Genomic DNA, 140655 nt, shown 5'->3' on the forward strand with positions numbered 1-140655 from the left:
AAAGAAAGAAAAAAAAAAGCAGGTGAAACACACAGGGGATTCCTATTCTGTAGGTACCTGAAAGGGAACTACATTTGAGGTACAAAAACCATGGTACCCAGCTGCCTTTATAAATTAAAACCTGTAATGCTCACAAGAGCTAAAGATGTTTTCTAAGACTAACAATTTCCAGATATTCAAGTTACAACACATGTACTGTCACATAGCCGCTATTTCCAGGAAGAAAAACTGACTTCTTTGTGACACTTCTGCTTCAAAGCAGTATGAAAGGCATAAGCTCTGTCCCAAGCCAGATGGTAGAACAAGACTAAACTACCACACTAGAGGTTAAATCTGGACCTGTCTTCTCAGCATGTTTTCTGAAAGAAGTTTTTTGCTAAGATTTTTCTGTGAATAGCTGTCTAAAAAGAAGGGGGTGGTGTCTTTAAACCAACATCTGGTCTAAGAAAAGAGGCAATGAACAATTTTGTAATTATATTGGAAATGCTTCATCTACAATAATTAGAACATTCATACAGAATTTTCCAGAGTCAGCTTAAAATAACGCACACAATACATTAACTTCAGAGCATCCTAGATCCATCAGTTGGTTGTATTCACTGACAGCGACTTTCTCATCTGCAGGTTCACGTTTGCCCAGCAACAGGGCTGATGCCGCTTTCCATGACACACCACTGAGGGGTATGTGATTTCAGTAATCAAGGTGGAAGTCAAGTTTCACAAGCCAGCAGGCTGACAGATTCCAAACTACATCTGTGCTGATAAAGCCTGGAGGTTTTTACTCATGCGCGGTAGCAAAGGAAGCTCCTGCAGCAGCCAAGCAACCACTGGCTCTGTAGGCAGTATGGTGCAAGACAGCAGCCAAACAGTAGTCAGCAATGAACCAAAGCAAGCTTCACATCTAGCTCCAGGGTCAGGACCAAAGCTGGCAGAGGGACTATTTGACTGTAACTGCAGTAGCTTTGGAGAGCTTGTGGATTGTCTCACTTTAATGGGCCTGTGAAGACTGACCACAGCCATGTCAGCTTCACACTGTGTGGTTGTATTAGAGCCAGTCCCTATTTAACAAACACCAGTACAAGCCCAAAACATTAACATGTTATCCTAACTGGTACAAAACTTAACTATATCTTACCATGAATTATAAGTACTTGTGCATACTTATATTAACAGAGTATAAGATCTAGAATTCCTAAAAAGAACACCACAGAATCTTAGTTTAAGCCTGGGCAATTGCACACATACAGGAATTACAAGGCTTGGAATAAAAGACAAGCAAGTAAGGGAGTTTTCTTGACCAAGAGGCAGGGTGAAGTGCAATCAACTTCATTTGAGCTTGCATCCTGAAGCTTTATATAAATTGCAAAGTCAGTTTAATTATTTAGTTTATTTCTTTATGTTTTTAGAAACAACTATGGCTGGATAGAACAACAAATAGCAGGAAGGGAGCGTGAACTGCTTGTAGTCCTTCACTCATCCACTAATGCATACAAAACAAGCATCACAAAGTTATTCACTGGCCCATTTACGATGTCTGACATTGCACACCGCCTCTAGGGTGATGCTCATCATCCTCATAGACTTCTCCGTTATAGTGGTGTCTTCTTTTTTGAGATGGATCAAAGTCCACTAAATCCACTTGTTCCATTTCCTCAGTTTCTTCTATTTCCTGCCTTGTAGGTAGCAGTTTTTCAAGTAAAGACAGCTTATCTGAGGAGAGGAAGCCACTCTCTGGGAAGTTCACCTGAAAGCAAGAACTCTGGTTACTCAAGTCTGCCTGAATTGGTCTTTTTCTATCCCACTACAGGTCAAGTATCTGCCAAAGTCAGCTTTATCATCACAGTTGACTTAAACCCAGTGCTTAAAAATAAAAAAAAAAAATCTAAGTCATTAGGCTATTTTTTAATGCCTGTGAGAAACTAGCTTCTAATTCTGGCACCTTAACCAAGTCTTAGCCAACATTTCTTCTGTCTCAAGCTGCCCTCCGGAATCACCCTAGAAGCAAAGCACAGGATACATTAACATTAGCCATATGGTCGCATCTCCTCTAAAACCATAGCAGACAGTGCCTGCTGCCACAGTTCTCAACATTAGCTTCTCTCCAGAGAAGAAATCAGCATCTTCCAGCCTAATCCTTTGCTCCAGCACAGGGGAAATTACTAGTCCATCACGACGATAAAACATGATGAGAGAAACTAAAGAACATGTCAAGCTGCCGTGGTTTAAACCCAGCTGGCAGGCAAACACCACGCAGAGCCACTCGCTCACCCTCCCCTGGCCCAGGGGATGGGGGTAAATTGGAGGGGTGAAGGGAGACTTTAGGTTGAGATAAAAACAGATTCATAATTGAAATAAAGTAAGAGAAAGTACAAGCGGGTAATGCACAATGCGACTGCTCACCACCTGCTGACTGATACCCAGCCCATTCCCGGCTAGCGATCCCGAAATACCAAGATCCAGCAATTGCAATCCCAGAAGCGAGAGACAACCCCCTCCTTCCTAGCCGACCCCTCTCTATATACTGAGCATGATGTTACATCATATGGAATATTCCATTGGCCAATTTGGGACCAGTGCTCTGGCCGTGTTCCCCCCCAGCTTCTTGTACACCTGCACACGGGCAGGACATGGGGAGTTGGAGATTCCCTGATGTCTCAGCAACAACTGAAAACATCAGTGTGTTATCAGCATTCTTCTCGTACCAAACCCCATACTGAATCCAAAACACAGCACCACTCTAGCTACTAAGAAAAATGAACTCTATCCCAACCAAAACCAGGACACAAGCAAATGGAAATTCCAAGCTATCTGAAGAAACTATTCTGGTACTTAACATACTTTCAGCACTGAGTGCTTCTCTTTGAACTGTAATTCCGTTTGATGGATTACATGTTGTCACCACTGTCAAAAACAAATACCAAACCACAACATCTGATAATTGTTATCTCTTCTTGATTGAGGTAATGCTTAGAGGTTAGATTTTGGATGGATATTCAAGTGCTGAACTGTGACATGGAAGTAAGTTGATGCACTTACCCTGAATTCTATGATCAGACGTCCTTTTTCATATGGTCTGCGATAAATTGGCATACCTTCATTCAACACACACTTAATAGCCCCATGCTTGACAACCTGGCCTAAAAAAAAAAAAAACAAACAAAAAAAACCAACAAACCACACCAAAAAAAGGAATGGATCCATGCAGGCAACAGAAATAGCTGTAGTTTTTAACTCCCTTGAATATTTATGTAACCTTCTACATTGTGTTAGACAGCTACACCAACATGTAGTAGTCTAATAGGGACTTACTGCCAGGTTGACATCTACATTACATTCTTGTAACCTTGTTATGCTTCCCAGAGGAAGCATACTTACAAATTTATTAAGTGCTCCATCAGTTCCAAGGCTGAAAAAGTGGTTTTCAGAGACCCACGGCCTTCAAGTCTCATGAGGTATCCTCAGGATACAAGTATGTCCATGAGGTAAGGTCTGTTACTATATCATGCAAAGAGAAAGTTACTGCTGACTGCTATCCAAAAATCCCTTTTTATTTAAAGATTTGTGCTGCAAAGACTAGGAAAAAAGCTTGATACCAGCATACATCCCTTGTGCATCAAGATGGGATGTTTCTGTTCCTTTAAATTTCCAGCTTACGTTCACTGTTTGCTTGGACTTCTAGCAGAAAGCAAACCAACACTTACCAGGATGGGAGGTAATAATAATAGTTCTATTATCCAGCGTTGTGATAGGCTTTTGAAAGCCACACAGTGCTTCAACCAGTTGAATATCCATAGACATCAGAAGGTCTTCATCTCGTCTAAGGCAGAACCAATCAAAAACAGTTACAGAGAGGGAGAAGCAGTAAAAGGACCATACCAAACTTCAGTATTTACCTTGGCAAGGACAATAAAGCTGCAATTTTAATAGAAGCACAGGCAATTAACTGAATATTGATGCAGCATCTCAAGTGAGCAATTACAGGAATGATATCCACACTGAGAGCCATTACTGATCAAGTCTAGCTATACAAGGTGTAGAAGTGTTTATTGAAAAATACTGCAAGGCTGTGAGACAAATTGTAACTCCCCAAAACAGGGCCTAAGAGAAACAGGACTGCAAGAAAAAACAGCCTGAGAGAGGTAAGGGATGGGGGAAAGCAGAGGCCCTCCGAGCAGAGGAACGTCTCAAACGCTTGCAAGTAGCAAAACTATAGTGACGGGGTGGATAGCGTGGAGTTTGGAGCTGATAAGGTGGCCTGGATAGCACAGGATGCGGCTGGAGGAGGGAGCCCTGTGCAGACAGGATGGTTCTGCTCTGGTGCATCTTGTAAAGTTTCAAGGGCCATCTGTCTGGTGAACGACCTTTGCTTCATTATCCACAAAATGCATATTAAAGTCGACACCCCTGCATATGTTAATAACGATCAACAAGATCATGCTAATTACATCACCCCATGAAGCACCTTACCCCTCCCCATCCATGGGATATGTAGGTATGTGGGTTGACCTAGGGGACGGACCCAAGGAAAGTGGGTATAAATCGAGGCAGGGTGAGGAGTAGGAGCAGGAAAGAAAAAAAGAAGACATGAAGAAGTGAAGAAGACAGATGCATTCCTGATGAACTTGGACTGGACCAACGCAGGAACCCAGGCTGGTGATCTCTATTTCTCTATTCTATTGCCCTCCTTTCCTTTTTCTCTTTTCCCTCACTACCATTAAGTTATTGCTTGCTCTAACTCTTTATATACTTAGCCAATTATTGTGTATCCTATTAGTACATTGTGGGAAGTTAATAAATGTCTGGACTTTGAGACCTGTCTTAGCATTGTCCACTCCGCTGGGGATTTATGAACCTGAGTCACTTGTCTCCCTTGTCTGAGCAGGACCTGACAAAGGCTCACTTGCATCCACTTTCAGTTGACTGCTCCTTCCCAATTCTAGAAAAAATTTATCTCTCAGCCTCCTAAACATTGCAACTGGGACAATTAATACCTTCCTTTATGCAGATTAACACTTCCTTAAGTGCATCAGATAGCTTTATATTACTCTGTTACACTTGCTTTCTGAAGATCTGGTACTAGGTAAGTCTGAACAGATGATGGCTACTCTGGGTTATGACGAAAGTACCATCTAGAAAGCACTAAGAGGTATCAGGAGGAGATAATGTAATTGTTTTAACTGCCTATTCTGACTTCAGTATGGCAGTGCTAGCAGTATCTGCATGCACTGCATAGTCAAGGGCTACAAAATCCTCCAGCCTATTCAAAGAATCTAGTTATTTCACTCACCCTGTTTTAAAGGTCTCTGGGAGAAGACTTGCCTGAAAAGTTAATTTTAGACTCTGACAGGAGAGGGGGAACATACCACGTGTCCCAGAGCAACATGACCCCACAAGACCAGTTAACATTAAGGGTTATCTAAGGACACTAGCACTGAAGGCAGTAGGCAGAATGATGGACTGGACAAAAATAAGCCAGTGGAGTTGTGACTTCCAAGTCCCAGGTAACCATGCAAACAGTTTGTCCCGAACTGTCCCTTTGGCATAGGTGATTCAGTATCTGGTTTCACTGTAAGTTAAGAAAAATCAGCTGAGTAAGCTTATCCAAAGCAAAAAGAACTCATTCTTAGCCTGCGAGCTTAGCGTTCTTTGGCACAGATTTCTGGCACCAACTTCCAGAGCTCAGTACCATACAGGACAGTCAGGCAGACCAGCTGCAGGTTTCCCAAGAACCTTTGACTCACTGTTCCTATTTACAAGTACTTATCAGTGGTTGTTTTTGAGACAAATCCTTTCTCTAAATCCACTGATTCCTTGTTACTGCTACGAACAGAAGCAGTGAGACACCAAGCACAACACATTTCTGCATGATGCCCAGTGTTGCTTTTAACTGGACCTAAATGTACTGGACAGACTCATTCCACAAACCGTAACTTGAAACAAGGAGGCTTGCAACACCAAGCAGTACCATCCAGTAACATGAAATATTTGAGACATGGTCAATGCTGCTTGAGTCACTTTTGCTTTCGCAAGAAAGAACAGACAGGACTGATTACCCTGCCCAGTGCACTCCGGCAGGAAATGGAAGTGTGGGAAACCACCTTTGGTCAGAAGGGTGCATGCTGTATTTCAGTAAGTTTGTCATAAATAAATCCCTGAGCAAAAGTGAACACACTAAGTTTTCTGTGCCTTGAAGCCAAGTGGGCAATGAACAGCTGCCTACATGAAATGGTAATTTTCTGAGGTAATGGAATGCTATCCTAAAATATCACAAATATTCACATCTATTAAGCAAAATCTCAGGATTTTAACAGTTTTTAAAATTTGGGATTTGTAAACTCAGTAACTGTAACTGGTTTTGTTTGCCTGCCATCCCCTTCCACTGTCAAAGCTCACATAAGAATATCGTGTGCTACTAAAACACGAGTGACTGGTACTAGTTGTACCAGCATTCCTGCAAACCTCAGTGCTCTCTTGGTCACCCAAAGTTCTAGCCACATGTCCTATCTACTGGTATTTTCAGTAGAGAAAAGGTGAGTGGTAACCAAGGAATCACACAGACAAGCATCTTGAGAATTAATACAAAGAACTTCCAGAGTTTTTACCTTGTAAATAGAGAGTGGTCTTTTTGATCCAAGACAATAATGATGTCCCCTGGCTCTAGTCCTGGCTCTTGGTCCCCTTCACCATGGAATGTTATTTTCTGACCATCCTTCATTCCTATTGCAGAAAACAAACACATATTTTTTCATATTTTTAAGTGAAAAACAGCAATAAGAAATACTTTTATAGGCACAAGCTGGTACCAGGAAATCTCTGGATCTTTAAATTAGAACATCTGGACCTTTCCTTGAAGCACTCAAATTTTTTTTTTTAATCCACTGACAAATCCAACAGTGGTGCTAACCTCAACTATGTCAAGACTATTAAGCTTAACTGTAGTGAAAAACAGCCACCTGCCAAGATAAAGTCCTCAAGGGAAACATTATCAAAACTGCTTTCATTAGATGCACAAGTACTAAAAAAAAGAAACAGTGCATGCAAAATACATTCTGAGAACAAGTGACCAAGCAGCTTTTATAAATCTGCAGTTTTAAAAAAATATGTAGCAGAGCTACTTATGAAACACCATCTCAGTGCCTGCTGAGTGCAAGAAACACTCTCCCCAGGATTGTAACCATCACAGAAGAAACCCATTTCACCCACACAAAACTCTCCACCATAAATTCCAGCTGTCTCATGCTAGCCTACAGCAAGTTTTTCTATAAGGAAGGGAAAATAAATTCTTCTCAGTAATTTCCCTGTTTAAAATGTCAGTAATATACCCTACTAGTCCTCATATTTAATGCTACTGTAGGATTTTCCCTGTTAAAAATAAATCCAGGCATTGTATAAGGTGTGCTTACACATACCACAGTTGCAAGTGATAATCAGGCACAAGTCTGTAGAAGCCATGTGCTTGTCAGCTTGCTCTATCTTACAAGCTGCACTACAGAGACTTCTCCCACCAGCTTTTGAGCGGCCTCCTCAACAGAGATGCATTTAACACTCAATACTGTTGTGTTCACCAATCACTGCGAGGGTTTGTGTACTGAGTTGCATTTTGCCAGGCAAAGACTCCCTGCACTGAGCAGTGCTGTCAGGGTTGCGTAGCAAACAGTTCTAAGCATGAGAGGCTTAGCACTGTCTCTGCACCGTATTACTATAGCAGACCTGGTTCCCCTTCACACTGAAACACAGTAGAAGTGATCGGAGTCTGCAGGGAAAACTTATTAGTCAAGTTAAGCCAACAAGTGATGAGTTTTATTTTAATCTGTCCAGCTACCTGATCAAGACTCAGGCTTACAACGTTGCTCAAAAATAATTCACCGCTTATAATACTGCAGGTTTTAGAATTAATTCTTAGTTATGTGCACAGGTATTAGATGCAAACAGAGAAGTAATCAGCTTTCTCTAAAAAGAAGTCTACTTTTTAAAGGCAGCAACAGGCAATTTTGCTTTATATGTATTCAGCAGTGTTACTCACCAAATCAACACCATGCATTTACTGAAGCTTCTGTTTTAGTGCTGCAAAGTCAGTAAATACATCCAAGTTCAATACTTCATCTTAGTAAGACATCTCACCTTTGTCAATGTGAACTTCTAGTATCTTCTTCTCTCTCACAATTTTTCTGCCAGTGCAGCTCTTACACCGGTCCTTGGGGCTGATACGCTCCCCATGCCCCTGACACTCCATACACACAGACTGGATTTGTTGCACCATTCCTGGCCCAATCTGATGAATTCTGATCTGCATACCTGTTCCTCTGCAATTAGGACAGCATTCTACTGCACCTTTCTTACCACCACGACCTGAGAATGAAAATTGGAGACAGATGGTTATGTGCTGCCAGAAAAGAAACCCAAAAACTTTAGAAGCAACTTGTGTTTATTTCAGCTTCAGTTACCTTCACATTTGTCACAGATAACATTCTTCTGCAGAGCAAGTTTCCTTGTTGCACCATTGTACATATCTTCTAAACTTACTGACAACTGATGGACCACATTTTTGCCTGCAAAAGAAAACAGATATTTACTCAAGTTTGAAAGCTTGGTCTCCCAAGTAATAGTAAACTTCCCATGTCACTATGCTCAAGTCATGATAAACCAAGTATATGAGCTTTAACACCCTGTTTTAAAATAGCTTTATCTTGTTTTGCTGGTATTAGTCAGTAACCCCTTCCTATCCGATGTCAAATTAGGTAACAATTCTAATGGCTTTGTCAATAACACTATTCTGTTAGAGGTAGTCAGTAGAATAAGCTTTCTATGAAACAATAACAGAGACACTTAAGTTTTATAACACAGGACTTCAATTTTAACACAGTGACTGAACACATCTCCTACAAGGAAGCGGGAGACGCTGTCTAGAGTAAGCAAAGTACTTTCTTCTTCTCACCACGGGACTTTCTGGAAACTGAATTGAGTAATTAAATTCTTACACTCAGGAATTAATTAGAATTCCAGCTACTGTAGGCTTAATTTTGTGAAGAATACCAAAGTTCTGGCTTACTAGGCATACTTTGATAAAACACTGTAACATTTTAACACAAACCCTTTTTAATTCCCTTTGTCACCAAGTTTACAATAAGTGACAGGGTCAGCACCACTCTTAACCAGTTTGTTTAACACTGGAGTCCTTCTCAGTGTAATTAACTGGACTTTAATTTCTGAGCAGTATTTTACTGCAACTTCAACTCAATTCCACTGAACAGTACGAGAAAACAAAAAAGTTTCACACACCGAACTTGATTTGGCTATTTTATTTAGACATAGTTACTTATGGCAACTTAGTTTAAAAACTTTTAAGCTTTGTTACCGTTCTGTTTCCTGTTCAGCCTAACAGCAGCTGGGCTTACACTCAGCTAAAGGCTTTCCAAACATGAAATCTGGTTAGCTATTAACAAGAGACAATACACAAGAGACCAAACTACCACACTATGAACCAAATGCCCTCCCCTCCTTGTTTCAGGTGTTAAAGGCTGGAAACATTGTCTCCCATTTTGAGATCAAGCCTGTAACTTCATTTTAACGCTGTTTAAAGCCTTACATCCACAGCATTCCCCTCAGAGACTTTAATCGCGTCTACCACAGCGATTATGCTATAAAGCCTAGGAGTGCTGGAAAATAGCACGTTACCTCGTCTCTCTCTCTGCATCCTCCCACCGCCGCCAAAGAACATGTCAAATATGTCCATCGGTGACCCGAAACCACCACCAGAGCCACCCTCTTTGATGGCCTGCTCGCCTCCTTTGTCATACAGGTCCCTCTTCTTTGGGTCTGACAGTACCTCGTAAGCTTGGGAAATCTGCTTAAACTGCGAGAAACATACATCCTGTCTCAGACACCAGTGCCTTGAAAGCCCAAACAGCACCTCGGCGAGCCCCCAAGAACCCCCGGCCACCTTCCCGCTCTCCCCAAACCCTCCCCAGCCGGACCCCTCATCCTCCGTGTCAGCACCCCCCGGGGCAGGCGGCCCCGCAGCCCCGTCCCGTCCCGCCGCCGACCTTCTCGCCCTCATTGGGGTTCTTGTCAGGGTGGTACTTGAGCGCTAGTTTTCGGTAGGCCTTCTTCAGCTCCTCAGCGGAGGCGTTGGGCTTCACGCCCAGCACATCGTAGTAGGTAGTCTCCTTCACCATGGTGGAGGGCGGCCACTGAGCAGCGGGCAGTCCCGCACACCGCGGCGGCTGCTCGCCCAGCGCCGATCGCGACTTTTCTGGAAAGTTCCGAGCCGGTCCCGCATCCGGGCGCTTTTGAGCCGGCACCGCTCCGCCCCGGAAGTCCCGCCCTGCCGGCCGCCGCGCTTTGGAGCGCGGGCAGCCAATAGGGGTGGGAGGCGGAAGGCGGCTGGCCAATCACCGCCGCTCCCCGCCGGCCGAGGCAGCCCGCTGACGCCACGCCCGGCGTGCGCGGGCCGCGCCCCGCACTGCGCCTGCGCCGGGCGGGCGGCGGCTGAGGGCGCGGGGGCGGGCGTTGCGTGTCGGCGCTCTGCCGCCGCCTCGCGTTGTCCGTGTGCACCGGGCAGGCGCTACCCCCGGTACCTCCTGCGCACGGCGCGGGGCCGTTCCTTGCGGGGAGGCACCGAGCCGCGGGCGGGTACGCAGCGGCACCTCGTCCGCCGCCTTTCCGGCCCCGCTCCGCACATTCTACCCCTCCCCCCGGGGGGGGCCTGGTACCGCCGGGCGGGGTTCCCGCGCAGGCAGCCCGGCATGCCACTGCGCCTGCGCCGAGCCCCGGCGCGCGCGGGCCGGGGGCGCCTGCCTGCTTGGTTACGCTGGGCCTGCGCTGCAGCAGCCCATTGGCTGGGACAGGGGCGGCGCGGGCGGCCCGCGCGCGCGGCGGGGGCGGGGCGGGGCCCGGGTCCCCTCCAGGCCGGCGGCCTGCGGCGGCGCGGGCCGGTGGCTGACGCCGTGCGGCGGTGGGACAGGGGCGCTCCCGGCCATCCGCATCGGCTGTGGGGTGCTGGCGGCCGTGGCTGTGTGCGGGGCCCCCGCCCGGGTGGTGGGGCATCGCGGGTATAGGCGGCGCCCTGAGGCGGGGCGTGTAGTGAGCGGTGGAGGGGGCCCGTCCTGAGGTGCAGGCCGACGGGGCGGTGCAGCTGGGTGGGACGGACTAGCCCCTCGTTTTTCTCAGTGTGTGACAGTGGTGGGTTGCTTTCCACCGGGATAAACTCACCACAGAGTTGAGATTAGGAGCGTTTAGCCCCAAGCACCAGACGGGGGGGAGGATGCGGGATCTTTACTGTCCAGAGTCAGGTTGGTGTAAACTTGAGGGCCCGGTTTCGCGGCATGGTCCATCTGCAGACTTGCTGCATGAACCTCTCCCCCTCCCTCACCTTCTCGGTCTTCAGCCACTTTCTTTATTTTGGTGGGTAAATAAATCGCTCAGATCAACTCTGATTCAGTGGGAAACAAACCACTTTTTTTTTTTTTTGTGGGTGGGCTTTTCTGTCAGATGGAACTGTTGATCCAATTGATTTTTCCTGTATATGATCCGTGGATGTGAGAATATATGGTGATGTAGAAGGAAGGAAAATAGGATTGCCCTTTTAAGAGCAGCTTGCTCTTAGGTCATGCTAGTGTTAACAGCTGTGCTTTGCCTTGAATTTCAGAAACATGAACCCAGTTAGCAGAAGTGACTGAGCTAATGAATGGGCTGGCAACAGAACTCCTGGACCCCCTTCCACAGGAGGGTGACCCATCGGGAAGCTGCATGTTAGTAACATACTCTTTCTTTTCCTCTACAGCACAGTGATGCGTGTGTGCTGGCTCGTGGGGAAAGAGAAATGCAGTCAGCGAATGAAACTGCCACACTTGGAAGCAGTTGTAATTGGGCGTGGCCCAGAGACTGGGATAACAGATAAGAAGTGTTCACGGCAGCAAGGTAAGGTTTAGCTCAAATCCCACTTTCTACATGCAACAGCAACCAAACTTGTGAAGATACAGCATTCTTGTATTTGGCTAAATTACAGTGAAGCTAATGGACCAATGTTTTGGCCTAATTTCTAAGCCTACTTTCAGCAGGGTCTAAAAGGAAAATAATTTTTTTCTTGAAATTGAAGCAGGCTTTCCTTAGGCTTGTTTCTGCCGTCACTGACTTATGGTCCCCTTTCTCTCGATGGTCCATAGCATTGCCTGGTTCTTGGAAGTCATTGTTCTTGGAAGTTTTTTTTTACAAGCACTTATGGAGATCTCTGGGTCCTAAAAAATCAGAGGAGACACCTAATAACAGGCTTACCTTCGTAAACTAAGACATTGAACCTTAACATGAGTCCCCAGGCCCGCAGTCATGTTCCACTGCCTAATGTCTTGCTTTGTGAGTGGCTCTTCATCTTCCTAGTCTTCCACCAACTGATTTTTAATATGACTTTTATTAATATGAGTTATTTTATAGATGCCCTGGCAGAATATGTAAAAACATCTGTGGTCTATAAAATACTCCCCTTCACATCTTTCCTGCCTTATCTTCCCTCTGGACACAGTGAGAATAGCAAGAATGTGTAGAAGACTTCCACAGATTTCACCTTTATTCTGCTGGTCCATGATGTGAAATACATGCAGTAATTTTGCTGATCCATGATGTGCAGTACTCAGGTGTGGCTCAGTGTATGGGTTGGTTCCATTTTACCTGTGGTCTGGGAAACAGAGGATGAGGCAGAAGTATTCTTTGTGTACATTCACAGAGATCAGCTTCAGAAGGTAGCAGATCTTAAAATACAGGAGTGTTTTCTGCAAGAGCTGGTTGAGCAGAGTTCTGGCCTTTTTATTTACACTGTTTTGTGATGCTTTGTTCTTTCTTTCCAGTTCAGTTAAAAGCAGACTGTAACAAGGGGTATGTCACAGTCAAGCAGGTATGTTTTTAAATGGGTGTACAATATTTCTGATACTAACTGGGATGGTTGCTGTACTTAAACTCCACAAATGCTGCAAGTGATGATTCTGATCACCGGGTCTGTAGGGCCTGAAGCTGTTCTATGGCTGAGGAGAGCATAGCAAGTGGCCCTTAGAAGGGATCTGCCTTTTTATTTTGTTTACCTCAATGGAAAGACTGCACTAGTCTCAGGCAACCAGGGTTGTAGCATCAGGGAATGCTGTTGTGAATCCTCAAGTTGTTCTTCCAGGTACTATGGGAGATTTTGCAGTTCTTCCCCTAAACTTGCTGATCTGCCTCCTGATCCTTAAACTTCTAAAGCTGAGTCAGCCCTTCATTTTAGGTCATAATTGGTTCTTGTGTTAATGGGACTGAGCAGTTGTGGAAGGTTTTTGTTTTGATGGCTGATAAAGCCGAAGGTGTGGTCACCTCTGGGATGGGATGGGATGGAATGTGAGACAGCACTGAAGGCATTCTCATGTTAGTAACTGGATGGATGTAGGCCTACTCTCTCATACTTAGGAGGACCAGTATCCCTGAGATAGCATGAAGGGAAAATTCTCTGGCTTCAGTGCTGGAGTGTGTATGTGTGCCTGCAGCATCAAGCATATGTGGACAACACATCAGCGTCTTTTGCCTACTGAGAAGTAGAGGAGTAACAATCTTCTGTCAAAATGCCTCCAGAGCTCAGTAAGCACAGGGACCCTACCAGAATCTGGTGGATCTGGCAAAGATCTCTCAGGCAGTTTTTCATAGAAGTCAGCCTTAGCCACAGTTTGAATACTGTGCTACTTGAAATCTCAGCACTGGGAATACTTTCTGGCAGTGGGTGCTAGCATGTTTTTGCTGCCTGCTCTAGAGTTGCTTCCCAGGTGATTTGTGTGTGGCACAGGGTTCCAGTGATCAGTTGTGTGGTAGCGTATTGGCCCAGGGGATGTGAGGTGTACTTGACTTGAGTGAAACTGCAGAACTGTAGACTGAAGAGATCCTGACTGGGATCAGGTGGGTGCTTCGTCACAGTGAATACCAAGTGATGAGAGGCACAGTGCTGTCTTGCGAAGCAGGCACGTATCTCAGTGATAAAGCTCCAAAAACATTCTGTGACAGAGTTTATCAGTCACAGGGAAGAGCTGTTTTCCTAAAGCTTGTTTCATGCATAAACATTAACCAAAAGCATTTTGCTGAAGATGGAAACTCCTAATTTCACTAGGGTCACCCTCATTCATGATCAGGCAAAATTCATCAATCAAGCAGTCACTGTAGGTTGCCCATGTCACTTTGTGTTACCAGTTATGCCTGAGACAGAAAATGTATTGCTTTTCAATTATCAGCTAAACTTCAGGTAGCTTCTCAGTCTTTAAAACACTGTTTTGAGGGGAACATTATTTTAGAGTTGAAAAGAGCTATAAACTGATGCGGTGAGAGAGATAAAAATTTGACCTTGCTGTCCTAATTTTCCACTAGAACAGAATAAATAACAGAGCTGCTTTTGTGAAAGTATAAGATGCAAAATGAAAATAAAAGTATTAAAATACAGATAGGCTGGTATATACTTTGCACAAGCTGAGGTGGACGGAGAGGTTTAGCTTTTCAAAGGAACAGGCAGGTTGTCACCATATTTGAACAGAGTCTTCTGTGGGCTGAAGTAAGGTTATCACATTTGGCTTGGGAAATTAAAAAGAGACAGGAGGAGCAAGGAGTATATTCCTGTGTAAAGGACTCTTCTGGGGGCTCAGAGATACCTTTTTCCTGATTTCCCCCGCCCCCCCCCCCCCCCCCCCCCCCCCCCCCGCATGAGAGGGAGTGTATTGCAAGTGTTAGCAGTGGGCTATGCTTGGTGAGCCAGCGGTTATGAGCCTGAACTCCTGTTTCTATTGAAATGAGCCAGGGGACTGTGCTTGTGTATTTGAAAGCAAATGTGTTGATGTGACAGCATGTGGTAGAAACAGAAAATGTAGTAAAAAGGAGAAGAAAGAGAAAGTAAAATAATTTGAAAACAGGAAAACTTCTGGGGATGATTGGACTGAATATAATAGTTGTTATTATAAATTATTGTTATTAGAAATAATTGTTACTAAGACTGTTATTTTAACGGTTGTTTAATAGGTTGTGAATTTTTTTTGAACAAAGCGCGGCACAGGTCTTGCTGTTACTCTGTAGTCAGCTGCCACAGCACTGTCAGGTCCCTGTGACACCATGCTCCTGAGGGTTGTGTGCTGACAGCTGTGATTGCAAGACTGGGACACAGAGAGGTGTCTCCAGCACTGGACTTCCCTGGTCCTCTAGAGCGGGTTGGTGTGAGGAGGGGGTGCAGTGAATATAAAATGCATTTGTGTTCCAGGATAGTGATATTCCAGGACAATGAAGTGGTAGTTACAACATCATCTGCTATTTTTTTTTCCTTTTTCTCCCTACCAAAGATAGGAGTCAACCCAACTAGTGTTGATCTCGTGACTATTGGCAAGGATGAAGAGGTGAAAATGAAGCCAGGCCAAGTTCTGCATATTGTGAATAAACTTTACCCCTACACAGTGCAATTTGCTGAAGAGTCAGGGAAAACTATTACAGAAACAGAAGAGAAAATACAAACCGATGAGGTGCCATGTGAGGACTCCTGCGAGAATGATGATGTAGAGCTTGTGCCCAGAAAAACAATGAAGATGGAGGTGGTGGGCACACAAGGCAGTTCTGCAAATCCCAAGCCAAGCAATACTGGTGTATCTCCAACTTCGAGCAAAAAGGCAAGTGTATTGGTATTAGTACTTGTGCTGTTTCTCCTGGGGTAGTCTCCTCCATCAGGGCTTTGGTCTTTTACTTTTGTAGGTACTACTGCTGGGGAGATGTCTCAGGTGAACACAGATCCTCAGAGCATTCACAGCATGTGAGCTGACATGCACTGAGGCAAAGACTCTGCTCCTGACATCACTCAGGTCCTGAGAAAGTTACCTGGGACCCATTCTAACGTGTGCTGGGGGGTGTGTGTGCAGGGGCTTGCTTCTGGTGCCTGAGGATTTAATCTCTGGTTCCTGCTGCAGTTTCTGCTAGAAGAACAGTTCACATGATCTCAGTTTAGCTGGAGTCACACAAGGATACTGTGATGGCTCTTGAGATGAAATCTGCTGTGTTACAAATAGAGCAGTGGTTATCTAAAAGCTTACGCACAAGAGAATGGAACAACTTGACCCTACTTTTTTTTTTTCTTTAATTACTCTCCCTCCCACCGCCACCTCCGCCTGCTTTGGTCATTACTTTTGGTAAAACCATGTTTAAATTAATGAATGTTACCAGCAAAAAAATCTTTTGAAAGGGAGTTATTAGCCCTGCTCACATGGACAAAGTAAAAGACTGCTTAGTGCATCTGAAACAATGCAGTTGCTGGTGGAGAAGGCACAGAAATAAAACCCCTTAGGACAAAATTTCAGTCCCAGGTTGTGGTGGATTGACCACTTCATTTCTGAACTCAAACTGGTTATATTAGGGCCAGATTTGTGGTGGTATGAGTAGGGAGACAAGACAATTCACATTGTTTCTCTGCCAGCACTATTAATAATTAAACATCTTCCTCTATAACAATACGATGAAGCTCATCGTTAATAATGCCTGTAAAGGGATCTGAACAGATAAAACATCTGTTTTGAAAAAAGTGCACTTGAGACACCTTCTGTTAGGTGTTCAGTAACCAAGTTAAGAGATCTCTGCTAGTGTTGGCTTGATCTCCTATGCCTTTCTTGTTTCCTGTACAAGCCACTCCTTGCACAATATCAAAAAATAAATGCATCTAAGAGTAGGGCTGCACACCACAACCACTTTGTTCTGTGTAGAGCAGCGTGTGGTAGGACAGTTAATGGACATCCTTGTACTTCCTTTGGCCCTTGTATCCACGAAGCAGAGTGTATTGTAGTAAAATAATCTGTCATCAATAATAATCAAGGACTGTGCCATAACATATGTGTGCAAATTATTAAATTCAAACAGATCTAGAACTCCCATTTGGAATTTGTTAAATTTCCAAACCTGGAAAGAGTTAACTTTGAATCTTAACCAGTATCTTGTTAAAAGTTTTCAAAAGTAGCTTTGTGGGGGCAGTTGGAGCAGATGTGTTGGCATTTACAGAAAGGAGGTAATTCAGATGTCATTCAGCTGTTATTTTACTGCTGTATGCTAATGAAAGTACTTAACTGAATGCTTTAAAACATTTAATCGGATTCTTAATTATCTTGTAAATTATTTTTTTCTTTCTGTGCTTTAGGAACCTTTAGGACACTGGAGTCAGGGTCTAAAGAGCTCCATGCAAGATCCAAAAATTCAGGTGAGAGCTGTACTTTACAGTAGTTCCTGTTTAACAAAGTTGAATGAGCTTGCTTTCTTCCTCTTACAGTTTAATGATCTGATTAACCAGTGGAGTACTGCATAAGGACTGAATTGTTCTCGCATCTCTCCCTGTAGCAGCATTAATTTGGGAGTTTCTACTATACTGATTTTGCAGAATGTCATTATCTTAATTATCTTTGACCTCCCTACACTGTGCAATTTGCCCAACAGATTTCAAAGAGGTTGTTGCGAGAGCAGGCAAGTGGTACAGTTGCTTTGTTTCCTCAGGGAAACCAACTAAAATGGGGGTGTAGTTTGAAGCTGAGCAAGTAGCAGAGGTTCCTGTTTTCTGGCAGTCAGCGCTGCCTTGTTTCCAAGCATGGTGCAGTTCCCTGGTTCCCAGGAAACTCTTCACTGCAACACCTCTGTGCCAGCTGACAGGATGTGACCCCTGTCTCCTCCTCCACCCGGTTTCTTTGTACCAACAGGAATTTCCTGGGTGGTTTCTTTTAACCTGCAGATGCTCCAGATGCACCTCCCTCCCCCTGCTTCTGTGTGGCTGCATAATGGTTTTCCTTGAGCTCTTTTTTTGTTGTCTACTGCGTGCTTTTCTGGAGGTCAGACTCAAGATGCAGAAATCTGACAAAGGTCTTCGTGGCTGCACTGTATACACACTTTCTCATTACTGTATTCTGAGAGAGCCCTGAGAAAATCTTCACTATCCGTGTATAGAAACTACTTTCATTTTATTTTTAAGTTAAAGCAAATATATAGGCAGCTCCTTCTCAAAACCAAGCTTTTTAGCTCAAATCCAAAATGGGGAGAATGATCTCCATCAGTATTCCACTGTCTGGCAGGGTAAGGCCTGAAACTTGGGTCCATTTAGCTTGGGTTTTGGCTGGCTGGCTGCTGCATGTCCACCTTAACAAGAGTATGTGTTCAGGAGGACGAATTTCACAGACACCTGTGATACTTGGTTCTTGAAATCACTGAATAATTTCAGTTGGAAAAGGCCTTTGGAGGTTACCCTGTCTGACTGCTTGCACTCAGCGATTGCCCCAGTCTTTGTCTATTTGAGCTATTTCCAAGGGCAAAGATCCCACAGCTTCACTGGGCCCCTTCAGTTGATGAACACCCTCAGATCACCCTCAAGCTGAAAATAATTTCCTTGATAACTAATCAGAAGGTCCCTCTTTCTTGATTTTTTTTTTTTTTTTTAAATTCAAGTCTAAAGTGTTGAGTAAGAGTAAGAGAACTGGATGCCCATTCTCCTGGTGGTGCCAGCAGCTTCAAATGGGTATATGGGAAATGATAAAGCTATTGAAATACTTGCTTACTTTTTAATCATGAAGCTTAATCTTCATCCCTTAAGCAGAGTTTCATATAGCACTTTTCAAGACAGTGCTTTCCAGACCCAGAAGCTAACCTGGTTTTAAAACTGTTCTTTGAATGTTAGAACACAAATAACTGTTTGTGACTTAGTGTTAGCTTTATTAGTTGTGCTTCTGAACCAAATATGCAAACAATAGAACTCCTATCTTTGCTTTTTAATCAAATATTAAATAAATGGCAATATTTCTTTCTTCTGAAAACACTTGATCATGATCCTGTTCGCACTGGCTCCATATGCAGACACTGATGTGTGTATATAAAAATATGACAGCATCAACCAGTCTTGCTGCTGAAAGAATCAGTCCTGTGATTTATGTGCTGATAAAATTTTAATCTTCCTTCATGTAGAGCAAGACTGATCAGCTCTGTATATAAACACATGACAATAATTAGCAAAGATGACAAAGACATCATCCATCTCTCACCAATAGATGCAGTGCTAAGAGATCAGAGATGCAGAACACAGTTCCTGCTTCTGAACCTGACAGATTTTTATTGCCAGGGGCAGGTTACCTGCCCCCCTGTTCTCCACCTGCTTTGCTACTGTTTCTCTTCATCAGCTGCCTCCAATTGTTGCAAAAGGCAAAACAAAATGAAAACAGGGAAAGAAGGGCATGATAGATAGGAATCTGTTCTTCTGGTGAGTGATCTTTACAAAGTAACACATTGGGTAGCACGAACTGAAATAGCTCAGACTTGAATGTTTTTGTAACACTGACGGAGGTCTGCAGGGCTGAGCACACTATTTGTAGCACCTCTGAGACTTGGGTTTCACTCCAGAAATCTGCAAAGGACGAGGCAGTCCAGTGCACTTCTGTGTGCTCTATATTGAGCACAGTGCTGTGATTTTTCTTTCAGTGACTGCAAAGCTTGAATGTAGCCTGATGGAAGTAGTGTTTCCTAGACCTCACTGGTATCTGAATCCAGGTGATTTTCAAGAGAGTTCATATTCACATGTAGCGATGGTCAATTTACTGCTATGTCAGAATAGAAAGCTTTTTCCTTAAAGTATATAAAGAGGGATGCTGGAACATCTCCCCGTAGCTGTCTGGTGCGTGGTATGGAAGTGGGCATGTATCCTGGACCAGCTTAGTTCCAGCAAAAGTCCTCCTTGAAGTGGAATGCTGTGCTGCTTGATATTTCTTTCCATATAGTAATCTTTCCTGGATTTTTTCCTGGCAGTCCCAGTTGCACTAGCAACACGTATGTGTGCTTAGGGACTTCTGCAACCACAATAGGACATGCAGATGTCTTACAGCAAAATCCACTAAATATAGTGCTTATAGAAATAAGATATTTAACTTTCAATCAGTAAATAATCTAGCTATTTGTTTTGCAAGGTTTACAAAGATGAAAAGACTGTCGTCATCAAGGATAAATATCCCAAAGCACGTTACCACTGGCTTATCTTACCATGGGACCCCGTTTCAAGCCTGAAGTCAGTCACCAGGGACCATCTTGAGCTCCTGGAACATATGCATGCAGTTGGGCAAAAAATGATCGAACAGTGCCCTGCCAGAGAGAGTCTCGAGTTCAGACTGGGTTACCATGCTATCCCCAGTATGAGGTAAGACCTACATGAGTCATCAGGTGGGGACCCTGTTCTCCCAGTTATACAGATTTGGGGCTAAATCTGTAACATGATCTGGCATTGCTAAAGTACAGCTAATCCTCCTTGTCCTGGTTTAGCCAGGATAGGGTTAAGTTTCCCCAGCAGTGGGGGGAAGCTCTAGCTGGGTTATTCATATACCATGCTGACGTCACCTCCGGGCGCCAGAGCGCCAGAGCGGGAAGAATCGGTGATCACGTGGGTTTGTGCAGTTGGTCCTCTCACTGCTGTATCGGTACGTACCTTGCTCTGTTCATTGTTATTACTGTTACTGTTATTGTTGTTGTTGTGTGTTGTGTTGCTGTTGCACTGATGTATTAAACCTCTCCTTATCTCAGCCCTGGGGCTTTGTATTTCACTCCCTTTGTGGGGGAGGGGCAGTGGCCGTGTGGTCTCAGACCCCGGCAGGGGCTAAACCACCACACTCCTAAACACTACAAACAGGTCAGTGTCGTCCCGTGGATGCAGCTGTGCACACGCTGCTGTGTACATGCCAATGGGCTACAGGGGCATCTGGGTCTGGTGGGAAATGCCTCTTGGGTTGCCCTAGCAGAGCTCTGGAGCTGGGGCTACAGCATGCGGTATGCCTGTGGCCCAGTCCTAGCGACACAGGCAGCGTTGCCAGTGGGCAGGTGCTAGGGCAACCCCCTCCCAGGGCGCCGGGCTTGGATCAGGGAGGCTCTTAAGCCTATCAAGTCCTGCCTGATCCTGATCAAAGATTTGAGTCTTTTGTGTAAGTAGGTGCTGATCTTAGAGCATCCAAATGCCTGTGGGTATTGCAGTCAGTGTTCCTAAGTTGTTCTCCAGTTCTTGGATCAACTGATCAAGTTGCATTCAGGTACTTTACAAAGTTTAAACCTTTGGTTTATTAAAACCCCTGTCTCTGCCTTTCTGGAAGCACAGTATAGACTAGTTAGGGGCCAATGGAATATTCACACTTGTGATTCGACTGTTCAGGTGAAATGCTTGGCATGAGGCAGGGCTTGCAGAACAGACTGGGTTTCTTCTGTCGCAGGACTATGGGTCAAACATGGTAAGACTGATCCCTAAGGCTGGCAGTCCGACTGCTGAATCATGTTTGCAACTGATACTACTGCAAAAGAACTTTGAACATTAACATTATTCTTCTTTCTTATCTATGTAATATATTTGTTTCAGTCAGCTACATTTGCATGTAATCAGTCAGGATTTTGATTCTCCAGCACTGAAAACCAAAAAGCACTGGAACTCTTTTACTACAGACTACTTCTTAAACTCTGAAGGTAATCATTAGAAAAGATATTTCATAACATACAATCCTGGTTGTGGGTTCTGACTTCGGGCTTTTTTTCCAAACAAATGTGTAAGCCGTAAATTCTATTGTAGTAAGTGAAAGGTTGTATGTAATTTGAAGTATTGGGGAATAGCACTAAGTAAAAGTCAACTGAATTTTGTGACTGGTTTAAATTAGAATGCAGTGATGACGTGCTGTGCATGCGAAGCAGCGCACAGAGATTCTGCAGTGTCATGTGTTCCATGATGCTACATGGTCCAAATAACTCTGGTCTCTTATTTTTTTTCAGATGTGATAGAGATGGTACGAAGCAAGGGAAAAGTGATGGTGAAAGATCATGTCTCTGAACTTCTCAAATTGCCCCTCAGATGCCATTGTTGCAAACAACAGCTGTCCACTATCCCACAGTTAAAGGAACATCTCAGGAAACATTGGCCAAAATGACTTTGCAAAAAATCATCTTACAATCTGTCTTCAGATTTCAGGCTAAAACAAAGACCTCAAAATGTTAGTGGACATGTATGCTTTTTGTTAACTGGAATGTGGGGGAAAAGTAGCCTGGAAACAACAGCATACTAACTTTGTAATAGCTTAGACAAAAAAAGCCCCATAAAATAAAGTGACTTCTGAAATGAAAGGTGTGTTTGCAGCTTTGTTGTGGTACTGCCACACTAATCTGTATGTCAGCTGAAGTCTGGAAGAAGTGTTTGGTTTAGATGAAAGGATTTATTTTCTCTCAGAAGCTGAGGCACATGAGCCCAGATCTAGGTTTCCACGGAGAAAGTAAAGAAACTATTACTTAGACATCTTTCTCTTGATGTGTTCTGCCCATCGCTGAAGTTTCTTTCAAGTGGTAAAGTTGCAGAGGCTGGTGTGGCTGACAGCAAAACTGTCAAAGAAATGTACTGAGAGTGCATGGGAAGGAGCATCAGCAACCGTGTCCCCACTTCACTGTGCCACACCATGGTGTGAAGATTTCAGTGTTGCTGAGCTTCCCCTTAGCTGTGGAGCAGGCATCGCCCCTCAGCAGGGTGCCAGGGTAGGCGCTGCTCAGGATCTAAGAGAGGCAGCCTATCTTTTTTGTGTACATAGATATATTTAATAATTTATAAAAATACATGTAGAATAGGCAATGACTAGCTTTACTGCTCCCCAGAGTAATAAGCTATCAAGGTTTGCAGTTGCTTGGCTGTGTATGTTGAGATTGGTACAGTAATTGTGTGGTTTAATGCTGCCCTGTTTCTCCACATGGGGATTGTCGTTAGCCTCTATCATCTGATTGTTATCAAGGTGTGAACTCCCAGATAGGCAGCAGCAGAGTAGTAGTAATAAAAATCTGTTTCTGCATCCAGAACTGATTTGCAGGGTTCAATTTCATTCTAAGCCCAGCTTTGACTTGTTAAGATGCCCTCTGGGTGAAATGGCTTTCAGTAAAAGAGCACACAGAGCTTTTGTTATAGAAGGAAAAGTGCTGTTCATAACTTGATAATGTATTCTGTGGGGAGGCGGTGTCCTCTTCTGTGCCCCCATGCAGCAGCGTGTTATCACACACACTCTGATGGGGCAAACAGTGACCTGTTGCTGCTGGAAAAGAACAAAGATGTTCCTATAGTGGAATGGGGGACAGTAAGGGTGGGGGGCTTGCTGTGGCCTAATTTCAAACACCAGTCACACTTTAGTTTTTGCTCACATTAATATGCCTTAATTTAGAAAGTAAAACTTAAAAAAACAAAACCAAAACAATGACAAAAGCAAAGCCAGCCTAGGGCTTCACTCGACGCGGTCAAACTAGGGCTTGATGTGGCTGGCCCCAGAGGTGAAGCAGTGCTAATGTTTAGCAACAGAACTATTCTGGACCAAGAGCAGTTGCACATGCTGGAGAACCACGCTCTTCATCACATGGCAGATGCAAGCCAGAAAGAAAAGTCATGTTGCTTCACAGTGAAATGCACTGTTTATGCCCCACAGCCTGTCACATTTGGGTGTGTGTCATGTTTTCTAGCACCTCTCAGAGCAGGTCGAAGTGAAGCACAAACATGTGCAATCCATCTCTATAGAAAGAGCGCGCAGCTGAGTCACGACTGTCACACGCTTGCACGCAGAGTGCTGGTTTCTGAGGGGCAAGCCTACGTATGGTGTGATAAGTCAGTAGCATCAGTAGAACCACTGCCACCAGGGCTCCAGCACACATCTGCTGCTGCTTGCGCTGATCCGCGGTGCAGTGCCGGCAGGGGAATGCGAGGGGCACGTCCAGCACTCACTGGATCAGGTCACAGCTGTTTGGGAAAGGTCTGCAAGAACAGCAGCAACAGACACAAGCTGTTTGAAGTCTGTAAGGGACAGCCACATATCCATGACCACAGGCAGCCTCAAGGCCATGAAGGAAATGAAAGCAGTAGTTGTAGACATGGGCACAGATTACCTCAGATGTGGCTTTGCAGGGGACCCATGGCCTTTCTATACTGTTTCATCTACAGCTGGTAAGTCCACACAGGAGACTGGGAGCAATAAAAAAGAAACTTTTGTTAGAAGAGAGCTTCAGAGTAGCAGCATACCTTTAACACTCACCAACCCAATAAGACACGGCATAGTGGTGGACTGGAACTGTGTCCAAGATACTTTGGAGTGTGTTTTCTAGACAGAGATGAAGATTCAGCCAGAGGATCATGCTTTTCCGGGGTCAGTGCCTCCCCTGTGTTCCATCACTGACAAGGAGAGATATGCTGAGATGATGTTTAAAGGATTTCACATGCCTGCCATCAACATTGCTTACCAGTCCCAATTATCCATGTACTCTTACAGAAAAACCTCAGCTCTTGTGGTGGAAAGTGGCCATAGCGTTTCACATGTGGTTCCCATCTGTGAAGGTTATGTTATATGTAGCATCACTGGGAGAGTAGATTATGCTGGTTTGGACATCACACATTATCTCATGAAGTTACTAAATGAGTCTGGAAACGTGTTCACAGAACACCAGCTAAACATTGTACAAGACATCAAAGAGAAGTGTTGTTACACTTCGCTGGACCTTACACAGGACTTGAGTTTGCCTGTTTAGAAACAGCAAATGGATTATGAGCTGCCAGATGGACACCTTGTCACTGTAGGCAAGAAGAGATTCCTTTGTGCTGAAGCGCTCTTCAAACCAGCCTTACTTGGCTCACAGCAGCCAGGGCTTTTGCGGCTGACACTCTCCTGTCTCAAGAAGTGTTATGGCAATGTCAACAAAAAAATGGTGGAGAATATCCTCCTGTGTGGGGGCAGCACTATGATGGAGGGGTTTGCCAACCACTTCCAGATGGAACTGGCCAAGATGTGCCCCAGTGACAACCTCATCACAGCCGCACTCCGTCAAAGAATGTCTTCTGTTTGGATTGGTGGGTCTATTCTGGCCTCACTCCACTCTTTCCAGGAGCTCTGGGTTTACAGGACTGAATATGAAGAACATGGTCCTTCCTGCCTTTTTAAGAAGTGCCTCTGAGGAAGACGCTGGCTGCCTTAGAAAGACCAGTGTTGACAAAGGGTATCTGAATTAATCCAAGAGAACCCCCCTTCCACCCCTTGTTGTAACAAAGAGATTTCTGCTGGAGCTGTATTATTTTGGTGTTATTCTGTGCCTGAAAAAGGTTTTTTTTCTTTTGTATTTTGTATTTAATGAAGCTAGACAGCAAACAGGTGACAAACTTCTACTCTAATGAGAGAATCAGGCTTCCATACAGCCATGTTTGATCAGAAATTGGGACATTTCTTAAGCTAACTCCGTATTTCTGCATTAATAGCTTACTCTAATTCCTGATAACTGCATCTGTTCCTAAGACCCTCCACATAACTCAGAAGAGCAAATTCAACATGCCTGTAAAGTCAGCAGCTAAGGTAAAATATATTTCAAGATGCCATGCCTCACCAAGAAAGCAAAAGAGCATCCTAGTAGAAATCAAGGGAGAGCAGACTTCTGGCTGCTGCTGAAAAGAAGAGGCGGTTCAGCAACTGTCAAAGTTAGGATTTCCTGCTCTGGAGGCTCACAGACACTAGGTGCTGCTTCCAGCTCTACTGCTCCTTAGTCAGAGTTCACTGAGGGGAAGACAATGGAGTTTAGTGATGAGTTACAGTATGAATGATTTAGAAGACTGGTCTTCCATCCGGATAGCAGATTTAAAGTGATTTTTCCTTGACAGGAGAACAGGAAGACCAGAGGGTCTGCAGCTTTGACCATCACCATGATGGAAAAGCAAAAGAACCCATTACATACATTAAAGGAACTGCTTTGTTTAGGCACAAGCATGAATCCACAGTAAGCCAGTTTTACCTTTTCTTGGGTTCTTTAAAGAGGTAATCTCTTTCTAGACAATAGATTAGGCTGCACAAGACCTCAGCATTTCCTGGCATCAGATTTAGGAACGTCAGGGATTAGCGGTGTCAGTGTCACATTTCAGTTGCAGGGCCAGAGCCCTCCACATCATTGAGAGGACCACAGACTTCCGCATCACCCCCTTTTCTCCAGATCTGAAAGATGGGCTTCTACATTTCATCTTGGACTGTGTTCTGCTATCTGAAGACCTAGATCCAGTAGAACACTCCTACCCTGTGCAGCCTTTCACGTGTTTTGCCATCTCAAGGCTTTTACTCTTAGAGAATCTCCTTCCAGTGCAGTCACAGTACTTGACAAGAGGTTTAAGCCATCCCCACACCACTCAGAATAGGCCATGTAACTCAGAACAGCTGGAAATAAGACCACTCCGAGGCTTCACACAACACTGACAAAGGATTGTTTTACCACTCCACTCCAGAACCCCAAGCCAGCGCAGCACATACAGTGCAAGCCCACATGGCCATCCCAATATTATGCAGTTCTTACATAGCAAAAAACAATGATCTGCAGCACTAGACACATGCTAATGCAGTGCAGTAAGAACACAGCCCATCACTGTATCATTAGATACCTCCAACAGACAGGAAGTGAGTGCCCTGTTTGTGTAGGCATTTTTCCACAGCACCAAACGAACTGAAATGGCTTGCACTGAACACAGCAGCTACCATGCCAAAATTAAGCAAGGGAAATGGGGGCTACTACTGCTGAAAGGGTTTCCAGCCTCACCTGCAGAGCTTGTCCCCCTCCTCTGCTCCCAGGACTACTGCCATTACTTCTTGAGTCAGATCGCAGAAGTATTCTGGGGTAAAACCTAATTCTCAGGTATGAGGTTAGATCGGTTTCCAGCTGAAACAGTTCTGCAACAGCACATAACATTATCAGAGTACACCTGCTGATCTGTCAGTGCCATACAGCAGCATTAGCTGATCTTCTTTAAACTCAGATAATTAGGGTAGTATTACCCAGCAGTGTCTGACACTGACACTCCCCACCCCCACCCCCGCTTTTCTTCATGTTTTCTTCTATCCGCACTCTCCCTGGTGCGAATGGGCACTTTCAGAACAGTAATGACTGTTGGTATCGCAGGGTTCACTCTGATGTAACAAAGTGGTTCTGATGAAAATCTGGCATTACCAACACCCAGCTTCAACAAAAAAACCACCACTCATTTGTTTAACAAATACAACAATTTGCTATTGCTACAGACATACTGGGGGGATCTCTAAACCAGGCTAAAATGTGACCTGTCATCACAGCAGGTACCATCCACAGGAGGGAGTGAAGGCAGAGAAAACAGCCTGTCCAACACTGCTTTGGTTGCTTCATCCAGAAGGGAGGGAACAGTCGTGGGAGATGTTGGATTCGACCAGCAGTGTTCAGAGCTGCAGACCCTGTTACTCCCCAACCTCACAAACCACCTCTGCCATGGGACGTGAGTGGCTGTTCCCATTAGTGTGATGCCATACAGGTCACAGTCACAACTGCATCAGGTGGGGGGACCCTTCACTTGCGCAGCCCTAAGAATAGCGTATCAGAAACACCAGGACAATGATTTCTGTAAAGATGTAATGAAATTATATGAAAAGTTACAATTCAGAGTCCACTGGGTTTCCTTGGCTTCGTTATTGGAGAAGGTGCAGTTTCCACTGTAGATTTTTATTGAGTTTTGGTGGAATAAGTAATTCTGGATCTGAAAGGCAAACAGGACAACTGTCAGAACAGAGGGTAGCAGCAATATGGTTTCTTCAGGAGCTGTCAACTACTTAGTCTACTTTTCTTTAAATCAAAGGACATTGAGAAGTCTCTGACACATAACATTTCCCTTTAGTGACTGATCACCAGTATGTATGGAAGAGTCCCTCCAGCAGAACCTGCTTACAGAAATAAATCTCAGAGGCAAATCAAGTCCCCTCTTCGTTCTGTGTTACCGTTCAGAACAAGGAGGCAAAAATCAACAGCAGAAAGCAGAACTCCATTCATTCACCAGTACTGGGACATACACAACAGCCAGTTGGCTCTGGTAAGTGTGAAGTCAGAGACACCGTCTGTGTGCGGTGTGATCACGTAAATGATCTGCTCAGGCAGGTGATTGAATTGAGGGAGGAGGTAGAAAGGTTGAGAACAATCAAAGAGTGCGAAAATGAGACTGACTGGTGGAGCCACACTCTGAGTCAAAGACAACAGGTAGAGGCTCTACAAGAAATACATGACTCCCTCCCCTCCTCTCACCAGGCAGAAGGAAGGCATGTGGAGGGCAGGGGGGAATGGAGTCAGGTCCTTCCTCGGAAAGGCAAGTGAAAACCTCCTCCACCCTCCTCACCTTCCCAGCTGTCATTATACAATAGGTATGAGGTGTTGGAACTAGACAGCCAGCCAACTGAAGATGGAAACGAGGACCCACCTGGTGAGTCATCCACTGCTTGTCCCTCAGCCCCAAGACTTACGACTTCTTCAAGTAAGAAGAAAAGGAGGGTAATTGTAGTGGGTGACTCTGTTCTGAGGGGTACAGAGGGGCCCATATGTCGACCAGACCCATACCATAGAGAGGTCTGCTGCCTCTCTGGGGCTCGGGTCAGAGATATTAAAAGGAAAATCACTGGTCTGGTGCAGCCCTCTGATTACTACCCCTTATTGGTTATCCAGGCAGGTAACGATGAGGTGGTAGAGAGAAGTCTTAAGTCACTCAAAAAGGACTTCAAGGCACTGGGGTGGCTAATTGAAGGATCGGGAGCTCAGGTTGTGTTTTCATCAATCCCTCAAGTGGAAGGGAAAAACACTGATAGAGGGTGGAAAACGTATCTGATTAACACGTGGCTCAGAGACTGGTGCCACCGTTGGAATTTTGGGTTCTTTGACCATGGCGACGTTTATAAGGCACCTGGTCTGCTGGCGACAAATGAGAAAGGTGGAATGCAGCTGTCCCAGAGGGGGAAAAGGATTCTGGGACAAGAGTTAGCAGGGCTTATTGACAGGGCTTTAAACTAGATATGAGGGGGGAGGGGGAGATGACTGGGCCTGTTAGGAACAAGCTTAAGGGAAATGTGCCAAAGCTTGAAGGATGATGGACTGGTGAGGGCTCTCCCTCTGCCACTTCATTTGAGAGAAGAGAAAGATGTTCAGGAACCGTGGAATCACCTGAGAAGGGTCTGGTAGGGAATGGGGCCCATGCTCACAAGAGGGTGTTGGATTCATTAGCTCATCTCAAGTGCATCTATACCAATGCAGGCAGTATGAGCAACAAACAGGGTGAGCTTGAAGCCATGATGCAGCATGAGAACTATGACATAGTAGCTATAACAGAAATGTGGTGGGATTCCTCACACGACTGGAGTGCTGCAATCAATGGCTACAAGCTCTTCAGGAGGGATAGACAGGGAAGGAGAGGTAGTGGAGTGGCCCTGTATGTAAGAGAATGCTATGAGAGCTCAGAAGTCAAGTACGGTGATAACGGGGTTGAAAGTGTGTGGATCAGGTTAAGGGCCAATAAATTAGATCTTGCTGTGGGAGTCTGCTATAGACCTCCCAACCAAAGCACTGAGGTGGATGAAGCTTTCTACAAACAGTTGGGAGAAATCTCGCGGTCACTTGCCGTTGTTCTTGTGGGGGACTTTAACCTCCCGGGTATCCGCTGGGATCACAGCACAGCAGAGAAGGAACAATCCAGGAGGTTCCTGGAATGTATGGAGGATAACTTCCTCACACAGCTGGTGAGTGAGCCGACCAGGGAAGGTGCCCTCCTGGACCTGCTTCTTGTGAACAGGGAAGAGCTTGTGGGGGAGGTAAAGGTTGGAGGCTGTCTAGGGTGCAGTGATCATGAGATGATCGAATTTTTGACCCTTCAAGAAACAAAGAGAGGAGATAGTAAAACTGCCACCTTCGACTTCCGGAGGGCCAACTGCGACCTGTTCAAGAGACTGGTTAACAAAATCCCTTGGGAGGCTGCCTTGAAGGAAATGGGAGTCCAGGAAGGCTGGACATACTTCAAGAGCAAAGTCTTAAAGGCACAGGAGCAGGTTGTTCCCATCTGCCGAAAAACAAGCAGGAGGGGAAGGAGACCAGCCTGGCTAAACAGGGACCTTTGGCTGGATCTCAAGAACAAAAGAATCTATGACCTTTGGAAGAGGGGCCAGGCCTCTCATGAAGACTATAAAGTTGTAGTGAAGTTATGCAGGGAGAACATTAGGAGAGCCAAAGTGCAGCTAGAGCTCAACTTGGCTGCAGCTGTTAAGGATAACAAAAAATCTTTCTATAAATTCGTTAACAGCAAGAGGAGGATTAGAGAAAATCTCCCTCCCGTACTGGATGCAGAGGGAAACATGGTAACTAAGGATGAGGAAAAGGCTGAGGTGCTCAACACCTACTTTGCCTCAGTCTTTAGCAGTGGAACTGCCTGTTCCCTGGACACCCAGCCTCATGAGATGGGAGACAGGGAGGAGAAGCAGACTGATGTCAGCACAGTTGAAGAGGAGGTGGTCAGAGACCTGCTACACCACTTGGATGCACACAAGTCTGTGGGACCGGATGGGTTACACCCAAGGGTGCTGAAAGAGTTGGCAGATGTGCTCGCCAAGCTGCTTTCCATGATTTACCTGAAGTCATGGCTGACTGGGGAGGTCCCATTGGACTGGAAGGTGGCAAATGTGACACCCATCTACAAGAAAGGCAGGAAGGAGGATCCAGGAAACTATAGACCTGTCAGTCTGACCTCGGTGCCAGGGAAGGTCATGGAGCAGGTCATCTCGGGTGCCATTAAAAGTCATATAATGGACAACCAGGGGATCAGACCTAGTCAGCATGGGTTTATGAAAGGCAGGTCATGCCTGACAAACCTGATCTCCTTCTACAACAGGGCGACCCGCTTATTGGATGAGGGAAAGGCTGTGGATGTTGTCTACCTTGACTTCAGTAAGGCCTTTGACACCGTTTCCCACAGCATTCTCCTGGCGAAACTGACTACTCGTGGCTTGGATGGGCACACGCTTCGCTGGGTAAAAAACTGGCTGGATGGCCGGGCCCAAAGAGTTGTGGTGAACAGAATTCAATCCGGTTGGCGACCGGTCATGAGTGGTGTCCCCCAGGGCTCGGTTTTGGGGCCACTTCTCTTTAATATCTTTATTGATGATCTAGATGAGGGGATTGAATGCACCGTCAGTAAGTTTGCAGATGACACCAAGTTGGGTGGGAGTGTTGATCTGCTCAAGGGTAGGGAGGCTCTGCAGAGAGACCTGGACAGGCTGGAGCGATGGGCTAAGGCCAACTGTAGGAGTTTCAATAAGGCCAAATGCCGGGTGCTGCACTTGGGCCACAACAACCCCCAGCAGCGCTACAGGCTTGGGGAGGAGTGGCTGGAGAGCTGCCAGTCAGAGAGGGACCTGGGGGTGTTGACTGACAGCCGGCTGAACAGGAGCCAGCAGTGTGCCCAGGTGGCCAAGAAGGCCAATGGCATCCTGGCTTGTATCAGAAATAGCGTGGCCAGCAGGGACAGGGAAGTGATCCTGCCCCTGTACTTGGCTCTGGTGAGGCCGCACCTCGATTACTGTGTTCAGTTTTGGGCCTCTCACTACAAAAAGGACATTGAATTACTCGAGCGTGTCCAGAGAAGGGCAACGAAGCTGGTGAAGGGTCTGGAGCACATGTCGTACGAGGAGCGGCTGAGGGAACTGGGGTTGTTTAGTCTGGAGAAGAGGAGGCTGAGGGGAGACCTCATCGCCCTCTACAACTACCTGAAAGGAGGTTGCAGAGAGCTGGGGATGAGTCTCTTTAACCAAGTAACAAGTGATAGAACAAGAGGGAATGGCCTCAAGTTGCGCCAGGGAAGGTTTAGACTAGATATTAGGAAGCATTTCTTTACAGAATGGGTGGTTAGGTGTTGGAATGGGCTGCCCAGGGAGGTGGTGGAGTCCCCATCCCTGGAGGTGTTTAAGAGTAAAGTTGACTTAGCGCTGAGGGATCTGGTGTAGTTGGAAACTGTCAGTGTTAGGTCAATGGTTGGACTGGATGATCTTCAAGGCCTTTTCCAACCTAGATGATTCTGTGATTCTGTGAAGTAAGAGGCACAATGTTTTTTCTCTGGAGTCAGCCCTGGCAAATGGCAACAGACAGGTCACATGTAGAGGTTTATTAGAGGATTTCTCCAGGCAATTCCAGGACTAGTAGGGGAAAAGACTGTAGGACTAGTGGGGAAGAAGGAAGACAGAGAGGAGATGAGACCAGCCCTTGCTAGGTCTCTCAGCCCTAAGTTTGTGTGAGCTGCAAGGACTTCAGGATGGCAAAGCACCATGACAGACTGTAACCTGGCCTGGTTAAGAGCCTGACCTAGCCACCAAATCCAGATAGAAAAATTCAGCAGGTAAGTTACAAGCAGAGTTACCTAACACATTCCCTAAGAACTCAGACTTCCAATTCCCTCACAACAGACAGACACCACACACAGAGGAAGCCAGGAGCACAATTCAGACACAGGACTTCAGAGCAAGTAAAACCTTATTAAGAAGGCTGCTCACTTGCTGCCAGGTGGGAGGGTACAGCATAAAGAAAAGCAAGAGACTCCTACAACTGAATAAATGTTAAAACTGTTGGCATGTAGCAATGCTTGGAGAGCCTCAAAGCCCACTGATCTCACTGACGCTTCACACCCACACCTAACACAAAGCCTCAACTAACCTTTCATGACAGGAGTCATCATCCTCTTCTGCTGATAAGCTGCCATAATGCTGTTTGCAGTTGAATTGGGTCCCAGGACCTGTATGAAGAAGCAATCCCATGTTCCAACCTGCACAAAGCAAGGCTAAGAGCTGGGATACCTACAAAGAAAACTCTGCTGTTAGTCTCCAAAGGCAGAAGCAGCTGCCTGCAGGAGACCTCACACTACAAAGTGACTAGGAATATGTGATCAAAGCCCAGTAATGTCTCAGAGGCAGAGAGAGAGAAGTGCTTTTGGACAGCTTCTCAGGACACAAAACCCTTATCCCAGCACCTACTTCTTCACAGCACTGTGTCATGACTTGGCAGGCCTACTTTCATTACAGGGCGAGCAATATTTAAAATTCGAGAGTCTCAGCTCCCTGTCACATAAAACAGTTATAATCGGTCCTTAGAGTCTTGCTAATCAGCAGTTAGTGAGAAGATACTGGGGAGTACCTTGTGCTCACCATGAACGCTCACAAACTACTTATTAGAAATAAAGACTTTTACTTTGGAAGGGAACTCAGTGCAGTCCTTGTGATCTCCTTATTTCACATCAAGCTGAAGCTTAGAAGCCTGACATAACCCTTCTTTTTGCAATGTACTCCTTATGATATTCTGGTTCAGACTAAATTGACCAGTCTGTTACCTTTTCACTTCACAACACCAGGCCAGACAACCACTACTCCAGTACATAAAACCTACGCTAACAGTTCAACCATCAGGCCTAAAAAAGAAAACAGTGTTTCTATGTTCTACAAATTGCTTACAATAGAGCTTACGAAAAGAAGTCACCATTAGGACAAGGTAACACGAGCCTTATGAGATCTCATTATGTCCAATGTGGCATTCAGTGCAAGGAACACAGGAGGCTATACTTGTTGTACACATCTAGAGTGTACTGACTTGGCAGGTACTGTACAGAGTGTCTATTTGACTTCTACAGAAAAAAAGCAGATCTGGAAAGCCAGGGAATGATTCCAGACTATTTGCTGGAGAAGGTAAAATACTGCTAAATGCTTGGTATTGTATAGCAAACGTGATGGGTATTGTGGATGAGCACAGACCGGGTTGACAGAGCTCTGCTGCAGGTCTGGAGTCCAGATTTCTGGGATCGAGGTCTCCATCAACTCCAAAACTTCTTCCAGGACTTGCTGCAGTGCCCCAGCTTGCTCATCATAACCAAACAGCACAAGCTGCTTCAGAAGGATGTGTATGTCTCCTGCAGGAGGGAACAGAAGCACAAGCAATTAACACAAGTATGCTAAATAAACAGCTGTATTTCTCTGGTATCAGGGCACAGGAAGGGGAACAGCAAATCAGAACTGGTTCTGTTCTTACCGAGCCCCTACAGTGCCTGAGTACAAACGTCAGACAAATCTGTCACAGCACTGACAAGGCCTCACATCTCTGCTCCCAAACTTCAAATGTGGAGAGCTCACCCATGTTCTTCCAGGCAGAGGCAGATGAACTAAATCAAGGTCCAACACAGATGGTCTTATGGACCAGGCAGCTTCTCTCCCCAGCATATCCATTAAGAACAAGAGGGAGCACACTGCCTCAGCTGTCCTCACAAGATGTGGAGTGGATTAAGATTATTAGGTGTCCTACCCTTCACAGTCTCAACAGCACGAACATTTTCTCCCAGGACTTCCAGAAGGGCCATATCTTCAAAAGCACTCCCCTCCTTCAAGCTGTATCTCTTCCTCTCAGCCTTGCGCCGGTTCTTTGAGGATCGCCTGAAAAGGAGGATGCTTAATTACAGTGTGCATAACAGGATTAGCTGTAACAGGGTAAATCTGAAGGAACATCAACAGTGTGCATGAAACTTGTTACACAAGTCCTTACTCCTTTCAGCGAGAGGGGACTGTATGTAAGCTTATCTATCTTTGTGTCAACGTTTTCAGTGCTACTCAACCAATACCCTTTGTGGTCTGAAACACAATTTAGTAGTTGGGCTGTTTCTCTACTACAGAAAGGACTGCTCTGTGCTCCAGCAAGGTTAAAGTATTGCTCTAAGCACAAAGTAGGGTAAATTGTTTGGCAGTAGTCACAATCAGTCAAAGCTAAGCTCCACTTAAAACAATGTGGTGCCAGGGTCTGTGCTTGCCACGCACATTTTCATTTCTGCTATCTCCACAAGCTGTGCACTAATACAACTCAGTTCCTGCGCGTTATCACAGGAAAACAACTTCGAATCATAGGCCAATACTAGTTGCAGAACGTCCCCAAAAGATCAGCACGCTCTGACACAGGTATGCCGAATACTAAGGGTGCGTACTCTTCCTTTTTTCATCTGGGCCACAGAAATTGCCCTAAAAATTGTCCACGCTTTCCCCACAATTGTATTTTTCCACATTTCAGCTAGGGAATACAGAAGTGGTCCCACAGACTACACCAGCCCACCCCACACTGCAGTTCATATTCTTAAGAGCACTCAAAAGCAACCGACGCCCACTGTGGGAAGACATCGGTATGAGATTTAGTAGCAACCCCCACGCATGAAGTGCAAAACCTAGGACAAAGAGCACAAGCCATGCGCACAAGCTGTTAATGTTTGAGGAGCTCTGCCCATTTTTTGCATGAAGCTTCCTACAGCCAGCTATTCTGGACACGTGCCCGACACCCACAGAGCCAGTTCCTGCCCAGAGTCTGTGTTCACAGCTCCTCTGCTGGGCACTCAGTTCCTGTTGCACTAAGTGGCTTCTGGCATTTTCTGCTCTCTCCCTCCCAATGAGTTAAAATAACCAGGAAATGCCTGTAATTAAAGCAGCTTCAAGGCATTCACAGCTGCGAGGAGGAGCACGCCAAGCATGAGCAAGCTGCCCTCCCAAATGCTGATACCAGTGCAGCCACTACCGAATTTGGAGGCAGATACTTACGCTGATATTCTTGAATTGCTGTGTGAATACTTGCTGTTCATGTCACTGGCTGTCACAACACTACTGGTTTCAGAGAAAAGATCCAATTCTGGGCAATTTGGCATTTCATAATCTGCAAAACATGTTAACAACTGTCACAGTATGGAAAAAGGTCAGTTATTCCAAGCTTTCTCTCTGGGTAATCTACATAGCTTGCTGGAGACACAGCCTGGACAGATTCATTCTACCTGCTGGCATTTCAGAGCCTTATGGCTCTCAACCCCACTCAGCCAGCACACAAGAAACAGCAACTGTGAGATCAATGCTCCTCTGCCCTGGTGAGGATTGTGATATTAAACAGTACAATCAGAGGGATGACAATCTCAGTGCAGCAAATCTGGACCAGGACAAAGCATTCTGTTTTCACAAAACTTCCATGAGTCCGTGTGAGATTGCAGGTGAATAAGCTTAGTAGGTACTTGGCATAAAGGACATGTTGAACACTGTCTGACCCAGCAAAGCTGGCACTATGGAGACAATGCTGTGTCATTTTAAAGAGCTTTCAGGTGACTTTTGATCCCATGAAAGCTGTGACACAGATAACACTGAAAATAAAGCTGTCTTTACAGAATGAGCAAGGTCAAACAACCACAATCCAAGTATGGTGTTAGGAGGGGGTGAGAAGAATGCTGTTCTACTGTTGTAGATACCACTGCAGGTAGAAGAGAGTACAGCTCCACCAGGACAAATGGAAACCACAAAGAAAAAGATGATCACAGTTGCTTATGCAGGAGAAAGTCATATTCATTTCAATACCAACCCTGCAGGCTCTCACAAGCCTTCTTCAGCTCTTGGACCACTTGCAGGCGACTTTTATGGTGAATAAATGCTGTTTTCTGAGAATCTAGGAAGATCAGCTGATTTTTCTGAGCTGCTCAATAAGAAAACCAGAACATGAACATTTGTGCAAGAGAACAAGGAAAGCATTTTTTACACAAGAAGTCTGAAGGAGCATAGTCCTTCAACAAGCTCAGAAGTCAGGTGCAAAGCACATAAAAGTACTCAAGTGTAAGGAAATTCAAATCTTATAATGCAGGAGCCCACAAAACAACATGCACCTGGATGTGGAGTGAATTAACCTGCCAGACAAGCATCTTCTTGAACAAGTCTGTTTCTGATACAGGAAGAGCAGAAAACTCTGTGGCCAATCTCTTCACATTAATTAGGTTTGAACTAAAGAAAAAAATCCCTCAACACATAAATCCTACTGCCCACAGCAGGAAAAGGAAAAACAACTAAGAGTAACCACCCTTCCCAGACAGAAGGGAGAATATAGCTATCAAATAATATTTTCCAAAAACTACTCATATAGCTTATAGACAGCTAGCCATTTTCTTAGTCCATAGCTCTATTGCCACATATGCTCCGGAACAAGGACTGTCCTGGTTTTTTGTGGACATGCAGACACAGACCCTTTGCTGTTTGTGACTGTGAGGCCTGGAAAAGCTCAAAAGAAGCTTGACTAAGCTAAAAAGAGCTGACATGACACTGCAGGGCTTCAGGCTGCATTGAGTACTGCCAAATGCAGCTAACTGGGCAGCAACAGTTAGGCAGAATCAAAGCATCCTTCCATACAGCTTTGAGTACTGGAGTGCTGTGACATCCCACGGACCCAGCAAAGGCCTTCTTCAGCCTCTATAGCACACAGAAGTCTCAGATTCTTGCACAGATTCACCTTCCAGAATAGCAGGTTTGAAGTTGGTCTCCAAGATATCCAGTCTACCATACTTGTGAATCTGGATCAGGGAAAGGAAACAAGGCATTATTTATGGATCTAACTCCACAGGGTTTGTGTGACAGGATTTTTTGTAGCAGGGGAGGGCTACAGTGGTGGCCTCCTGTGAAGAGCTTCGCAAAGCTCCCCTGACTCCCAAGTGAGACCTGCCCCTGGCCATGGCAGAGCCAATTAGCGATGGTGGCCGCACTTCTGAGATAACATAAGGTGAACCTGGGAGGAGTGGGACTTGTGAGGTGTTATGAGAAGGACACCTATGCAAACACCAAGGTCAGTGGAAGGAAGGAGGAGAAGCGGGGGAGGTGCACCAGAGCAGAGAGCCCCTCTGTGTCCTGTGGGGAGACAGCAGGGCTGCCCTCCTGCCACCCATGGAGGTTCACAGTGAAGCAAAGACCACCCTGCAGCCTGTGGAGAACCCCACACTGGAGCAGGCAGCTGCACCCAAGGGAGGCTGGGACTCCGTGGGAAGGCCCCGCTGTTGTAGTTCAGCACTGGGAGGCCTGAAACACGCGGGGGTGACCCATGCCAGAGCAACGTGGGAACGGCTGCAGCCCGTGGGGAGGACTCATGTCGGAGAAAGTTCATGGAGGGCTGTCTCCTGTGAGAGGGACCCCACACTGGAGCAGGGGAAGAGTGTGAGGAGTTGTCCCTGAGGAGGAAGGAGCAGCAGACTGATTGTAACACCCATTCCCTGCCCCACATGCTGCTCGGGGAGGGGAGGAAGGTAGAGAAAACGGTAACAGCCCAGGGAAGAAGGGAGAGGTGAGGGGAAGGTGTTTTTAAGATACAGTAACACTTCTCACTGCCCCACTCTGTCTATTAAGTGGTGTTGTTGTTAGTGTTTGAATTAAAGTGATGTTCTTTTTTCTTCCCCTAATGAGCCTATCTCTTGCCTGTGACCATAATGGGTGAACTGCCCCTCCTTGTCCTTATCTTGATTCCTGATCCTTTTGCTTTATTTTCTCCTTCCAGTTCCTGAGGGGGAAGGGGTAAGCAAGCAGCTGCAGGGTGCTCAGTTGCCCTCTGGGCTCAAACCACAACATTAATGCAGATCCCATGCCTCTGCCTTGCACTCTAAAATAAATATTTCTACTCTGGTTCTTGTGTTCTGAAATGTCTTACCAGTCTTAAAGCCTCTTCCCAGAGAGTCCCTTCTAAGAGCAGGAGAACAGCCTCTTCATAGTCCTAGAAGGAAAGAGCAACCATGTACTGCTACAGATACTAGCAATACACATTCAGATAGTACCTATTCAGAGGCGCATTTCTTTCCAGCAGTATCACAGTCAGGACAGGAAAACACTACTGTGCCAGAAGTGCTCACATAAAAAAAACCCCAAACCAAACTATGTTACTTCTCCCATGCTAGGGGAAACCCCTCTGGAACTCTGCCTGCCTTACTCCAGCCATCATGCTTCAGCACTTTGAGACAAAAGCTTTTCATACCAAAGCAAAGGCAGCTTCGTGAGTGGAAAAACTCAGGGACACAGCATTCATCTCCACCCTGCTCACTGCATCACCTGGACCTGCTCTGCCCTCCCCAGGACAGCCCATGGCACAGATTGTTTTGCTGTCAGCATGCATGGAATCACATGTGGCCCAGGAGAACAGAGAAAACACAGATGGCTTCTCTCTCTGACAGAGGCTATTACTGGGGCACAGACAGGAGGGTGATTACATTACCTGAGTGTACTGCTCCAGAAGTATGGCTGCCTCTGCATGTTTTCTCTGTTCAACTAGTTTTCCTACAAGAAAAGGTGGAGTTCAGCTTTTCAGAAGCAGATGGATTTTGTGCCACAAAATTACGAAGTAGAGGAAAATCCCACTCACTGAGGCACTACCTGCTCACATGCTTGCTTAATCTGCCTGGTAAAAAGAAGGGCTGCCTGATGCCAAGAATTTATTACCTTGCAACATTATCAGCCAGTTGCTTGTGAAATTGCTGGTGCACATCCCTCAAGGCCAGCTGGAGAATGTTTTCCCCCATCTGGGTTTGTGTGTGTGGCAGGGGTTTTGGTAGCGGAGAAGAGGGCTAGAGTGGCAGCTCCCATGAGAAGCTTCTTGAAGCTTCCCTGGCTCCAGGTCAGACCAGCCTCTGGCCAAGGACGAGCCAATTAGCGATGGTGGCTGCGCCTCTGTGATAATGTATTTAAGAAGGGGAGCCTGGGAGGAGGAGTGGGAGTTGTGAGGAGACGTTGTGAGGAGGACACCTATGCAATCAGTGGAAGAAAGGAGTGGAGGTGAGGTGCACCAGAGCAGAGACTCCCCTGCAGCCTGTGGTGAGAGGTCAGGCTGTGCCCTGCACCCATGGAGGTCACCAGTGGAGCAGATGCCCACTTGCAGCCTGTGGAGGACCCCATACCAGAGCAGGTGGCTGTGCCCAAAGAAGGCCAGGACTCCGAGAAGCCCACGCTGGAGCACTCTGTTGCTGGGAGGACTGCAGCGCACAGGAGGGACCCAGACTGGAGCAGCCTGGGAAGAACTACAGCCCGTGGGAAGGACTCATGTCAGAGAAAGTTCATGGAGGGCTGTCTCCTGTGAGAGGGACCCCACACTGGAGCAGGGGAGGAGTGCAAGGAGGAAGGAGCAATGGACTGACCACACACCCCATTCTCTGCCCCTCCCCGCCCTGTACTGCTAGCAGGCAGGTAGAAAAATTGGGAGCAAAGCTGAGCCTGAGAAGAAGACAGGAGTGGGGGGAAGGTGTTTTTAAGATGTGGTTATACTTCTCACTGTCCTACTCTGTCTGTTAAGTGTTGTTGTTAGTGTTTGAATTAAATTGATGTCCTTTTTCTTCCCCTAGTAAGTCTGTCTTTTGCCCATACCAGGGAAGTCATCCCTCCCTGTCCTTATCTCGACTCCCGAGCCTTTTGCTTTATTTTCTCCTTCCCAGTCCTGGGGGGGAAGGGGTGAACGAGTGGCTGCGTGGTGCTCAGTTGCCCTCTGGGCTCAAACCATGGCACACCCAGTCTGAGACAGAAATAGTGAAGAGTGTTTTAAATGAAGGAGGCCAGGATGTAAAAAGGAAATCTCTCTTGACAGCTTCAGTGTATCACAGCCTTGCTATTGCAAGGAGCACTTTGCCACCTGCTCTCTGTGATATGGACAGCAACCATTAAGCTTGTGGGATTCAGGGCTTCTAGTCTCCTAAAAGTCAGAACCAGCTTTGGCAGTGGTTAGTATACTAGATGCAGTGTAAGACAGCAAGTGATACACAACACCAGAAAAAAAAATTAAATTACCCAAGCAAAGCAATCTCAACCCAGACAGCTTGTGTCTGCTCATTTTGCTAAATTACAGTTGTGATTTAAGAGGGGGAGCAGAAAAAGTATTAAAGGCAAGACATGAAGTATCCAAATCACATTAAGTGACAGAAAAAGAAAATACTGATATCCAACTCTGGAAGACTACACTCCCAGGAGCCATATTCCCACTCCTTAAGCGGGCCCTTCATAAACTCTGCCTCTGAGTAAGGCAGAAGTCAGGATGGTGTTCCATTTCCCTTGCTGAAATATATGTCAGGTCCACATGAAGACACAGCTCTGAATTACCCAATAGCCTTTAGGGTCTGTGACTAGGCACAGTACATGTCAATGATGTCTAGAGGCCTTAGTCATGTCAGACACTTCAAAGAATCTCCATTCTCTGAGGTTGACCAAGGAGGCAATTTGGAATAGCAGTTCAGCAACCAGCTGCAAGGAAAAAGTGCAAGCAGTCATCAGCATGTGGCAACCAAGGCCATACCTAGCTTGGCAACTCTTGGGTGCCTACCAGCTCAGCTCCAACATCTTTTGGTTCCTTTGAGAAAAAAGGTTATGTGCAATCACTCAAACCCTTGTGAAACACGGGATCTTTGTTCTCCCTTTAAGAAAAACACTGCTAAAGAGGTTTTCACTAAATTTCAGGAACAATCAGTATGAACCAAAAATAACAGCAGCTGGTTTTGCTCTGCACACTTCCATCTCCTCAAGGCCTACCTGCCATGCTCTGAGCCAGGCTGGACAGCTTATCCTTTGTGTAACCAAGCTGTGATGCCATGCACAAGGCTTGCTGCCAGCTGCCACTGTTCTGAAAAGCATCAAGTGCTTTTGCAAAGATGCCAGCACGAGCAAATATCAATGCAGCCTGTTCATATAGCTGTTTCTGAATCAAGTACTCCCCATATGCATCACTGATATCCTGCAAGAAAGGGACAAAAGAGAAACAAGAAATCAGCTGTAGAGTCAGTAGCAGTCCTCCATTAGTAAAAATTAAGTGCCCATCAACAAAAGCCTGTTTCCCCCTCCCCCATGGAACCTCCAGGCACAATGTTCCTACCCCACTTCAAACTTTATATCAAGCTAAGAGCTGCTCTTTAGCACTTGGGAGACATTTCACAGAGCTAAAGCAAGAGAGAGACACGGGGAGGTACCCAACTTTCCAAGCCAAAGACTGGGTACATACTGAAGGAAATCAGCCCCTTCTTCCCCACTCACATGAGCAGTTTTTGTTAGAATGTCTCCCTCTACCAACCTACTCCAGGAGTCAAACACTGGCACAAGGCAGGATGCAAGCCCTGCAATTCTATAGGCACAGGCTGCTGTGAACCAATATTCTGAGCTTCACTATGCTATTCAAAATCTCCATCAAGAAGTGGGGGGGAGATGGATTTGACTGGAAGAATACAGAAGGAATAAAGAAAGACTCACAATGAGCCAGAGCCAGGAACAGACCTCCCTCATGAGGAGAGTCCCTTCTGCTTTCACTGTGTTGCAAACAGACTGAGTTTCTCTATTTCCCCTCTTACTTCTTAATCTACTTCTTTTACAAAGGCTTGTGAGTTGTGTATTTACAATATCTAAATTAAATTATATTGAATGAATTCATTTACATTTTACCTTAGCTTTGGGCAAGCTAGAGTTCTTCAGTAGTACTGAAACCAACAAGGGACACTACCTGCTAGGAAACAGCACATCTACAAGCGCCCCAAGCTCTCTAGCACTCTTCAGAATAGTTTAAGGATGACAAAGTATCCCCTCCCCACACAACCTGCAAATGCCAGACAGAAAGCTGGTATCGCAAACGTCACGACAGGAAGAAAAGTCTTTCTGTGGTAATGGGAGTTCTCCAGCACAGCACAAGACAGTGCAGCGGAAACTGGACTCCCAGGTGCTCTCCTGGTCATGGGATCAAAGAAATAACTGCCACCCCTTCAATAATCAGACCTCGCAGGGTCAGTGCTGAGAGTTATTCCAGCTATTATCTCAGAGGAGGGTCTCAGACAACACAGAAATAGCAATGACCTGCAGAACTTGAATGCAAGCAGCTGCTGTCTCATTCCTGCCCTCACTCAAGATGCCAAGGACATGCAAACACACACGAGAAGATGAAAAGCCTGCCTGCTGCAGTGTCACATGCTTACACACCTTGTATTCCTGAGTGCTAGAGGGGTACAATTTCAGAGCTTCACAATACTGATTCTGATCCTTCACCAAGTTCAGAAATTCAGAGAAGTGTTCAGGACCTGCAGAAATAACATATTTTTCACAGCAATAAAAGACAAAGCACATGGCCTTCATGGCTCCCAGACAGTCTGGGTTCATTGCATTAAGAAGCAACTAGAGATGCTTGGGTGGAAGAGCCTGAAAGCACCTATTCTACTGCTGTAAAATTAAGGTGTTCCCTTTCTTGAGGTTTGCTCCACTTTTGCCAGCAATATTAACTGGGAACAGGTCACGTACAACAGGAACAAAACAAGACTTAAGCTTCACAATCACAACAGTAAGCATTCTCTCCCCATTCCCCCTTTGCCAAGCTACACTACAGAAATCATGTAGCAGTTAACTATGCTCTACCAGGAGGGAAGATGACCTTGTGCAATCCTTCTCTTTCTTCAGCTGTTTCCCCCCAAAGGCTCTCCAAAATGGAAGTGCTTAACTGCAGAATTTCTCCTTAGAGACACTGCATGTGCAGGACACCTACCACATTTGCTGAGGTGCCCAAGAGCTTTTGTGTATCTCTTCAAGTGTCTGTCTATTGTATATCGCTGATAATTGGTTTCCATTTTCTGGAGGGTATTTAAGAAGGGCAAGTATTCTTTTGGGTCCTGCAAAGAATAATAAAAACTGCAGTTGAGCTAATCTGGTAAGATCCTTACTTACTCCTATCTTCACCAACAGACAGTCCCATATTTGAAGTTGCACAATAATACACTAAAAGGGCTTTTTTTTTTTTTTTTTTTTTTTTTAAATGTAAGCCATCTTATGTATATGTACTCTTGCCAGGAATGACTAACTTAAACTACCAGGCTCACACATGGGCTTCAGCAGTATCTAAAGGATGGTGACATTCAAAATCCAAGGCTATGTATCACATCAAACATTGTTTTCTATTAGCTATTATCATGTATAAATTTGCAACTGTAACACTGATCAATTTCCCCGACACTAAAGGTCATAAAATTTGTTAACATGAATAGGGTATTTTAATTGATGGACAGCAGACTCTGTTGCAACATTAGAGAACTCTGAAGATCCTGATGGGTATTTCTATTCAGTGATTTCAAATTAAACCTGCTGGATGATACACACTATTATCATGGCCACCACCAAATAAGCAAGAATCAAAAGAGTACAGAACTGGGAATGTGAGGCATGAAGTCACACTTCAGACCACAGTCCCTCCCTTCCCCAGAGCTATGTTGCCATGCTGCTCTAGAAGAGCCCTATTTCACCTTGAGTGCAAGCACGTTTCCAAAGCTGCGCTCAAGAAGTACTAAAGGGATGCAGAGACATGCCACCTTTCCAGCATTATCCCAAGCACACAGAGGACTTCCAAGCAACTGGAATCCTGTCTGAGTAGAGAGCTATGACTAATAAAATGTGTGAGCTGATCTGCAGACTACAAAGAACCTTTGGGAAAGCAGAAAAATAGTTCCTTGGCTGGAACTATAAGGCAAGACCTTTTGAGACTTTTCTGCCACCATGATGACTAAATCAAAGTCGTATGTCCCCAAGGAATAATCATACAATTCATTGACATCCACAAGGAAAAGCAGATACTTCAGTGCTTCTTCTGCACTCACGGCTTTGACATCTGGAGTAACGTTTTCTGTAACAAGATAAAGAAGCATACAATCAGTTACACCATCAGCAGTGGAACCCCACTCTGAGGGAGGGATGCATTAGCAAGCACATTCTTAACACTAGATAGGAACCATCAAACTAAGGTTCTATCTTGCAGAAGGGATTACTTTGCCTTTCCTGGGCAACTTCAAGGACCAGTCCAAGCACAGTAACTCACAAAGTGTGCAACACTGACAAGTCAGAAGTGTCAGTACAGAATAAACGCAAAGTTTGCCAGTTTGAGATACCAGGACCCAGAATGGGAGCCTCCTATTCCATGCTGGGAGAATCAGAGTTCTGACTGGAAAAAGCAAACAGCTCCAACTCTGGGCTTTCTCCTGACATACCTAGAAAAAAGGATGAGCTGAGGGCATCTTAGCTGCTGTTCCATTATCACACAGCTAGTTTCAAGTACATTTCTGTTTTCTGGCTGACTCCACAAACAAGTCACCTTAAAATAATTCTCAGGGCGAACCATGCTAACAATGAAAGTTCCTGCAAACCACCCATTTTCAAAATATTGAGTTCTGCATACAACACCTTGAAGATCATGAACCTTTTGGAGAGCAATTTCCAGTTCTGGAGGACTTTTCTTTACATGTGCTGTCAGTATTGATAGGCAGTACCTGAAGAAAACAGAAGCAGGAAATGAAAAAGTGAGAAGGCAGAAACACTGCTTATCCCTATTTTAGCACAGATAGTGCAAGTTCTAGTTTACATTTTAGTAAAAACCACCAAACTACTCAGGTATTTCAATCCTTCTAAAGGAAGGCAGGAAAAATGGGAAGAGAACAGAATATACCAGAAATGTTTTTCTACTCAGCATGTGTTCCCAAACATGTCACAAGACTGGAGGTGTGTTTTGAATAGAATGAACTTCCTTACCACGACAGCCAGTGCAATGGAGAGAGAACATCTCTCTCTGAAAGCTCAGATAGCTGGACACAGTTTTCCAAATCAAATTTGGCATGAAAATGCTCTTTTTTGTAGAAGGAAAGCTTTCTAGGAGGTTATTTCCACTTTCATACATTTCACATGTACTATTTCAAAATAGCTTTCCAAGCTAAAGGGATGCTTTGTCTTCCGAAACCATTTGCTGAAAAGTGTCTACATTTTCAGGGTTCAGCAGCAACCCGCCATCTGTTGCTCCTCTATCCACTGTTTCACATATAAGCTGCCAATGGTTTAACACTGCTTCACTAACTACTGTTATTATCCTATTTTCCCACCCTTTATCCTTGTGTGGTGTTGATTCATCTAAGGAGGATGGTTATCAAAAAGTTAATCATTCAGAAATATGCAGCTGAAGATTTACAAAAGTAGTTCAGTCTCAAATGGAACAGCTGAGATCTTTCCGAAAGGCCAGCTGCTCCAAAAAGTCAGCATCTCCCCAAGATGACAATCTTGCTCATGACTCCCTGTCCCCTGTGCACACAGACTGTTCCTAAACTGAGTGTATTTCTTAAACCCCTATAAGCATCCTGCATCTATTACTTTAACTTTTGCAATAAAAAGTGGAATTATTAAATTATTAAATGTTGTTGTTTCAGGCCAGCATCCTCAGCAGATGGAAGGTATAGCTACATAAGTTTTGGGGAGCACAGGCTCACCTCAGAGGATCTGAAGCAAAATAACTGATGTTAAGGACAGCTTCACTTTCTGCAAATGACTTAATAGAAATCTCTCTAGTGGCTCCTTCATCTACAATAAGAAAATGCTCACTTTTGAGGGTCAATGTGTTCCATGGCAACTCTCATCACATCACATATGACGTTGACTTTTTTCTGATCAGAATGTTGAAGTGGTTGAGCATTACAGGTACCATTCAGAGATGGGTACATACTCTTTGTGAAATCTTCTTCTCTAAATAAAAACAGATACCATGAATACCAGCGTGGTTCATTGCAGAGCCCAGCACAAAGACAGTAACATTAAGAAACACAAATACGTGCAGAAAAGGACTACTCAACAAAATAGCTCATACGTCATTCAGTACTGACACACAACCTGCCACACTACTAGAGAGCTCTCCAACATCTCTCATCCATCTCAATTGATTCTCAGCCAAGACAGGCACTGAAAAAAGCTGGTCAGAACAACTGCTTTAGTTACACAAAAAAAGCAGATTTTCAAGATACAGCTGTCTTCTACTAAATCCACTATGAAGATGCTGAGCAACAGAGCACTTCTGAAAACTAAGCCATTTGCTTTTATTTCTAGACAAAGAGTTAAGGTCAGGTCAAAACTGAAAATAAAAACAGAACAGCTAAGTGATAGCTCCAGCTGCTAAACATCAGCAAGCTTGAGAAGTCCTGAAGCTACCAGAGCCCTAAAGCCTCTTGTCACTCAACCCTTGAGAAAGAAATCAGGAGACCTGATTTGGGAATCTAAGTAAGTATCTTGGCCTCAGGCTTCAGATAAGCAGTGCTGTCTTGCTCCTCTTTATGAGGAAACAAAACTTTCTCTGTTCACATTTACCCCTGTACAGCAAACCAGAAGACAAGTCAAAGCAGTCATACAATGTACTAATCCTTTGCTGGAAAAATCTAATGGGTGCCTGCAATCTGGAATTCCCAACAAGACACACTTGACTGTCCCTGAAACTACTGAGCTTACTCGAGTCTTTATGACCCAACATGTCAGATTTCTGACTGATTCTTTGCACCCATCCTGAAGAGCTGCAAATATTTTGGCAAAATAACATATCACCACTGATTCAATGCATGCTTCCATTTGCAGAATTATACTCACTTCAGCTCTGTGAAAAACAAGTTGATAGAGCTCACAGAATCTATTTGCCTGATAAAGGTTTCTGCATTTTCCAGAAATAGCTGAAATGAACAAGAGTATTACTACTGTTATTCTGAACAAATACATTAAGAACAAATTCAAAGACCTTCTCCGAATGCATAAAATGAAGGAAATGCTAAATCTGACCTGCCTGCATGAGGATGCAGCAGTGCAGAGCAGCCACCTCTGCTGACAGCACCACCTATGCTTTTGTGCCCACTGTTCAATGTCAATGGATTCCAGGCCAGATGGACATGGAAACCACAACAGAACTGGGCATACTTGCCTTGGGATTGTGGTCATAGAGAAGATTGAGGTTGATTCGCAGCTTCCTCATACACTGAAATGCTTCCCTGAACATAAGCCTGGAGGAATGAGTCAAGTGGGATAGTTTACATAGTGGATAGGTGCAATATCTGCAAATAAAGGCAACTGACTAGAGGTAAGCACAGATCCCCTGGGAAAGGAATAGCCTAAGCGATAAGCCATGTGGATTGCCTTCCAGAAAAAATGTGCAAGGTCAGTCCTGTTCATTGCCAGCCTCTGCAGTGGAGCAGACCAGCACACCAGGTTGAAGAAGCAATACAGGCCTTGCATTACTTTTTTCCTCTCTTAGAGAACTACATTTTAATCTAATGGACCAACTTCTGTTTCAGAAAACTTCAATGTAAATCAATTAACAAATAAAACGTGAAAAACAGCAAGCTTCATCATGAAGTGATTGAGATGTCTGGAGAATGGAGCAGACGAAGATTTCTCCCACCCACACAATCTCAGCACACCTTCAGTGAGAGACACCTGGGACTGCTGAAAGCTGGACTTCTAGCTGGTAGCCCCAGAAAGTTTCATTCCCACTAATGAAGTCAATTCCTCTGAGTTTAGCCTCCCTCCCTTCTCCAGCACAACAAAACCAGGCCAGCCAGGCTCTAAGAGCTTGGACTGGGGGAGGGAAGACCAGAATACATCAGTGTCATTTACCTGTCTAGCCACTTCCGAATCTGGGCAAGCACCAGAGCTCGGTGGTGAACAGTCTCCAGATTTCCTCTCGGCATCTATAACACAAGATCCACACAATTATTTATTTGTAGTTACTCTGCTTACACTGAAGGCAAAGCAAAGACTGGCTAGTTTTCTAGGCCTGTCTGCTACTTGCAGGTGCATGGGCCTGTTTGTTCAAAGGACATGGCATTTCAACAACTGTGGAAAAATGTCTGAAAATTCTCTCAGCTCCGAAACATTCCTTCCTGCTGGACTCCACTCAACCAGGCAAGACCCAGAGGAGCCTGATCAAGCTTTCAAGCTTTCAGGTTGGCCCTGCTTTGAGAAAGATGCTGGGCTACCCACCTCCAGAGATGCCTTTCAAATGACATCTTTCTCCATTCTGTGAACCTCTGTTGGTTCTGAAGAGTGAGCTCAGCACTTCAAACTTAGTGACACAGCTAATGGAGGGCTCCTAGCAAATACAGCAAGTTCTAAGAGGTGAGTCTGAGATTCATCATGAGAGGCCATGATATGTAGCACTAAGCTATCTCAGCCATCATGAATTTGAATAGCCCTTCCCAGTTCTGTACATATCCAGCTGCCTGTGCTGAACCTAACTCCCACAGGCATGCTCAAAATCCCTCTGCATCCAGCCAGGCAGCTGGAGATCTGCGAGGTGCTGTGCTGCAGCAGTAGAGGGCAGGAGCTTTATAGCACTGCACACACTGTTTGCAGGTTGGCCAGCTGCCCACTGAAATGGCAACCCTACACCCACCAATAGCAGACCTCAGCAGACATGGGCAGAGCACTGACCTGCAGCACAACCTTTGTGTCCTGGGGCACAACGGTGATGATACGTGAACCTCGTTCCACCTTGCGCAGGGTCTCACTGTCGGGTGCAGCAGCACTGCTCAGGCCAGCCTGAAGGGCTGAAGACAGCATATTTATCAGCACACATGGCACACCGCAGGACAGTGCCCCAGGCAGGCTGTCCTATGTGGCCCTGCAAGGTCATAACGGATCAAGTCAACAATCCACCACTGATCTTCAATGGTTTCAGATATGAAGAGGACCTCTTAGTGCTAACCACTGCTGTACACAAAGCAGAGAGGTCCTCTACACAACAGGATCACAAAGCTCAGCAGATCAGATGACGAGCACTGAAAGATGTAAAGGACCAATAAGTTGTCATCCTGCCTTCCCCAGCATCCTTGTAACTCTCATAGCCAGATGCGACCAGAAACTCTTTCTACTGGGATCCCTTCTCTCCCACACACCCTCAAACACCCCTTTTTTTTGGACATGGAGGGAGGAAGAGAATGAAGGGCTAAGCTGTTGAAAACAATGAAGAAGGGACAACTACAGGCCAAATCCTGCTTCCTGGGAGGAGCATGTGATATACAAAGTCAGTTCCCTGTGCTCCTTGCTCTCTGATAGATTTCTGAAAGCTCTCTTCCTCAGTCTCTTAAGCAATTGCTCTGAGTAACCCAAATACAGCAGGTTTGGATGTGAAAAATGGGGACATCTTGTGGTTCCAAGACAATGGCCATGAGCTGCCAGCAGCAGGCAGCCAGAGCTGACATTTACCTTTCACTGATATGTTCTTCAAGCAGAAGCACTGACAGGTGTGAGAGTTGGTTGTCACCAACAAAAACTCATTGTATGTTGCAAATGAAGTGATGTTGGAAGCGACCTGTAGAAAAATCATGAAGTTTATTGCTGTATAGAGCAGCACAGGAAAGCTGCCTTTGGCAGAGGAAAAGGGGATATAATAAGGGGCAAAATCTTTGGTACCTCAATATCATTAACAAAAAACCGGTATCGATCTGTGAGGCCCAAGATCATCTCCTGGAAATAAAAAGGATGACAACTATAAGCTATCTGTGTCACAACCTCCAGTCTCTCACAACACTGACTAGCACTGCATTAAGTACCTTACAGTTAGGTACTGAGTACCTCACGTGAATTACTCAGAGAAGCTGGAGTCATACAACCGCTATACCAGGAGGGCTTACTTAAGTGCCTTTAAACAATTCTGGCTGGAAACCCAGCTTGGTCTACTCTGTAACAGAAATGGTACAGTAACAAATAGAAGCAGAAACCATGACAGATAACTTAGTTTTTTATTCAGCAGCATTTGGTCCAAAATACCAGAGGAAAAGCAATAGTACAGAGCAGAGCAAAGCAACTCCATACAGCACTCACCTGGATGCATGCTGAAGGAAAGAAATCCTCAAACTACAGCAAAATAGCTACTCATTCCTTAAACTGTTTAACTATCAAGAACCCATCTAATAGAAAATACCAGTAGTAGGAGATCTGCAGTAACTCAATGCAGTCATATTTGCTAATAGGAAAAGTTCAGATAAAACAGAGCAAAATGGTGTTTTCAACAAGAGCAGGGCAGTGACTGCTAGAGATTTTAAATCTGGAATTTCTTGCTCTTCAATGACATTATTAATTGTATTCATAGAATAAGGAGATGGGGTGTTAACTGCAAATCATCAGAAACACTCTAGAAGACACGTTCTCAGCTCTGCATAGGGCCTTATGAAGAATGCTGGTAAGAAGTATCATTGGGCCCTGGGCAGAGGATCACGGTGCACATTTGACACAGAACAACTGGGTGCTGAATTTAATCTGCTCAGTCTTACTTACTTCACCACTGATCCTTGTAATAGAAGTCTGCACACAAGGGTAGGGGAACTGAACAGCAGAGCCATTGCTAGTCTGCCAGGGCTCAAGGACTGGAGCAGAAGCCTCTGAAAAGCAAAGAAGATCAAACTGTATTCCATCCGATCAAAGATTCAGACATTATAACCACATGCATCTCAAGAAAACTAGAGCTGGGAATAAGCTACATCATTTGACAGAGGGGAGGAATGCTGACACAAAAGTCCAGGACACAGCAGACAAAAGGTGTTAACTTCTAGGGGCTCAGCAGCACCTTTATTTCACTGTAGGAAAGAGAGAAGTGCCAAGGATGTGGCAGTCAGTCAGCACTTCAGAAATCACTAAACTAGTCATCTGCTTTTCAAATCACTAATTTTGGCCCATTTCTGGGAGCAGAGGAAGCATGAAAGGCAGGACCAACTACTAGCAAGTCACCCATCTGCCTGAAGTCAAATCATCTCATTAAACCTTTTGAGAAATCTCTAATAACTACACCTCAGATCAGGCACTTTAATAGGGCCCAGCTTACCCCAGTCATATTTCAGGATCTGTCCATCAGCCAGCTGCACAGCTACAGTTCTGGTCACTGGGCTGCAGCACAGGCTGATCACTTCTCCATCTACAGGCACAGACAACCTGGATCAAGACACAGAAGACAGAACATCAAAACACAGAACATCAATCACAGGAGACACATTTAACAGCTAGACCCTGCATTTCTTGTGGTCACATGGAAGAATGCACATCTACAGCATGGACAGACACCTTGTTCATGTAAGGATCTTTTCCAGTCTTTTCACACCTCTGTCAGCTGACATTGGCACCAAAGGTAGTCACTGCATACTTAGAGCACTCTGCAAAGCCCACACTTCTTTTGTTCTGATCTACAGTTCATATGCAAATCAGCCTCTCTTTGCTGTGTTGAGTGCTGCAGAAAGCAACTCTCAGGATCCCTTTGGGAAGGAGATTTCTATACGCCAGGTGGCTTCCTTTTGTGATCTGGTTTTAGTCAATCCCACAAAGTCCAGCAGGTGAGGAGGAGGTGACCAGTAACAAGTGCTACCAGTCCCCTTCTGGACCTTGATAATGGTGGGCAAAGGGTAAAATGGAGGAATTCAGTCCCCCCGAGGCCCTGCAATTCAGACAAAGAAACAGAGCTATCCTGAACTGACAGAGGCATGCTAGCATATGCCCTCTTGCCAGGCTGGGCGTAGGCATCAGGACTACAGGCAAGTGCTGACCAGCAGGCAGCTTCATGAGCTGTTTGGTTTTCCTGAAGGAAGAGAGTCAAATTCCCCAACCCACAGGCTCGAGGCTGCATGTCTACTGAGACTTAGTTCCTTCTAGGCACTGTACAGAGGTGCTCTCAGACTTCACCCACAACTGACAGGTCTCTAGTACCGTAAATTCAGGTGCTCTTCTTCAGCTCCAGCCACATGAGGCACTGCAGTCAGATGGTGAAGGACAGATTGAGCAGCATGCTGACCCTGACCAACCACCAGGAAGCTGTCATCTGGCAGCCAGGTGAGAAATCGGAGCCCCAGAGGATTCATCACTTCATTGCTGTCACTGCCCACATCAACTCTGTCACAAAACAAGAGAGATTGGGAAGCAAACAGAACCTGATTTCCGTAGGCCACCTCACTGCAGAGGTGAAAGTCTTCCCAGGCACAGCCTGGCTTTTCAGATGCACAAACACACAGTCACCCAAAGCATGAATCCTGCCACAGGCTAGGCTGGAGATGAAGTATGAGACCCAGAGAACCCCATTTGTTTTCCCTAGGTTGTACTGCTCCCATGCCAACTGTGTATAGGAACAAATGTAGAGCAGGGTGTTTTTTTTAACCTTGTCATTGTCCCTGCCATGCTAGCAGCTCTGTTGCTCAGAGTGCCACGATGACGGGCCTGGGCACTGCACAGCTGTTCCTCTGGGAGCAGGAGCATAAAGTGCAGCACCACAATGCCAAGAGTACCAGGCACAGGAAAGTCTGTCTCAGCGCTGTCACTGACAGTCTCTGTTCCCACTGGATCAAGACTACAGTCATGGACACTTCTCATGATAAACTTCCCACTGTGTTGCTCAATCCTTAGCACTAGTTGCAGCCACAGTGTCAGCACAATGAAACCATGTTACCTGAAAAACTTCAAACTCTTGAGACAAGTGGTCAGAGCTGTGACCTCTAAAACATCCAGCCAGGCACTACCCTTTTCTCCCCACTACAGCTGTATTAGTTCTAGATTACCTGTAGGTTTTATCCAGGTATGGTGTTTCCACAGCTGCTTTAAATCCATTTCCACCCACAGCTCCAAACCTGACAGTGGGGTCATTCATTGTACTCTGTCCTAGCAAACACAGAACAAAGCAGAGTTTAGAGATCCTGCCAACAGAGTCCCTTCCATCTTCACTCTTAGCAAAAAGTACATGCTACAGGAAACAATTATAAAAGTCAGAAAATACCATCCGTACACGTACAGTCAACATCCAATCCTCATTAACATTTACCCTGAGAAACAGTTACTTCATAATGTCACAGTACAAAACTCAAGAGACAGCAGCAAGTGTCTTGTCTCACAGCACACCAAATATTACACTGTATATGTCACTGCTTTGGGAAGTGCTGGGTGCCTCAGATAGACCCCAGATAGCTATTCCCAGACACTTCGGTGACAATTAGCAACATGCCATCAGAACAGATTACACAAGATACTATTTGCTGCACTCTATTCAAGCCGAAGCTAAGCAGAAGGATATTACCAGCACAAGCACGTAGCCAAGTGCTGAACACTGCCTTCTCACAAAGTCAACGCACCACCAAAATGCTCCCATGCCACTCAAACTACTGGAGATGAGAGAACTGAGCCTGAACACACAGTTGAACCAGACAGATCTTGCTCCTGACTACTAAAGGCTCAAGTGACCATCATCCTATTAATCGCCCAGGGTACTGCTCTCAGGGACAGAGGGTTTCCTTTAACAAGACAGTACAACATGCTCTCACCATATCTGTACACAGAAATCTTGTTACAAGCATCCAGGACAGCCATGTCTCCACTATGTTTGGGATCTGTGTGAAATGCAACCTGATTGACTGCCTGCTGGAGCTGGAGCTCATAGGTACACATGGGTGGAGGCACCACAGCATGCTGGAATGCTGTGACAAGCACTTTATCTGTGGAAGAAAAGAAAAAAAAAACCAAGCTGTAACCCAATCCAAATGTTAGTGAAGCTCTTGTTAGTTGTTTACTGAAAACAGGAACAATGTTACAGGGAAAATACAGTTGCTGTGCCCTTAGCAGTAAACTCCATTGAACTACCTCTGAAGCTTCCATCAGTTACATGGTCCCTCTCACTAACAGCTTTGTAGAAACAGCAGCTAACAGAAGAACTACCATAATCCCATCCAGCCTGCATCCAAAAGGCTATGCCACCTCTTCTGACCCTGGAGCTGCAAAGCAGTCCCCCTGCTTACCTCCATCTATGACAGCCACATTTGACATATGCTGGCTATTCTCACCCATCCCATGGTCTGTGGTCCAGTGCCAGTCATAGGAGAGGTAATGCCAACCCTGGCAGAGTACATACAGTCTATACGGGTTCTCTCGGTCCCACAGCAGCGACACCAACTGATTTTCCTCCAAGCTACCAAAATGTAGACTTTGCTTCAGGTACCAGTGATAGTTCCCTGTGGTCCACAGCTGAACTATAGAAAAACAAATGGTTACTACAGACTACTGCTTCAGACCCATCTCAAGTCCTCCCCATCACCACTGCTCTTCTAGGGGTGTGTTAAGTGTAATGAAAATAATAGTTCTAGCCTTCAGGCCATGGGCTGTGTCATACAACACCCAGCACAAGAAAACAACAGACTGTGCAAAAGAGTCAATACTAGAAGTCTCTGAGCTCCTCTTGTGAGAAGGCACCCAAGTTTTACAAAGGGCTCACGCCTTTAGCATTCCATTAATACCACTTCCAGTTACAGCAGCTTGGAAGATGCTTTGAACTCAGGCTGAACTTCCAGTTCTTCCTGACATGCATAGGAGTCTCAAAGCTGTAGGTAAGCCTTCACAGTGTCTCCTAACTTGCAGAGGAATACCCACTGCGAACCACATTTGCAGGCAAGTGTAAGAGCCAGTCTCACATAGTGCTCTTACCATAACTGTTTATGTTGGAGTTTTCCACCTTCAGGTCTTCCAGCCATATAGCCAGGATCGTAGAATCTGCATTCCAAAGCAGTTCATTAACCTGCAGAAACAAACACGGCTCTTACTTATACTGTTTTTTCTGCATAGGGTGGGTATGCTCCCAACTGGTTTGCAACACCATGAGTTGCTCCTTATTTTCAACAACATAAGGTGCATGGGTTAATACGCTAATACAGCCCTTGTGTGTTGCAAAGCTCCTGACAGCTGGATCAAAGCATCATGAAGCAGAACCTACCACAGAGGTTCCACACAGCTAAAGAGGCAGTACAGCCACAAACATAACACCAGTGTTCTCTTTGCATTCCTTGGCACTGAGGAAGCATCTGCCTCTCAGCATCCAAAGGCAGGAGTTGAAGTAACACCCTAGCAGTAGCTTCTCGCTTCTCTTATTTGGGGTAACGTATTTCACTGCACAGCTCTTGCAACAGCTGATATCCTGAACAGCATTTTTGAAGCATTTGCCTGGTAGAAAGTATACAAGGGCCAAAGGCACTCCAGATCTACAATCCCCCTGTACTTTTCCCTGTACTACAGGCCTGCAGAGGGCATTGCATCTTCTCCACAGACTTCTTCATTGCTGTCTTTTCAGGTCACTTTCTCCATTAGGACCAGCACTAAGTGTTAAGTTAAAAACTTCCTCCTAGAATCTCAAAAAAATCTAGTACTCCTCTCCATTACACTCTAATCAAAGAAGCCCAGACACAGCACTTACTTTGACCTGCCCCTTCTGGAATGGGAGGGTGAACTCTCCATGAAGAAGTCCGTTCTTCTCCAAGAAAATCACATCATGTCTGTTGGGCTTTTCTTGTGTGGATGCTATAAGGCTTCCAGAGGGCCTTAAAAAAGAGCCAAATGAAAAGTGGTTGCTCACATAATCACTGTCATTTTGAACACCAATCATCTTGCATTTTCTTCAGAGACACGAATAAAAGGGCAGCAGAGGACGTGCTTTCATCAGTACTGTTCAGACAAAGTCATAGGTCCAGCACAGACATTTTCCAGGACTCATGATATCCTCAGGTGTGCAAGTATATGTCAGTACTGGCAAGGGGACCTATTTACACAGTTGAGTCAAAAAACACTTGACACTGAGACTGTGCTATCCCTTATTCCCACATGTAATACAAGTATTAGGCTTTTCAGGGTTTAAAGGGCTACTCTTCCTCATGCTGGATCAGAAGTTAAGTTTTCTTTAACTTTTGGGAAAAACAAACACACACAGGCAAAATGAAATTGATGCTGATCAAAGGGAATAAAGCAACACACTGCTGCCAGCAGGCAGACTGCTTTGCTACTCACTTCCAGGACAGTGCTTGTTCTAATCTTGAGATAGGCTCACTTGTTGACTGCAGCACAAGCTCTCTGTTCCATACTCGGACCTTCCGAGCACCTACAGATTGAGAGAGCAGTAAGACAAAGGTGTAAGAACGCACTGGGAAGACTTTCCTAATTTTGTGAGGGCAGGAGAGAAAATTTTGATGCACATGAATAAAAAGGAGATTTCTCTTGTATACCTTAAGGGGTAAGAACTTATTCTGTCTTGGGCAGTTCCCTCATAGTAACTGAGTGATTCTAAAGGAACTGAGTAGGAATTTCAGTCTGATGTAGCTCAGCCATAGCCATTTCCCTCTCCAATTTTCACCACAGCAATGTTAGAATCTTCCTATAAATGCAAGATCCTTCCTAATCTGAAGTACTGAAGGTAAAAACTAGTGGAAGAGCAATGCAGTTTGGTGCAGATCAGTATGTTGACCAATATATTTAAACGGCTCGTAATATTTATTATGGAAGACATCAATTACAGTCTTAAAAGAAATGTACGTGCTTGTCACCTCTTTGGTTTTAGGGCAAAACTTAGGGAAAAGTATTACCACTATTTAAACAAACTGGTAGGACGAGGGACAGTGGGTACGGCAACCCAAACACATTCATCCATTTGTCACTGGAAGCCCATCAGAAATCACTTAGAGTGTAAGCAGTGATTTGGTACCGGTGAAATAAGCAGTTCAGGTAGTAACTACTCAGTAGTAACCTCTCCTGGCTTCTCACTGGACTGAAAACCAAACTGCAAAGAAACTGTTCAGAAGATTGTGTCTATAAAATGTCTCTGAGAACAGTAAAATAGAGAAAAGAGCAATTAACTAGCTCAACTCACCCTTGCTTTAAGTGGCCAAGAGACCATAAACACTAGTCAGTTCCTGCCTTGCCTAGCTTCTGCTTAAGAAGCCTCTTACACATGTCGGTATTTCAAAGAAGTTTGGTTCCATACCTGTCTCTGGACAGACAGCACTCACTGCAACAAACTGCCCATCTCCTCTCCATGTCACCCGAGGCCTGCCATCATCCCAGGCTGAAGTAGGTGACGCTTCCTGAAGTCATACAAAAGAAAGTTGCAACAAAGCTTGGGAAGGCAACTTCTGTCTTTCTCTAAAGAGACTGCATTGCTAAGACAGCTCTTTCAAGACCCTTGACATGAAATCAATTCATTAAAAAAATCTTAAGGCTGTACAGTTAAAAATTCATTACTTGGAATGTTATTTTAGGAAATACTATAATTAAAACTGTCTGAAAATTCAATCTGCTCCTCCTGCAAGTGCATATGACTGTCTATCCACATGATCACATGCTATTCTTCCCTTCCACCAGGGTCTGTGCTTACAGGCCAGCTATGCATAAGCTGGACACACAAGGGTGAATCACGGTTTGTTCATGTCTGACGCCTGGAGGCACAACCCCTTAGAAGGAGAAATGCCACCCAGGCAGTCTGTACAGCAGACAGAAGCTGGGATGAGAAGTAGTTTTCTTCGAGGCAAACAGGTTCTTTGCAGAACAACACAAGAAAAAAAAAAACAGAATACACAAGAGGCAGCTGTTCAGAGGTTTAACATCATCAAACTGGGCATATTTTCCCAGATACAGACAAGCCTTGTCCTGTCCCTCCTAATAGTAAAGCTGGAACAGGTCACATTTAACGTCTCTGCACCCTAGCCTGAGAGGTTTCAGCAGGACAGTTTGAAGTTTGAAACTTAAACACATGAAGAAAAATCCAGCAGTGGAATGTTTTTAGCTACCTTTCACCACATAAAAAGTAGAGAAAACAAGATCCAAACAAGGAAGTGTCAAAGGAGCTAAGAGCTAAAATGTGCAGGAACTTGGAGCTGCCTCACATGACTGGCGATGATCAGTAGCCCAAATCCTTCTACTCTTGCCCTCTGGGAGCTCAAACTACTGTTATTTCTGCTCCTCTCAGCCAAACTGCATGCTATTTCTCTTGGTCATATGAACACTTTAGTATATAGCACACATTCAACAAAACCTGTCATGTTCATTTAAGGGTGGCTTTACTTCTGCAAGCACTAGTGCTTGCAAACCTTCTTGCTTTGAGTTCTGCACAAACAGTCCTAAGTACTCCCAGCTGCTGTCTTGAATTAGGAAGAGGATAAAAATGCTGGATTCCATGTAACAACAGAAACAAACAGAAGCAGCCAACAAGACAGCTACCAGAAAGGTGGTGGCAAACTGGCACCGCAGGAATAACAGAAACTCTCTTTATACATGTTTTCCCAAAGACAGCATGGGCCTAATATAAGAGAACTAGTATAATACCGTCTGTTTGCGATGCGCTGCCTGTTTTCCCTCTGATCCATGGAACTGTGTCTCCTTTTTACCCCAGCCAAGAGCAACAAACTTTCCTGAAGAAGAAAGAAACATTGTAGTGGAAGATGTACAGCACTACTCTGCACAGTGTGGTAAACACAACCACAGCTTCAAGCCACCCTCACCTTCCATACAAGTTTAATTCTAAAAACCTGCAGGACATTTACATAGCCCAGAAAGTCCTCTAATACAGGGAACTTACTTGAATTTATGCTGACAAGTAAAATACTGGCATTCCCCTTCAGCTGCCCAGCAGCATTACAGTCTAAAGTATGTCCTGGGGCCCAGAAAGTGCTCAGCTCCATTTCTTTACTTTCTACATGCTTAAAACACACCAGTGACATCAGTTTGAACAATTTCATTTCAGTGCACCTCTCACCTTCCCCAAACTCCTCTTGGTGGATTTGCTTCTCCGTAATTGGTTCAAAATCCCTTGTCATCATGATGAGTGTTTGCTGACCTGCAGCGTAGACATTAAATACACTATTGGTGATGGTATCTCCAGCAAATAAAATCTCAGTGTTCTCCTGTGTTGTCCTATTGTTTTGCCATGGACTTAAACATAGAAATATTCCTAATGGTAATGATACTAAAGAGAACACATCCTTCACAGCAGAAAATCTCAAACTGGAACAGAACACTTTCAAGTCTTTTTCTTCAAAAACATGCTTCCTGGCCTAACCTTAAAAAGTTCTTTCCACCTTCAAAGTAAGTACCTGGCACTCTTAAAACATTTTCTCTTGAGATATGAAGGACAAGAAGATGACTGGGAGCAGTGAGCATGAATTTACGAAGGGGAAATCATGCCTGACTGTCCTGATAGCCTTCTACAATGAGATGACTAACTTGTGGATATGGGAGACCAGTGGATGTCATTTATCTTGATTCTAATAAGGCTTCTGACACTGTCTCCCATAACATCATCATGGACAAACTCATGAAGGATTGGAGAGATAAAAGGACAGTGAAGTGGACAGAAAACCAGCTGACTGCCAAGCTCAAAAGTTTGCTATCAGTTGCAAAAAGCCCATCTTGAGGTCAGTCACCAGTGGCATGTCCCTGGACACTAGGGCCAATGTTTAACATCTTCATTAACGTCCTAGAGGATGAAACCTTCCAGGGGTGGATGACACAAAACTGGGAGGAGTAGCAAGTACACCAGAAGGTTGTGCTGCTACCCACAGGGATCTTGTCATGTAGGTGAGATGGGCTGTCAAGAACCTCATAAAGCTCAACAAGGGAAAAAGCCACACCCTGCACCTGGAAAGCAATAATCAGGCACTAGGACAGACTGGAAGCCAAGCAGCTGGATAGCTGCTTGGCAAAAAAATGACCTGTCTTTCCTGGGGGACATCAAGGTGAACATGAGCTAGCAGTATGACCCTGCTGCATAGGTGGCCAATAGCATCCTGGGCTGCTTTAGGGGTGTTGCCAGCAGGTTGAGGAAGGTAATCCTTCTTTACTCAGTGCTGGTGGCACACGTGGAAAGCTTGCTCCAGTTTTGAGCTCCCCAGTACAAGACAGACAAGGACATACTAGAATGAGTCCAGCAAAGGGTCACACAGATGATTAATGAGTTGGAGAATATGTCACATGAGGGGAGGCTGAGAGAAGTCAGACTGCTCTGGAGAGAAGGTTCAGGGCAAATCTCATCAGTGTGTATAAATAGCTTATGTGGGAGGTGGGGTACAGTAAAGAAGAGAGACACAGACTGTTAATGGTGCCAAGTGATAGCACAAGAGGCAATGGGAACAAACTAAAATACAGCAGTTCCATTAAAACATGAGAAAACAATTTTTTACTGTGAGGGTGGTCACAGTCAGGAACAGGGTGCCCACAGAGGTTGTGGGGTCTCCATCCTTGGAGATATCCAAAACCTGACTGGGCACAGTTCCCAGCAACTTGCTCCAGGTAACCTGCTTTGAGCAAGGGGATTGGAATAGGTGATCTCCAGAGCTCCTTTTCAACATCAAGCATTTTGTGATTCTGTTTTGCTTGAGGCTAACTTGATTTTCAGGTGAGACACATCCATAGCTAAGTTCAGCTTGCGACACATATATTTCCTACCGGAGGACAAAAAGCTGTTTTTGTAACTAAGAAATCAAATGGGGATATAAAGCAGGAGTCTATGTTTTAGAGGCAAGACCAAATATAATTCCTTGGAAGATGTGAAAGACTTGACTTTTCTATAAAACTCAGCTTGGATCACCAAAGCACCTCATGGATCACGAAATGAAATCTCATATATAGGATCGGCTGGGGGTTTTTTCCCCCCTCTTTAAATCTTAGTCCCAATTTCATAACTTTGTATTTTGCTTCTCCTATCTTAAATTTAACTGCGTTTTTTATTTTGGCCATAGTGAGTTTCACTCCTAAAGGCAGAAAGCTTACAGGCTGTTGTTGATACCTGTTGCAAGCAAAACAAGCTCTTGGTCAGGACTCCAGCTCATGGTACTCAGACCGCTCTCCACACTTCCAACACATTCTACCTGCAAGACCGAAATAAGATCACAGAATTGCAGGAACACCAGTGCAGCACCATCCCAGCACCAAAGCAATCAGTCACCAAGGCAGGGAAATCCTCTCCCACTTAAAAAAGCCACAAGTCTTATTTTACCCTTTGTGTTAAATGAAACAAAATAAACATTTCTAACCAAAGATGGTTTGAGAATGTTTATGCATGAGAGCTCTGATAATCTAGAGATTAGAATTTTCTACCATACACAGTTTTAATACGAGCTTTATTCTGCAACTCTCAGTCTTATATGAGCATGTATACTGTTAATACTAATATTGTTTGATCGGGTGTGTGGCTACATTCATAAACACACTGAAGTCACAAAACACACACATAATGGCTCTTACCTAAAGCACTCCAACATGCAGTTAAGGGACACTATATCCATTACAACTCTGATCAGATTGTGCATGCTGAACTTGACAAGTGTATATAGCTGCACTAACTTCAAAATTTAGGAAAAACTGAGCCAGTTTTACTGTGCCATCACAAGTATATCACCAATAGCAGTGGGCAGAGAACTTCCGCCATGCACTGTTATCCTGATTCGCAAAAGGCATGGATCTGGGCAACTGTGATAAACAGCAAGATGATACCATTTAAGGAATTAAACTTGGGTGTCACCATCTTTTCAGGTAAACAAAGTGGGACTGGGCACCGGTGGGCAAAGTAACCATCACCCACATGCAAGAGGTCTCAGAAAAAGCAGAGTAACCTTCAAGACTTCTTGGTGCCCAGACTGACACAACTTTAACACTGAGAAAGTAAGCCAAAAAGCCTTGAGAGTTAAACCTCAACTCCTACCCACATATCAGTGCAAGAAAAGACTCATGTATCACATCTTCTGCTTATCTCTACTTCCTTATGACATGTTTTAACTTGCAATATGAGACACATTTCTGAGATACAGTTGATAGTATATTGAAGTGGTATCTGCAAATCAAACCCAAACAGGAACCAAAACAGGTGAGCTGCAAATAACCACAATCTTGACAGCTAACACAGACAGACCACTGTCATCTCATGCCTACCTACACCTGCACTGTTGGGCTGGTATTGTGGGAGCTGATGCAGATTTCAGAGGGTGCTGCTGTGGTGTTTAAGTGTCTTGCTGAAGTTTGTACAAATCTGAGGAAGGAACAGAGAGCAAGTATCTCAGTTCCCACCATATTTACTCAGCTAAGATATTCTGGTTTATCTTTATTGTTTTCTAGGGCTTTTTTATCTCAACTGTTTTTCAAAACACAACACACACCACTTTCTCCTCTTCAGTTAAGTCATGTGAGCATGATGTTCTGTATTGACTGATGACAATAATAAAAAGGTAGCTACACTGTGAATTATGAATGGATTACTTTATTCTGTACCTAGTCTCAGCAATATCCTATTTCTATAACTGTCCCGTGGTTCCCATGCTGCTGGGTGTGTGCCAACAGTCCCCTGAGCAAACACACAGGACTAGGGCTGTGGACAGGCAAGCGACTGTTTCAGTTCCAGTTCTTCTATGGAGTTTATATTCTGCCCTTAATCCTGCCCAAGGCTCCCACAAAAATCAGCTCAGTTGCCTAGAAAAGGGAGAGTAATCACAGCTCATTATGTAATAAGCGTACAACTGTCCCCTGAAGAAACTAAAAGTGTCATCCTTTCCTTTGAAATCCCTCAGTATTGTTGTGTCTTTCCTGCCATGTTACCTGCTTTGTGCTGAGATTGCACAGTAGGATGTCTCCAGCTGCTGTAGCAACACACACGCAATCCTGCTCTGGAAGATCTTCGATACCCACGATGCAGCCACTTCCATCCTCAGGCATGAAACCCTCCGCAGTCAAGGAAACTTCTCTTGTCACCTTGACATAGAGAGGCCAACGACTTATCAACTACACATCACCCCATTGAGATTTTTGCAGAAATGACAGAGTAACATCCACAGGTATATTTCATCCTACTGCAATTTCATAAAGCATTGCACAGCAGAAGTCAGCATGTGAATGGCACCGGCACACAGCCAATGTGCAAGTACTTACCTTCACTTATCCATAAGAAACTGTGAAGGTCCTCTTATCTTAAAAGTGCTAGACAATGAGGAAACTCACATAAGGGAGCAAATAATAAGTGGCAATACCAGAACTTCCAATTTGTCTTGCTAATCATCTTTCAACACCCTTTTCACGCTTTTTCACATAGTGTTAACATTAAGAGGTAAACGAGGAGCTGCTTAAAATGTCCCAATACTTTTAAGCAGTCATTCTGACTTTACAGACACAGCACAGAAAAATATTGAAAGGAAAACCATTTGGATGTGTATTTAGGTACAGCAAAACAAGAAAATTTGATCCAAAAGAGCTCTCTCAAGCTTAGTTGCATGAATGTTTTACACATCCAGTCATCGGGGTACACAGTAATAAAGATCTGAAATAAACTGCCCCCAAAAACCAGAAAAGGAAGCTGACATATTTAGCAACTTAAGATAGGCTTCAGACAATTTTTTTAATTCTAAAAGGATTTTAGTTGATAGCCTTCACAAACAGACCATAATGGAGATTTTCAGAAAACACTCTTTAAAAATGACATGCCAGTAAAGCCTGGGAAAGCCAGGAAAGCTATTCTGCCAGCTAACTTCAGAAGTGGAGATACTGTAGGAATTAGATGCCTCAGAATTGCATAGTATGTTTCCAGAGAAGACACTGCAATCCAGATCTTATAGGAATTCATGGCTCAATAGCATTTGTTTTTCTTTAGCGATATGTATTTGTTTTCTGTTTGCTAGATCATGCTTAAGACTAAACCACTGGAATGACCCATGTCAAATACAACCACGCTCTTGGAGGCAGATTTAGTATTTTAAAAGCACTTTTAAAATCACTTCAGCCACTAAAATCACAGTGCAGCCTCACAGCCAACTTCCCAGGCACCATGAGACATCAGCAGGTGGTAGGCAGGGAGCAACAGGAGGCTCTAAAACACCGCAAACGCCACTACAAACACCGGGCAATACGAGGGCAGCTGCGACCCACTCAGACGCGAGCTCGTGCTGACGGAAACCCAAAGGCTTTATCCCAGCTCTGCAACGGGCGGACTAAAGCCGCCCCCAACAACACGCCTGCAGCGATGCGCTAGAGCCGACAGGCACCGGCACCCTCCCCGACAGTCACAGCCCGGTCCCGAGCCTGAGAGCGACAAGAGGGCGCGGCTCCCACTGCACCCAGCGGCGGTTCTCACCGAGTCCCGAGCGGGGCCCAGCTCCAGAAGGCCATGCTGGGAGCCCACGAGGACCCTGTCGGGCTCGGCGCTGAGGCAGAAGCACTGCGGAGCTCCCGGGGCGGCGGCGAAGCGGCACCCGCCGGTCCGCAACAGCCGCAGGTTCCTCATGGTGGAAGGATGCCAGGCAACGCCGCGCCGCTCACGGCGCCGCCATCTTCTCCGCGGCGGGAAGGCGAGCGGAGGCGAGGGCGCATGCGCGGCCCGGCAGCTGAGCAGGCGCAGCGCACGGAAGGCGCATGCGCAGGTGGGCTGTGTGTGCGCCGCTCGGCTCACGGGAGCGCGATCCCCCCGGGCACGGGGCCGCCATTTCCCGCTTCGGACTGCGGCCTCGCATCAAACCCTTCCCAAGGGCTCCTGGAGGCATTAGAGCCTTCTTGGTGCGGGCTGGGGGGGACTGCTGCTGGAAAATGCCGTTCCTGGCAATGCTGCCAGTGCCAGGCCGAGCGAGCAGTGTCGCTCGTGTTCGGCGCAGATCGCCTACTGTTTGTTACCTGTTGCTCCTGTCAGATCTCTTGCTGAGCCCCTCCCCGAGCATCTCTCCTGACCTGCCGTGGCACAGGAGGCTGTGCGGGGTGAAGGGCTGGCACTTTCTACCCGTGTTAGGCTGGGACCCTTGTAGAGCAGGCGGGCCTGTGGGGGCTGCATGGCAGGCACCCCCATGCTCCGCCTTTGCTGCTGGTCCTGCAACGACCTTCCCCTTCGTGAGTTATGCAGTGCGTGATGGGCCTGGAAGCTGCGTGGGGTTGCGGTTTAGGCAACAAAACCAGTGCTTGTGGTTGTGTATGCCTGTGACAGGGTATAAGGTAGCGCTGGGAGCAGGATGGTTATTTTGCAGCTATGCTGGTGTTAACCAGTTGAGGAAGTCCAGATGAGACTTCTAAGGCTTTCAGGGCAGCCTGTGCACAGACAGGCCACTGCTGCCCTGAAGTCACCCTTTTTGACACACAGTCGTCTCCCTCCAGCTGCAGCTGAAAGGAGAGAGGGCAGCTAAGGCTTCAGAGGGGAGAAGGACTTGATGCAACTGCAGGTACAACTTTTAACTCTTTCCCCTTTTGCCTAGTGGAGCCAGACCCCATCAGCACTGATCCAGTTTAATGGCCAACTGCCATGCAAGCTTCATTTGGGTCAAATGGGTTTTGGCCACAGAAATGTGTAGAGTTTGCATGCTGTAATCAGCTTCGTGTGCACTACCATTTGGCAACTTAGATCACTGGATGGGTCACCAGACATCTGGACAGTTTTGCTTCTTGCTGCTCAGGTACTAAACTTGGCTAATGTTGGTGATAAAACTAAAGTTGGCTAAACTCGGGTGCCTTGAGAACAACAGAAATGAGTTGCATCAAGGCTCAGCTACCATTGCAGGCAGAGAAAGTCAAAGACATACAGATTCCTTATGCTGGGGACAGGGCGTAAGTGCCTTCCCAGGCCAGGCGAGGGCCCACCAAGCCCAGCAAGCGCCTGGCAGGGCTGGCGGGAGGAGAGACAGCTGCCGGAGAGCGGGTGAGCCTGCCAGTGCTGTGTGTCCAGTCCTCTTGTGTTCCCCCAGCACCTGCGCCGGTGGCTTAGGGCAGTCTCTGACAACTATTCCCTGCAGAACCTCTTTTGGAGGCTTTTTCTGAGGCTTGATCCTTCCAGCCTCTTGTGGCACCAGGTACCACCGTTTCTACGGTGTGAAATTTGTTCACCTTAGCCAGTTTGCCCCAGCTGACTGCACGGCTGTGACTCTTGTACTGCAGGGTCTGGGAGTGGCGGGTCTGCATCCACTACACAGGCAGTTTCGCAGGCTTGGGGCGCATTCCTCCCAGCAGATGAGACCTGCTGGTCCCCTCCAGCCCATGAGCTCTCCCACTCTGGGCTTGCCTTCAGCGTGCCGCATCACCCCGGTGAATCATTTTCTTCCCGATACCCGGCCGAAATCTCCTTTTTAAACTGTTGTTTTCGTGTCTGCAGCTGCCGTCCTCCGCCTCGCAGCCCTCCTGCTCCGCGCCCCCGCCGCCCTCCCCGTGCCGCGCCGTGCCCAGCCCCGCCCCGCCGGGCCCCGCCGCCAGGAAGCGCGGGGCGGCGGCGGCCGGTGCAGCCTCTGCGGTCGGAGCAGGTACCCCCGGCCGCGGGTCCCCCGTACCGCCCCTCTCCCGCCATCCCCTGGCCAGCTGCCCGGATGTCCCCCCGCCCTGGCCCGGGCGGTACAAGTGGTGCCAGGGTCCGGTCCCCGTCGTGCCGCGCCGCGCAGCCCTGTGCCAGGCTCCAGCAGCCTCCGCCTGTGCCCTGGCGCGGTGCAGCTGGGCTGGGAGGCGCTTCTGCGGCGCTGGGGGAGGCACGGGGAGGGGCGGTAGGGCCGCCTTGTGCTGCTCACAACGGCAGCTCCAGAAGGGTCTGTGCAGGGTTCACCCTGATCTCCTTTCGTTGATGAGTCAGCGTCAGAGCTGCTTTCAGCAGAATATCTCTTTCAGACCCCAGGCAGCGACTGGACCGAAGGAAACTTGAGGCAGAAGCCCCTCTTCTTTAGCGGTTGGATTTGTTTTGGAGGCTGCAGTTACCTGCTTGGTGGTGCCTGCAGCAGTAGCTCTATGCAAGCAGATGGTGACTTCCAGGGGCATCTCTCCACTTATCTTAAGGAGGTGAGATCTTCTCTAGAGTGCTTTGCAGTGCAGATCTGACATGACTCCTTATAACTTGGTACTTGAACCCAAAATGCTTACTTGATATTGTTAATGGTGTGGACACATGGACCATAATGCTGGCAAGAGGTGAAAGTGTGATGGAGTTTTCAGGTGGTACAGGAGGTCCTTATGCTGGTACTCCCATAAAAGCCCCAGGTTAGAGAGACTTGAGACTGTTTCTTTCTTATGATGATGATTCCTTCATGCCAGGCAAAATTGGCTTGGCAATGAAGCTTTTGGGTGTTTCAGAAGCTTAGCTGAGGCATTGTTTGTTCCTGGCATTTGTGAATGTGTTCAGCAGCAGGACCCATGGTGTCAGGGGAGTGAACTAAAAGAAATTTAGAGGCTTTCCAAAAAGCAGGAACATTATCTATAGTTGTCTAAAAAGTTAATGTGGAAAACAGGAGGGGGGACAGCAGTAAATGTGATGGGGCTTAGCTAGCGCTAGGATGGGTAACCCTTCTTTCAGTCATGAGGATAAGTCATTCCTAAGAGCGTGAGCTTGGGCAACATCTCTGTGTGCTGCACTGTATTAATCTCCATTCACCTGTTATCACGCAGCTGGCTGTCATGTTTAATAGTTTTGTGTCTGCAGTTGGACTCCCACTAACTTAACACTGCAACAATTTATTTGTTTACACATTTGTTTCAGATACCTTAGTGTCTGAAGTCTCTGAAAGTCTTTTAATTTATTGATCTGTAAACCATGTTTTTACTTAAGAAAAAAATGCAAGAAATTATTTATAGGTATTTTTCAGGGAGTTTTAGCTTTCTTTATACAAGGGCCATGGGTGTCTGCACCTCTGAGCAAAAAATCACACCCGCCATATGGTTAAGCACTTGAAAAAGTGCCCAGAAATACGGCTGAATTGCCATCCTTGTATATGATCAAAAATCATCTGAATGTGGACCTAAGTAGCTGGCTATGGCTTTGAAGTCAACCCATTCTCTGAGAGGGAAGTTGGACTAGAGTTCTTCACTGATCCCTTCCAGTCTTATTTTTCTATTTTACTGTTGCACATTATGTTCCTCTTGGGAATCCAGCAGGTTACTTTGGCCACTGAGCAACTAAGTCTCTTTTGCAAGTATCACAGAATTACTTTCTCTGGTGCATAATCCATCATATGAGGCCTACTGATTGGAGACCTAACACATGGCATGCAGGCTTTTTAATAGCAGTCCTCAGCTGACAAAATGATTTATAAGGACTTAAAATGGTTTAAAATACTAGCTGAACATTGAGTGGAAATGCCAGGATACACTTACCTGAAATCCCTTGACCCAAGTATGTGCCCTCCCAGACCTTGTTATCTTGCCATGTTTTCTGCAGCTGTTACTTAACATTGTTGTCTGTGGTTTCAAATGCCCTGGTTATTGTTGTTGATTTGGTATGCCCACAGACTGTACTTACTTTTCACTCAAGAGACTGGGGTACTGCTTCTTGGCTGCTAGTCCAGACTAATGTAGGAATGAAGAGGGAGAAACCAGTCATGTACGGGTCAGCTGACCTGACCAAGGCAGGGAACAATGACTGAAACTAGAGGTTGGAGACCTTGGCTGGGCACTTTGAAAGCTAGGGAATGTTTTTTGTCGTATGCCAGACCTGAGCTTATTCCTCCTTTTTCATTTGCTGCAGGTTCTATAACAATGATGATATAGTCGGGATCTGCTGTTATTTATTTACCTAGAGAATTTCCTGTTTCAATCTGATTCTGAGTATATTTCCTGAAAGAGATGAAAAAAGGACCAGAAGGTGGAGATTGTCCCCTTGCCTCTCCAGGCAATTTAGTGAAGTCAAATCCAGACAATAATGGCAGCAATGGCGCCTCAGCAAAAGAGAAACATATGCTTTCCTCTTCTGGAGAACCGGAAAATGTACAGCTAAAACCCAGCAGAGAAACATCCAGAAAAAAACTCTGTGGCTATTTAAATAAGCTGGGCATCAAGGGACCAATCAAGACCTGGAAGTCTCGATGGTTCTTTTACGATGGAAACAAATGCCATTTACTATACTACAGAACTGCTCAGGACATCAACCCTTTGGGGTCTATCGATCTCTCCAGTGCCAGCTTTGACTGCAAGCTGGAAAATGGGGAAGGGGTATTTGAGATCAGAACACCAAGCAGAGTTTTTACTTTGAAGGTAAGGGGCAGCATCTTCTTGTGGGGTCTGTTACAAAACATTCCCCATCAGGACAGACACATCTCTGCTAAGATACCTCTTAGCTTGAGTTTCACATTAGTCCTCCCAGCCTGGACTGTTACCATTTGGACCTAAATTACTTGCACTGTTTTGGCAAGACTGGGACTCTGTTATCTGTGAGATGGCTGTTGTTTAACAGAGTAGGAGTAAAAATTGAAGTGGGTGCTGGATTAAAGTCATTGAGGAGTCCTGCAGTCCACATGTAATTTGCTGAACAGAAATGAGCTCCCCTGTCTGAAATGGTTGCTCCAGCAGGAACCTTCGCTAGATTTTTATCTCTGTGAAAATCGCTATTAAGAAGCTCTGTGGGTGATTCCTGGCTAAAATAATCATGACATTTCTGCTTAGCCTTGGAGGATAGTAAGCCAAAAAATGTTTAATATGAGGTCAGTGGTGCACTGAGGTTCCTTTACTAAGGCAATGCTGAAGATTTACTCTGTCATCCCAAATCAGTGTTAGGACCAGAGGATATAGCATAGGCTTGACACAACTGGCCTTTATTTCTGCTGACTTGGGCAGTGAAGTGGTCAGCCTTTCAGACTGTGTCTCATGCTAATGAGATTACTTCCCTTCCCTTCCTGTTTTGTGTTATGTTAGGCAATCAGCAAACAGGCAATGATGTACTGGCTGCAGCAGCTACAAATGAGACGTTGGGAATTTTGCAACGCTCAGAGCAGATTTCCTGTGGGCAGCTCCCAGCTTGTCAATGAACCTCTGGCTGGCAGAACAAGTAGGTGTTGCATATGTCAGCCTTTCTTTTGCTTTCAGCCCCCCAGTCATGAATGGCGCTCCTCATCTGTAAGTGGGCAGAGGTTTTGGCCAGGTTTTTAAATGCAGGTGCCCACTATCAATGCTTGGTCGATGTTTGGAACTTCTGGCCTTATTATGGATGAATGTGAATGGGCTGTCTCCTAATCCACAGCATGTGGTTGGAGATGCTCAGGTATCTTAGGAATTCCCTCTTGATTTTCCTCATGCATCTGAAGTGTACACATCTGGTATATCGTCTTCCTCTTGAGAAGCCTGTGAAATTTACATCAAGCAAGTTTTTTTTCAGTGGTGGAGGAATGAAGATGTGCATTACTAGCAGTGGGAGTAAACAGGCTGATAGATCAGGGGAGAGCACAAGCAGGGTGTCCACTGTGTAGTTATGACTAGATGCACATTTTGATTGAAACACATAACCCCCTCCCTAGTAGGTGCTCTAAAAGTTTCTGGGTACCTTGGCATTTTGGTACAGCAGGCAATGATTTAGTAACAAACTGGTTTTGTGGAGTATTATCTGTACATTAAAACTATGAAACACTGTTTGGGATGGGGGAAAAGAACAACAACAGCTCCCTTCCTTATTCCTTTAGGTGGTTAATGTTTGATTCTTTATGGTTAGTCATTCTCATATACAAATGGTTAAAGTCACTTGATTGTCCTTGAATAGATGACTCTATTTGTACATGGAACCTTCTGTAATTTGACCTAAAACTAAGGAAACCTGCTCTGCTGTCCTTGTTCCACCTGGCCAGTTGAACATGGAATGTACCTGTAGTAAAATGTTGTGGCTCTCAAGTTTTGTGAAGGAGCCAAAGTCCCATGAAATTCTGTCTTGCTCACTTGTTCTGTGTCCTGGTCTGTTTTTACATAGATATTGTTGACAGTGAAGACTTTCTGCCTCCAGTGAAAACACCAACAGAAGCAGTGGGTTTAAAAGCAGCATCTTTGCCTGCACCCCAAACATCTACTGCTTTGCAGAACATCTCCCTTAAGCACCCTTGGACAGAGCTACAGTAAGTGCATGAGGAGAGCTGCAGTGTGGCTGACATGCTGGTCTGTCAGTTTGTGCCTTCCTTGCCTGTCACATATTGTGTGAAGTGGAACTCTTGCCTAGGTGGAATAACCATGGAGCAGGTTTTTGAAGGATATTTCAAGCAAAAGTAAACTTCCTGCCAGAGGGTCTTTCACATCCCCCTGTTCCAATGCATTTCACATCATTTAGCTCTCTTAGCAAAGATCCTGGTGACAGACCTAGGGCTTGGTTAAGCTTTCTAGGTAGTGGTTTGCATGCCTACTGTGATGCATCTGCACATCACTCTTGGAAAGGCACACGGGCAGGTTGAGCTGTAAGTCTGTAGGCTAGTGGTAGAAGCCCATTAGCACTTTTCATTGGTTTCAGAGGACCTTGAATGTAGTGCACTCTCTAAAGGAGAAACTCCAAGCACAAGGCGCTTGAGCCTGTAATATGGCCCAACACTGCATGGCTTGCTACTCCTTGCTGAGTTCCAAGTATGTGAACGTTCCGCTGCCTACAGTGATGCTCCTCTCTGCAGTTGCAATGTGTAGCTCCATCAGGGCTACAAGTTACAAGGCTTGGGCAGTTACAGTTGCACAAAGACAACCCCCACCAGTATCTCCTTAAGTATGTCCTAGTCACTTATTTACATGTAACCAAAAATGTATAAGTGGCCACCAGTGTGGTAGGTAGCCTGGCAGCTGCCAAATGTTTTTGGTGGGGAGGTTTGCTGTAGTTCTTTACCACTGATACTGTGGCTACAATCTGATGCCAATAGGAAGAAAGATCCCCCATATGATCAGAGAGGATCAGAGTCAGCTGTACTATTTTGCAGGCTATGCATTCTCTCCTCCTCACTTTGATTAAAACTAATATGATCGTATCTCCTCCCCCTTCCCCAGCCTTGCTTTTGCTAGCTTGAATAACAATTGCCTCTGTTCAGCTTCAAATTGTATGGCTCCTCTGGTTCTTTAGGCTGGGTCTTCATGAGTGTAGCATGTCTGGTTTCAGCCAAGTTCATCAGATCCATGAGCTGCTGCTGTCTCCGAGGAAAAACAAAGTGCAGCATAAGGTACAGAAAAGTAGGAAGGCTGCACTGGGTGAGTGCCAGCTGCAGACTACAGGGAATGAAGGTCTGCTGATCTTATGTGCCAATATGTTCTCTGAGGTCAGGTGTCTGCTCTTCTGCTGTGGAACCTTAGAGTAGCAAGGCAAAAGGAGAACAATATCTAAATGCTAACTTCATTTACAGTTAGGAAGTAGCTGACACTGAGTTTTTTGTAGACCTCAGAACAACAGGCTTGTTTTGTTTTAGCTGGTGGACAACACAGGAGGAGAAGGGAAAAGACCTGTGTAGAGATAGGCAACTGTCTCACCTTCTTGTACAGGTTTTAAAGAAGATACTTGTGCATTTGTGGTTCTGCATGATGCTGTAAAGTGCTTCTGGCAATACCTGATAGCAGCAGCTGTAACAAACTGGTTCTGGGTCTTACTGCAGTTTTGTTCCCGAATCTCTTTACTGCATCAAGGTCTACTGAGTTTGTTGTGGCAAGGTTATTGAATGTGGTTCAGAGCACGGGTTCTCCTTCTGCTTCAGATGTGATCATTGTGGCAGTTTTGCCTGTGCTGTAGATAGTTGAGTTTTTCTTGGCACCTGGGGATTTCTGAAGTGAGCTAAGGAAAGGGACAGAGGGAGAGAGGAAAGGAGGAGGAGAGGAAGGGAGAGAGGGAAAGAAGAAAGGAAAGGAGGGAGAGATGTGGTTGGTCTACTGCTACCTGTGATCCCTCTGTGCAGTCTGATGTGTTCATGTGAAGGGCTCAAGCATACAGGTAAAGATCTCCAACTAATTTACACTGCTGTGCTGATACTGATTTTGTGGCACCTTCATGATTTACACCAGTTACAACCTTACTCTCCTCAGATTGACCAGTGCCATGAACAGTTCATTCTCTCAGAACATGAAGGTTTTGGGAGAAGGGGTAGAAGATGAGGTGTTGAATACCTTGAATATGCACTGGCTGCAGTGATCATGACTTTACCTGTTCACTAGGTTGTCTTGATCTCTTCTTGTTTCAGAAACACTGTCTACAATATCTGTGGCTCCAAGCAGCTCTGGGGGAACAGTGGGAACGTTTTTAGCTTCAGTGAATTCCAGGAACCTCCTGAGAAGCCGGATGAGGAGCAAGAGGCAGAAGTGGAGGCAGGATGTGCAGGTGCTTGTTACTGAGCTGTGTGGGCTGGTCTGAGTATGATGCCTTCTAGCAGGGAGTCAGACTTAGCAGGAAAGGGAGGGAGAGGGTGGCAAGTCATCATGGGACATGAAAACTCTATCACATTGTCTCAGGTCCCTGCCTGTGTTGTTGGCACAAGACTGACTCTTTTGGCTCTGCTTCAGACTGCATCTATCTCCTACGTCTGGAACCTTCTGCAGAGGCAAAAATATCAGCCATGGTGTCAACCCATACTGGTATTTCTTTGAGGTAGAAGTTAAATTTTTGCACGGTCACAGGCTAAGCTCAGCAGCTCCACTGCGTGCTTGGGAAGTTACTGCTCCATGGTGTTAACTTGCATTTGCTGTGTGCAGGATAGATGGGTGGGGTGCAAAGTGGGTTAACAGGTTCCATAAGATGTCATGGCTTTGTTTATTCTGGGAGTACCTGTGACTGACGCCTACTGTCTGTCCTTCAACCCTGTGGATCCCAGCAGGTCAGTTTTCCTTGTCCTGTGTGTTGGTCTTCTCTGATGAACTGTTGTGAGTCCCCCCATAGCAAGACTCAGGAGTCCATAGTAGCAACCAAATTCTGTGTAAATTAACCCTATTTCCTTTCAGTTAAGGATGGGACCACGGAGGACAGGAGGATGGAGCCCGGGATGAACTGGGTTAGGAAAGCCAGGTGGATGAACAGTGGCTTCCCGGGCTTGCCTGAAGAACTGTCCAGGGAGAGGAACCCAATGGATAAAATGAGTGTCCTACAGCAACAGATCCTGACACTCACAGAGGAAGTCAAGTCACAGAAGGTGAGTGTGGCGAAAAGTCTGCTGCTTCTAAGGGCAGAGCCCTGAGACTGGTGACTGACTCCCTTGTATCTTGGTGTTAGGCTGAGAAGTGCTCAGCAGGCACTCACTGGGGGCCATTTGAAGCTCCTGGTGTTACTCCTTTGTGTGTGCCTTATTGTGCCCAGCGCAGGGGAGGATGGGCTGTCATTCAGCCATTACTAGGAAGTTCAGGTAGCAGGTGGGCTGGTAAAAGGAAGTAAAACAAATCCAGTGCGTTCTGCAGGTGTCTTGCTCATGCATCTTTATTGCTCAGTGAATGTACAAAGTACCATCCTGAATAGGTACTGTGACACTGGCAGGAACTGTTAACAGCAGGTCGTTCTTTTGAAGTGATCCACCATTAAGAAGTGATTTGACTGTAGAAATCAGCACATGGGTCACTGCAAGAGGTGTCTCTCCTGAACAGTACTGTTCCTCACAAGCACTGAGCAATGCCAAGCTCTCCACTAGTGATGTTGGTAGCCCTTCCAGCAGAAAAGGCAGGAGAGCCAGGTCCCATGGTGGGCAGTCAGCTGCATCCTTGATTTGCTTCCTGAAATGTCTGAGATGACAGAGCCTGAATCAGCAGCATGTTGCTGGGGCAAGTTTTTATGCCTTCATGTGGGATGGAGTGAAGGAGAACTGTGGCAGAGGGAAGGTTAAAATGGATACAGCAGTTTCCTTCTGGTAGCACAGATAGATGAAGACTGCATTATTTCCCTCCCTCCCTCCCTCCCTCCCTCCCTCCCTCCCTCCCTCCCTCCCTCCCTCCCTCCCATTTTGCCACACTGCTGACCAGATCTCTGGCTTCTCTGGTCTCTGCTGGTCTTCCCAAGAACGATGACTGTAGGAAAGCCAGAATTCAGACAGTGTGAGCAGCAACTTGTTTTAGCAATGCACCTAAAGTCAAGTCATCTGCAGAGACCTTGGAGGTCCAGCTCTGAGAGCAGAGCTTCCCTACTGGGGAGACACTGTGATTTCAAGATTGCTGCATTCAGTTTTGCTTCTGAAAGGAGTCAGTTTCAGGATCCTGACGATCTTTCACTGTTCAGTCATTACTGGTTGGGTCTGTGCTGCTACTGTCCTGGGCAGCACTGTGATGTGATGGATTTGCGTTCCCTTTCCAGGAGCTGGTTAAGCTTCTCCACAAAGCTCTGGAAGCAGCCCAGCAGGAGAAGCGAGTATCTAGCATGTATCTCACTGCAGCAGAAGATAAAGACAGACTGGAGCTGGTGCGCCACAAAGTGAGACAAATTGCAGATCTCACCAGTCGACTGGAAACTCTTGAGCAAGAAAAGAAGGAACTGGAGCAGATACTGACTCTGAGAGACAGCCACATCCAGGAACTCAAGGAACATGTGCAACTTCTGATGGAGAAGAACCACGCCAAACAGGAAGTCATCATGGTCTTGACGGAACAGATGGCCCGAGAGCTCTCTGACCCCCTCCAAGAAGGCAACACTATCACTGCAGAGACATTGTATAAGCAGCAGGAGGAGATTGACCACCTTAAGGTGTGTGAGATGGCAGAGGTCATTTGGGGTCTTCCATTTCTGTACCCTCTGATTCAGTGGGAGGGTGTTTCCTTGTGGGAAGCACAGAATATACTTCTGGTAGTTGCTCTATCTGTCTCCAAACCAGAGGCAGACTGGAAGGGCTCACCTGATACCAATAGGATGCTCAGAAGCACCTGGGTCAGTTTCAGCTTCAGCTCAGAGCCTATTTTGTTTGACTTCATGTCACCACTCAGTGCCTGCCTCTTTCTTCGCTCTTCTTTTGTTTCATAGCTGCAGTCTCACTTGCTGCCTTCACTAGTTTTGTTCCTCTGTGTTCCTCTTGCAGTTTCCTGATACATCCCAGTTCTCTCAAATCCAGCCTGTTGTATGTCACTGTATGCACAGTTATATTGACCAGTTAGTGTGGGGTGGAGAATTGCCAAAGGAGCCACTTACTGCATTGTGGGAGAGTGTTTCTTTTTGCTGCCAGCCTTTGGGCTGAGTTTTGTGTCAGTTTAAAAAAACCACAAAACAAAACACATATGTTCATCGTCTTGCTTAGGTGCTTCTCTAGCTTTATATTACCCAGATGTCTCTGTGTTTTCTAAGCATGTACATGCAGTGCACTTAGCATTTTCAAGCATCTTGTCTATGCATGACACTCTATTTAATGTTGTGCCTTGATTTCCCTTGGAGGCAGTATTTGTCCTGGGGAGTCCTGTCTTCTCCCCAGAACACAAAATTGTGGAGATATTTTCTTGTCCTTTATACAATCCACGCCTGAGGTCCCTGAACTGGAAGTGGGTCCCAAGCCCCTCAAGAGCTCTCCTTGTGTGATTGTTTTGCTTTGTGGCAGGATGATATTGATGCATACAAAACCCAGAACCAGTTTCTCAACTCGGAGATCCACCAGGTTACTCGACTTTGGACAAGCGTTGCTGAGAATGAAAAAGCCCTTCTGATGAAGGTAAGGCAAAATGACTTTTTTTCCTTGGTGAGAGCTGTTACTAACTTCTTTCCAAAGTTGGTACTGGAATGAATTTTGGTTCAAAACACACCAGGAATAAGTTTTCTTCCCAGTGTGGTTTTTTTTTTAGTATGACCTTTTCTCTGCTTTGTGTTTTTCCCAAATGAGATGTGATCATTTTCATTCTTGAATAAAAGTAAAATACCTGCAAAGCTCTGTCTTAAGGATGCTGAAACTTAACTCAGATTTCTGCATTTCAGATATGCTTTTAGATACAAATAAAAAAGCAACACTAGGTGTAGGGAATCAGAAAATTTTCCTGAGAGCTGGCAGACTGACTGAGCCCTGGCTCCCTCTAGTCTTGATTTTAATACTGGGCTTGGCACTGTGAGGGGCAGCACTCTCAGGTTCTGCAGCTAGATCGGAGTTCTTATGTTTTCTTCAGCTTTGTTTTTATTTCTAGCCTTGTAAGTATGCATAACCTGGTTACTCTCAGACTTGTCTAATCCTACCTTCTGGTCCTGAACCACTGCCCCAGGCTGGTGATGTGTGCTGGCATTTGTTCTGTGGGGTTTCCCTGGGTTTTACTTCCCTGGGTTTTAAGGTATGTCTCCACAGTCTTGGATTCTGGAACAGGGCAAAAAGCTGCTTCTGATGTATTATTGCCATTCTTACATCTGTTTGCTTTCTAGTCCTCTGAAACCCTGCCTTACCTCCTATCTTACTGCCCTTTTCTGATCCTGAAACTGCTGTAACCTCCAGAAAGGAAGTAGTCAGACCACATGCTCAATGTAAGGCAAAACACTGATTAAAGTGGTAGTTTGACAGTATCCCACGCTCCTTTCTGTCCCCTCTATATGCAGCCTAAGTCTGTCATTTCTGTTTTGTTTTTGTTTTCAACTGCTGCTTCCCACTGAGCAGGTGTCTTCACTGGGCTTCCTGTGAGACACTGGGTGAGTCTTGTCACCTGTGTGGCCTCAGTTCTCCACTTGTGGAGTGGGGATAACAGTCCTCATTCCTTTATTTTGCTTTGCGTGCCCAGGAATGTGGTGGTGGCTGGGACTGTCCTGCTGTTTGAACTCAGTTGGGTTTCATGTGTGTGAGAAATGTTGTGTACCAGTGCCATGGGATGGGCGTTGCTGAGGGGCATGTGGTGACCTTGCCTGTGCTGCTACCATGGATCCTGAAAATGGTATGGTCATAGCTCAGTCCTAGGAGCGGTGTGTTTTGTCAGGATACAGCTCAATGTTGGGTAGAGAACTTGTCTTAAGAGCAGGGAAAAAGCCTGCAGAGAACTCAGCTGCAGTGGTGACTCTTCAGTTGTGTCCTGAACTGAGCTGGCTGGGATATGGCCATCCACTGATGCAATGCAGTAGCTAAAGTAGGTGATGCTGTAGTAGGTCTTCCACTCAATAAGCAACCCCTGTTGCATGCTGGCTACTGCAGCTTGTACTTGTTCATAGACCACAGTGATTCATTCATGGCTGCAGTTCCACTGAATGTAGAAAACTGCTGGATGTGTTTTCTGGGGCTTTGCTGTTTAGAAGTCTTCACTTTATGTGCAGGCCAGGCCAGTAGATACCAGTGGCAATGCAGGAAGAACCATCAGTGAGCTATTGTTCCCTCTTGTTTCCCCATCAGTGTGCCTGCCTGCAAGCACGAAACTGCCAGATGGAGAGCAAATACCTGACAGTCTTGCGGAAGCTACAGGAGGCTGTGCCTGGCCTGCCCAGCTCCCATGCTGAGTTGGTGAGGAACCTCATCCAGGAAGCGCTCCAGTGGGATGTGAAGGAAGAAGCAGAAGAAGGTTTTAACCTGAACCCTGTAAGGTAAGGGGCAAGAGCATGGTGATATTCACAACCTTGTAGGAGTCTGGCTGTGGAGGGGAATGCACAAGCAAGAAAGATCGGGGACATTTCTATAGCAGGGACTTGGAACCATGACATAGGAGTGGAGGTTGAGGAGACTGGTTTGATTTGGTGGTGTGGACACCACGACTATGTGTCCTGGTTTAGCCAGGATAGGGTTAAGTTTCCCCAGCAGTGGGTGGGAAGATCTAGCCGGGTTATTCATATATCATGCTGACGTCACCTCCTGGCGTGAGCACGGGAAGAATCGGTGATCGCGTGGGTTGGTGCAGCCGGTTCTCTCACTGCTGTATCGGTATATACTTTGCTCTGTTCATTGTTATCACTGTTATTCTTATTGTTTGTTGTGTTGCTGTTGCACTGTTGTATTAAACCTTTCCTTATCTCAGTCTCGGGGCTTTGTATTTCACTCCCTTTGTGGGGGAGGGACAGCGGCCGCGTGGTCTCAGACCCCGGCAGGGGCTAAACCACCACAGTATGTGATAGCAGCTTATCACTGTAGGAAGGGGAAGTTAAAGATGATACAGCTAAACTTTTCTTGGTAGTGGCAGAGTGTATGGCAAGTGACAACAGCCATGGTGTGCCTGGGAGGTAAACACTGGGACATGAGAATAAATTCCTTCTGTAGGAGAGGAGGCCACCTGGGAGGTGGGGGATCTCCATCCTTTGGGGTTTTCTAGTCCCAGCTGTACAAAGCCACCTTTGCCCTGTTCTAGTGCTGGGGACAATGAAGTGCTGCAGTGAAGTGGTGCTGGACTGGAGACTTCCAGACAGTTTTGCCACCAGCGCTGCTGGGGTCCTTGTGTGTATGCTTTCCTGCCCAGTTAGTACCCCAGTTCTGTAGCCATTTCCATTTTATCTGATTGATCAGACTTGCAGGTTCTCCCATTAACTTTGGAGTTGAGACTCCAAGGCCAGGCTTGGTCTCTCTGTCAAGAATATAATGATATCTTACAAGTATCCCAGCCTGTGGACTGATGATGCACAAACCCTCAATGAGCTGTACTATTAGCACTCCTGGTGTTTTCTGATCAGTAGGAGATTTGTATTGTGTACAGGGAGACAACAGAAGGGACTATGGATCTCTGTTCTTTGGTCTGATGCCTCAAAGCCTTTTCAGTCCCTTCCTACAGAACTGTCTCTGCACTAGGATGTGGTAGGGAGAAGGTACAGAGGTTGGGCTAGATACTCCCTTAGGGGCAGGGGAGCAGGCAAGGTGAGAGAGGTCTGATGGGGTTGGGTTGTAGCTCAGAGCAGAATTACAGTTGAGTTTATGTGTGTATGCCATTACTGCAGGCTCTCATTTGTCTTCAAGGCTCTGAAACAGTGGGCATGGCAGGCTCTCACATGTAGCTTCCAGAGAAGTGAAGGAGGAGTACCTGTGCTCTGGTGTGGGTGACAGGAACCTGGCAGCAGGCTGTAGTTAGCATGGCCCCAAGCAGTGAGTGGCCCTTGATGCAGGTACTAGCTTCTCCTTTGAACTAACCTCTGCCTTGTGTCCTTCCAGTGAGTATGATGAGTATGGGTTCATGACTGTACCTGATTATGAAGTTGAGGACTGGAAACTTCTGGCCAAAATCCAAGCCCTGGAGATAAAGTCTAACAACCTGCGGAGCCAGGAATTAGTGGAGAAGCCCCTCCGTGACAGGTGGAACAGCGTTGGAGAGCTGAGCCCCTCTGCAGAGCTGAAGAACCTGATCCGAAGTGGCATTCCAGCGGAGCATAGGCAACGGGTCTGGAGGTGGATTGTCAGCCGGCACTGTAGCCATCTGCCTGACCACTACCAGCGGCTGTTACGGCAGAGCAAGAGCACTGAGCAGCCTGCCTGCCGGCAGATTGAGCTTGACCTGCCCCGCACACTGACCAACAACAAACATTTTTCCTCTCCCACCTCCCAGCTCATCCCTAAGCTCCGGAGGGTGTTGCTGGCATTCTCCTGGCACAATCCTGCCATTGGATACTGTCAGGGACTGAACAGGTGAGGAGCCAGGTATGCTGTTGCTTCATGGGATAGCACTGAGAAGGTGTAGACACATACTCTAGGCTGTGATTCAAGCAACCTCAGGCTCCTGCCTCTCTATCTGTGCTGGCTACAGGTATTTTCCTCCATTTTTCACCCAGTGTTGTTGCTGGGATCAAGCAAGCATCAGGATGCACTTGTTTCATGTATCCATAGTTACAGAATAGGAAGGAGTAGCTATAAGAGGTAGGGTGAGGCGGTCCCAGAATAGCAGCATGAAACTGGGACTGAATTTCTATGTCTTAATGTGCTCAGCAGTAGAACACCCTGGTGATTCCCCTTTTTGCTGAGAAGAGTTGGAGAAAATGTTGGGAAGTATTAAGAGATGAGGGAGTTGCAGCAAATGACATGAGGAGAGGCTGAAGAAACTGAGGTTGTTCCATCTGGAGAAGAGAGCGTTCAGGGAATCTAAAGGCTTCTTTCACTTCCCAAAGAAGGCTATAGGAAAGATAAAACCAGACTTCTTAGAAGTGTTTTGCCAAGTAAAAGAGTCACTAGCCACAAGAAGGGAATTTCTGGTTGGACCATTTCACATGAGGGAAGTCTGTGTAAGCTATTCTGATTGTTTTCTGGATGATCTTCAGAAAGACATTTTCCGCTCTAGAGAGCCCTTGATATTAGATACTATCTTTCCAGTCTGCTGAAAGGGGATAAGTCAGAGCTGAAGGTGGTAAGGGCTGTAGAAGAATGTATGGGAAGGTGAGCTATGTCACATAATATGGAGTATCTCTGAGCTTTTTCCTGTATTGAAATAGCCAAAATCAGCACACTGCTAACTTCAGCAGATCTACAGAACATCCCATTAGCTGGGGAGTCTGGCTTTGTCACACCAGTTCTGTATTTGATGCTTCCTGTTTGCTGACAGAGGCACATAGGAAAGAAAATCACAGCTTTATGGTTCCTTTAGAAACCTGCAGAACAGATCACTTGCCTCTCTGATCAGTTGTCCTGCCATGTTTGATGTTTTGGATGCTCATGGAGCTAGAGACATGCCAAGAGGAATCTTGGATTCTCCAGTTCCTGTGCTGGCCTATGTCTCCTGCAGTAGCGCGTTGCCTCACCATGTACTGTCCATCACAGATTGGCAGCTGTTGCCCTCCTGGTCCTGGAAGATGAGGAAAGTGCTTTCTGGTGCCTAGTCCATATTGTGGAGAACCTAATGCCAGCAGACTACTACAGCGACACACTGATAACGTCACAGGTGAGCTGGGCGCCCTCACATCTGCTTGGACTGTGATACAGTGATTACAGTAAAGGTTTAAAAGCAAGTAGTCAGCATGCAGTGTGTTTGATTTCTCACAGGACAGTAATACCACCTTGCAGTCCTTTCCATTGCAGAGGTGTGGCAGACTTGAGAGTACAAAGCTGTTACACACACAGGAGCAGCAAAATTGATCCCCAGCACTAGGAAATTGGGCACTGCTCCTGAGTAATCACTTGAAGGTCAGGTTAGTCAGAAGGAAGGTGCCTATTAATTGCACAGTTACTTATTTTAGGGAGGGTCTAGTAGAGGTGAAGCAGCAAACTCTGGCATGTGTAGAACTAAGTATGAAGAAAGCACCATCCTGCAGCCCTTCAGATGTTTCTTTGGAAACTGCACCCTATCTCTGGAGTGCCATGGGCAGATGCAAGAAAATACTGAGATTTTTATATTCACTGTACTTGCCTCAGTTCATGATCTGGCTTTGGGGTTCCCTGTAGATCAGAAGGCTCTCTGGCCATTTGATGTAAAAGGTTCTGTGAGTAACTTACCCTCCTGGTTCAAAGTCACTGGATTTCAAGGTTTTCAAGATGTGTTGTCTTGTATCAGATATGTCCTCCCAGGCAGACACAGAGCCAAGGTAGATCCCATACAGATCAATGGAATTGTAGTTGTCTGCCCATACCACCTACTCCCAGCAGTGCCCGGTCTGGTGAGCCTGGCTGTGACCTTGGTGTCTATATTGTCTGTGGTCCTTTCAGAGAGAAGAGGGTTGTATCTGTGGGCCCACAGTAGATGAGGCTACAAACGTCAGTAACCGAGAGTGACTGATTGTGCAACTGAATTGTTTGACTAATGTTTACTGGGACAGTGGTGTGCTGGTGGAGAGGCCAACCCACAGACCGGGGAATTAGCCAAATCACTGTGTAAATAGCAAAATGTCTATCCGGAGCAGGTAGTGTTAGCTGTGAGATTTAATAGGCAGCGCTCAATACTTGACAAATAGTGATTGACAGGGAAAATATGGCAAACTGAAGACACAGAGGCTCCCCTACATTTGGTGAGAAAAGACTGTCAGGTGAGGACCCTTTTTTTAGAAAGACTTCCTGACCTCATCTTTGGTCTCTGAAAGTCTAGCCAAGATCCACGTAGAGAGGAAGGTCTATGGTGATGCTTTGTGGGTTGGCGTGATAAAGCAAAAGCTCTGAGTTGTCTGGAAAGCTTATGGTTTAACTCCTGCAGATTTTAAAGACCGAACATATTACCTCATCTGGTTTCTACTACTGTGCCAAAGTTAGGTGGGCTGGCACAGCTGGGGCAGTAGTATGATAGGGCATAGGAGAAGACCTAACCATGATCTTGCTCCTTAGCACCTCCCCTCATGAAACTTCACAGAAGTGAAGCCTTTATAAACCTGGGTCAAGAATCTTGCCAACTGCATTCCTGTGTCTTGGCTCATGCAACCAGAATCAGAGCATAAACAGTACTCGAACCACAAAGAGAAGCTAAGTGAGAAGATCAGGTCATGCTTGTGAAATCAGGGGGATTCTAGGTGTTTATTCTGTGGGCCATGTACAGTCATTCAGACCTGAGCAGGTTTTAATCCTTGTCATACAATTGAATGCTCTTGACATCACAGGAAATCCCAGTGAGACCAATGCAGGAAGATGTTGCAGCATTTTCCCTCTTGACTTTGAGTCTGGGAAGAAATGCGATCCTCTAAGTGAGAAGAATTTATGTATCTCTGCTTGTATCTTGGCCCTGTTTCAGCTACATACCTTGCACTGGGTACAGCATACAAGTACACTGCTCAGTAATTTTGAAGGGTTGGGAGACAAAGGATGCTCTGCTGTTCCTACGGTGTGGTTAGGCTAGAAGGCAGCAGCAGTGATTACTGTGGCATGCGTGGGCCGCTGACCTGTTGCACTGCTCCCCTCCTCCAGCACCAGGACTGCTCTTGACTAGGACTTCATTGTTTTCTTTTTTGTCAATTTTAGGTAGATCAGAGAGTCTTCAAAGACTTCCTGTCAGAGAAGCTGCCTCGTCTCATGGCTCATTTTGAGCAGTATCGGATTGATGTCTCGCTCATCACCTTCAATTGGTTTCTGGTGGCCTTTGTGGACAGCCTGGTCAGCGACATCCTCCTGCGAGTGTGGGATGCCTTCTTGTATGAGGGAACTAAGGTGCAACTCTCAGTCTAGGCCTTCCTTCCATCTGCACCACCTTTGTGACATGATGGCAGGGCGATGGGCATACACGTGTCAGAAATGTGGGGTTGAGCCTCTTGTGCTATCCTGCCTGTTTCATGGGGTGCCTTGATGCCTCCCAGCCTCTATGTTGTCTGTGTACTTGCTGCCGGTAGGCAGACCTAGTCCCTGATACTGTGCACAGTATCCCTGGCACTTCTTAGCAGGTAGTCCTGCTATGAAACAGCTTTCTGACAGGCGATGGTGTCTTCTGCTCTGTGACCTGGACACAACTGAGAGTATGACAGGTACAGGGAGCAGAAGATGGGCAGAGTGTTAGTATCTGAAAATGTGAGTCATGCATTGCCCCTATGCATAGGGAGAACTGGAAAACCCTTGCGAAATCCCTGTGGGGTCCTTTTGAAGGACCTGGTATGCTCTGGGGTTGTAAATTAGCTTACATTCTCATGGCATCAGCTCTGTGCTTCTTTAGGTGTGTCCTAATGCAGCCTATTGAGAGCAGGAGAAGCCCAGTGTCCACTGGGTACTACAGTGCTGTGTGCCCCACCCCATGTTTTACGCCAGGAGGGTGTGATCCCTCAACTGCCTATGACTTCGTCAACTCAAATACCTTTCAACCTTCCAGGTGATTTTCCGTTATGCTCTTGCGATTTTTAAATACAACGAGGAGGAAATCCTAAGAATTCATGACAGTGTGGAGATCTACCAGTACTTACGCTTTTTCACGAGAATGATCATGGATGGCAGGTAGGACTGTGGGTTATAGACAACCTTCCATCTTGGGTTTGTACTTGCTTGCCTGTTAGGTCAGCCTAAAAAGAGTTGTGACCAGTCTGTTAAGAGAGATGCATGCACATTGGCAGGTCCATGGGACATGGATCAGCTGGTCTCTTTTTGACTTTCCCTTCATGGTGTTACTTAAAGTCTTTTTGGCTTGGGCAAAGGCATGCTACAGCAGAGCAGGCCACAAAGTCTGGGCCAGCCTTCTTTTTGCAGAAGCTGGAACCTGTGCTTCCACTTGCTGGGTTTCTCTCAGCTGTAGCTGGGGTATCTGGGAACACAGCACCACTCACAACCTTTAATGGCAACATGTATCTGAGAGGAAGATTTCTGTGATCAGAAGAGCTCAATGCTGGGAATATTCCTCCCCCAGTGACCATCAGAATTGTCATCTGATCCACTGTCTCCTGACTGGTGGCTGCACACCAGTACCTTAAAAAATGGTGTGGTGTAAAGCTGTTGAAGTGTTGCTTGGGTTGGTGTTTTTGTGACAAGGAATTGCCTGTGATTTCTTTAAGACTGCTGCTTGCTGACTTTTGAGCTCAGAGAGCTGAAATCTGAGGCCCTACTTTTTGCCTACCCCAGGATGCACTTGGTGTATCTGTTACCATCTGTTACCAGCCAGTAAATTGGTTCACCAGACCTGTCTTTTCCATTGTAGGAAGCTGATGAACATTGCCTTCAATGACTTAAACCCGTTCCCCATGAAACTGCTGAGGAACCGACGGTCAATGCACAGGGAAGAGCTGGAGGCAGAGCTGTGCGAGCTGGAACAGATCAAGGCAGCCTATGTAAAAGAGAGAGCAGAGCAGGGGCCTCAGGACCTGAAGGAGGTTGTTAGTGAAGAGGAAGAAGAGATTTAACAAAATCAGAATTCCTCATTACTTTCCTCCTGCCTTGCAGAAGGTTTTCAGTAGCAACTGTCTGTAAGAGATGGAGCAGTGGGGGAAAGGTGGTCACAGCAGGAGTTCATCTGACCCAGGAAGGAAGGCTGTAGGTATAAGACCATTTGGATACCAAGCCAAACTTTGTAATGGATTGGAAGGTGTCAAAGTTTATCCTCTTCAGTACTTCTCCCCATTCAGCCCATTCTGCCCTCTGCAGTTCAGGATTACAGCTGAAGGTTGATAGGAAATATCAGTTGTGGTACCACGACAGAAGTTGCCATGGTGCAAAAGACCCATCCAGGCAGGGATTTTCTACCTTTTCTGATGGAGGCTTGAAAGAGATTTTTATGTACAAGTGAAACCACCAGAAACAGTGAACTGAGAGCACTCCCTCATTGGTACCTAAAGCTTTTGAATTGGAAAGGAAGGAAACCTGCTCTTTGAAGGCATGATGCCTTGAGTGACTAGCCTGCCAGGAGACCATGTGTTTAACATTGCAGTTACTGAGTCCTGACACTGTCTCCAGATGAGTGTTGGGCCTGAGGACGTCCTGGGAGCTGGAGGATATCTTTCCATGGATCTCAGACTGGGACAAATGAAATGGGTTGAGGGAGAGCAGAGTTGCCTCTCTGGTTTATTTTGGTTCCTGTGAAAATGCATGGGAGTACAAGGTGTGCCTCCCTGCCTGGCTGTGAAGTGCTGGGAGCTACTTCTCCTCTTTACCTTTGAGCAGAGCCATCTATGGTTTGGCCTGACCCGGGCAGCATTGTGCCTTGCAGAGGTGAGTTTGCTCTGTAGAGGAGCTCTCATCTCAGTGTGAGACCAACCACAGCCTGACTCCAGACAAGGCCTAATGTTATGGAGTCTGCCTACTGGAGACACCTGGATCTTCTGATCACCTCACAATTGGTCAGGATGAGTGTGTGGCCACCTCTCTCTGCCTCACAGTTATGCTCCTCCTGTGTCAGATTTCTGTGTTGATATTCCTGTCTCTGATGCCCTTTCATGGGAGGGAGGAGGTCTTTTCTGTAGGAGATTCCAATATTGAAGGTGCTTGACCTATGCAGTATGGCACCCTGGGGGTGAACCTGCAAACCCCTTGGACTAGGTCACAAAAGATGGCTTGATATTCTTTAGGAAAAACATTAATTTCACCTGAACCAAGGAGCTGGCCTCCATGGGTCTAGCACACGGAGATGCCCTGCCTACCTCTGGGGATGTGGTCTGATAGCTTTCTCCCCTGCCTCCCAGGGTCACCCATCCCCTGGGCTGGATGCCCTGCCTGTGCAGCTCAGTCTTCCACAGACCCAGGATGAGTCAAGTGCTTCAGATAAATACAACTTACTTTCCTTAACATGATGCCAGATCCTGCTGCCCCGCTTTCCTGCTGAGTGGTGCTTTATTCCAGGTGTGCCTGCAGCGCTGGCACTGACAGCATGCAGCAGACCCCACTGTAAGGGGAGCTGTGCTCTATGTTTTTAAACTGACCTTGAACCCAAGCCCATTCAATGAACGATGCCTCCTTTAAACCTCTTGTGGTATAAACTCATCAGTGCTTGCAGAGGAAGGGAAAGGAAGCATTCATAGCCTATACTGTTCTCAGCCAGGTGGGCCGTAGCCAAGATCACTGACTCTAGTGGAAACAGCACCAGCCTCTATTCACCTGAGACACATGGTCTGCCTCAGACACAACTGGACAAATCAGCCAGTTTCAAAGAATTACAGAAGTCTGAGCTGGGAGAGAGCCATGGAGGCCAACCACACAGTATGGAAATAATCAAAGTGGAAATGAGGTTTTCAGGAGAGTGGAAAGATAGGCAAGAGTGAGGTAGATCCCCTGCATGTCACTGACAGCTGCACGCACTGTTAAAGTGTGGGACGAGAAGGAAATGTTACTGGAATCTTGCCACAGTATCTTGGAAAAAAATACACTGGTTTTAAAATGATGCCACCTAGCTATAGAAGCTCAAAAGGCAGAAGGTTTTTCTTTACAGATGATATTGCTAATCTAATTTACTCATACTGTTACGTGCATGGGTGCACACAAATGCAGATTTTTGCTACTGTTACGGATTTTTGAAAGGCTGTTACAGATCTTTGAAATCAAGACCATGGAAATTAGAAGTGTACTTACAACTGTATTTTTCCTAGACCCTTTTGCAACAGCTTAAAAATCTTTTCTTCCATCCTGTCCTTATGTTTTTTGAAAAAGGCATTTGAAATATGCATTATTAGACCAATGTTTACTTATATACTGTAGAGATACATCAGGCTATGGTTTGGTCTATGTGGTATATAATGACCTGTTAAAAAATAAACTTTTCTGAAGAAGGTGCAAAGATCAAGCTGTTGTCCCTGATGGGAAATTCTGAAAATAATTTTTAATTGAAATCAGAAGGTAAGGATATCTTAGGGTTCTTAGTTGTATCTTCACCAGCCCTTGGTTTTGATCCACATATGTATTCGTTGAGGGCCATGTCCTCTGGTCATACTGCCAATCAGTCACTTGTGGTTATTCTTTACTAAAATGTGGTGGATGCAGGAATATCTGCAAGGTCTGTGCAGACCTGTGTCTTGGAGCCAAGCTAGCATATCCTCATGGGCCCTGCTCTACTTCCCTTCTGCTTCACAAACTTTAGAGCTACTGAAAAGCACTGAACTCATGTTACAAGATGCCAGCTGCACTCAGATGTTAACTTAGCCCTATGCAGGTTCCTTGGGCCTCTGCAAGACCTCCAGTGAGTATCAGTCAGTGCCACGGGTGTTTTGAACAGAGGTTACCTTGGCACGAAGTGCACAAGCATAATTTGTGCTGCCATGGCCAGCTGTTGTGGTTGAAAAACAGTTCGACCTGGTTGCACAGCCCAGTAACTTCCTCTGCCTGTGCATAAAACAGGTGTCTTTCCACCCCGGAGTCAGCCTTTGCTGAGCTTTGATGTATGCATAACATTACTTGTTAAATTAAGCCTTCTGTCTCTGCATTAATCTAAACCTTGGGATACCAGCTCCAACCTTAAAAAGGATGGTAGAGATTTCTGCCCCTACCCCCCCTGAATGTGCAATTAATCTGTAGTTGCAGACTTTGGGGCCACCAAGTGTTTATATGGTTTTGAGAGGACGAACTGGTAGATGATGGCCAAACATACAGAAAACCACTGCTGGCTCATTAAGTCCCTGAGCTGCAAACAGGGGTTTGAGCAGAAGCAGAGGCTGGGAGGCTTCCCTTCTTCACCCCTTTTTGGCCCTGTGTGATATTGGGCTGGCATGATCTTTGGTCTGAACCACCGTTACCTCTATATGCCGGAGCTAAGATGTCGCATGCAAAAGTGCGTGTGCAGCAAAGACACTCGATCCACTCCTGTATCCTGACACGCTGCCCCAGAAAGAGGCATTCCTGGGGAGGTTGTTTCTGTGTTGGGTTAATGTTTATCCCAAGCTTGAGCTTCTCATCCTGGGTGAAGGAGAGAGCTAAGCGACAAGGCATTGCCCATGAGCAGGAAGCAACAACACCCTGTAGCAGGATCTATCCCACAGTGCTGTGTTTCTCCTCCAGCTTGCAACCTCCTGCCACCATCACAGACACAGACCTGGGGCTGGCTGTTTTCCCAGGTAAGAGCTGAGTTTGGTGGCCTGAGCCAAAGCTGGGACTTCTCCAGCCGTTTCTCAGTGCTAAGAGCTTTTCTACAGGACATTAGCTCTGTCTGGCTGAGAGATGTGCCAGGTACAAGAAGACAAACCACTTTCCTACGCCAGGGCCATAGTAGTGGAGCTGATACAATTTAATGCCCTCCAGGGTAATTTAACCCCTTTCCTGGAGTTCAGTGAGAGGCTGCAGGCTGCGCTGAGATGCGAAACTGTGAGAATACTCCTGTGTGCTTTCTGCTCAGCTTCAGGATCTCTACAGAGAGGAAAATGGCACTCCAGGTTAGTCAGTGGAAGAGGAGATATCACTAACCGTGGCAAGTGCATTTGGGGTGAGGGTTCCCCTGTCCCGCTGCAGCCGGGATGTTTGCTTTAGGCACATGGTCCACTGCCATTGAGACAAAGTCCCCATTTCTTTTTATTATTAACTGATGGCTTCCTGTCAAGTGCAAAGCTGGTGGATCAGTATCTGCTCTGGTTTTAAGCTTAATTTTCATAATACAGAACCTCTTTTGCACGTTTTGGTGTCAAGCTGTTAGGAAGCTTTGAGCCAACATGCAAAGTAAGTAAAATTAAGTTTCAAGGTCTTGGGAAAAGGTAGTGCTCAGCCCAACATCACAGCCTCCTGCTGAAAGTAATACCTTTGTTTTTTCTTTTATGAAGTGATTCTGTTAGTATAAAAGTATTGTTTATGGCAGCATTTTCCAGGAAGGAAAAGTTCCAAAGGAAATTAAAACCAAGTGATGTACTTTTTGCTTCATCTTCTGATAATTTAACATTTTCCAACATGATAAAAGCTCTTGCGCATTGAGGGGGAATGCTGGTGCCACAGACACTGAAAAGATTTCCAGTTTTGACACTACCACTACAATGGCATTTTAAATCAGTACCCAAAGCTGGCAGGTGTTGTGTGGGCCCAGCTTCCACCCTACCCCTCCACACCACATGTCCTCATACATGTGGCACAGCCAGTGATACTGAACTTTGCAGGGCTGGAAATAATTATAGCAGAATAGGTGGGAACTATGGAAGTTCTTGTTAAATATGATGCTAACTGTTAGTGATTTCCTTCATGTGGCTCCATCCAAACCTACCACAGGCATGTCAGGCCCCTTGTCCTCAGTGCAGTGCCTCCGCTTCAGTGCAGATATACTGGGCTGTGCACTGGTATAATGTGACCTTAAACTAAATTGACTTGAGGATATTGTGTCTGCAAACTGGTCATGCCCTTGCTAGGGTTGCAAGGCATATCACCAAGCAGAAAGCTGTTTTCCTTCTGTCTCATGTCTTCTTCAACTTCTGCAACTGCTCCCTGCAAGGCAGGACCCTGCTCCCTGGGAGCTGCCCCCAGCTAGGTGAGAGGTGCACAGGTACCACAGATGTGGCCACACTGACGTAGCTCCTGCAACGCAGAGCAGCCTTGACAGGTGCCAGTTCTGCTCTTCCTGGCAGCTTGCCACAGGCTGCAGTCAGTGCTGCACATGGTTTCTGGCTAGCAGTGGGCTGATGGTGGTGTTGGATGGTGCTGCTGTCAGGCTCCCCTCCATAATGAACTCTGCTGTCTGTGGTGGTAGCTTTCCTCTTTTCATTAATTTGCACAAGCTGGGAAGAGGTGTCCAGAGGTGACACTAGACTGCCTCTGGCCTGATTTCTGGCACTTAAGAAAGTGGGATGGCAGAGAGTTACAGGGCTGTCCTAGTTTAACCCCAGCCAACAACTAAGCACCATGCAGCTGCTTGCTCACTCCTCCCCCCTCCCAGTGGGACGGGGAGGAGAATTGGAAAAGAAAGTAAAACTTAAGGGTTGAGATAAGAATGGTTTAATAGCTAAAATAAAATATAATAATAACAACAATAATAATAAAAAATATAATAATAATAATGAAAAGGAATATAATAAAAAAGAGAGAAATAAACCCCAAGAAAAGACAAGTGATGCACAATGCAATTGCTCACCACCCACTGACCAATGTCCAAACAGCGATCCACCCCCTGCCAACTCCGCCCAGTTTATATACTGAGCATGATGTTCTGTGGTATGGAATATCCTTTGGCTAGTTTGGGACAGCTGTCCTGGCCATGCTCCCTCTCATCTTCTTGTACACTGCTTGCTGGCAGAGCATGGGAAACTGGAAAATCCTTAATTTAGGAGGAGCGCTACTTAGCAACATTTAAAACATCAGTGTGTTATCAACATTAATCTCACACTAAATCTTAAACACAGCACTGTACCAGTTACTAGGAAGAAGATTAACTCTACCTCAACCAAAACCAGGACAAGGGCACATTGCTTCAACTTCTGCTGTTGGATCCCAACAGAAAGTACTAACAACACTGTTTTCTTCAGGGCTGCTGGGAGGCCCTTTACACAGCAGGACAAGTATTGTGTGGGGGTGCTCTTTGCCACAAGCCACCTCCATGGACACAGGCTGTCAGCAGCGGTTGCTCAGCCAGGCCCCTGCTGTTGGATGACCAGTTGAGAAGTCCCAGGAAAAAAGACAGAGAGTAGAGTTCACCTCAGTCACCAAGGACACCCCAGTACAGACACCAGTCCCAGTCATCCAGTCTTAGACTGCAAAGTGGAATGGGAGCAAAACCATTCACTTTGTTGGCACCTAAAACAGCTCTGAGAAATGGCACTTGTGCATGACTAGCATAGCTAGAAGCCTACAGTGGACAGGGCTGCAGGCAGTAGAAATGTTTCCCACCGATAACATCAAAGAAGGATAATCTTTGTCCCTCTGTAAGTCCTGCATGCAATCTTCTACAGCTCAACCAGGGCCAGAGCACAGCGCGTGTGTGAAAGCAAGCACTGGAAATCATCTGTGCATCAGCACCTGACCTGTCTTGTACTTCTCCATGGTGAAGATGTGAGCATGCACTGTCCTGAGGGGTTCCAGAAGTCATCTCCATTCCTGTAGGCAGAGTAGGTCCAGGACAGCTGCTGCACAAGCAGCCACAATTTGTGTCCACAGCTGGATTGCTTCCTGCACTCCATCCATGGACATGCTTTTCAACAGCTGTGTTTCTGCTCGAGTGCCTCTGTCTCCTAGGTTGTCCTAGCCTGGCACCTGGCATCAAGGCATGGAGATCACTCTTAGGGGCTGCTGGTTGCTTCTGAAATTTTGCTCAAGTCCCTTGAAGGATTTGGTGGGACTGCTTTTGTCAAGGGTCTGCTTTTCCTTCCCCAGAATGACTTCAGCTGCCCTGAGGGACTGGCAGACTCCCATATCACCACCACAGAATCAAATCAGAGACATCTGAACTGCAGCATCTCACTTGTGGAGGACACTCAGTCTCACGGTCTTGTCACACCTTGCTGGCTCAGCCCAGAGCTGCCTGCCCCTGCTACTGATTCGCGGAAAAAGACTCTACAACTCGAATAGAGTTATACAGCAGGTGTGTTTACTCTGGCTGGGGTGCAAGGGGATTTCTCCACAAAGCTTGCACCCCAACAGCACATTTTACCAAAAACTTATAGAGTGTGGATATACATATTCATTGGATTACATAACACAAACATACATATGCATGAGTAAGGCTGGGTTCTAGAGGCTGGTGCCAGCAGTTTATGTTCTCTTTGCACCTGCGCATTGCCTCCTGTGGGGTGTCTTCGGGGGTCTTTGGGAGGAAGGCTTGTAGTCTTTCTCACCTTGTTTTTTCCCCGGAGCATGCGCAGATTCTCTTGGCCAATTTCTTGACCAACAAAAATGTTTTTCAGCTGGTTTACTCATCCTATCTTCAAAGGGAACCAATGAAACTTCTACCATCCGTATATGGCTATCTTTACTCATTACCGAGGCCCAATGAGTTAGAGCACACCTGTTCCTCAAGAACAAAACCATGATATTTTGCTGAACACTGCTGTTCTTGGTAGATTTTCACAGTAAACTGCTTTGTTTTGATGGACACAGTAGTCCTTGGTAAAATTCCACAGAACAGTCTGGGCAAGCAGGATTATTAGCAATATTAAAAAAATACTGTAAGTAATACTATAACTCGCTGTAAGTAAGTAAATAAGTTGCTAAGCAGTTTTCTATAAGTAAATAAGTAAATAAGTCTTAAAACAAGTAATCATTTCTCTGTATCACTACCCTGACTGGTGGGACTAAAGCGTGGAGATGAGCCAGCTGTCTCAGTCTCTGTTCACAGAGGACTAGAGTGGTGTTAGTTGAGTGGGTGACCTGGTGTACTGCGTCTGGCTGAGCCAGAATTGGTTTTCCCCTGTAGCAGCCCTCATGGTGCTGTGTTTTATGTTGGGAGCTGGCAGGGTGTTGATAGCACACTGGTGTTGTGGCTACTGCTGAGTAGTGCTTACACAGCACCAAGGCTCTTTCTGACATTTCCCCCCCGCCACAGTGGGACGGGGTGGGCAAGATCTTGGGAGGGGACACAACCAGGACAGCTGACCCGAACTGACCAAAGGGATATTCCAGACCATATGACGTCTGCTCAGTATAAAGCTGGGAGAAAGGAGGAAGGGGGTGGGGTCACCCTTGGTCCTCCGAGGCAACCACTACGCGTATGGGAGCCCTGCTTCCTGAGAAGGCCCGACATCGCCTGTTCATGGGAAGTAGAGAATAAATCTGTTTTCTTTTTGTTTTGCTTCCACACGTGGACCTTTGCTTCGCTTTGCTTATATTAAACTGCTTTTGTTTTACCCACAAGGGTTGGTTATTTTCTTTTCCCTCTTTGCCCTGTTGAGAAAAAAGGGGAAGGGGGGGGAAGTGATAGAGCGACTTGGTGGGTACCTGGCATTTAGCCAAGGTCAAACCACCACACCTGGCCAAGGAAATCTTCTCTGCCCTTTGATCTCGGGCACTGCTGTCCAGGTTCCTCATCCAGGTGGGCTTGTAGTGCTGCCAATGTACCAGCTAACCCCAAAGTCTGAGCGTGAGCTCTGCAACCATGAGAGGCTTTCTAGAGCCATTTCCCCTCAGTGAAGGACCTGCAGCTTTGGGCCCACATGGGCCAGTGTCTCTCCACCTGCCAGGGACTGCTGAACCAGACAGAGCTGCCAGCTAAGGTTGGCTCAGTAATACATGTTGCAGGGGTGTGTGCAGTGTTCAGGGTGCCAGGCCCAGTACTTGGTGGTCGCACGGAGGATACGGGAACGTGCTGCCATGTCCTCAGCAGCTCTGTGAACTAAGGCAAGGCCTGTGGGTGCCCTCTGTGCAGATGACAGCAAAGTCATCAAGATGATGCTGCCAGGATGATCTCCCTGGAAAAGCACCCAGCCTGCACGGTGTACCCCCGGGCACAGTCCCGGGGGGCCTGCGTGCATGGTGTCGGGGAAGTGCGCACGTCGGCCCAGGCGGGCTGGCTCCCCGCGCCCAGGGAAAGGAGAGGTGCTTGACCCGTGGTTACGGAGAGGCTCCCCCCACGACTGCAGCAGAGCAAGCCCCACGCTTTCCGCGGCAGATCGCGCCCGGGAGTTGGGCACAGCCGCGCTGCCGCACCGCTCCGCACCGGACCGGACCTCCCCGGCCAGGCGCTCCGTACCTCCGCCGGCCCCGGCCGGGGCGGGGGGCGGCGGGCAGCCCCCGAGTCCCGCCGGCACCTCCCGGCTGCGGGGCGCGGCGCAGGGGGCGGGCCGGGGCGGGGACCGCGGGCGGGCGGGCCGGGCTGGCGCGGCTCGGCTGCCCTGTGCACAGGCTGCGCGCTGCCGGACCCCCGCCGCCCGCGGCAAGGTACGAGAGCGGCGGTGCCGGTGGGGGGTCGCGGGGCCGGGACGCGCGGGGGCAGGGCCGGCCGGGGCACCTGCCGCAGCCTGGGGCCAGCCGAGCCCGGCGGTGCCGCGGAGCGGGGCGGGGGGGCGGCTGCCCTACCCGTGCGCCGGGGGTGCCGCAGCCCCCGCCGGCCCCACCCCGCTTTGTGCGGAGCCGCCGCCGACACCCGCAGCCGCGGGGGCACCGACGGGCGGGGAGATGCGGCGGCCGCACGGTGCCGCGGGCCTCGGGCATCCCCCGGCGCGTGGGGCGGGAGCGGGGTTTCCCCGCTGGCCGCAGTCGGGGCGGTCGCTGCTGGTCGCGCCCTCCCCGGACAGGATTCCGGCTCCCCAGCAGCGCCCGGCCCTTGGGGTGTTCCTGCAGGTCGCTGCGGGGGGATTTTCTGTGCGGAGCGTGACAGGCCGAGAGCCGGCCCCCGGCAGGAGCCGGCCAGCCCGCGGGGTCTGCAGCGGGCCGGGCTCCGCTCCCAGGAGCAACAGGGCCTCTGGCCGACTCGGGGCAGGGGGGAGTCAGCATCCTGCCGGCTGCTGCCAGCCCTGCCTGCCGGGGCAGCGGGCGGCACGGTTTGTCGCCTGTGTAACTTCGCTTAAGATAGAGAGAGAAGCCTCACCTACATCTGTGTGTGTGTCTACGTCTCTGTGCTGGAGTCATGGGGATTTTGGGTGCTCGATGTCAGGGCAGGTCCCGTCTTGTGCAGAGCATGATGACAGCCACATAAATGACATCTGGGCCATCCCTTCTGGCAGCCGGGTCTCCTGGTGGCAGTTCCCCCTTCAGGGCAAGACCTTGAAGGGGTCTTACTTTGAGGCAGCACAGCTTTGGAGGACTGCTTCTTCCCCTGGGTCTGGCTTTGATGCTGCAGCCTCTATCAGGGACAAAGGCAGGGCCTTGCGAAGGCGTATGAAATGATGATAGCACTTTGCAAACAAGTCCCCCGTGACCTGGGGAGGGCAGCTACGTGCAGTGTCTGGCTGAACATCCATTGTTCACCCTGCAGGGAGTGGTGCCCTCCTTGTCTTGCGCTGGAGCGCAGAAAAGCAGCCCTGCAGCATCCTGGCTGTTCCTGACCCCCCCTGTTCACTTACACCTCCTAAGAAAGCACTGTGTTTGCTGCAGTGACTGTATAGGGAATTTGCCTGGACAGGCTTAACCTCTTCTGGCTTCTTGCAAGGTGCTTAAGGGAAGTGATTTCTGCAGAGGATTTGGAGAACACTTTGGGCGGAGGTTGGGTGTTCTGCTGCCTTTTAAGCTTTGCAACACAGGCTCCCTGGTGGGTTAACAAAGGAGCGGCCTGTGTAGCCCTGCAGTTCCCTTTGTTCTCCCACTGGCTGTGCCCTCTTTGGAGAGCTCTGATCTCTCCTGGTTTGATCAGAGATAGGGAGTGACTGGTGGAGACACACGAGGAGTTCATGTTATGGTGTGAGCATTTCAGGAAACTCCAGAGCAAAGCTTCGGGAGGTGGGATAGGGGGCAGCTGGTTGCTTCTTAGAGACAAGGCAAAAAGGAGGTGTTTTCATCTGTGCTGATGTTGTTTGGTGAATTAGCATTATTGTAGACAAGCTCCATCAGTGAGGTATTTCAAATTCATTTGATCCATTAGGCCAAGCAACAAATCAAATTCTGTCATCTCCTTAGAGCTGCTGTAGACCTGGGAAATGCAAGGCCCAGGCGCTGGAGACATTTGGACAAAGAGGCAGACAGTTCTGCTGCCTGCACTCCAGCTCTGCTCTGAGCTCTTCCTCACCTCTCTTCCTCGGAGGCAAAGCACCTCTGCATGAGGTGCGGGTATTGCACGTCCGGGGGGGAGAGGGAGACCGATGCCCTCTGCGCCAGCTGTGTCAGCTTGGCCAGCAGTGTTGCTCACCTCTGTCCTATTGACCAGACCGGTTGCTGGCAGTGTCTGTGCAGCAGGTGGGCTTCCTGATAGGAAGGTTACGTCAGGGTACGTCCAGGTGTGGTGGGTTTGTCACTCTTTTTTTTCCCCCAGGGTAATTTCTGCCCGTGTCTTGAGTATGATGGTTTGTCCCCTCCAAGCAGATTTCTTGCTCAGAAAATGTCAGTAATGGATGTTTGAATGTTTCTGTGTCTGCTGCATTTGTTAGTAGCTGGATAATGAGTGTATTTTGGGTTGTCTGATTCCATGGCAGGTTTCAGTAAGTCTCTTTCTAGGTAGGTTGGCACTGGGCAGGCTGCTGGTCTCTGGAACTTGTTTGTAGTGCCTGTGTAAGGGCAGTTCTCCCTTGCCTGGGGGCTGTCTGGACCGCCAGATGCCTGAGTGCTGTGTGGACTGTGTTTTGGGGGTGTATGCTCGAGTATGGAACAGGTCCCCATGCTGTGAGCTGAAGGTGTGCAGGGGTGCTTCAGTGTTACAGAGACAGGCAGAGAACTGAAAGCTCTGGCAGATCCCCAGAAAGTGAATGTGCTGTTTTAGAGTGAGAGACAGCTGCCTCAGGGCAACCTAAGGTAGATTTTGTGCATGACCTTGCAGGTTCCTCAGAAGTTGTGGTCAGCTTGCTGCCTCTGATGTTTTTGTATTCCTTCACTCACAGCGGCTGCACACCCTGGTGGGCCCTGATTTCCACAGCAGGGATTTTGATGGGGAAACTGTTGGAGGGTGTGTTGTGACAGGGTGTGACAGAGACCTTCTGTGAATAAACAGGGTGGAGGGAGACTGTCCCAGATCAGTTCCCCACCATCTGCTCTTGGTTGGTCCAAGGGGACCTCAGCAGATTCCTGATCATTAATGGCCAGACCCTGTCCTCCACTCTGATAAATAAATCTTCTCCAAGGAAGTTTGCTTGAAGTGTTTGCTTCAATTAAAAAAAATCCCACCACCTTATCTGTGTATTCCCATCTGCCAGTTATAAACAGCAGCAGTCTTTTTTGGCAATAAAATGGTAGCCAGTATTACACTTGGCTGGTGGGCTGATGTCTGGGTGGCTGCTCAGGAACTTGCTGCTAAACCTCCTGCTCAAACCCAAGGGGACCTGTGGACCCATCCCTGGTGAGGCTGGACAGCGGCTGCTCTTTGAAACAGCTGGGGCTGACCAACTCTTGATGCACAATAGAGCCACAGATGGTCTGGTCTCTTGCTCCTATGGCAAGAAGACACTGGAGCAATAATGTGGTGAGGTGCTTCACATGTACTCATTACTGGGCTTCCATTAAGTGCACGATAAGCTGCTCTGGCTGCAGAGAGCTCATTGAGGCAAGCAGCCTGCAGCACATAGCAATTACACTGACGTGCCTTCTGCCTCTCTGCAGGAGAAACAGGAAAGACCTTTAGATCATCCAGGAGACTGTATGGGCTGAGAGGGTTTCACACTCACAGGGTTATCCTGACTTGCAACTAGAAGCCAGACTGGCCTAGTATTTTCAGGGATTTCCCCTCTGCGGTATTACAGGCTTACCCGCAATTCTCCATTTTGAAAATACACCCTGCAGGGCTCTGTTAGGGTAATGCTGATGCTTACTATTTCCAAAGCACTTTGAAATTCACGAATAGGACTTTCTGACCCTCAGCCAAGCAAAACCCTTTCTAAAGCTTGGAGACATGCTGCTGCCCATGATAGGACCAGTGCAGCTCCAAGCCCTGTTCTCTCTTCCCCTGTTGACACGCTCCCTGTTCTCTTTCACATGATTTCACATTTTCCAGGGCAGTTTGGCCTCTTCCTCCCTCTCTCTGCTGAGCATCCTTCTGGGCTTTGGTTTGTGCAAGGGTTTCTTTCCAGTCTGGTGAGTCACTGTGCTCTTTATCTCTGTGTCAGGACATCCCTACCTGCAGAGAGGAGATCTCTCACCAATGACTCTCCCTCAGTGGGACAAAGTCACTGAGGAAAATGATAAGGAAGACAAAGAAGCAGAAACTCCCAGCATTTGTGATATTTTTATCACTGAGATTGAGACAAAGTCCATGGAAACCGATTAGATAGTTTCCAGAAAAGCAGGAGAGGCCAAACTTCATCTCATTCTTCCTCCTGCAGCTCTGAGAGCTGTGCTTAAACAGGAGAAGGAGGCAACACTGGGGGAGAACTCCTCCCAGGAAAAGGTGGCTGCGCAAGGCTCTCCAGGTCAGGGTAAAGCGAATATGAGCCTTGTGGCTTCCAGCTTGTATGCAGAGTAGAACAGGGACAGTCAGAAAAAAGGTGCAGACAGGAGCCAAGGCAAATACTGGGCTTACTCCTGAGAGCAGAAATTAGACAATCCTTGCTCTACAGATACCATGATTTAAACTCTCCTTGCAGAGTGCCTGTGCAGACGGCTGAAATCCTCCTTGGGAGAGTCAGAAAGTTCTGGATCCCATTCCAGGTTTTCTGGGAACCACAGACAGGGTCTATGGGTAGTGCTCGGCAGACAAGTGCCTTTTTCTCTGACCTTGCTCTCTCCCTGCATTGGGGTATGGACTGATGCAGCAGGCGAACGAGAGCATGTGCAAGCGTGGGACTGGGAGCACTGGATCTCTTCTGAAGCTGCCTGTCCGACTGCAGCCTTGCCTGGGTCTTGCTTAGCCAGGGAGCATTTGGATGTCTCATGTTTGCCTGTCTGCCAAAAGGACCCTTGAAGTGCCCCTGAATGCCACCCAGCGTTGTTGTCACACTGTCGATCTGTGCTGAGTTCAGTGGTAGGCTTTTCACCACCCTCTGTAGCATGGTAGTTCTTCTCCCATTGGGCATCTGTGGTGTTTTTCTTTCCAGGCTGTGGAAAGTTCGGCTCTGCCAGTGCCGTTCAGCTCTCAGCCACCTTCTACATGGTTACGTGTGAGGTTATTTAAACCCAGTTATTTAAACCAGTGTTTCACAGTGTTTGCCCTAAGCAAGAATACACAAATCTTGAAAAATAGAAACTTAGAAACATAGAAGAGTGTAGCTACCATTTTGCCTGAAATGCTGGCACAGTTGCAGTGCTCCTTTCTAAGGAACCTCACATTGATGTTATTGGGAATGCTGTCTGGTAACGTGAATGATGCCAGGAAGGACCAATCTTCCTTGTCATCCTCTAGTTTCTTCCATTCTATCTGGCCACTGAAAGGAGCCTGTGCTGTCAACAAAATTGCAGGGTAATAGGTACAGAGAACCCAGACAGCTCTTTAATTGCATTAGACAAATAGAAGAAGTCAAAGATTGTCTTGCTAACATCTACTTAAATGTAATTAGTTCACATTATTTTTCTCTGCCATTTTCTCTAATTTAATTTGAATACTGAAATACATACACAGAGGAACAAAAACAAAATCAGAATAGCATTGCTCCAAGTTCCTGCTCTCATAATATTCAGGTCCTCCTACGTATAAGAGGCTCTTTTCCTTACAGTCAGGGAGGATCAGAGTCTCTCTTCTGACCCCTCCTGCCTGTGGTCATGGTTGTGGCTCATGTTTCTCTTTGAATTTGCAAAGGTCTTGATGTCAGTAACTGATGCCTGAAGTCTTAATTGAAAAGATTGATTTTGCCAATGATAGCCTGGCATCTGACATCTTCCATAGAAATCAATAGGAGTTCAGAGTCTCACAGTTTTAAAAATCATGGCACTCATTTAAAGGCTTAATAGGAATTGAAGGGCTTGACTTTATGGCCCCTTGCATCTATCTGAGGCTTGTGCCCCCTACCATACATTAAGCTCTGTGCAATAGCTACAGGTGTGATGCACCTGCCAGGCAAACCAAGTCTTGAAGCAGAAAAACCCAACCGCTCACTGATATTTTATAAGTAAAAGCTCAAGAGGAAAGTTGATGCTTTTGTTTTTCTTGGTGTCCAGGTTGTGTTTTGGTGAACTCTTTGTTCCTGTGGAGTTGAAAAGATCAGAAACCTCTTGTATCTTTATAGATAATGGATTCTTCAAACTGGCTGACAAACCAGAACAAGAGCCAGAAGCTGGAAACAGAAGTTGTTATTGGGCAAAATAATTAGGCAGTTGTGTTTTTAGCAGCAAAGAGGAGGAATCGTGGGAAGAGTTTCCCGGGATGATGCATTGCTAGAAACTTGAACAGGATGATCCTCTAAATATCATCACTCAGTGCAGGCAGCAGTGTTCTCTGGAAGTAAGTGACATCTCTCAGCCTGCCATTAGCTGAACAGCAGCTATCTGGCATCCTGCAGAGATTTTTTTCCCCAGCTTGTCACCCCCAAAGCATCCTGTATCACCATGGTGGAGAGCATGCACTCCTCTCTCCAAGCTCTCGGCATATTCTGCTGGGCTTTGCCTTTAGTGCGCCAAGCTGATATTCTTGTTCCCCAACACATCAGCTAACTTTCTCTCCTGAGTTTTGTTTTATGGTCACTGGAGGGATGACCATTTGAAGGCAGGAATCCTCTGAGCCACTTTGGATATTGACTGCAAGTGGAGATGGACTTCACTGATTGTGTTGGCTGGAGATCTGGAGAGGAGGAGGTACGTGACTCATCCTCATGGAGACAAAGCACTGTGTAGGACTAGTACCTAGTACCTGCCTCTGTGGCTGGTGTGTATTGACTGACTGAGGTCATAGTTATTAGCCAGACAGGGGCTTAGCGGGATGGTTTGCTTGCCTGTAGTACCTTCACCTTTGGATATTTTCAGAATTCATGTGGACAAGGCCCTGAGAAACTGGCCTGATTTTTAGAGGCTGACCCTGCTTTGACCAGGAGTTTGGGCTACCAACTCTCAGAGGCCCCTTCCAGCCTGAATTTGCTTGTCATTCTGTGATGTGAAAACCTGGTAATATATCAGGAACCAAAGTTCAAAGGAGTTAAACCAGGGAAACCCATAGCTAAAGTCCACATGGAAAGTCTACCTTGGTCCCTATCTCCCGTGCTTCTTTCCCAACGCTCATGCTGAGTATTGAACTTGGATGAGTGGTGAGAATCCCTAACTTTCTGCTGCAGCACATGTATCTGCTTTAGGGGTCCATCCACTGGATGGAAGCAAAATATCAAAGGATGTCCTTGCGTATATTGTGGTCATCCTTGAAGTTTCAAAAAACGTTTAAATAAAGCTTATCTTGCTGTTAGCTTGAGGAATCTCTTCCTGCTGAGAGCTTGGTTTTTGTGCCCAGGCCTTTGTGGGCTGTTAGTGGAACAGGACTTCTTAAGCTTAATTGAGAGTAGATCTGTTTGATGTGTAAAGAGGAAACTGACAATTTCTCTACCTTCTCATTCAATTTTGAGAAACCAGTAAAACCAGTCATAATCTTGTGTATGGTTTAGTGTATTTCAGAAGAGTTTTAGAGTGTCTTACCTACTCGTCCTTCCCTGACAGCATGACTTGCAACATTAATTTTTCTGTGGCTTCATGATAGCTTGTCTCTTACATTTAAAAAAAAATAATAGTGTTTATAGTCTTGTTTTTGCCTGTCTTGCAGACAAACTCAGTTGTGGGGGTTTGGAAGATTTATGGCACAGACACCGTAAGTGGCACTAGAAGAGTTTCACACACCTTTCGCTGTTGTGGGGTTCTGCTGCCACTGGTGCCACTGGCAGTACAGGCAGATGATTGCATGGTGTCTTAATCTATAAGTCTGGAAATCCGCAGTTGTCTTGAACACCTGCAGAAAGGCAAGTCTTCACCAAGAAATTCAGATCTTTATTTTGAGGACTTTCTAAAAACCTTTCCCTTTCTGTACTTCCATATCTTCCTGTGTCATTGTCTGCTGTCCTTCCTGTGCCTGGGGTTCCCTGGCATTGCGGGGCACCCAGGTTGTCACTCAGGGTAGCGGTAGCACTCACCTGCAGCCCTCAGGTCTGCTCAGGGACCCCTTTGTGGGACCATTCCCACCTGCTGTCATCTCTGGCTGAGCAAGAGCTGGGAGTGCAGCGCTGACTCTCCTCTGGCTCTGAGCTGTCTGCAAAACTTTCCTGGAGCCTGAAGACTTTCTCTGGTACTGAAAAGCCCTAGATGCAGATGTGATTTCATGAATACATAAAAGATATCCAGAGAAAGCTGCATATTCCGTCAGGTTCAGTATGGCCCAGTGTGTCCTACCCAGGGCTTTTCTTCTCACTATTCTTCACACAGACAGTCTTTGTTTTTGCTGCCTAAGGCATGGAAGTCACGGCCCAAGCTGCCTGGCCTGCATTACGCCAGGAGTTCAAATGCTGCTTAAATTCACAGGCCGACTTCAAGAGGTATGCTACCTTTCCTCCTTTTTTTTTTTTTTCCCCTCCTTTCCACTGATACTCTGGAAAGATCAAATACTGTCTGGATACCTCTACAGTGCGGTTGTGTCTTGAATGCCCTATGCAGTGCTAGCTTTCTGCAGGTCATTGAGGGCCTGGTAGTGCAGAAGAGAAGGCAGAAAGGGACAACTGTTTAGGTTGGAAAAGGTATGCCTGAAAAGGGATATGACATATGGCCTTTGACATATGGTTGGATGATGGGATGAAGAGTTCAGATAGGGAGTGATTGTTCCTCTGTTTATCACTGCCGAGGAACTACAGGATACAGATAAACAGTGGAACTCATTGACACAGGATGTTGGGGATTTGGTTCATGAAAAGCCATTAGATTAATGTATGCGGAAAATCCATTAGGGCTGGCTAAACAGACAGATAAGCCTTTGGCTCAAAAAGTCCCTGAGGCACTGATGCCCAGAGCTGACTCAAAGGCAGAGAAAAGATCATCTTGTCGGTATGGATGTTGGCTATGCTGGAGAAGTAGGCTTGCATGAAAAGTAGCAGTGGTAGAGGGACGGAGGGTGAGCCTGTATCAGGGAGCTCAGCTGGGATGTGGAGGTTCTGCCAGGGGTGCTCCCCAGCTGGAAGGGTTGGAGAGAGAGGTGGTGCATCAGGACAGAGCTGGAAGATGATCAAAACTTGTACTGGAGGAGATACGCAAAGAGGCTGGCAGGAATAAAGTATGTAGGAAAGAAACTACTCTATGGGAGAAGAGGCTGATCTTCCTTGCTGATAGATGGGAGGTGTGAAGAGGGGGACTGGTCACAGGGAGCAGTGATGCTGAACGAAATGATCAGAGATGGAAGAACACCCAGAACTAGTATAAGAGGGCAATACTTGGAGGAGAGGAGGTAGAGAAAATACTCTGTCTGATGACAGGCAAGGCTGAAGGTCAGAGAGGGATGTGTATGGAAAAATGTCTGCATAGTGACTGATCTCACCTCTCTCTTAACTATAGCCACATCTACAATGCAAGAGGACTAGACCTGTGGAGTGAAAGAGGTGGTACCAGGGCTTCATATCCACAAACATTTTGGATGTTTTAATTTGACCCAGCTGCTCTCATTATCGGATGGTGTGCATTGGGTTCTGATCCTGGAATGATTTTAATTTCATCTGGAGGGAATCCTGTATACATGCTCCAAAATGGCTTTGCAATGTAAACTGGAGTGCAGTAAATGGCAGCAATAAGGAGATTTGCTTCAAAAGCGTACTCCCAGTCTGAACCAAGCACTACTTCTGCACTTGTACCGATGGATTTGGTTCAGAGTGATGCCACTGGTTTCCCAGAGACTGTGCATTTGCCAAGCCCAGTGGGTGAATGAATGGGCACAGAATCTCATTTCCCTGGCAGGGAAAGCATGGGTAGTCCTCCCACTTAGTCAGCATCAATCAAAACCAGACTAAGAACTGAAACAAGCAAAACTGAACGCGCGATCTCTGCTCTAAATGGTGAATTGATTTTAAAACTTGTGATGTGGCAGAAGAAAGTGGTGGCTATTGTGTCTCTAACACCTGCCTTTGCCACACTCTCTCGCTGGCTTGTCATGCATCAGATAAATGGGGCCTGCTGTTAGAGAGCTCAGAAGTGTGTTAGGCATTTTCCAAGGAACAGAGAGATGTCAATTATGATTTAATCAGCTAGTCAAAGAGAAAAGCCTCAACTGGAATCATAAAGCAATTCCACAGGCGCTGCATGGGTGTGGGAGAGCTCCCCATACTTGTCTTTTCTGTGAGCCTCTAAGTGTTTTTTGCATGCAGATGATGCTGCAAAGGAGGTGAACAAACTCTGTAGCTACGGGCTTCAGAGAAGACCTCTGGTGCTGCCCGCCACCTTTCAAAGAACAAGGTCCTGCTGTCATTGCTCCCAGAAGGACAGGGACTTTTCTCCTGGCTCCCCTTTGCTCCTGGCTCACAATTGGGAAACCCACAGCTGTTTCTTCTCTAGTCCATGGTAGTAAGTACCTGTGTCTTTTGCTGCCAAACCGATTTATTAACAGTGGGGTACAGCTCCTGGAAGGGCAGTTACAGAGCCAGACTCTTCTTGGCAGTGACAGATAGCGTAACAAGGAGAAAAGGACACAAGCTGCAGCTGGAGGGAAGTAGGTCAGTTAGAGAAAGCTGCATCCCTAGGAGGGTGGTGCAGCCCTGGAATCAGGCAGGTGGAGGCCTTCATCCTTGGGGGTTTTGAAGGCTGCACATCTGCCCTGATATAGAGCTATGGGCAGGTTCACTTGAGGCTGGACTGGAGACCACCAGAGGCGAGGTCCCCTAGACTGTGTCCTTGTGTGCTTGTGCTTTCCTCCCCAGACAGTCAGAGCCAGGTTAGTGCCCCAGCTCTGTAGCAGCTTCCATTTTCAGCCGGTTGATCAGACTCTCAGTTTTCCCAGGTAGCTTCAGAGGTTAGATCCTAAGGCCAGGCCTGGTCTTGCTGGCCAGAATCTCATCATGTCCTGCAACCATTCTAGCCTGTGGGCTGGTAGGTACACAAACATTCAGTCATGGGGGAATGTGGTTATATTAGATCACGTTAGTTGTAAGGGCTGTATCTTCAGACATTCAAGTGAAGAGTGTAGCCTCCAAACCTTCACTGAACTCAGGACAAGCATCCGCACTTGGTTTATTTCCAGTGCCTCGCCATCTTACTGGCCACTTCAGATTTCCTAATGTATCTGTGTCCTGGTGGCAGCCACAACTCCCCAGCTAGGCAGAAGAGGTTTGGGAAGAACTCTGCTTAGCCCAGTGGACCCACTTGGACTCTTGTGGGCAACTAACCAAGGTCTTGGGATTCCTTGAAGGTGGTCAAACTCCCAAAACTGGCGATGCTCAGCTTTTCTGCAAGGAAAGCATTCTGTACAGTAGCCTTTAGCAGAGACACCCCATCTGCCAGATGTCTGCAGGCATGCTTAGATGTCACAATAAAGAGCAGTGGGACCAAGCATCCCTACCTTCCCAAACAACGTGGCAGACTACTGAGACCCAGCTGCATCTTTTCAGTGGGGAGCTGAACCTTGGTTCCTGAAACTCAGAAGCTGTCTTGGCCTTGAATATCAGGAAGCTTCTTCCTGTGAAATAGGAGAGTGAAAGCATGGTGTTCTGGTTTCAGGAGAAACTGTTGAGCTTGCAGAGGGTCAGATAATGAGTTTTTCAAGGCTGCCTTTCTGACTAGAAATGTGACAATGTCTCTTAAAGTTTGTGCATTTCACCACTTCCTTTTTTTAATGAGTTTTTGCAGGGTGGGGGCGTGGAGGAGGCTTTCAGTTTTTATTGTCCTTTGAACTGGGATTGTTGTATTTGCTTTTCTTTCATAACTGCAAGCTCTTGCCAGGGTAGGAAAGCTCTGTAAGGTGGAATTTGCCCTCTCATTGAATTCAGAAGCACATTAGTACTCACAAGGAAGTTGATAAGCAATAATATTTTCTTTGCTGCCCAGGTAACCGGCAGAGTGAAAGAGGGTATTGTCTCTGGAGAATGTGGGCAAGTCAGCTTTATCTTTCTGCTGGAGTACACAGGCTATCTTGGAAAGCTGGAGGTGAACCAGGGGAAGGAGGGGCTTGCTCTCCAAAAAGGCTGGGGTGGCCCTGTCCTCTGCTTCAGTCATATTGTCTCTTGCCCTTCATGGGAGCTTGGATAAGCCTAATGAAATTGAGTTGAGTTTCAGGGTCATTTTGGGTTTTGCCAGCCTTTCACACTTCCTCAACCCACTACTGTGTTTCTTAAAGGCCATGTTGGCTGAAGCTGTTTGTGTCCTCAATACAACATCTTTCTTTCTTGCAGAGTAGGGGCACCACATGAAGCAGACATGGTACACATGGTGAAGGGGGCGGTTGAACTGCCGGAAAATGGTGCTGCCACCAAGAGTGGGATCATCCTTGGAGGATTCCCCTGTCCCTTCTGGGACGCACAAACTGACTTTGCATTGACCGAGTACAAGTTTCTTCACACTTGTTGGAGGGTGGGCTGTGCCCTTCAGCTTGATTTCTGGCTGATGTTGGCTTAAAGATACTCATGAAGCAAATTCTCCTGTGGCCTGGGATAATTCATGTGTAGTGGGGTGGTGTTTCACTCCCAATGTGTGAGTGAGAGGTGTGAACCTTCAGGAAGTGGAGCTCCAGGCGCTGTTGGCAGCAGAGTGACAGTGAGGGTGCCACAGATGCCTCAGGCTCCTTCGCTCCTGGTTGAATCACTTTGGTTGTTCATGGGAAGAGTGATGCTTGTCGGGCCACTACAGGGAAGCTGAAGGTCTGGCAACAGACCCTCCATGGGCACTTCCCAGCCCCTGAGGAGTTCCCAGCCCCATGGCTTCCTAACCAACCTGTATGCTCCCAGCCTGCTTTATGCCTCACATGAGGGGAAAAACAGCCCCTCATGAACTTCAATAAAGATAAATGTCAACTTCTGCCCCTGATTTGCAGCAGCTTCCTGTAGTGGTACAGGCTAGGTCTGACTGGCTTTTCATGAAGGCCACAAGGGTTGTGATGGGCAGCAAGTTTGACCAGAGTCATCTGGGTAACTTTGCAAACCCTGCAGGCAGACTGCAGCCTGGGCTTCACCACAGGACTGAGAGCAGACAGATTTCCCAAGGAGGCTGTGGGATCTCCAGCCTCGTCAGTCTTCCAAACTCATCTGGACAGTCCGAGCAACATGACACGCCTTTGTAGTGAGCTTTGCTGGGGGCTGAGGATAGGACTCGGAACCTCCAGAAGTGCCTTCTGGCCTAATTTTTTCCTGTGATTCTGTATACTTTATTGTTATAATTTCTTTTTGCTTCTGCCACTTGTCCCAGGGAAGGCTCAAGTACACATTCAGTGTCAGGCTTGGAAAAGACCCCAGCAATAAAATAAAGAATGGGTGACAATTCAGCCAGTGCTTCATGATGTGGCTTTGCTTTACAATGTTCTGGAGGATCCTACCCAAAATACAGTCTTGGGCTCCTCGTCGGGTCAGGTGATAGGAGAGTCTGAGACTCTTGGCAGATGCCTGAGGCTGTGGTCTCTGCCAGTTTTTCTCTTTGCTTTTTTTCCCTGCTCCTGGCCATTGCCGCTGGCTGTGCTGGGATGACCCAGTTAAAAATAACCTGGCTGAGCTATTTTTATGAGGCACATATGCTCCCCTGTCCATTTCCCTGCTGTGCCAACATGACAGGAGAGTACAGCTATGGAGTAGTACCAGGTGGTGGGGATGTGGCGATACTCTGAGCAGGTGTCACTATCAGAGATTTTTTTATGCTGGACCCGGTTGGATGTTGCTGCCTACCTTGGGGAATGCACTGTGGTTTCAACTTTGAATACAATTGCAGTCAGAAAGCTCATCCAGGATGGCCACTGTTTTTTTGCTGTCTCAACCCTGCCTTGTGGAGAGTGGTCTTGTTTCACTCCTGGCAGCCCTAGCCTGCCCCTGGACATAAGTGCTTAAAACTGTTTTGAGTTTCACAACACTTGGTGTATCTTCTAACGTGAACAAAATCTGCACAATATGCGTTTTGCCAAGTTTGGAGCTTTAGTATGTCCTTGGCCCTTAGTGGGCTGCTTTGAGGGTCCTCACTAGAAGGATCCTCTGAGTTGATGTAGCACCAGCTGGTGACGATGTTTGTGGGGTGCAGAGCTGCAGTGGACTCCTGGAGTCTTGCTGTTCAGTTCAGGCCAGGTCTCTGTGTAATGTTTCCCTTCCCTGGCCCAAGAGGCAAAAGTACTGGAACCCGTTTCTGCTTGTCATCCAAGCAGATGATGCCTGTGTTAGCAGAGGAGCCACTGTCTCGCCTCTCCACCTAGTACCCTCTGCGTAAGCTTTGACCTACTGCTAGCATGGGGGAAGGTCTGACATGCCTCCTCCCAGGGACACGTGTGATAGCCCATGTCCTGCCCTGGCCAGCGTGCGCTGAAAACAAGGGGCAGGAGGGACTGCTGTGCCTGCTCAGAGAAACGTCTGGGCCTCGCTGCTTTGTGGATAAGGAAATCAACACGTTTCCATCTTGAGTGACTCTGTCACCCCCTGCCTCATCTCCTCTCATTGCCTCGACCACCAGGAGGCAATGTGCAGGTGCAAAGAGAACATAAACTGCTGGCACCAGCCTTTCGAACTAACCCAGCCTTACTTAGCATATGAATGTTTGTGTTATGTAATACAATGAATATGTATATCCACACTCTTATAAGTTTTTGGTAAAATGTGCGGTGGGTGTGCAAACTTTGTGGAGAAATCCCCTTGCACTCTGGCCAGAGTAAACATGCCTGCTTTATAACTCTCTGAGTTGTAGAGTCTGTTTCTGCGAATCAGTGGACATGGACAAAGCATCACTTTTCATTACCTGCTTTGCCTCCGAAAATACAGAGGTTTGAGCTTATGACTGAGGCTTGGTTTGGTGAAGGGTCTTTGCCCCTACCCTTGCATTGGGGAAGGGTTCTTTGATTATGAGGCTGCTTTACAGCACAGGAGAGGGATGTGACATGAGCGCTGTGTGACTGGTGGGGCTACCTTGTCCCTCTTGGGAAGGAGAGGGTGCCTGGGCAGGCTGCAGGCTGTGAGCTGCCGCTTCTGGGGGGTGGCACGTGTCTGTTTCTGAAACTGGATTGAAACCTTAGTCTGAGCTCCCTTAATCTGAGCCCCGTAACGGTGGGTGTGGATCCTTTAGGAGCAAAAGACAAAGAAAGGCAATTGATAAAATCAAGGCCCATCGCAGGATTGCTGATTTAAAAGGCTGGTTCCCAGCTGGCCGATTTAAAAGGCTTCCAGCTCTGGTAGCAGATAGGGTTGTTTTTCTAAGGATATGCCTCAGAGCAGCTGTAAAAAGGTCCTGCTGCCTGATAGAAAGGCGTGCTGAAAGGTTTTTATTTGCTACTGTGGATTGATTGGAGTACAGATGCTCTGGAAGACGTACTGCATTATTCATGTGGTAGATACCTTTGCTAAAAGCTAATGCACAGCTTGGAGGCTGTGAGAAGTGGTACAGTCCTTTGTGTGGTTTTGTTGAATCACTGGAGAGCCTGGATTGCTCTTAAGCTTTTTTTTTTGAATACTGAGATTGATAAAGCAAATTGAGGAATGCGAGATCGCTTAGCTAATGGCTCTCCACCTCCTTTCTTGTTTACAAACTATTCCCAGCTTCTTTCTTTTTTTTTTTTTTTTTTTTTTTAATGCATTATTCATACAAAACAGCTTGCTAGACTGGTCCTGTTTGTGAGACTTCACCCTAACTCAGTTTTCTTGTGGCACCAATTTAAACTGCTTCCCTGACGGGCTCAAGTGTCTGAGATGCGGTATGCATGCCAACACGTGGTTTGAAAACCAAGCGTCTGCAGTAACAGTGCCCCAGGTTGGAGTCTCCATTAATGCATATTCAGTAGTCTTACCCGTGAAGATTCCTGCTGTTGAATGTAGACGCTGGGGCACCCACCACCAGCAGCAGGGCTGTGGGACACAGCTCCTATGTTTGTGTGCTGGCCTCAGTGGGCCATCATCAAGCATGGGCTCTGAGATACAGGGCCCTCTTTTTTGGGAAGAGGCAGAACTGCAGCATGCATGCTTGTCCCAGAGATCTCCTTCTGAGCTGCTGGCATCTGGCAGTGTGCACTTCTTGCAGAAACAGCTTATACTGCAAACCCTGGAGTCAAAGACAGGAAATGCTTTTCCTGCTTGCACCACATCTGGTGGGGAGAAGACCTTACTGGACTGAGAAAGGCAGACTTTGTTTTCCAGTTGTGGCTACTGACTTTAGTTGCATTAATCTGTGGGTGGAATGCATAAAAATCCAGCCTGGGAACTACGAGGAGCGGCTGAGGGAACTGGGGTTGTTTAGTCTGAAGAAGAGGAGGCTGAGGGGAGACCTCATCATCCTCTACAACAACCTGAAAGGAGGTTGCAGAGAGCTGGGGATGAGTCTCTTTAACTAAGTAATAAGCGATAGGACAAGAGGGAATGGCCTCAAGTTGTGCCAGAGAAGGTTTAGAATAGATATTAGGAAGCATTTCTTTACAGAAGGGGTTGTTGGGCGTTGGAATGTGCTGCCCAGGGAGGTGGTGGAGTCCCCATCCCTGGAGGTGTTTAAGAGTCACATTGACACAGCGCTGAGGGATATGGTGTAGTTGAGAACGGTCAGTGTTAGGTTAATGGTTGGACTAGATGATCTTCAAGGTCTTTTCCAACCGAGATGATTCTGTGATTCTGTGATTCTGTGATTCTGTATCTTTCTGTAGCTCCCTTTGCTGTCTTTTAGCAACTGGCTGTCAAGTGACATGGTCAGTGCCATGGTTCAGTGGCCAGGTTGTCCATCTGGGGACTCTGAACTGACAGCCCTCACCTCCAAGGCAACATCCTTGTAGGCAGGGTTTTGCTTCTCAGTCTACAGTTGTGGAAGAGGCAATTGCCTTTGTTTGCCCTGCATTAGGCGGAACCAAGCTGTGAACGAAGAGGTGAAAACCACATTTATTACTCTCATAACAATAAATATGTAGCCTCTGAGCTTGTAGTATGGTTTGAGATGACACGTACATATGGTATTTAAAGCTCTGGGTTGCTGCATAATCATGTTGTCTGGTCGACTTTGGATCCAAAGGAATTTATTACCGATAATTTCTCCTTGATAGTGTTGTTACAGCAGAAGTGGAATTTGGACAACAAGGTTCATCTGGGGGTGCGTGACCTGCTCTCTTGCAGATGTGCCTAGGAGAGCATCCATGGCTTGAAAGAAACCTCAGCTTAACCTCTGAAGCTCAAAAACCATTTGGTGTGGCAGGTTTGAGAGAAGTTGGACCAGAAAAAAAACGGTCTCTGCTTATTTGGCACCCAATCCAGGAGGCTGATGGCTGGTGATGAAGTTCTGAGGACTCTGATTTTGTCTTGAAGCAGTAGATCAACACAAAGTGTGATAAAACATCTGTAAAAGGCAGGATACTGTTTCATATGTGTGTGTCTTACAAGTTGTAGATAACACTGACATTCCTGTTTGCCTTCAGGGTTACCTTTTTGAGGATGTACTCATCTTACCTTTTGAAACTTTGAGGATGGAAGTGTGGGTGGATTTTTTTAAAAAAATACAAAAGTCAAAATGTAAACCTGAAAGTCTCAAATTAGTGAAAAATATTGCCTGGATGAGGGTTGGAGCCAGCATACCAGCCTGTAACATGGCTGTGGCAAATCCATGCACCGGGGAAAGTGAAATGCCTAGCGTAGACCAGCAGGGCCATATGGCGCAGCTGCTGTGTGCATATGCTGCAGGGAAATGACTGGCAAAGGGCAACAGATAGACATGCTGGACCTAAGAGGTGCATGATAGATTACTTGCAAAAGCAATCAAATTGGCAGGAATGCATAAATTTTCTGAAGAAAGTGTTCTCTGGGAGCTATCCCCTACCCCTTTCTGGTGCAGGAAAAGACAATTTCTGTTTCGAAATTAAAGAGCGGTGGCTGCAATAAAAGGAAGAAGAAAAGAAAATGGGATTGATAGTGTTATCTGCGGAGCTGTAAAGTGTGAGCTGTGGTTGTTCTCTGGATTTCTAGAGCTGTTGCTTTCCGTGTACTGCAAGGCACAGACACCCTTACTTATCCTGTTATTACTGCTGGGCTTTCCAGGCCTATTTATGTGGGAATACTGTTTCAGAAGAAGCTAAAGCCTGTAATTGCATTAATACAATCACAGCAGTGTTGCTGGTCCACCTTGGCATGCAGAAACTAATCCGAAAGCGGTACTTCTCACAGGGCAAAAGGTGAAGATGCTGTTCATCCCCATCTTACCTGTAGATAAGCATGTCTGCACAGGGGCATTTGTTGGTATGCTGACCACACTCAGTGCAGACAGGGGTGTGAGGCAGTCTGTACTGCAGAGAGCTGCTAGGATGCACAGCACTGCGGGCAAGACTTTCCACAATAGGAGCAGCAAGACTTTGTGCAGGCTGAGAAGGTGTGCTGTGACAGGAGGTGTCCTGGCTCACTGATTTGGAATTTGGACTCCTGGGTGTTGCTCCAGATCTCCAGTCACAGGTGAGACAGGAGCTCTTCTCCTGCTGCAGTTAAGACTTTCTGTGAGTGACCTGCTGACAATACAGATACTTGATGTACTGGACCTGGAGCTCAGTCTTGTGTGTTGGAAAAACCTCTTCCCGAAGCCCCATAAGAACAAGAACTTGGAGATCCCGAAGAACTTGCACTCCTAGTAGGCTGTTAGGAACAAGCAGCAGTGTTCTGTCCTGCATGCACTCCAGTCCCTGGACCCCAGTGGATAGTGGGGTACTGGTTGCTTAGCCAGTGAATTGCCCCCTAGTTGGCTGGGCATGCCCTGTGATTACTGCAGCAGCACAGTCCCGGCTGGCAGCTTCCAACCATACTGGCTTCTTAGATGGACAAATGCAGAGCTTTTCCCAAACATGGCTAAATTTCTCTGCAACAGCAAGAAGGAATGAGTGGTAATTTGGGCTACAGTGAGGCAGGTGAGGTTAGGCAGTGCTCATGGCATCTGTATGGGGACCCCAGTCAGTGTGGGCTGCAGGACACAGGAAGAACCATCCAAAATTAACTCAGAGCAATTAGCAAGTTGTCTCTGAGGACTCTGCAGAGGTTGGAGGACGTTTCTGAGTTCTGGATGGAGGGAAGCTTGAGCCTATCCATGAGAATATCAGAACAACAAGAAAAAGTGAAACATGTGGCAGAAATAATGAGCTGAAGGAAGCAGGATAAGCATGGCAAAATCAATGATGTCAACACATTCTGATTTCCTCTTGCAAAGGGTGGTGAGTGCGGTGAATGTGGAGAAGCAGGAAATGTCATTTATCTTGACTTCAGGAAAATGTTCAGTGCTGTCCCACACAATTAAGATAAGGGAATATGCTCTAGATACACCTGTCTACGGTAAGGTACATGTAAATCTGCTGAGGGAACTATAACTATACAGGAGAGCTTATGTGACAGTTAATTATCAAAATGTGAGTATTTATTGAGAAGAGTTTTGCAGGGTTCTTCCTGCTGTCTGATGCTGTTTGGTATTTTTGTTAGCAATTAGGACAAAGGAATAAATAATAAACAGGAAACCAGGTGGAGCAGGAAGCTTGCAGAAGGACAGGGCTCTCATTTGAAATTGCCTTGGTGAGCTGAAGAAATAGCATGGGAGAATCAGGATGCAGTTCAGTAGTAACAGGTCCAGGTCTTCAGATGATGCAGTACCATCAGACCCAGTGCAGTTCTGATGAAAAGTGTCCAGGGGCTGCAGTTCATTCCAGGCTGAACATGATCCAGTGACATGCTATAGCAAGGAAATGATAAATATGAGCAGGAGAGTATCTGGTAAATTATAAACAAAGCATCTGTTCATTCATGTTAGTAAAACAGATGTATCCAGTTTTAGGTGCAACTCTTTTGGAAGAATACAGATCAGCCAAAGAGAGTGGAAGCGAGGAGAACAAATTCATCAGCTGTTGAGAAAATGTGGCTGACAGAAGAAGAATGAGGTAAAAATTGGAGAAGACTGATAAGCTATGTGTCAGCTGTGGAGGAAAGCTTGCTGCAGGAAGAAGGGAATAGTCTTTTTCCTGTGATCTGGCTAAATAGGATAAGCAAGGGGCACTGACTGCACAAAAGGAGATTTAATTTTGTAAACAGTGAAAAGGTTTGTAATCTTAAAGGCAGCTGAAGTGCAGAGATAAGTTTCACAGGAAGATGATGTCTGTCCATTACTGGAGAATTTTATAAAAAGATCCTTAGGGAAGAATGTAGAGAAATGAATGAGAAGAATAGGAAAAAAGATGGACTCCCAAGATATGTGATGATCTGCCTCTGTTCTATGAATTTATCCTTCCTGGGAGTCATGTAGGCACATAAATAGGGTAGTGAGAGTGTATTTTGAACTTAAGCCTGCAGCACTCAAAAAGTAGATATTTCCCATTTTTCACAAACCGCTTATCCATTTGAGGACCTTCTTGCTAACCTCATGCTGCCTTATCACCATGGTGAGGTACAATGTATTGGAAACAGAGTACACAGAAATTTTGGCTTTTGTTTGTGCAGTTTGGCTGGTGAGGCCTGGCACGTGTTTACAAAAGGTGTGCTGGCTTTCCATCTATCTCATTTTTATCAGTATATCTGCTAACTTTGTTCTGTTTTTTACTTCTTTGATGTCGTTTTCCTTTCCCCAGCCTCTCCTGAAAACCTAACATTGATTTCTTGCTTTCCTCCAATGGTTGGATTTAAATGAGTGCACACTGTAGTAGTCCAGCTATTTTTGTTGCTTTAAGTCAGCTGTTTGAGTGGCTGCTTGTTTTCCTTCCCCTGAGCATGGACAGACTGATGAGTCCCTGGCAGGCAGTGTGTGTAACGGGAACTTCTCCCATCTCCTTCATGGTGTAAGTACACAGAAAGTTCTGGTTCTGGTCTGCTTTCACCATATCTGCTCGGGATGCTCTCCCTAAAGATCACTGCAGATTTCACAGGGTCGTAGCATGGCTGAGGGTGGAGGCACCTTTGGCGAACATCTAGTCCAACTGCCAGCTCAAATCAGGTTCACCTACAGCAGGTTGTTCAGGGCATTGTCTGGTTGGGTTTTGAGTATCTCTAAGGATAGACACTCCACAGCCTCTCCCAGCAATATGTGCCAGTGTTTGACCACCCTCACAGTAAAAAAGTTTCTTCGTACATTTAACTACCTGATCAAGCTCAGGCTGAAGGGCCTGTTGTTCCCCAGAGCCTCTGTCTAGCCCTTTTTGAAGATAAGGGTGACATTTGCTTTCTTCCAGGCCTCAAGGATATTCCCTGATTGCCGTGACCTTTCTGAGTAAACCAAGAATGACCTTGCAACAACATGGGCCACCTTCCTCAGCTCCTGTGGGTGCATCCCCTCAGGCTCTTGTGCATGTTCAATCTGTTTAAATGTTCCCTGACCTGATCCTGTTCCACCAAGGGTAAGTCTTCCTTGCCTTGGATTTTCCACAGGTCCCAGGGGCCCAGGATACCTGAAGTCTGGTCTTAGCAGTAAAGACTGAAGTGAAGAAGGCATTCAATGCCTCAGACTTTCTGGTGTCCTTTCTCACCAAGGCCCCATTCCCATTGCTCAGCAGGCCCACATTTCCCCTACTAGTTCTTTTGCTGATGATGTACTGGTAGAAACCTTTCATGTTACCCTTTACGTGCCTTGCCAGATTCAACTCCAGGTGGGCTTTAGCTTTCCTAAGACCAACCCTGCATCTTTGAACAGTGTCTCTATATTCCTCCCAGGACACTTGTCCCTGCTTCCCCCTCCGGGGTGTATGCTTTTTATGGTTATGAATCTTATGAGGATGTCCTGGTCTCATGCAGGTCTCATGCTGTCTTTGCTTGTTTTCTTGCATTTTGGGATGGACCATTATAAACTTGGAGGAGGTGAACCTTGAAAATCCTGCTGTGGTTGTGCTTGAGAAAGAATTTAGTAGCTTTTGTGCCATTTAGAAATTGTTTCTCATCCTGTTAGTTGTGCTTTTCTATATTAAATCTGCCTAAACTTGTGAGTCCCTTTCTATTTTCTTCATTTGACTGTGACTTGAACCTCTCTTGCTCACAGTATATTGCTTTTGCTCTTGAAGAGCTCTTCAATATTTCCATGCCACCTGTAAGGACTTAACTATTTTAGCTGCTTCTACCATTCCTTTGCAACAAACTTCCTCATTTGTGCTTGGAACTACTTCCTGAGCCAAAACAGAGTTGCAGTTAATGTTTGGGCTTTCTGCCTTCTCTGGGCAAAAGAAAAGGTTTCCTTTAAGAAAGGAGCTGAAATGCTGGAGATCTGTTACAACACCTGCATTTTCCTGGTGCACCAGCAAGCAGCCTCCTAGGTACCAGAGGACTGGAAGATGGCCTTGTGCAGTACTGCTGCCTGCTGTTAGCAGTTGTTGGGGACAAAATAACCTGTTAAATGTCCATCTCCATGATCAGTTCTTAGCAATATTTCCTCTGTAGTGACAGCAGTGTATTTCATACAGCCTTACCTAAAACCTTTCACACCCTAAGGCGAGGAATGCTTAAAATGAGATAAGACAGCATGACCCTTTTAACACAAGGTTTGGATGGATAAGGGAAGAGCAACTGGCGTCATCTACCTGGACTTGTGCAAAGCATTTGACACTGTCCCACAGGACATCCTTGTCTCTAAACTGGAGAGACATGGATTTGATGGATGGACCACTTGGTGGATAAGGAATTTGCTGGATGGTCGCACTCAGAGAGTTGTGGTCAACAGCTCAATGTCTGAGTGGAGAGCAGTGATGAGTGATGTTCCTCAGGGGTTGGTGTTGGGACCAGCGCTGTTTAACATCTTTGGTGGTGACATGGACAGTGGAATTGAGTGCACCCTCAGCAAGTTTGATGATGACACCAAGCTGTGGTGCGGTCAACACACTGGAGGGAAAGGATGTGCCATCGAGAGGGACCTTGACAGGCTTGAGAGGAGGGCCTGTGCAAACCCCATGAAGTTCAACAAGGCCAAGTGCAAGGTCCTGCACATGGGTCGAGGCAATCCCAAGCACAAATACAGACTGTGCGAAGGGTGGATTGAGAGCAGCCCTGAGGAGAAGCACCTGGGCGTGATAGTGGACGGAAAACTGACTATGAGCCAGCAATGGGTGCTTGCAGTCCAGAAAGCCAACTGTATCCTGGGCTGCATCAGGAGAAGTGTGGCCAGCAGGTTGAGGTTGAGGGAGGTGATTCTCCCCCTCTACTTCACTCTCATGAGACCTCACCTGGACTACTTTATTGGGCCCCTGACATAAGAAGGACATAGACCTGTTGGAGTGAGCCCAGAGGAGGCCACGAAGATGATCAGGGGGCTGGAGCACCTGCCTTGTAAAGACAAGCCGAGAGTTGGGGTTGTTGATCCTGGAGAAGAAAAGGCCCTGGGGAGACGTTATAGTGGCCTTCCAGTGCTTGAAGGGGGCCTACAGAAAAGGTAGGGAGGGACTCTTTAACAGGGAGTGTAGAGATAGGATGAGGGGTAATGGTTTTAAACTGAGAGAGGGTAGATGTAGATTAGATGTAAGGAAGAAATTCTTCACTGTGAGGGTGGTGAGACACTGGCACAAGTTGCCCAGAGAGGTTGTGGCTGCCCCCTCCCTGGCAGTGTTCAAGGGCAGGTTGGACGGGGCTTTGAGCAACTTGATCTAGTGGAAAGTGTCCCTGCCCATGGCAGGGGGGTTGGAACTAGATGATCTTTTATGGTCCCTTCCAACCCAAACCATTCTAGGATATGATTCTATGTCTGTATGAGGGTTTGGCTTTGATTTATTGATGTACACTCTCTTGGAAAAAGCTTCTTATAAATGAGGTGTCACTGAGCAGGAGAGGACAGGAGAGGGGAGCATTTGCCTTTGTGATAGGGATCTTCATCATGGGGAAGCAAGAGCTGCTACTGGGATGAGATGAGGATGGTCCCAAACCAATGGAGCAAAGGGGTGTCTTGGCAAAGCCTCTATGTGCTCTTGCAGCAGTCCAACAACGTAGTAATTCCCTTGGTGTTTTGAGGGGTCTCCTAGTTTCTTTGCAGGCTACAAACTAGGGACTGCTTCTCCGTCTGCCTGGTGATGCATAGGACTTGATGTTTCTGAGTACACCCATACCATTAGTGACCCTGTCATTAAGAGAATTACAAGCCCAAGCCAGCAGGCTTCCCCCAGGCTGCTAGTGAGTCTTCTCTGGGGGCAGTAGGTGGGTGTCTCAGAAAGTACTCCCTGCTCAGCTTGTTCTCCAGGCCATGCATGGAAACCTGTGAGCAGAAGACTCAACCTAAAGATGTCAACCTAAAGAGGGTGGTGCAGGTCACCAGGAGAGTGAGGGAGTCTCTCCTGGGGTTTGCAAGGCACAACTGGAGAAAGCTGCAGCTGTATTATGGATGTGTCGCTGTGGGTGGCCTTGCTCTGAGCCAGAGGGTTGTTCACTAACATCTGTGATAAAACTGTCCCTTACTGCTGCTTCTGATGAAAGGGGAAAGAGAAAGGTGGGAACAGGGTGAGGTGTGAGGAGCTGACTGTTCTGGTGAAATCACCTGGGAATATTTGCGTGGGGTAGAACAAATGATGACTGGACCAGACCGTGCTCCAATGGGCTGACTGCTTGTGACTGAGTCTGGTCTGTCTGTCCTGTCTTCCAAAACCCTCCTGGGATGCGTGTGTGCTACTTGCAGAAAACTGTATCTTATTACAATACTTGATTTAGCAAGAGGGACATGTTTGCCCACTGTTCTGTTTTTAATGAAGCCCTTTTCATTGCCATGAAAGCTGGTGGCAAACAAGGACACATGGGATGGGAAATTGAAACTCAGCACTAGTTGCGTGTAGCTAGAAAGTGGCACCTGCAGACCAGTGAACAAGGAGACACCTTTCTCACTGTTTGCTTGTTTTGTCATCACTGTGCTCCTATCAGGGTTGCATCCAACAGCCTTTTCTCTGCATAAGTCAAGAAGAAAGGGTGAGAAATGCTTGTGGAGTGGTGTGAGGTTGAAAGTTTTAAAGCCATCTGGAAGTGAGAAGTTCCTCTACATGCTGTTTTCTTAATGCCTGTCACTGAATGCTCTTGTTTAACCAGGAGAGAGATCTTTGCCCTGTGGGAGAAGCATTGTTAACATTATTCAGAGTAAATACAATTATGTGATGTATTTGTCTTTGCCAAAATCCTTCAAGTCTAGCTGGGTGGACCTGGGGCTTTGTTGGCTTGGTTGGTTAGTCAGCTGCTAAGAGCAGCCATTTCCCAGTCAAAGTGCTTGTATGTGAGTCTTGCTAGTGTACTGCATCCAGGTGACAGATGTCTTCTGCAGGAAGTGTAAGAAATATTGGCCTTGCTGACCTGATGTGTGTACTGCACTGCTCCCCAGCTGTGCCCTGATATTGGCCTAGGTAAGAGCAGAAAGTTTTGGAGCAGCCTGCTTTGCAGCTGTTTCTCTGCTGAGATTCAGCAAGAACCAAGATTCAACAAGAAGCATGCCTCTCTCTGATGAGAAGAGGGGCCAACAGTCTCTAGAAAGTGGAGACACTGAAACCAAGACCTTGTGCCTGTGTGAAGACTGCACAAGCCTGGTTTGGAAGCAGGTAGCAGATGTCTTCCTGCTTCAGTATAAATCTATTGTGGGGACAGCAGAGTGAGGAGAGAGGGACTACATTTTATGGAGCTATCTTGTACAGTCTGCTCCATATGGAGTCATGTCATGAAATTTACAGTGCATATAGCTGGCTCTCAGGCAGAAAACAAGCAGTATTTCATGATGTATTAATTGCCTTATTTAAAATCATGTATTTAACTGCTTCCTTGCTACAAGTCCTGGGTATGGGAATGTCTCTCCTGTTTTCCATGCGCAGCTTGGTGTACAGTGTAGGGCAGTGTTGAAGCTGACTTCATGTACATCTTCTCTCATCATCTGGCTCTAAGCATTATCTAATTGCCATTGGCAGAGACAAGATAGCTGAAAGGGCTTTTCAAGACTCCCAGGGTGACTCTTGTCTTTTGGCAGCATGTTACATTATTCATTTTTGGATGGTGAGGGGTGAATCTTGAGAGGATCAGCTGTGTGGAGGAAAAGGACAGGGAGGAGAGGAGAGAGAATTTAGCAGGAGAGAAGGATAAGATGAATGAAAGTGAGTGTAAGACAGTAGGAGAGAAGGGGCCAGAGAAGACTGTGGACCTAGGCAGATTTTGGGAAGGCCAGTGATTCTTGCTTTTGCTTGATTTTATTGGAGCTGAGTGCATGTAAAGATTTTATTTCATGGACTGTTGGTACAGGACTGAGAAGAGGATGTGTGTCTTCTCTGGACCCTTCTAGTTGTGTATCTTCGTGCCAGTTTCAGTCTGCTTATTTGCATGGAGTTGGAAGTTTTAATCTCTTGTGACACTCTCCTTGGATACTTGCAAACGGTGCTCTCAAGACACTAGCAAGGGTGCCCTATGCATTTTTTGGCCATAGAAACATCACCTAAAAATGATGAGATTGAAATACATTACCTATGCAATACAAGTTTAGCATTCCAAAAGAGAAAATGAAGACAGAAATGAAAAGTTTTCAAGGGCATTTTAGATTTAAATGTTCATTTTAACTTTCAAAATCCTCCTTATTAGCGCCTTCCTTTCTCCCCTTTTAATCTCTTTTCTTGAATGCGGGGTAAATTTATTTTTTCGTGTTGGTTTCTCTGCTTTTCAAATTATCTCCAGCTTTCAAAAGATTGGGACCTCAGAAAAGTTCTTCAGAACTGTAAATTCTCTTGATTCCCTGTCAATAAGGACAAGAAAGGAAGAGTCCACCTTGCCAGGTTGGATCACCTGATCATCCAAAGTGCTTTTCAGAGTGACAGGTGAAGTATAGGCAGAGTTTGGAAACCTGCTTATGAACAATAGAAAACAGTACTTAAAAGTGTTTTGAAGACCGAGATGTTATGTGCTTTCCTCAGGAGCGCATTGGGGCAAGGTGTCCAGTGGTATGTCTGGATTTCAGCCCGTGTCTCCTGATGCCAGGGCAGCTTTCACACAGGAGTGTAACATAGGCCATGTGGAGCACAGGTCTCAAGCAGAAGGGAGGCTTCTTGTATGAAATGGGGGGGTGTGAAGCAAACATAACCATTATTGATTCACTGGCATGTATTTGTACCCTGCTCAGAAGTGAGCAGCACAAGAAAAGAGAAAACCATTGTTTGGTGAGGGGCATGTGCCACCCACATTGCGCATGATGAACTGGAAGGCTCTCAGCCCAGGCATGGGGTGTTCTGAGGAGTGTGAGCATCTCAGTGTGTGTTTGGATGGGGAGAGGATGCAAGTCTGTCCTTTCAGGAGATGCTGTGCGAGATTCTGGTCTCCAGAAACACTCTGGCCATCCTTTGATCGCTGCAATAGTCCTGAGACCAGGGGCAGAGAGAGACAGTCTGTTCTCCCCTTGCTTACCTGAAGGCAGGCAGAGCTGGAGGCCTTTCTGTTAGAGCTTACAAACTGTTATTCAGCCTATAAATTCTGCATTGGCTGAATTAAGTGCTGCTTTTATAATCCATGCAGCCTTTATGTACCCCGCTTCCATACCAGGATTGTAATACCGTCTTGTGTTGCTCTAATGCATCTAACGTGATGTTCTACAGAGATCTTGTGCTTGCACAGGCTTAGTTTGGATGAAACTTGTAAAAAAGGCTTTGAATAAAGGTGATCTTATAGCTGGTGGAGTAGGATGCCTGTTTGTATCACTGGACTTAACAGTGGGTCTCCTCCCTCTACAGCCTTCAGTCAGTGAAATGTTAATATGCCTTGGTGTGGGGACAGAAGGGGCCAAGGACTTCTGTCTTGATGGATGCATGTTGGGTGGATGCATGCTGGATGCTGCCAGGCCCCTGGATGCGCTATGCACAAAGGTGGAGAGAGTGACTTAGTTTGTGTCTGCAGCCTGGTCCCACAGGAGATGGGTACTGGGATGGTCCGGGGGCAGCTCTGGCACAGAGAGCCAGCTCTCTGCAAACGAGGAGATGGTTTCCAGCCTGGTTAGCTAGAAGAACTTTCTGTAGCCAGAGACCTCAGACACCTTTCCTGAAGGAGCTCCAGGTGGCATACAGAAGAGAAGTTTCTTCTGCCCACTGGGCTTGTTCGACTCCTGTGAGTTCTACAGATGCTGTTTTGAATGGTTTTGTTGCCTCAGTTTCCTTCCTTTTCTGTGATGTCATGTGATCTCTGCTTCTGAAGCCCCCACCCATTTTGCTGACCATCATCTTCAGCTCTGCATCTAGATGGGATGGTCTCTTCCCTCTATGAATCCTTTTTGCAGTCCTGTACAGTTATTGAGGTTAAACTCTGGGAAATAGGGCCTGCTTGTTTTCACAAGCGCAGTAGAGGAGGCTTCAGCTCAAATGCTGCATCAAACAAATGAACTCAAATTAAACTTTTGGCTTTCATCTACTATTATACCACTCTTAATAGTGACTCCTTTGAAAGGAGCTACTCTGACCTGTTAATGGCAGGAATGATGGCCATTGCTCAACAGCTTGGCTTGCAGCACAACTCTTGGTACCATAATGAAACAGATTGTTCTGCAGTAGCTGTATCTGATGCAGCTGTTTTGCCCTGGATGTTAAGAATTGCAATTTTGACACTAAGTATTGCAGTTGAAAATTGCTTAAAATGGAGATATTGGGTGATCTGCTGAGGGGGTTAGTGCAGCCAGTATGAGCGGGTGTAGCCCTGCCACACTCCAGACATAGCAGGCTTACTGCACATGAAATCACAATATTATGTGATTTTTCAGTTCCAGCTCTGTCTGTCTCCTGTCCAAATCAGGGTCAGCTGTAGCTCTGTTGTCATTGCTAGGCTTTGACCAAGTCTGCTTGGGAAACACTGCTGATAGAGATTCATGCTGTTCCCTCTCCCACTCCTGTGACTGTTAGAAAATTTTACTGCTGCCTAATTGGAGACTCCTCTGATGTGGTTAAAACACATTATTTTCACTCTCTGTCACCCCTAGACTTTGAAAGCAGATGATACATATGCTCTTTGTAGCAACTTTTTCCACGTTTGAAGCCTACTGTCATGGCTTCCCTCCATCTCCACCCTGAAGCTTTTAGGCTGTCTGAGCAGGTCACACACCTTTGATCACTGGTCCATACCACTCTCCACTGAATTCTCTAACTGTCTGGCACCTTTCCTAAGAGCAGTGCCTAGAGCTGAAGTCTTTTGTCTGGTTTTTGTGTTGCTGATGATAGGAACCACAAGCTGAACTGAAAACCCAGTGCAGGCATGTGGAGTCGGGCAGGAGCACACAGTCCAGCATCGTCCTCTGTGCACACTTGTTGTGTATTGTTTCTGTCCTGGAAATACAGCTTATGCCACAGTTAAGTATTTCAGCACAGAGCCAGTCTACCTCATTCCTTGCTTGTATTTTCAGAGCAGGGAACATGCCTGGAAGGAAAGAAAATACACAGAGAACATCCAGGTTTGTTAATGACGGGATTGCTCAGCCTTTCCCCTTGCATAAAGTCAGTGGAAAATTGTCACCAATACTAAGCGAGTTGCTGAATCAGGTTGGATGGCAGTGGACACTCTTGAGTCTGGAAGGAGTCATGCATATTTAGCCTGTGGTGTCTCTTTGCGAGGATGGTGCTCTGTGCACCTGGGAATTAGAAAATGAACACCCTTCCTGGAAGCCAGCAGCGGGATGCATGGAGGTCCTGGCTCCCATGTCTTCTGGTATCACCACTCCCCTCCCACAGTGGTGATCCACTTACATTTTGTGTGTGTGACGTGGAGGGAGATACTGGGTGACAGATGGTGCGTGCCTTGGAGTTTGCTGGTCCCTGGTGACTGGGAAAGAGCAGAAGGCTGGCACGTGCTGAAGGGTGTGCAGGACATGAGCCGGGCATGCCCCCAAACTTCTTGGTAAGGTTACAAACCCATCTCCCATCTGACCCTGATGTAGTAGAAATTCCTCTCTGCTCCATCTGGGTGCAGCACCACCCAGGGTGTGTGTCCCAGCAATTGCTCGAGATGTGCATGCCTGTTCACATGAGAACGAGACACGGTCTGGTTTGTAGCTACTCCTCTCCTGGAATGACACTGTCATACCAGCTGGCTGTGGTTCCTTGCGTGAGCTGAGGGGATATCATCGCTGCCAAAGACACTCCAGTTCTCTCTGCTTCCAGCTGTGATGTGACCTCCATCCATTTGTGCTCTGTTTGACTCACATCAGATACTTTTTTTTTTAAACTTCTCCCCCCTGCCTTAATTTTCTGCTCTTTGAGCAAGAGAAAGCAGCTCATGGATGGGACTGAAAGTGCCAGAACACAAATAGGCCATGAGTGTGTGCTGAGAGGTCAGCTCATAACAGTGTGGCCACACCCAAGAGCTGCTATTTCCAGGAGATAAGCTGCCCATCAATCTTCTTTCAGGCCTTCCTCAGGTTGTAAGGAAAATAACTTCCTGTTCTGTACACCCTCCAGCTCCTGGCACTATCGATGCCAAGGATATCAAAGATAGAGGATATCAAAGGCAGAACAAAGTGCTGCCAATGTCTTGAGTTTCTAGACTATTAGGGCTGACCTGACTGCTCTGACTCTTTCACAAAATGCTGTACACCAGAGGAGAAAGTGCTCTCGGTTGGTTGTGGATTAGATGACCATATGTCTGGGTTTCCTCAAACATATTTTGCTTTTTCCATGTGGTTACTTTGTCCAGGAGCAAGAGAAATTAATCCAGAATTGACAAATTTTCATGCACAGTGCAGGCAAATCGCTAATCCTAGGGTAAGTGGATGCAATAGGGCAAGTGAGAACATGCTGGCCTATGGTGAAGCACATGTTCAGTCAGTTGGAAATGCATATGCCTGTTTGTTTTGTCTGACATTTCCTGGAGAGTAGTAAATATGCCACAGCATAGCTCTCAAAACTGCTTCTGAGTGCTGTAGACATCCCTAAACTTCATAACCTTTTTAGGACCTCATACCTCTGTCAAGGAGCTAGGACCTTTCCAGTCAGGTTTCAGAGATGAGTCATGAAAAGCTAACTTTTCATAAACAACATCATAAAAGAGAGCTAAAGTAGAGCAAAGTCTCTTCAGTGCTGCTGCATCATATTTCTGAAGACAAGTGGTGGATCTGGGTTCTCCATCTTTAATTGTCTGCTCTTTAGAGGTCACATAAGCATCTCCACGTTCATGTCTGTTAAGCGTGAAAGAGCTGAGTAGGCTGTGCTTAAGGGTATCAAAGTACTCCAGTGGTTTTCTGGCTACCTTTTCAGGTGGCAGGAAGAGGAATCCCACCTGTTCTGAGCACTGGGCTAAGAATTGCTCAGCTCTGCTGTTTTATGTTACAGTATAAGACCCAACTGCTGAGCCACGGAAATAAGACTCTGTCTTAAAAAAAAGGAACAAAAGGTCTTGCAAACATCAGACTTACAGATCAACTCTAGGTCAATTCCCTTCTGGTCTTCCTTGCATGAGCCAGTGCTGACTGTGGTTGCTGCATCTGTGAAACCTGCAGAAACAGTAGGGCTAGTTGCAGGCCTATTTTTCAGCAAAGCCTGCACTCTGCTGCACATTGACAACATCTCCAGAGGGTTCTCTGCCAGTTGTCTGAATCTCTACTGCTTGCAAGGGACTGGACCAAAGTTTTCATGGTCAGAGACCTTGGATTCTAGCAGGTGGGAGAAGTTACAGCCATTACCTCACTTTCTCTGCCTCCTCCTGCTGTATCTGGACCTTGGACAAGAGATGAGGATCTTTTTGTATTTTGAGACTAGATTGCATGAAGGATCCTCTGCTTTGTAGTTGAGGCTCTCCACACAGTCAGATCTGTCTCTCAGGGTAGTCCATGTTATGTCCTCCTTCTTTCAGCTCAGAGCCACGCACCCAGAAATGCCTGTTGTGAGAGGCTTCAGGCTGATTTACAGAAACAGACTACAACTCAGAGAGAGTTATACAGCAGGTATGTTTACTCTGGTGCCAGGGTGCAAGGGGTTTTCTCCACAAAGCTTGCAGACCCCCAGCACATTTTACCAAAAACTTATAGAGTGTGGATATACATATTCATTGGATTACATAACACAAACATACATATGCATGAGTGAGGCTGGGTTAGTTCTAGAGGCTGGTGCCAGCAGTTTATGTTCTCTTTGCACCTGTGCATTGCCTCCTGGTGGGCGTCTTCGGGGGTCTTTGGGAGGAAGGCTTGTAGTCTTTCTCACCTTGTACTTTTCCTTGGAGCATGCGCAGATTCTCTTAGCCAATTTCTTGAACAACAAGAGTGTTTTCAGCCGGTTTACTCATTCTATCTTATCTAAAAGTACCGGAGTATCAATTTCTACCATCCATATATGGCTATCTATTCATTACAAAGACTAAACTAGTTAAAGCACATCTGCTTTCCAAGGACAAGAAACATATTTTTGTCGAACATAGTAATTCTTGGTAAGTTTCCACAGAAAACTGGTTTGTTTTGATGAACACAGTAGTCCTTGGTAAGCTTCCACAGAACACTCAGGGCAAGCAGGATTATTAAGCAATATTCAGAAATCATTACAAGTTGCTATAAGTAAATAAGTTGCAAAGTAGATGATCATTTCCTTGTATCAATTGAATAATTTAAAACTGTCTGTACATTCTTGCTATATCTATTGAAGTTGGATTATCCTATTTAGAGAGTCAAAGGAGCTGCTTCCTCTGTTTATGCCAGCAGTGAGGAACTATGAAGCAAAAAATTTCATATAGAGCACTGCATATTCTTTCATGAGATAGTGCTCCCAGTGCTAGGGTTGCACATGTCAATGGGCAGAAGCTGTCTAGGAAGCACTGTCCAGCCAGAAAAAGCTTGTGCTGATTGCCCACTGCAATCTAGTAAGCAGACATCTGAGGAGTGCTTGCAGGGATCATTGTATCCTACTCCAGGACCTCTTGACAGCTTCAGAAAAATATCTCCTTAATGATCTTTTTTGGAAGAGGTGGGAGTGATAACCATAAGCTCCCAGGACTTGGTCTTCGAGAGCTGGGTGAGGGGAGGATGGTGCTAAACACATTCTTTGCATCAGCTGTATGGTTAGAAAGATACAAACACTAGTACAATCTGCAGTGTCTCCCTCCATTCTAGTTCCCCCTCCTTCCACAGAGAGGCTGGTGATACTGGGAATTAGGTAGGTCAGGATGATGGGGAGGGAAGGCAAGAGGCTGATTCTTGGATTGCAAAGGCCATGCTGCCTTCTGCCTTTCTCCAGGATGCAAAGGGCTCTCTGCCATGCTGGCAGAGGGCCGATGGTGCCTTCATCAGTCCCTTTCATCTTTCTGTCAGTTCAGCATCAGTCTCTGCTGGGATAGTGACAGCAGAGCCCTGAGCAGCAAGTGAGGGGGGATCTTCCACCTCCTTGACCAGATAAGGAGACTCAGCTCCAGCTGCCTCTTAAGATGGGGATATGCTGCCTATGGTCACTGCCCAGTGTGCAGGGATGGTCTGCATGCCCCTGCTGTGGGCACCCCGGCTCCTCGCTGCCCCACAAGCAGGTGAGGTGACCTGGGGATCCCTGGGCTGTGGCTTCAGGCTTTACCTGTTGCTGCACACCCAGGATTTTCAGGACTTTGTGCTCTGCCCATGCTGGCTCACCCTGCTTGGACATGGCTGTGCAAGGAGAGACCCATGGTACACTGGGGGCCAGCCCTCCAGTGAAGGGAGAAAGTTAATCCTATTACTCCTAAAAAACATCCAAGGAAAGCATATTGTTAAGGGACTATGCAAAACATTTAATTGTGGGGCTCTGTAAAATGCACAAATACACCTTTTTTTTTTTTTTCTTCTGAGGTGGTGATGTAAGTTTTTGCAATGAAAAACCAGTCCTGTTTTGTTGACAAAATGTTGGTGTATTTTCCCTCACTTTCTACCCCCCCATCCCTTATACCAGTTGCTATTTGCACAGTTTTGAAAATGGTTTGCCTCTCCAAACAGCAGTTATCATGGGGAGAATTAGTTTATTACCAATCAGATCAGAGTTGGGTAATGAGAACCTGCTACCAAAACCTTGCCATGCAAACCCAATAGAGCAGTAAAGACTGAGGTGAAAAAGGCATTCAGTGTGTTGGCCTTTTCTGGCAAGGGCTCCTGCCCCATTCCTCAGCAGGCCTGTATTTTCCTTAGTTGTCCTTTTACTGCTCTGGTACTTGTAGGAACCTTTCTTGTCACCCTTCACATCCCTTGTCAGATTCAACTCCAGGTGGGCTTTAGCTTTCCTAAGCCCAGCCCTGCGTATTTGGACAGTGGTCACCTTCTTTTACTTCGTGTCCCTGTGTGTTCTTCTGTACTATGGATGGGAGAGGAAATCTGGAAGGAAACCAAGTAATTGTGGCTGGCAAAACTGGAAAACATAGAAGAGGGAAGTGAATATTTGAAAATGGGAAAGAAGGACCCTGCATAGAACACTGAGCAGAACGCCCTGGCAGATCCCACCACCCCAGGATGAGCCTGGTGAGGTAGTGGGTGCCCAGGGCTCTGCCTGGGCCTGTGAGCAGAGGGGGATAGGGGGGAAGGGGATCCCATGGAGGTGACTCTGCCTTCTGCTCTAGAGAGGATTTTGCAGCTAGCTCCCTGTGGCCCATGGAGTCAGCTCTGACGATGCTGCAGCCCTGCTGCCCCTGCCCCCAGCCCCCAGCGGACCTGCCTCTTAATGTTGGGGTGGTAGGCAAGAGTGGGGCATGGAAGAGGTGAGATGAACATAGAAATGTGTTGGTGTGGCACAGCGTGGACTGACCAGCTTGATGTGAAGTGTGGGGGTGGGGGGTCATCTGGGGAGCTCAAAAGCTCTTATGGAGAAGGCGGGGGCTGCCCTGCTGCAGGACTCACCCAAGATGGGAGAGGATTCAAGCTGAGCTTGCCTTCAAGAGTGAATGGTGGGAAGTGCTGCCAGTGGCCCAAGTGGCCATCTCTGCTCACTGCCAGGAAGCTGTTCTCCAACGAAGCTGTTTTGAGTAGCTGACAATCTTGCAGGGGTGGAGAATAAAAGAGGAAAGACCAGTTATCTCTGCCTGGTACAGGAGTGCAGCAGATAACATTATGTTGTTCTTCCGAAACAGGCACTTGGGAGCTGCTCAAGTACAACCCTGTAGAGAATTGTTTTGCCAGCCCAGCTCTTCCCAGCTTCTCTATGTGGGCTGCTGCTTGGCTCTCCGTGCCTCTCATCCCAGCTGTGTTGAGAAGTGGCATCTGGCACTTTTGCACTGCAGACGTGTCGTGGCACTTCAGGCCACACTGCAGCTCCTTCTGGGAGCAGGAGATATATCAGAAAATGGCATCTTGTAAGCTGAGGACACCCTGTGTCCCACACAGCATTCACAGAGCTGCCTTCTCTGACACCTGTGTGTCGTGGTTTAACCCCAGCCAGCAAATAAGCACCATGTAGCCCCTCATTCACAGAATCACAGAATCGTCTAGGTTGGAAAAGACCTTGAAGATCATCTAGTCCAACCATTGACCTAACATTGACAGTTCCCAACTACACCATATCCCTCAGCACTATGTCGACTCTACTCTTAAACACCTCCAGGGATGGGGACTCCACCACCTCCCTGGGCAGCACATTCCAACACCTAACAACCCCTTCTGGAAAGAAATGTTTCCTAATATCTATTCTAAACCTTCTCTGGTGCAACTTGAGGCCATTACCTCTTGTCCTATCACTTATTATTTGGTTAAAGAGACTCATCCCCAGCTCTCTGCAACCTCCTTTCAGGTAGTTGTAGAGGGCGATGAGGTTTCCCCTCAGTCTCCTCTTCTCCAGACTAAACAACCCCAGTTCCCTCAGCCACTCCTTGTACAACATGTGCTCCAGACCCTTCACCAGCTTCATTGCCCTTCTCTGGACACGCTCGAGTAATTCAATGTCCTTTTTGTAGTGAGAGGCCCAAAACTGAACACAGTAATAGAGGTGCGGCCTCACCAGAGCCAAGTACAGGGGCAGGATCACTTCCCTGTCCCTGCTGGCCACACTATTTCTGATACAAGCCAGGATGCCATTGGAACTTCTTGGCCACCTGGGCACACTTCTGGATCCTGTTCAGCCGGCTGTCAATCAACACCCCCAGGGCCCTCTCTGACTGGCAGCTCTCCAGCCACTCCTCCCCAAGCCTGTAGCGCTGCTGGGGGTTGTTGTGGTCCAAGTGCAGCACCCGGCATTTGGCCTTATTGAAACTCCTACAGTTGGCCTTAGCCCATCGCTCCAGCCTGTCCAGGTCTCTCTGCAGAGCCTCCCTACCCTCGAGCAGATCAACACTCCCACCCAACTTGGTGTCATCTGCAAACTTACTGAGGGTGCACTCGATCCCCTCATCCAGATCATCAATGAAGATGTTAAACAGGAGTGGCCCCAAAACCGAGCCCTGGGGGACACCACTCGTGACCGGCCGCCAACTGGATTTAACTCCATTCACCACAACTCTTTGGGCCTGGCCATCCAGCCAGTCCCTGCCCATCCAAGCCACGAGCAGCCAGTTTCGCCAGGAGAATGCTGTGGGAAATGGTGTCAAAGGCCTTACTGAAGTCAAGGTAGACAACATCCACAGCCTTTCCCTCATCCAATAAGCAGGTCGCCCTGTCGTAGAAGGAGATCAGGTTTGTCAAGCAGGACCTGCCTTTCATAAACCCCTGCTGACTGGGCCTGAGCATCTGGTTGTCCCGCATGTGTTGTGTGATGGTACTCAGGATGAGCTGCTCCATCAGCTTCCCAGGCACCGAAGTCAAGCTGACAGGCCTGTAATTTCCCGGATCATCCTTCTGACTCTTCTTATAATGGGCGTCACACTGGCCAATTTCCAATCTGTCGGGACCTCCCCGGTCAGCCAGGACTGCTGGTAAATGATGGAAAGCGGCTTGGCAAGCACCCCAGCCAGCTCCTTCAGCACCCTCGGGTGTATCCCATCCGGTCCCATAGACTTGTGTATGTCTATGTGATGCAGTGGGTCACTGACTATCTCCTCCTGGAATCTCATTCACTTGGAATCGGAAAAAAAGTAAAACTTGTGGGTTGAGATGAGAACAGTTTAATAACTAAAATAAAATATAATAATAACAGTAACAATAATAAAATATAATAATAATAGTAATTAAAAGGAACATAATAAAAAAGAGAGAAATAAACCCCAAGAAAAGACAAGTGATGCACAATGCAATTGCTCACCACCCACTGACCGATGTCCAAGCAGCGATCCACCCCCTGCCAACTCCGCCCAGTTTATATACTGAGCATGATGTTCTGTGGTATGGAATATCCTTTGGCTAGTTTGGGACAGCTGTCCTGGCCATGCTCCCTCTCATCTTCTTGTACACTGCTTGCTGGCAGAGCATGGGAAACTGGGAAATGCTTAACTTAGTAGAAGCACTCACTACTTAGCAACAACTAAACATCAGTGTGTTTTCAGTATTAGTCTCACACTAGATCCAAAACACAGCACTGTACCAGTTACTAGGAAGAAAATTAACTCTATCCCAGTCGAAAGCAGGACACTGTGTAAGGAGGCAAGTCCAGCTTTTTGCCAACCGCACCAGAATAGGTTCTCTGACCCCTGGATGGGAGATGCTGTGAAAAACCATGCTTCTTCACCTTGCCTCGCCATGAGTGTTTTTTTCCCAGCTCTGCCTTCGTTGTGGTGCTTTCTGCTCTCCTTGTTGAGAGGAAGGAGTGGAGATGCCTCTCTTCCCTCTGGCTAGTCCCTCTGCTACACCGTCAGCCCTGGAGAGTGGACATGGCAGTCAGTCAGATTGTCTCTCCCAGGAACAAATATGTCATTGCGTCTAGCAGAACAAAGAGTAGAGGGTGGTCAGGATGGCTGAAGTACAAGATGAGGAGTGAATAAACCAACCCTTTCTGTCCGGGAAGGTAGAGAGAGGAGGAGGAGAAGAAAATTGGAAAACCTGCTTCTTTACGAAGAAAAATGAAAGAAGGGACTTGTAGCTGTAGGCTGAGGCACCTTCTATCCTGCCATGCAATCACAGGAGCTGAGCAAAGAGGCTGGGCCAGGACTGCTGATGGAAAAGGGCTACCAGTGGCCCATGACTGGTTCCTGTATTGTCCTGACAGCAGTGGAAGAGCAGATCTGAGCAAGCTGCATGAAGACAGACTGCACTGGGGATCTGCTTGGTGTATAAGTGTTTCTGTAGTCCTTTTAGTACCTATTCACCCACCTATGCATTTGGTATTGGGCCTTTATACATAACACAGCATTTGGTGTGTTGACAGCTTTGATGGAGAACTTCTAGGAATGGTGATCTCTTTCCTCTGCAAGGATCTTCTTGCAGGCACCATAGCTTGCACTGTCTAATATCTGAGATCTGTCAGAGCCCTGGCCATGCTGTGCTCATTAACAGCCAGCTGGAAGATTGTCTTCTGCTGAGGAGCCACATCTTGTCTGCAACTCCTAGCAGACAGGCTGTACACACAGGGGCTTATTTTACTTAGTGAAGATGTGAGCTTTTTCAGTTGTAAATTGTAAAGTTTCAGTATGGTTTGGTGGCACCATGCCCTTGGTTTTCTCCAGTTCAACCTCCTGTTCAGAGCAGGACTGTTATGAACATTAGATCAAGGAGGATATGGCTTTGTGTAATCAAGTCATGAAAGGATTTCTGGGAATGGAGACCTATCACCACTTGAGCAACCTCAAGTGCAGAACACTCCTCCACACTCCTTCCAAACAAGTTTTTCCTCATGTCCATATGTCCACTTTATTTGGAATCAGTGTCTCCCACTGTATGTACCAGATGCAGTCTCCTAATGCTGCCCCTATTCAAGCTGTTTTTTGCCATATTTTATCCAAGAGTTTTTTCTTTTAATGCTGAGCTTTCTGCTGTGGCTGCAATCATGTCAAGAGGGACACTGTTTTCCTGGGATTGTCTTTGCCAATTTTATGATCTTCCCAGTCATATCTTGCCCTGCTGTCCAAATTGCAGGTGCTTTGAAGTCCAGTCCTGTGGCAGCTGAACCTTGATTCTGTAAACTGAAATAGGTGGGAGCTGTCTTTCCTAAGCACTGTCCAAACTTGGGCATTTAATTCCTTTTATTTCCTTTATTCCTTATTTGCCATTAACAGGTAGTCTGCATGGGATTTCAGTATCTTGCTGTGTGTTCCTGCTCTCCATAGGAACAGTATCATAGTAATTAATGTCTTCTGTGTGCTTGGCGACTCCTTTCTGCAAAGGAGCCTTGAACCTCCAGACCACACGCTCTCTCCCACCTCAAAAGCAGTTTAGCTAGAAGTTCCTTTGAGCCAGTCAATTCATTTCCTTTTGGAAAGATAAGTTCTGCCATAAGAAGGAATAGGTGCATCCAGACAATACAGTGATTTTTTTTTTTCCCCAGTGTGAGTAAACCTAACCACTAAAACTGTAATGAGCATGAAGTTGTTTGAGAATGCTGCACCTCTGGGGCTGTTTGGGGAGCTAGGTATATCACCTCAGCTTTCTTTCTGCCTGTGAACATCCCTTCTTCCAAGACTAGTTTCCCAGGATCGCTGCTTTCTTTGTCAAATAACTTGCATTTCTTTGTTTTTGTTTGGGATAGGTAGTCCTCAGTATCAGGAATCCTTTGCATGTAATGTTTTCTGCACAAGCAATCTAATCAGCTAAGAATATGGACAAATGCAGGGTTAACATAGGAAAAACATGCCACGGTAAAAGAGAGCAACAAAAATGACTGTGAAAGCAACCAGTGATCTGCCAGGACTGATTTTTTACAGGCATGTGTATTTGTCCAAGGTGGGGTTGGCTCTGAGCTGTGCCAGTATATTGGGAGGAGGCAGGGAATAGGACAGGACTTTTGTCCTAGCACTGTTCACAGCCCAAATCTTCCCGTGTGACGTGGGATGTGAGCTTAGTGGATCTTTGTGTTGATGGGTGCTTGTAAAGCTCCAGTTTGACTAATCAGGATCAAGCAATACAGATTCCTAGCATTTAATAGTCATCCCAGGAGGATGCAATACTGTGCCAGCAACAAGGACATTTTGGTTTAGAATTGCTTAGACCCTGCTTGTCAGGTTATGATGCACTTGGCTTCCTGCCACTGAGTGCATGCTTCCCTTCAAACGCTTACCCGCACGACTGAGAGGACTAAGTCTTGCTATAACTTAAAGCTGCTTGGTTGGGTTCCCCTCTCAAACTGGAGTACCATTGATCCAGCATCACTGATAATACCATTCACCACATGCACGTTAAACAGATCTATATGGAGTAAAACCAAGCCCTCTCCCAGTCTTTGCCCATACTCCCAGCTGATTGTGTGGGGTTTTTTCACCCATAAGCTTCTTGCCTGATCTGCATTTCTTTTCCTTTGGGCAGCACAATTTTCTCACCATCCCCACCGTGTGCCTTTTACTGTCTAGGTCTTGTGGAAAGAGCAGGAGTTAGTAGTCTGAATTGCCTTTTCTGCCCAACGCCGATAGTTTCCTATTTGAAACCTGTTGCATGAGTTCCGTTAAGCTTCACAGCTCTCTATGGGAAGGGATTCTTGGGTTTAGCATGCTTTATGTATCTCGTTTAAACACCATTTAAAATGCTGTCTCTCAGAGGGCTGTGGTGCAGTTATAAACCAGACATGCAGAACATCATTGTCAGTGGGAAAAACACTAACAGGTGACTGTAACTATTCCTATGATCGGTCAAACCTCTTTTTTCCCTTCATGTGAGCAAAATTCAGGCTTCTTCTTGGTCCTGAACCACCTGAGGGCTAAATGAAGCATGAATCCAGACTGGCCTGCTCATTAACCATCTTTCAGGCTTTCCTCACCCAAGATGTTTTATCTTTCATGCTTCCTGAGCTCTGTGCTACCGGGATTCATCTCCTCTTAAACTTGCTGCCATGTGGCCCTGCCCCAGCAATAGGGACTGCGAGAGAGGACTTGTAACTCCTTGAAACAGAGCCTGAGAGAAACAGGTCTGCAAGAAGAAACAGCCTGAGAATATTCTAAGCCAAGGAACGTCTCAAACACTTGCAAGTAATGAAACTATAGTCACAGGCGGATAGTGTGGAGTTTGGAGCTGATAAGGTGGCCTGGATAGCACAGGATGCAGCTGGAGGAGGGAGACCTGTGGAGACAGGATGGTTCTGCTCTGGTGCATCTTGTAAAGTTTCAAGGGCCATCTGTCTGGTGAATGACCTTTGCTTCATTATCTACAAAATGCATATTAAAGTCGACACCCCTGCATATGTTAGTGAAGATTAACAAGGTCATGCTAATTACATCATCCATGAAGCACCTTACCCCACCCCATACATGGGATATATGGTTAGGTGGGTCGACCTAGAGGAGAGGTAAGTGCATATAAATTGAGGGGGGGTGAGGAGTGAAGGGGAAGAAGTGAAGTGAAAAAGATGGATGCATCCCTTGTTGGCAGGACGGATGCAGGAACCCAGGCCGGTGATTGCTATTTCTACCTCTCTCTTTTCTTTTTTCCCTTTTTCCTTATTATCATTAGGTAACACAAGACATACTATATTGCTTGCCATAACTCATTATATACTTGGTCAGTTATTGTGTATCCAGTTAGTAGATTGTGGGAAATTAATAAATGTTTGGACTTTGAGACTTGTCTCGCTGTTGTCCACTCTGTTGGGAATTTACGAATCTAAGTCACTTGTCTCCCTCGTTTGAGTGGGACATGACAGGGACTGCTGGTGCATGCACAGCCCAGCTGGCGGGTGATGGAGAGACCTGTCTTTTCTCTCCTGCACTCTCTTCTCTTCATCAGAGATACACAGTGAGTGCAGAGACAGGGCATCCAAAGGGCTGAAGATCAGCAGAGAAAAACAGGGCTGCCACTTGCTTGCTGAGGGCTGGTGTGAGGAGCCCAATGGGGACGGTGAGCCTGTGCTGGGGAGAGGGAAGTGGGGGTCTGCAAGCCTTGCCAGGATGGCCTGTCCTTATGTCATGGGGTGTTGTGTTTCTTCCCTTGCAGATGTCGTGGCACCCACAGTACCGCAGCTCCAAGTTTCGCCATGTGTATGGCAAAGCCGCCAGCAAGGAGAAGTGCTATGACTGCGTGCCCATCACCCGCAACGTCCACGACAACCACTTCTGTGCCGTGAACCCCCACTTCATTGCAGTGGTGACCGAGTGTGCGGGTGGGGGGGCCTTTCTTGTCATTCCCATCCACCAGGTGAGCTCCACCGAGGCGAGCTGGCTTTCAAGAGTGCATCAAGAGGCTAGAGGAGAGCTGGGCTTTCTAGGGAGCTAGATTGCACAGAGGGTATTCAGTTCATGCTGTTGCCCAAATTGCAAAATGATGGAAGGGGCCCCAGATGCCCTGAGAGGTGATTCCTGGGATGTGTGTACATTACCGCTTGCAAATTTTTAACACCTTCCTTAATTTCATAGCTCATTTGTCTTTCTTGTATAAGCAGCAGGAACTGTGCTGTTCAGATGTTTGTCTCCGCAGAGAAATTGTTAATAAAAGCAGTTAGTAGATACAGAGGGCAAAAACTGAAAGGTGCTTTAGTGTCATGACTTCAGCTGTGACTAAAGGAGAATATGGTATGTTTTGCTCTACCTTCTCCTTTGTGAAGGAATGGAGACATGGCTATCAGGCAATGAAGCTCCTAAACTTCAAGTACTGATGCTGGAAAAAGTTTCTTTTCAGAAACAAATCCCATGTTTATGGGTTTTGATGGCTTAGGGATCTGATGAGAGGGAGAAGCTGGCTGTCTGATGTTTATTGCTTCAGAAAAATTAGGCATGCACTAATGTGGATTAACTTCAGTATAAGATTATGAGCTTTCTGGAATCAGGGCAGAACAGATGAAAGACAAAAGTTCAGCCTTTAATTAAAAGTTAATTGATGGTGCTATTGCAATGCCACTGTTTCAATATATATTTGCTAAGGATGAAAGCGAACTGGCTATGCTTGAAGAACCTAGCACAGTTCTGGGCCCTTCTAGACTTTGTTTATTCATCTCCTTCACCACTGGTGCTGTTCAGAGACTGTCCTTCTAAAATTAACCACTACCCTGTTTTTCTTGACTGAGTCACTTCTGCCCCCTCGACCATGATCTGTTGAGGCTGAAGAACTTGTCTTTATCACAGAGCTGCATCTATAAGCAGGCAGCAGGTGAATGTGGGACATGGGGTGGGACCTAGCTTTCAAAGAGTTGGCAAAATGAGCTGAAGGTGCTTGCAGTGCTTACTATTAATTCTTCTGTCTTCTCACCTTTTCTCAGCTTGGCTAGTCTTCAGTAGCAATTCTTCCATTCTTAACATCTGCTCAGATACTCCACCCACATCTGAAATACTGCTTGCAGAAGTCAAAGGCATGGTAGAACTAGAAGATACAGAAAAGAATAATTTAAGTATGTCAATGAAAATGTGAAATGGCTTTCATGTGAGGAAAGACTCTATAGGTTAGGCTTCAATCAGTCTGGGAAAAAAGACAAATTGGCAACATACATAAAACTGTGAAGAAGGTGGGGAAGAAGCATAAGGAGCAATTTGTCTTGATTTGTGTGGTGAAGGGAAGGGAATCCTGGAGACCAGGGAGCAGACCATTAACAGCAGATGGGAACGCTTCTGCAGTTCAGATGTGGAGCACACTGCTCTGGGTACTGACAAGCCAGGAAGAATTTGAGGGGTTCCAAACAGGATGGAGTTATGGAGAGGAGTTGGTTTATGAACTATGTTTGTTCAGGTAGTTCAGGAAGTCACCTTGAAGCTTGACCTTTGGTGGTGGATCAGGGAGAGCATCTGTATGCACTGTGCTTTGTACAGCCATTCTCTGAATACCTGTTTGCTGATCTTGGACCAGCTGGGATCGGGGCGATGTGCTGAGTAATGACAAACTCACTCAAGTTTGTTGAAGGGGGAGCACTGCCAAGAGCAAATGCTGCTGCACTGTATGCAAGCTCCCAATTTATTACCACCTGTTTACATAGGTTTTTTTTTACTTTTGCATCCTACTGACCTCCAAGTTTTGCCTGTTTACTGCTCACACACTCACCACACTCTGCAGGTGGTCTTTTTTAGTGCTGTTTTTCACACAACGTGGTGTTCCATAATGTTGCCTCAGTTATCCACAATCTTTCTTCTTACCTCAAGATCAGTTTACATTTTTCTAACCAGCAATTCTTAATTCCCACACCTGTTCCTGACCCCATGCTGTGGGGGGAGAGCAGCCTCAGCCAGCCACAGAAAGAGGTCCCTTGAGTCTGGGGGCTCTGATATCAGTTACTTTTTTTCATTATATGCTTCCAAACTGGTGCCTCCTGGTGAAAAGCAGCAGCTTTTGACTTGTGCTCCTGGTGGTGGTGTTTCTTGCTGCCACCTCCTCCTGTGGTGGTGACCCATGGTAGATTTGTACTAGGATCTTGGCTTGTGCCCCCAGCTGCCAGGGCACTGAAGGCAGCCCAGTCTGGAGATGTGTGCCTGGGATGGTATTGCCCTCTCATGATGGACAGCTGATCTGTGGTTACTTTTGACTGGATTCACAGGGAGTAGCCACATCCAGAGCATGCCACAGTCTGGAGGAAGAGCCCAAGAGCCAGGAGATCATGTTTAACCAAAGCGGGAGATCGTAGCTGGGACAGGGAAAGCTGCACTTTCCCAGGGAGGTTGAACAGCCTGCCTGGGAAGTTGCTCTTGTACCTCCAATGCTGTTTTGAGTTCATTCTGCATGTGCTACTGGAGGGGCTGCCTGCCTCAGGACATGCTCAAATGCAGGCTCAATCTCGCTCGGTTTAACCATGCCTCCTTGCTTGTTTGTTGTCCTCCTCTCCTGCTAAGTCATGGACACCCAACTCTCTCTTACCTCCTTGAACAAATACCACTTCTTGCCTTCTCCACCATTCTTCCTCTCTGAGAGCCTGGGGGTGAAGTAGGGTTGGGAGCAACAGAGGTTATTTAGCAAAGAGCTCTTTGCCATAGATAGCCTCCTTTCAGCAGACCTTTGCATTCAACCTGAAGAAGAATTAGTTGAATATTTGCCACCACTTGGAGAATGGTCTTCTGTTGCTGGATGTGTCAGGTCCTTATGAAGATGTGCTATTGAAGCCAGCTGGGTGGAAAGGCAGGACAGCTCACCAGGGAGGGAAGTAGCTGTGGCCACAGGGCCTGCCTGGTGCCCAGAACAGACTGAATGCCTTTGTAAATCTTGCAAGTCTGAGGAGGCATGGGCTGAGTGACTGTAACTGGGAGATGAGCTGTTTTCCCACAGTGTGACCTGGGTGTAGGTTGGTTTCTGACAGATGTGCTTGGGAAGTACATGCACCGCATGCCTAGGAAGGATCTTGACTCAGAGGGCAATTTTGTGGCTTTTCTTTGAAAGACAAAGGCCTGCCTTTATCCTTCTCGGATGACCAGACTTAGTTGAGACTGTGTCTGTCTCTTCCTTTGCAGCATAAAGCAGAGTGATAGCAAAATGAGAACAAAGTCCCAAGAGACAGGGAGGTATTTGTGTCCAAGTCTTTGCAGTCTCCAGTCTTTCAATGTGTCAGCACCAGGTGTGAAAGGGAGGATGTCTGTGGTTGTGTAGACCTCCTAGACACAAGCCCTGCTCCCTTCTCTCTGGGGCCAAGGTCTATGAAATGAAACCTGTGATGACCCCTCAGGCCTCATCTAACTGATGCCATATGTGAGTGCTGTGCCGTGATGTGATGTTAAGGTGTATTAGTGCCCTTTGGAGAACACCTGAGAGGTGAGGCTGACCCATCTCACAGTAATCTACCTTGTACAAATCTGCTGGGAGAGTTTTAACAGCTGTCCCACTAGAAGTAGTTTTTGTCAAGGAACTTCGACTTTGGCTACTTTTCAGAAATGCTGGGAGTTTAGAAAGCTAGTGGTTGAAAAATTACTCATTTTCAAGCTCTGCACATAACTTCAGGTGCCAATGACACCACCTCTAGTTACTGAAATAGTTTTCAATCTGTAGAATTCAATTTCCCCCAGCTGAAGATCTTCACTTCCACATGCAGATGTGCATCTGAGACCAACAGCTCTACCTGTCATATGTTTGTTGGCAGCCTGGGGGTTCATGTGTTGTGGGTCCTGCTTTGTCCCGGGGCTGCAGGGTTGCACTGGGGCAGGTGGGACTGGTGACTGGGAGGGCAAGGGCTCCTTTTCCAGGGCCAGTTGAGCCTGCTGGGGACAAGGGCGTAGGAGAGCCTTGCAGGATGGGGTAGGCAGAGCAGGCTTGGGGCAGCCTGGGAGTCTCCCAGATGGAGTGGGAACAGACAGGCAGCCAGCTCTGGGAGGGGACAGAGTTCC

General features: G+C 46.6%; 6 protein-coding genes across 16 annotated transcripts in view; 4 read left to right on the plus strand and 2 right to left on the minus strand.

Annotated features, from left to right (window-relative positions):
• Positions 1-459: 459 nt before the first annotated feature.
• DNAJA1 (DnaJ heat shock protein family (Hsp40) member A1) lies at positions 460-10305 on the minus strand. The gene is made up of 8 exons (XM_074811979.1): positions 10044-10305; positions 9676-9853; positions 8445-8549; positions 8122-8349; positions 6603-6717; positions 3702-3817; positions 3037-3137; positions 460-1744 (listed from the first exon to the last, which is right to left on the minus strand). The coding sequence occupies exons 1-8, from the start codon at positions 10173-10175 to the stop codon at positions 1526-1528; spliced, it is 1194 nt and encodes a 397-aa protein (XP_074668080.1). The 5' UTR covers positions 10176-10305; the 3' UTR covers positions 460-1525.
• A 205-nt stretch (positions 10306-10510) lies between these two features.
• Positions 10511-22128, plus strand: APTX (aprataxin). Of its 7 annotated transcripts, none has more exons than XM_074812951.1 (8): positions 10511-10632; positions 11783-11919; positions 12840-12886; positions 15327-15647; positions 17156-17215; positions 19950-20176; positions 21377-21480; positions 21781-22128. In XM_074812951.1, exons 2-8 carry the CDS (start codon positions 11790-11792, stop codon positions 21933-21935), a joined length of 1044 nt encoding a protein of 347 aa, XP_074669052.1. In that variant the 5' UTR covers positions 10511-10632; positions 11783-11789; the 3' UTR covers positions 21936-22128. The 7 variants fall into 7 exon arrangements, with proteins under 7 accessions (XP_074669052.1, XP_074669058.1, XP_074669056.1 ...); XM_074812957.1 differs by lacking the exon at positions 10511-10632 and adding an exon at positions 10881-11051; XM_074812955.1 differs by lacking the exon at positions 10511-10632 and adding an exon at positions 10917-10954.
• Positions 22129-23464: 1336 nt separating this feature from the next.
• Positions 23465-25323, plus strand: LOC141918156 (actin-like protein 7A). The gene is given in 1 exon segment (XM_074812253.1): positions 23465-25323. A coding segment is annotated over 1 exon segment (1128 nt). The 5' UTR covers positions 23465-23844; the 3' UTR covers positions 24973-25323.
• A 2083-nt stretch (positions 25324-27406) lies between these two features.
• ELP1 (elongator acetyltransferase complex subunit 1) lies at positions 27407-64549 on the minus strand. 2 transcript variants are annotated; one of them, XM_074812271.1, is made up of 36 exons: positions 64339-64549; positions 62814-62966; positions 61012-61093; positions 58984-59064; positions 58554-58639; positions 57217-57316; positions 56247-56337; positions 55660-55783; positions 54897-54987; positions 54215-54445; positions 53744-53914; positions 52988-53087; positions 52146-52328; positions 51274-51380; positions 50730-50833; positions 49866-49919; positions 49659-49764; positions 48885-49000; positions 48069-48142; positions 47377-47455; positions 47052-47131; positions 46023-46163; positions 44841-44926; positions 44138-44286; positions 43159-43282; positions 42603-42700; positions 41175-41376; positions 38881-38942; positions 38323-38385; positions 37141-37201; positions 36226-36336; positions 35427-35538; positions 34156-34283; positions 33612-33766; positions 32524-32602; positions 27407-27550 (listed from the first exon to the last, which is right to left on the minus strand). In XM_074812271.1, the coding sequence occupies exons 1-36, from the start codon at positions 64486-64488 to the stop codon at positions 27483-27485; spliced, it is 4002 nt and encodes a 1333-aa protein (XP_074668372.1). In that variant the 5' UTR covers positions 64489-64549; the 3' UTR covers positions 27407-27482. The 2 variants fall into 2 exon arrangements, with proteins under 2 accessions (XP_074668372.1, XP_074668373.1); XM_074812272.1 differs by lacking the exons at positions 55660-55783; positions 56247-56337; positions 57217-57316; ... (3 more) ...; positions 62814-62966; positions 64339-64549 and having other exon boundaries at positions 54215-54440.
• A 1783-nt stretch (positions 64550-66332) lies between these two features.
• On the plus strand, positions 66333-87827 carry TBC1D2 (TBC1 domain family member 2). 4 transcript variants are annotated; one of them, XM_074813124.1, is made up of 15 exons: positions 66333-66475; positions 66831-66998; positions 68677-69182; positions 69840-69972; positions 70882-71023; positions 73103-73239; positions 73857-74044; positions 75190-75576; positions 76415-76525; positions 78167-78354; positions 79901-80371; positions 81494-81614; positions 83612-83797; positions 84447-84568; positions 85263-87827. In XM_074813124.1, exons 3-15 carry the CDS (start codon positions 68775-68777, stop codon positions 85462-85464), a joined length of 2796 nt encoding a protein of 931 aa, XP_074669225.1. In that variant the 5' UTR covers positions 66333-66475; positions 66831-66998; positions 68677-68774; the 3' UTR covers positions 85465-87827. The 4 variants fall into 4 exon arrangements, with proteins under 4 accessions (XP_074669225.1, XP_074669226.1, XP_074669227.1 ...); XM_074813125.1 differs by lacking the exon at positions 66333-66475 and having other exon boundaries at positions 66762-66998; XM_074813126.1 differs by lacking the exons at positions 66333-66475; positions 66831-66998; positions 68677-69182; positions 69840-69972 and having other exon boundaries at positions 73862-74044.
• A 48536-nt stretch (positions 87828-136363) lies between these two features.
• The window catches only part of CORO2A (coronin 2A), a 20003-nt gene continuing 15711 nt past the window's right edge, over positions 136364-140655 (plus strand). Inside the window, exon 1 of the mRNA XM_074812094.1 lies at positions 136364-136564. Within this exon, the coding sequence (XP_074668195.1) occupies positions 136364-136564 (201 nt within the window). The remainder of the gene's footprint in view (positions 136565-140655) is intronic.

This window comes from Strix aluco, chromosome Z (assembly GCF_031877795.1).
Source record: "Strix aluco isolate bStrAlu1 chromosome Z, bStrAlu1.hap1, whole genome shotgun sequence".
NCBI lineage: Eukaryota > Metazoa > Chordata > Aves > Strigiformes > Strigidae > Strix > Strix aluco.

What these genes read in the sequence shown, in the direction of transcription:
- DNAJA1 (XM_074811979.1), bottom strand. Translation starts at nt 10,175, where the DNA reads ATGGTGAAGGAGACTACCTACTACGATGTGCTGGGCGTGAAGCCCAAC. An exon ending in GATGCAGAGAGAGAGACGAG is followed by an intron (nt 8,550 to 9,675) that starts GTAACGTGCTAT and finishes TTTCTTTTGCAG; the next exon opens with GCAAAAATGTGGTCCATCAG. An exon ending in AGAAGTTCACATTGACAAAG is followed by an intron (nt 6,718 to 8,121) that starts GTGAGATGTCTT and finishes TTTCTGCAATAG; the next exon opens with GAATGAAGGATGGTCAGAAA.
- APTX (XM_074812951.1), top strand. Translation starts at nt 11,790, where the DNA reads ATGCGTGTGTGCTGGCTCGTGGGGAAAGAGAAATGCAGTCAGCGAATG. An exon ending in GGTATGTCACAGTCAAGCAG is followed by an intron (nt 12,887 to 15,326) that starts GTATGTTTTTAA and finishes TCCCTACCAAAG; the next exon opens with ATAGGAGTCAACCCAACTAG. An exon ending in CTCCAACTTCGAGCAAAAAG is followed by an intron (nt 15,648 to 17,155) that starts GCAAGTGTATTG and finishes TCTGTGCTTTAG; the next exon opens with GAACCTTTAGGACACTGGAG.
- ELP1 (XM_074812271.1), bottom strand. Translation starts at nt 64,488, where the DNA reads ATGAGGAACCTGCGGCTGTTGCGGACCGGCGGGTGCCGCTTCGCCGCC. An exon ending in CCAAGAGGAGTTTGGGGAAG is followed by an intron (nt 58,640 to 58,983) that starts GTGAGAGGTGCA and finishes TTTCTTCTTCAG; the next exon opens with GAAAGTTTGTTGCTCTTGGC. An exon ending in ATTCGGAAGTGGCTAGACAG is followed by an intron (nt 47,456 to 48,068) that starts GTAAATGACACT and finishes TCATTCCTCCAG; the next exon opens with GCTTATGTTCAGGGAAGCAT.
- TBC1D2 (XM_074813124.1), top strand. Translation starts at nt 68,775, where the DNA reads ATGAAAAAAGGACCAGAAGGTGGAGATTGTCCCCTTGCCTCTCCAGGC. An exon ending in CACCCTTGGACAGAGCTACA is followed by an intron (nt 71,024 to 73,102) that starts GTAAGTGCATGA and finishes TTCTTGTTTCAG; the next exon opens with AAACACTGTCTACAATATCT. An exon ending in AGGAGATTGACCACCTTAAG is followed by an intron (nt 75,577 to 76,414) that starts GTGTGTGAGATG and finishes GCTTTGTGGCAG; the next exon opens with GATGATATTGATGCATACAA.